The sequence below is a fragment of the Lampris incognitus genome, chromosome 20, assembly GCF_029633865.1.
Source record: "Lampris incognitus isolate fLamInc1 chromosome 20, fLamInc1.hap2, whole genome shotgun sequence".
Taxonomy (NCBI): Eukaryota; Metazoa; Chordata; class Actinopteri; order Lampriformes; family Lampridae; genus Lampris; species Lampris incognitus.
In genome coordinates this window covers 17,794,399-17,907,863 of record NC_079230.1, presented here as the reverse complement: position 1 = coordinate 17,907,863, position 113,465 = coordinate 17,794,399, and the positions used below count along the sequence as shown (strand labels likewise).

Here is a 113,465-nt window from a genome sequence, read left to right as displayed (position 1 = left end):
CACTTGTTGCACTTACTGTTCGTTGCAGGACACTTCCGCTCATCGGTGTGCTGCGTCTTGCCGCACCTCCCGCATTCATCTACTTTGTTGGTTGCCGGACTGCCGCCACCATGACGCTGTCCGCCCTTTTTGTTTTGGCGTTCGTCCCGCCATCGGACAACATTGACGTTAGCCAGCAGGGCCTCTGGTTGGTTAGCTTGGAGGCTGAGCTGCTTTGTTATTGCCTCCGCCTGGCGCACTTGTTCAATGACTTTCACCAGAGTAAGGTCCGCTGTGAGCTGGAACTGACGGGAGAGCACCTTATCTTTTATGCCCACTACCAGACGATCTCTGATATGTTCATCCCTCTTGTCCCCAAACTCACAGTGTTCAGACAGCTCATACAATGTCCGGATGTACATCTCCGCTGTCTCTCCTGGCTGCTGGCTACGTTGATAGAAGCACGCCCTCTCATGTATGATGTTACGGCGGGGAATAAAGTAGTCGTCGAACTTTTTCAGTACGATATCATAGTCCACTTTATCACCCTCCGCCGCGAAGTCAAACGAGCTGAATATCTTTTCAGCCTCGCTGCCCATTGCATAAATCAGCGAACTCACTTGAATCTCCCCGTCGTCTTTATCCAGCTTTGTCGCGAGCCTGAAGCGCGAAAACCGTTGTCTCCACTCCGGCCATTCAACGGGGCAGTCAAACTTGAATTCACTCGGCGGATTAAACTTCGGCATGACCGCTCGTGTTCAGATACACAGACTATTCTGACACCATGTAATGTCCGTAGACGCCTTGTCTTACTGACATAAGAATAATTCAAGAACGAGCCGACTTCGTAGGTTCTTAACTGTGTAGCTTTTACTAGCGTTCATCCGACATACAACCTTCATAACATGCGCTTCTCACTTCCTGTATACGTCACACGCACTGCACGTACACCCGTGAGTAGGTCAAGTTAAACACGTGACCTTTCATTCATTACACCACGTAGACAGCGTGCAAACTCCACACAGAAGACGACCCTCAAGGTTAGACTACCCCGGGGCTCGAACTCAGGACCTTCTTGCTGTGAGGCGACTTCGCTAACCACTGCGCCGCCCTTATATATTGACAGCTGATTACTTACAGCATGAAACAGGCTTGTACTGTCTTATAGAGAATTTACTTGACTAACTGGATTATTTTGCTCCTTATTTGTTGAGCACTATGCCTACCGTTGAGTGTTTCTTTTAACAAAGTTAGATAGATAGATAGATAGATAGATAGATAGATAGATAGTGTGGAGTTAGAAAACAACGAGACAGGAGACGTGAGAGTAGACGTAGTCGAGGTAGTTTACTAGCTCCAACTTAGCATGTCATACATTCGACGACACTGAACCGTGAACCGGAAGCGGAAGTGCATTATCTGACCCCTCGCCTCTTCCCTTAAAGGTACACCGTCCTCTTAGGTGAATGTCTCTCGTTATATAGATGTGGGTCACCACAATAGATAGATAGCAGGGATAACACTCAATTAGCAGCCATAATATTCCTCTGTGTGTCTCTCTGAAACACATCCGACTTCGTACAAAAAAAGTGTCTCCCTGTAAGGTCACTGGCGGACAATCTCAATTTCTGTTGATTTGGAAATTCAGTGCAACTGCTCCATCATCAGTTACACACGCACTGATACATGGTAAGCTGTAGGAAAGGACTGAGTGTGCAGCATGGATGAATGTTATATATTTTTCCCCTATATTTTAACAAATGTCCTTTTCACTAACTACATCTAAAACACATTACAGCAGCTTCACGTAAAACAGGAACTATGAATCACATGATATGAATTTAATGATAGTTTGGCTGATAGAAAAGTATTGTTTTTGGGACCTTAAAGTTGTGTTGGTACAGTTTCAAGCATTTTTCATCACTTTTTCAGCGTCAGTCTTGTGGTTTGTTGCATCTTGGAAGCATGTATTGCACTTGAAGTCAGTACGAGGCCAAAGTAGTTGTGTATTGTGCGCTTCCTTCCTCATATTTACATATTTAAGTATTAAGCATTTCAAGTATCTTTATGGGGACATTTAAGTGTTCACATTAAAGTGAATCAGTTAGAAACCATAGAAATTGCCAAAATTGTTGAAAAAACAATGCAATTGCTTAATTTTGTATGTAATCCATAATATTAATGTTATTTAAATGGATTTATTCCAGCCTGCAATCAAGACGGTTTTACTACCGAGGGCGGCGCTGGTGTGTCACGCCGGAAATGCCGGCTAGCAAAAACGGAAGTTAGCTGACTTTGAGCATTAGCCGGGTAGGCAGCCAAACAATTTGTCATCCAGCCTGGTTATCAGCTCAAACAGTTTTCGGAACTCCGCTCTTTGTTAAGTGCCTTTTTGTATGCCCAGGTAAGTGACAATAAGGGGTTTATATCTCTCCCAGTCAATTGCTGTCACCAAAGCTTTGTTGAATTTGGCTTGCTTGCTAATGACGCGAAGCTAGCGTGTTTTAGTAACTCCCCCATAGCTAACGCTAGGTTTTTGTCAGTCTACTTCGAATATTGCAGTGTTAATAACACGAAATGTTATCTCTGTTACCTCCTAAAGTCAAAAGAAGTTTGTGCGGAAATGCAAAAGTGCCTTATTGAATAATAAGGCGCTTTTGCATTTCCTAGCCGTCAAGCTAATCACATCTTTAGGTAGCCCACTGCTAACGTCAATCAGTTTGTATTGTTTTGAGTATCGGAGGACAGATTAACTTAACAAGTAGTTAAGTTGGGTCATACAAATGAGAGTATAAGATTTAAAAGTTAGTAGAATAAGGTTTCCGTAACTATTACACTACCCTTTACTCCTTGGTGAAGTATGGAGTATTTCTATTTTGGCTATTGTAGTTTAGTGTCAGCTGTCAGTAAGCTGTAATTGAATTGAAATGTTAGGATAAAAAGTGATGGTCTTTTCTCAGTTATCAAGTACGTGCCCAACTGTTTGTCACATATATATGTAGAACATACATGAATATGTGGAGGACAGCAAGTGCACGTTGCGGGTCTATTGACATTTTCAAATCAGCCGTGACGTTTGAATGCATCATTGGATCCCTTTCATAGACCCGCCTTGTTTTGTCCGTCTATCTCTCTCCATCTTTTGGAAGGAGTGAGGAGGGTAGAGCCAGAATAGCACTTAAGCTGTATCTTAAAAGTGGAGGTGTAGTTTTCTAACACAGCCACCATGGCGATGAACAGGAGACATTCGTATACGCCAAGGGTGAGTACCATAAACATTAAATTTCAAATAATAATATCTTCCTAGGCATGATAGGCTACTGCTAATTGTGACTGATAGACTGCAGCTGAAATTATCCTAAAAGTGACAAGAAACAAAATAGACCTGTGGAACTCACCATGTAGTGGATGTAGGATTCATCATCGTCTCTTTTACTAAGTGACAGTATTTGATAGTAAGAACGTAGGATGGGTCACTAGAGATGATCGTGAAATGAAGATGAAGTCTTCTGTGTAAGCATAAGGCATGCTGTTGCTTCCATTCATCATAGATGGTTTTGATTTCATAGGTGGCTGCAAAGCCTTCTCTTTTTGAACCTACAGCTTAATTGAAAATAGGTTGAAGCAACGACGAGGCTAGTCTATCCAGCTTTCTGCCCTGTGGATTAAAACCTAACAGCATAAAGTTAACATGTCCTCATGACTTCTTTAAAGTGTTGTATTGTCTACTCGTGTCCCAGTTCATCTTGAATGAGATCCTTTGTATAAACAAGACAGAGACTGCTTGTTTTTTTTAGATTGCCTCTTGCTACTAAGACCATATGACAGTGTGAATGCATTGATGTGTTTTGTGTGGCCTGCGGCTTCCTCTGTTACTGATCAGCATTGGCTCCCATCTCTTCTCATGACTTGGGCTGGAAAAGTAGGAGGTGAAATAGTTCATAAAGCAAGGATGTTGACGTTATCATCAAGTAAACAGACATTACTTGTTTACAATGCATCTTACAATGCTGTTATTGCAGCTATTACCCAATCCTTTGTGAATTGTACATGTGGCCATTGTAACTTTAATTAATGGTCTCGGCATTTGCATATGAAACCGATCGCCGGTTTTGGTCATTATGCAACTGTGTGGTTGGGATACCTAGAGTCAGCTGAGAGTGACGAAGTCACTTAGATGAGGGATGAAACGTTTCTCCCATGAACTCATTCAACTTTATGGGATTTCCTCACCTGGATTATTGAGAATGCATCAAGACATTTACACTGGCTGAAATTGTTGTATATAGGGATAGTTTGTAGGTTTGTGATAAACAAAATTTATAACAATTTTTTAGAATTTTTTTGATTTAGACAATTCATGATATCTAGCTATCTCATTATTTTTTATTTGAAAAGTTATTGAAAAGCTGTAGTTACTGAAAACTAGATGCCTCCTATATAGTGCAACTCTGGCTAGGAAAATTGTAGTCCCTTTTGGATGAGCACAAACCACTGCATGAATTTAAGTCCCATGGGAACGCATTAACAATTTTCTGGAAAACTTGTTTTGCACACTTTGCTGCACTTCTGATTTGGGTTGGGCAAGGTTTCCCGATTGAAATTTGCCAATCTGATAAGCTTTCAGAAATCCTTGAACCCTTTTCTGTTACCCAAGTGGAACATATTGTTTGAAAATGTTTATAATAAAGTATAAAATCTCACCTTTATGTGGCTTGTCCAAGTCTACTTTCGACTGCATCTCTCACAATGGACAGTGGTCTTATTGTCTTATCTTTTGCAAATTTTTCAAATGACTGCTATAGATAGTTGCAGATTTTGAAAGTCAAAAGCTTTCCAAGTAACAATAGAGGAGAATTTTTGTTCTACCATCAGGTCTTTTATTTCTAAATGGCTATATTGATCTCACATGGAGCTATACTCTTAATAATTTTAGGTTTCAGAAGTAGGTAGAGGCAAACGGCACCATTCGAAGTGGATTTATTCAATATATTCTATTCAAGATTTGATTTTAAATTGACTGCTCTGTATCATACCATTGGTTGAGCGTATCTGTGAGGGATGGGCTGGAAGGAAAACTATGCTGTGAAAGTTTGGTGAAAGCAGTGGATGTAAACCACTGTTTTAACAGTTAGGAATGCAAGCTGACCGTATATTGTAGACCCATGATGTAATATGCAGATGTTCATTATTTTTCTGTGAAAACTGACAAACATTTAAACTAAGGATTTCTAAGATTGACATATGGCCCACCCCAAGGTCTGGTAGCCATTTTGTTCTCACATTTCCCCTTAATGTATGGAACATCTGACATCAGTGGTGGAATGAACTCCCCACTGATGTCAGGACAGCGGAGTCGCTGCCCATCTTTCGACGCAGGTTGAAAACTCACCTCTTCAAGAACTACTACCCTGTTACTTGTTCTTAGCACTTATTGTAGTCACCCTTTAAAAAAAAAACCTCATTCTTGTACTTTTACTTTAGCACTGGTTTTGCTCTTGGATGCTTGTTTAGATGCACTTATGACCTCTGATGACTAGTAGTTCTGATTTCCTACGTTAAATGCACTTATTGTAAATCGCTTTGGATAAAAGCGTCGGCTAAATGACTGTAATGTAATATAATGTAACATCTGATTAAACAAAGACAATCTTTTTGTGAAAAATAATTTCCTTTTACCTTCAGTGACCTCTTTTTGTCTGTCTTGCCCCTTCTTTCATCACTGTTTCTCTCCTTTCCTTCTGCCCTCCACCGCTCTTCACCTGTTTTTCTGTCCTCTGTCCCTCTCTCACCTTTCACTCCTTTTTTCCTCATCTCTCCTCCTACCCTCATCCTCTATCCTCTTCTGTTCACCCATTTCTGTCCCTCTCCTCACACTCACGCTGCCCTACCCTGCACTCTCATCCCACTTGCCATGTCTGTGTCCATTTGACCTCCATAGCTGACCAGCCCCTTGATCAGCAAAATGAGCAGTGGAGGAGCGGTGGAGAGTGGTAAGCCTGCCAAGGTAGGCCACTTTGATAGCTGCGTGTTGTGCAATTTGGATTGAGTTTTCCAAGACCTATACATATCTTTCTGATTTTCAACACATCAGTTCACATCAAAAAATTATCTGGAGATATTTCACTTATCTCATGCAATGTCTTACAATCTTCCCTTATCTTCTCCTCACCCTTTCATCTCAAAGGTGGGTTCCGTAGTGGAGGTGATAGGGAAGGGTCACCGTGGCACTGTTGCCTATGTGGGTGCCACCCTTTTTGCCACAGGGAAATGGGTGGGTGTCATCCTGGACGACGCCAAAGGCAAGAATGATGGCACCGTGCAGGGGAAACGCTACTTCACCTGTGAGGAAAACCATGGGATATTTGTCAGGCAGTCCCAGGTAAAAAAAAGATCTGTGCTGTAATAACTAGGTGTGAATGTGTGTGTACGTGTGCATGTCGGCCCTGTGATGGCCTGGCAGCCTGTCCAGGGTGTCTCTTCACCTGCCACCCAATGACTGCTGGGATAGGCTCCAGCATCCCCACAACCCTGAGAGCAGGATAAGTGGTTTGGATAATGGAATATATATATATATATATATATATATATATATATACACACACACACATAAAGAAGGCAATGTGACACAATTTAGGATACATGACGTGGCCTTCATATGGATTTTTTTTTGTCATCAGCCATGTATTGACAATGTGTTTAAGTGGAAGGCCAGAGAAAAACATTTGCTTGCCACTCTGGTCAAATCTTTGTGTCCATATAGATCCAAGTCGTGGAAGAGGGCTCCAGTGCCACCTCACCAGACGCTCCCGAATCTGTTGTGTCCAAGTTACCCAGATTTAAGGGTAGGCCAAGAGCTATGAGATAGATTTAAAATCAATTGCATTCTGTCCAGATTTCTGTGATTCACCCTTTGGGACATGTACACATGTTTTATAACCCAGAGAGGTGGAGCAGTTGTTATTTCAGCTTTTTTCATTCCATAAGCCCACTCTATTTACTAGGCGTGTCACGTGTTCCATGCAGTGCACAAACTGATACCTCCTTGCATCATTTAATAATGCTTCTCTATGTATTTCCTTTCTTCCCTAGAAATACCTGAGACCCCTAAAACAACCAAACAGGTAACGCAGCATTTGCCATTTATTTCCCCTCAAAATACAGCAAACAGCTGTGCTCTTGTACATTTTGGTTTTGAAGGTGATTGAATGCTGATTCATGTCTGCACAGATTATATGACTTCTAGTTTTATATTTGAATAGACGTGGATGGATAGTTCATTGAAGTGTTTCTATCTTAAATCTGTATAGAATGAGATGTGGGGCGAGATTTCCTCTTTCTTTTTTTTTGCCAAATCAAATTGGTTTAATTATGTTAGACTGGATTAGTTAACACATAGAAAGTAACTGAATTCATTTGAGGAAGTTGGGATGTTACCTTGGACTTGTTGGTTGCCATTTCCTCTTGTCTTTGCAGTACTCTGTACTGAGTAGAGGGTTAGGTTGAACAACCTCAGATTCCTCCCGCCTTAATTTTACTCCCCCCAGTTTGTTCCCTTGCGCCGTAACCTTTTGGATTTGTAATTTTTTTGTTTTTCCAAATAGCTTTTGCAGACAGCTGTGAACCTTAAGAAGGTAGAAACTTTCAATTCCATCACATTAACCTTCGTCAGGGTGGCTGCAAATCCCATTTCAAGATAGTCATTGTTGATGTTCAGCTGGCATGTTGATATTTGTTTACCTCTGCACGGGACATCCGACATCACTCACAGATTACACTGATAGACATCTTTTTCATCACTGACTTCTCTGAATTTTATATTTTATTCATATATTTATATATGCTGCTAAGTGGAGTGGATTGCTGCCACAATAAGTTTCATTGTGTTTGATATGCAGTGACAGTAAAGCATCTATCTATCTATACATATTCACTCTCATGGTGATATTCATGCACCGTGTTTTGTGTTGCAGACATTTTTTTTTTCTTTTTGGTCTTCCTTTTTATTTTCTGGTGGAGGTGTCCAGCATGTTGTTTGGGTCATTACATTTACACTATGTTTAAACTGCAGGCATTGATGCCCGGTTCCGATTTGTTGTCTATATCTGATTTTTTTTTTGACCGCCTGTTTACATGTATTTTTAAGCGACTCACATCTGATTCATGCGCTCACATGTAGTTCTATACTGGAGTGTGATCAACAATGTGGGGAGAAAAAACATCCGCATGTGTACACCACATCATTCAAAATATACAACAAGAGTGTGAGTGTCGCATTTTGAATGATGTGCGATTCGCAATGACCTGAAAAATCTGATCATTGTGGTTACATTGTCATGGCAGATCTCAGTTTCCTGTCTGATTTATTTCCACGTATACATGTGGTCAAAATCAGATTTGAAAACGTATGAGTCCATGTGATTTTTTTTTTCCTTCCTGGTTGCACAGTCGTTATACATATCTGATCTGTGCCACATCTGAGCAAAAAATCAGAAGTGGGTCACTTGTACCAGGTGGTCTAAACATATCCTCAGTTCCTCTTGAGTCAGCTGAACTTGTCCTTTGTGCTGTCATTGTGATTGCACAACTCCACTTTTTTTTCTCTTCTCTCATGGCTTGAGTCATAAATCAAGTTTTAGTTTAGGTGCACAGTGTGTACGGCCTTCAGAGTTATGATTTGTACATGTACAGACTAACAATGAGGATGTTTCCTGTGTGTTGCTAACCTCTTCCCTTGCCTCTTCTCCTGTGTGTGTGTGTGTGTGTGTGTGTGTGTGTGTGTGTGTGTGTGTGTGTGTGTGTGTGTGAGAGTGTACACATGTACGCTTGTCCTTCTATGTCCTGTATGCAACTTATCCCCTTCCCTACTTCAGTCCTCTACCCGTCGCTCTGCCAAGGTGAGCTTGTCTTGCTGTGAGGTCAAAGGGCAACAAAGGAGCCATGGGGGCAAACACTCAGTGCCATCCATTTTCTTGTTGAATTTTAAGTGTTTTTTTTGTTTTCCTTTAAACTTCCCTTCTCTGTAAGAAATCGTATCATCTCGGGGCATCCAGGTAGCATTGCGGTCTATTCCTTTGCCTACCAACATGGGGATTCTGGTTCAAATGCCCGTGTTGCCTCCAGCATAGTTGGGCGTCCCTACAGACACAATTGGCCGTGTCTGTGGGTGAGAAGCCGGATGTGGGTATGTGTCCTGGTTGCTGTGGCAGCGCCTCCTCTAGTTGGTCGGGCTGCCTGTTCAGGGGGGAGGGGGAACTGGGGGGAATAGCGTGATCCTCCCATGCGCTACGTCCCCCTGGTGAAACTCCTCACTGTCGGGTGAAAAGAAGCGGTTGACGACTCTACATGTACTGGAGGAGGCATGTGGTAGTCTGCAGCCCTTCTCGGATTGGCAGAGGGGGTGGAGCAGCGACCGAGACGGCTCGGAGGAGTGAGGTAATTGGCTGGATACAAGTGGTGAGAAAAGGGGGGGGATGTAAAAAAACGAAGAACAAAAAAAATCTTATCATCCGGCTCAGTCACTGCGAGAACCTGTGAAAGTTGTAATATGGTACTGATGTCCTCAATTGTTGAGGGTGTTCAAGTGTTTGGCAAGTTAAAGAAGCAAATACCTGGAACGTTTATCTGTCAATTTATGTACTTTTTAGAGTTTCTGAAGTTATTATAGTAACCCTATCACTGTGGCTACAGCCTCTGTAGGGAATGATCATCTTAATAAGTGCAAAATCCTAATTTAGAGACTGTTATGGAGTGGTACATTAGTCTGTCACAGGGTGTTGGAATTGGGTATATCAGGTAATCAAAATAATGTGTCATCTATCGAAGATATATAAATAAAGGTAGCATAGCAAATGTGTTTAAAATGCCATTAATTATGTGAAGTAGGATTAATCGGTCAGTAAGCATGAAAAGTGGAAGGTAAAGTATGGAATAACCTTGGGGACAATGCAGCCACGGCAGGTTTGAAGGAAATTAAGATGACAGTTAATTTGCTTTACAACAGAAAAAACATCATGACAGGTAAAATTGATTGACTCACGATGCGATATTAAAATTGAGTTTCTGGATGCCTCCAGAAACACTGCAGCAACAGGCTGTAGCATCAGAGGTTAATAAGCCATAAAATAAGTTTATTAAGATTTTGGGAAATGTTAAAATTAATGTGATGGTGTGAGAAGTGTTTGTAGTAAAGCTTTATGACAGTTATTGTGTAAGAGTAGGCGCAGATTTTATTTTCACACATTCGAGATTCATAGAATAAGTGCATTTTATTACAAGCTATAATGTGACATAGAATTTGATACTTGACACAACAAACATTTTTGGGGCTTGCGTAATCACATGTCATTGATAATAGTAACTGCAGAAATGCTTAATAGGAAAAATAGAAAACAGAGTACAATCCTTTTCTTTTAAAAAAAAAAAAAAGAATAATGGGGGCGCCCGGGTAGCATAGTGGTCTATTCCGTTGCCTACCAGCACAGGGATCGCCGGTTTGAATCCCCATGTTACCTCCGGCTTGGTCGGGCGGCCTTACAGACACAATTGGCCGTGTCTGCAGGTGGGAAGCCGGATGTGGGTATGTGTCCTGGTTGCTGCACTAATGCCTCCTCTGGTTGGTCAGGGTGCCTGTTCAAAGGGGAGGGGGAACGGGGGGGAATAGCGTGATCCTCTCACGCGCTACGTCCCCCTAGTGAAACTCCTCACCGTCAGGTGAAAAGCGGCTGGCGACTACGCGTGTATCGGAGGAGGCATCTGGTAGTCGGCAGCCCTCCCTGGATTGGCAGAGGGGGAGGAGCAGTTACCGGGACAGCTCGGAAAATAGGGTGATTGGCAATTAGGGAGAAAAGGGGGGAAAAAAAACCCCGAATAAAGTTCAAGCTATACATCTGTCAACTGGAAAGTATGCACCTACAAAAAAGATTGTTTCTCAAGCAATTTGAGCTAGGTTTATGTATTTTTTTCTATCTTTCTATGAATACATGAACACATATTTCCATACTGATCATGAATGATGTTAGAATGTGTGAGAGAAAAGTTGCAGAGTATGTCTGTAGGGACAGCATAGGCAGTGACGACAGCATTCGCAGCGTCTGAGTCCTAACAGTCACTGTGATTGCACTACGACAGTGGAACACGCCAGGTCGCCTCACCTCAGCCACTTCCCTCCCCTCCCTCTTCGGTCGCCCACCCAGCCGCGTCCCCTCATTGTTCATGGTATGGTCCATCACCTCAGTGTATCTTGACTGTCCTGTCCTCACCAAGGTGCTGAGCTCTTTTGTCAAAGAAAAGCAGTGAACTTGTCCTCAGTGGCACGGGTGTAGCATTTTTCCATTCTTGCTTTAGAAGCTAACTCACTCTGAACCTACTGTAGATCTGTGTCTTTAGACCAGCTTCCGTCATCAGGGACACCAGGGTGGTGAAATTTTTGGTTTGGCGCATGAAGTTATTCAATTAATTATACTCCACTATAGGAGTAATCAGGTAGGGTAGCGGTCTATTCCCTTGCCTACCAATACGGGAATCGCCAGTTCGAATCCCCATGTTACCTCCAGCTTGGATAGGATGTTCACTCTCTGGGTAACTAGATGTTCACTCTGGGAGATATACTTGTTCTGATATGTGGGTGTTATGAAAACGCTTAGGTTTTTTTCCACTTCCAACCATCGCTGCTCTACGTTTGATTTTAATGATTTTTCTCTCATGCCCTCCCTCCCCCTCTCATTCTATCATTGCTCTTTTCTTTCCCCTGCCTGTCACTGCTTTCTCTTAACCCCTCCTTGCCATCTCCATCTATCTCCCCTCTTTTTCTCCTAATCTCGCTCTTTCCCCATTCCACTACACTCCTGCCCTTTCCTCTCTTTCTCTCTCTCCCTTCTTCCTTCGCCTCAGACACAGCGGGCCAGTCTGTCCTCCTCTTTGTCAAGCAATGTCATCAGCGAGGTTGACCTTTCTTCCCAGGGGGCCCTTGCAGCCCCTGTTATACCCCAGCCAAGCCCTTTGCCCGCTGCAACAGCAAGCCCGGCCCCTGCTACCCCAAGCAAGGTGAGTTTCTGTCAACTTGAGGCCAGTGGGTTTTTTTTTCTTGATTTTTTTTTTTCTCTGTTGTGCAGTTCATTTTGCAGTCTTAAAGTGTAATTGAAAGTGATAGCTGTAGTAAGATAAACGGTAAATCCAGAACTTTTGATATTGTTCATAGACTTATACTTTTGTATCAAGGACGATACAGTCAAGTATTGGGACACATTGTGGTTTCTATACTGCTCAAAAAAATAAAGGGAACACCTAAAAAACACAATATAGACCTCGATGAATGAAATATTTCAGCTGAAAATCTTTATTTATTAGACAGAGGAATGTGTTTAGAGCAAAATAACCTAAGAATGATCAATGGAAATCAAAATCATTAGCCCATTAAGGTCTGGATTCAGAATCATACTCAAAATCAAAGTGGAAAATGAGAACATAGGCTGATCCAACTTCTGTGGAAATTCTTCAAGACGATTCAAAATGAGGCTCAGTAGTGTGTGTGGCCTCCACGTGCCTGTATGCACTCCCTACAACGTCTGGGCATGCTCCTGATGAGACGACGGATGGTCTGCTGAGGGATCTCCTCCCAGACCTGGATCAGGGCATCGGTCAACTCCTGGACAGTCTGTGGTGCGACATCGCGTTGGCGGATGGTACGAGACATGATGTCCCAGAGGTGCTCGATTGGATTCAGGTCTGGGGAACGTGCAGGCCAGTCCATAGCATCAATGCCCTCGACATACAGGAACTGCTGACACACTCTGGCCACATGAGGACGAGCATTGTCATGCATGAGCAGGAACCCAGGGCCCACTGCACCAGCATATGGTCTGACAATGGGTCTGAGGATCTCATCCCGGTACCTAATGGCAGTCATGGTACCTCTGGCTAGCACGTAGAGGTCTGTGTGGCCCTCCAAGGATATGCCTCCCCAGACCATCACTGACCCACCGCCAAACCGGTCATGCTGGAGGATGTTGCAGGCAGCAGAACGTTCTCCACAGCGTCTCCCGACTCTCTCACGTCTGTCACATGTGTTCAGTGTGAACCTGCTCTCATCTGTGAAGAGCACAGGGCGCCAATGGCGAATCTGCCAACCAAGATGTTCTCTGGCAAAGGTCAATCGGGCTGCACGGTGTTGGGCTGTGAGCACGGGCCCCAATTGTGGACATCGGGCCCTCATACCATCCTCATGCATTCTGTTTCTCACTGTTTGAGCAGAAACCTGCACATTAGTGGCCTGTTGAAGGTCGTTTTGTAGGGCTCCGGCAGTGCTCCTCCTGTTCCTCCTTGCACAAAGGACCAGATAGCGGTCCTGCTGCGGGGTTGTTGTCCTCCTGCGGCCCCCTCCACGTCTCCTGGTGTACTGGCCTGTCTCCTGGTACCTCCTCCATGCTCTGGACACTGTGCTGGGAGACGCATCAAATCTTCTTGCCACAGCACGCATTGATGTGCCATCCTGGATGAGCTGCACTACCTGAGCAACTTCTGTAGGTTGCAGATACCGCCTCATGCCACCTCTAGTGGTGAGGGCACTAGCAAAATGAAAAACTAACCAAAGATCGGCCAGAAAAGATGAGGGCAGGCAAATGGTCTGTGGCCACCACCTGCAAATCCATTCCTTTTATAGGGGTTGTCTTGCAAATTGTCTAATTTAAACCTGGTGGAAATTAGACAATTTACCAACAGGTGAAATTGAGTCACAAATCAGTGTTGCTTCCTAACTGGACAGGTTGATATCTCAAAAGTGTGATTGACTTGGAGCTACATCGCATTGCTTATGTGTTCCCTTTATTTTTTTGAGCAGTGTATTTAACTGTTTGCTAAACTGAAAGCGTAGTTGAATCGGCTCGTAAAGACCTTCATGTTGTCAGTGTGAAACCTTCATTACACATTCAGTCATTTCAGATTATAGTAAGATGCTATTATTTTAAGCTATTGCCAATTATTGCAATCCTTCCACTTTTGACTTTTTGTTATGCCGTATCATATTGTTATCATTGCATACAATTTGTTTATAAGCCTGTCCTGTTCCATCTTTACCATTGTGTGACCAGGTGGAACCTGCCATGTCAAAGCAGGTATAGTTATCACATAATGGCTGTATGCATGCTGATTATATATGTGGCACAGCAAGTTTACTAACAACCCTAAAACGACATCTAGCTCTACTCCTCATCCCCTGATAATGGCCCAAAAAAAGTCCTCCCAGTGCTTGATTCTGTTGTCATGCTGATGCATTGTTTTAAGTTTTTGAGACAATGGAAATGGGCAGTGTTGGCCCCTACCACCTTTTGAAGTGGCTGTATGCACTTTTCCCCTTCTTCTGATGTACTTTCTGTTTTGCTGCAAATGGTGTTGTTTAAGCTATATCTGTACTCTTTTGGGAGGGTGAGTTAATTCAGATGCTCAAGGACCTGTGGCTTAACTTTGGGGAATTATTAAGATATAAATAATGCACGGTGCAATTTAGAGGAATGAGCCTGACCTGTGTTGTTGATGGTGGAATCAGAGGGATGCGTCGTTTGTCCTAGTCATCATCTGCCCTCTCTACCTTGGGAAAACATTCTTAAATACTCGTCTAGCCCTGGAGATGAAATACATGAAGCCAAATCTTACAATTTTGTTAAAATCAACATGCTTAGACTGTTGCATATGTCTGCATTGTACTGATAACACAGACTGACTCCCATTCTCTTGCTATCTATCCATCCATCTATCGATCCTTGTTTCTCAGGAAGAGGAGTCCCTACGAGCCCAGGTGAAGGACCTGGAGGAGAAGCTGGAGACGCTGAAGATGAAGCGGACTGAGGACAAGGCCAAGCTTAAGGAACTGGAGAAGCACAAGATCCAGCTTGAGCAGCTTCAGGAGTGGAAGACCAAGATGCAGGAGCAGCAGGCAGAGCTGCAGAAACAACTCAAAGAGGCCAAGAAGGTATATTAGGCTCTAAGGAAGATGGTTGGATTGTTGAATTTGCTTAATGTGGAATGGGCTTGTAGATTGAAGTTTAAAACCAGATTTTGCTGCAGATTGTACAAAGATAGGTAGCACGTAAAAATTACCATTCATGGATTGTTTTTGAGATAAAATGTAACACAAGCCAACATCTGCAAAATACATCAGAGTCCAGGAGGGTTAGGTCCAATGAAAAAATAATTCATCACATCAAATTGCTGAGAAGTGCAAACAGGATTGTTAATCAAACACATGTAGTACCCAGCCCCTCTATTCAGCATCAGTTACTGGGGTAAATTAGAAATGGACAAGAGGGGGTGGGGGTATGGGTTCAAATATTACACTTAATACTTATCATTCTAATTTTAAATAACCAACCCAATGAGCGTCCGGGTAGAGTAGTAGTCTATTCCGTTGCCTACGAACACGGGGCTCACAAGTTCGAATACCCATGTTACCGCCGGCTTGGTCGGTCAGGAAGCCAGATGTGGGTATGTGTCCTGGTCGCTGCACTAGCGCCTCCTCTGGTCAGTCAGAGTGCCTGTTCGAGGGGGAGGGGGACCTGGGGGGAATAGCGTGATCCTCCCATGCGCTACATCTTCCTGGCGAAACTCCTCACTGTCAGGTGAAAAAGCGGCTGGCAACTCCACATGTATCGGAGGAGGTATATGGTAGTCTGCAGCCCTCCCCGGATCGGCAGAGGGGGTGGAGCAGCGACCGGAACGACTCAGAAGAGTGGGGTTTTTGGACAGTTACTTCAGAGAATTTTGCAAGAGAGTATTTTTGACCTTTTTGACCTTTTACTTATGTTTATTTTAGTCATAAAATACACATATGTGTGTATTTTGATTTAGAGCCAGAAGCAAATTAAAACATTTTCTATAAATAAAATACCTAATTGAGGATTGACACAGCTGTAGTTGGAAGTAATACACTCTGAGTGCTTATTAGTTTTAAGTGGGACAATTTTTAATATTTTTCTCTTGATAAAACTTTAGTTTCTGTATTCCTGACTGGTGTGTGCTCCTGGCTGCTCCGAGGGTGGCCCAGTCGTTAGTCTTGCTGTGAGTCGTTAGCGCTGTCGCCTCACAGCAAGAAGGTCCTGGGTTCAAACCCCAGGGTTGTCCAACTTTGGGGGTCATCCCAGGTTGTCCTCTGTGTGGAGTTTGCACGTTCTCTCCGTGTCTGTGTGGGTTTCCTCCAGGTGCTCCGGTTTCCCCCATCATGAAAAAGCCATGCATGTTAGGGTTAATACTCCTGTTGGTGCCCCTGACCGAGGCATGGCAAGACGAATTGGGAGTTGGTCCCCGGGTGCTGCACGGCGGCTGCCCACTGCTCCTAGTTACACAGCTAGGATGAATTAAATGCAGAAAAAGAATTGCCTCACGGGGATTAATAAAGTAGTAAAAAAAAGTGTCAAAAGTAGAGGTGAGTTTGCTTCGTCCTTGGCACCATTCGATTGAGCAGAAAATGCTGAACATTTTTGATATATAACGTGTATGTTTGTTTCAAATTGTGGGATTGAACACAGAAATAAAGAGCCTTTAAAGCAAGTTTCTGATGGAAAAGCCTGTTTTTGACATGGCGGAGCCGCCCTTACAAAGCTTGTCACGGGAAAAGTAGAGGTGCAATTGCTTCGACTCTGGCATCATTTGATTCAGCAGAAAATGTTGAACAATTTGATGCATAACATGTCTGTTGGTTTAAAAAATGTAAGAATGAAGACACCCATACAGCAAGAAGTTTTTGTGGGGATCTGCTAGCAAATGGCTCTTTAAAACAACAAATCTCACGGGGGGTTACACATGTATTCTCACAGTGGAAGCTTGCCAAGCACAGAGGAAAAGTAATAAATGCTTTTATCACATACAGTATTTTAGATATTTGTCAGAAAGAGTTCTTTCCTTCCTTCTCCAGGAAGCTCGTGAGGCACAGGAGGCGAAGGAGCACTACATGGAGGAGATGTCAGACACAGCAGATGCCATAGAGATGGCCACACTGGATAAGGAGATGGCAGAGGAGCGGGCAGAGTCACTGCAAGTGGAGGTAGACTCGTTGAAAGAGAAGGTGGATGAGCTCTCTATGGACCTGGAGATATTAAAACACGAGATCGAAGAGAAAGGTATGTAAGAGGAGAGATAGTGAGGGAAACGGAGTGGGCCAAGATGGGTAATATTAGCTATATTTTCATGCAGTCTTATGATGAAAACAAAGAAATGCTCAAACCAAAGACGTCTTACATGATGGTGAAAGAAAATTACATTTCAGAGAGTTTATGGTGGATAGTTTTTTTCCTTTACAGAGACAGCGTTTAGCTCTAACATTTTAGATTATCCAAAACCACTTTTGATCCTTTATGCCATGAGTTTAAGTCATTGGTGTATGCACAGTGTTTATTAATTTCTACAGCTCACATCTTTCACCATCCTTGGTTTTCTCCTTTTCTGTTGTTCCTTCCCATCTACAAACGCTCTCTCTCTTCCCCTCTTCCTCCCTCCAGGCTCAGACGGTGCTGCTTCCAGTTACCACGTCAGACAGGCGGAGGAGCAGAACAGTAGGCTGAAGGATGCGCTGGTCAGGTAAGTAAGTGAGAGATGAATGCAATTGATTGCATCTTTTGCATTATTAGCAAATCAAGACATGCAAAACTCAACCGAGCGAGAGAGAGAGTGAGTGTGTGTGTGTGTGTGTGTGTGTGTGTGCGCGCGCGCGCGCATTTGTGACATGTTATAAATATGCCTGTCCTTTCTTTGGCAGGATGCGTGACCTGTCTGCGTCGGAGAAGCAGGAGCATGTGAAGCTGCAGAAGCAGATGGAGAAGAACAACTCTGAGCTGGAGACTCTGAGGAGTCAGAAGGAGAAACTTCAGGAAGATATGAAGCAGGCTGAGGCTACTATCGATGAACTGAAAGAACAGGTTAAATCTGAAAAGAGAAGGGGCCAGGGTTGGGGGGGGGGGGGCTTTTGATGTGAAGAAGTTGTTGGAGAAAGAGCATTAGTACTAGTTTCCTGATACTATACTCCCCTGATATCCTAAGAAACGAAGTTGAAATTGAAACAGTCTAGTTCAGTTTAAGCAACTGCTTTCCTCCTTATTTTGAGCATTCAAATGAGTAGGGAGGACAGTTTATTCCCTGCAGGAAATTATGAAATTAACCATAATTTTGTTGCTCAATTTTTTAATTGTGTGTCTGTAAGGATTACACATCTTCTGCCAAGTGAACTTTGTGTGTGTGTGTATGTGTGTGTGCACGCTTGCTTGCTGATTTTGTGTTCATGTGCTTGTGCACCAGGTGGATGCTGCCCTTGGGTCAGAGGAGATGGTAGAGACTCTGACAGAGAGGAACCTGGACCTGGAGGAGAAAGTTAGAGAGTTGCGTGAGACCGTCACGGATCTGGTCAGTCTAATCGTTGTTTGTGGTGGCCTTACATGCATGTTATCCATCTTTCTTTAATGCTTTTGTGTCATTGATATTATGTAGTCCTACATAGAAGTAAGTAAAGATTCAGTCCCAATGTTTGCCGAAGGCTCCTGAATCTTCAAGCCAAACATTTGTGAAATTAACAGTTTCTATTTCATAATCATTTTACAGTACTCTGTTTGATTATCTCCAGTGAACATATGACTGTTTATCTGGTTTAAAATATAACTTTCTTCTGAACCAGCTCTAAATCTTCTTCCTAAGTTGTCAAATGTGCCCCTTGTCCTAAATGTCAACAGAGACCTTGATTAGATAAATCAACAGTGGTGAAATATTGCTCTTGCATTCCATGTAGTCCTTAGCAAGTATCTGAACCTTGACCTTTCTTCCTCCACCAACAGGAGGCAATCAATGAGATGAATGATGAGCTCCAGGAGAATTCCAGGGAGACGGAGATGGAGCTGAGGGAGCAGTTGGACATGAGCACGACCAAAGTCCGAGAAGCCCAGAAGAGGGTGGAAGCGGCCCAGGAGACTGTAGCCGACTACCAGCAGACCATCAGCAAATATAGAGAGCTAACCACTAGGTTACAGGTAGGTGACCAGGTGGTTCCATACATTGAAATGTACACTGTCGTGAATTTAATGGCTGATTATCAACAGAACATAAACGAAAGTGTTCTCTGATACGTTTTGTGTGTGTGTGTGTGTGTGTGTGTGTGCGTGCGCGCGTGCACGTGTGCCTGGCTATATGTCCTTGTGGTTTTCTGTGAGTTCTAGGAGGACAACAGAGAGCTGACGAGCCAGCAGAGTGCCAACGCGGAGCAGGTCCAGCAGCCTCCCGCTGAGCTGTTTGACTTCAAGATCAAGTTTGCAGAGACCAAAGCCTACGCCAAGGTAAGAGAGGCATCTGTCATCATGTTCAGGTACTGAATGTGTATTTTGGTATGAATTTACCATTTTAATTACATTCTGTTCCTCTAAATGAATATTAAAGTTCAAGATTTTGAAATGTTTTCATTAAAAAAGCCAATAAAGAATTTATAGCACAGGAAGAAGAATCTGAAATGCAGCTTTTAATTGCAGTGGCAATATTTCTATGCTAAGTACACTGAGAGAGCCATGAAACCACAGTCAAATTCCATGTATGTGCAAACCTACATGACCAGTAAACATGATTCTGATTCTGACTTTCTCCTAGTATACATGTATAGGCCGCTTGTGCTATTAAAGTAGCCTACAGGTGTAACTGTCACACAAGGCTGTCTGTCTGTCCGATAGATAAGATGCTGTTTGTGTTGGTAATGCATTACTGGTTTGCAACAGTGATGTGTGGAGCTGTAGTGTACAGTGGGCAGTTTAAGGTAGTCAATGGCCTTCACTTCCTTCGTAATAAGAGTAGTAATCCCAGTATGTGTGTATAGGCCATTGAGATGGAGCTGAGGAAGATGGAGGTGGCCCAGTCAAACAGGCAGGTCTCCCTTCTCACCTCCTTCATGCCTGACTCCTTCCTCCGCCATGGAGGAGACCATGACTGTGTCCTAGTGCTCCTGCTCATCCCCAGGCTCATCTGTAAGGTAGGAGGCTTGATTTGGTATTTTACATACAACAGTATTTGTGTGGCCTGATTCAGTTAGTCTCAACAGTTGCTAAAATACTGATATCTGTTTGAAGCCTAATTTAACTAGTAGACTAGCTAGAAGAAGCCTTAAAGCTAATTGTTAAGCATGTGTGTTTATTACAAAAGGGAATGTGTGTGTGTACCCAAGCGTCCATGATTTAATTTTACTTGATCTGCCTATGTCTCTAACGTGTGTGTGTGTGTGCGTGCGTGCGTGCATATGTGTTCCCCATCCTGCAGGCTGAGCTGATCAGTAAACAGGCTCAGGAGAAGTTTGACCTCGACGGGAATCCCGTGCAGGAAACCCGAATGAGGGGACCTCCAGGGGAACAGCTCAGCTTTGCCTCGGGACTGGTGTACTCACTCATCCTGTTGCAGGCCACCCTGCACAAATACGAACAGTAAGCAGCATCACAGATCTAACGAACACTGTAGCCGAAGGGCAACTAGGCACGGTTGCTTTGTACCGTGCCCAAGCATGAGCCGCTCATCTCACTCCCCCTCTGGCCTACGCTCACATTGCGCTTAAGGTTCCGGGCCCAGGCACATTTACATTATCATGATGTGACTTTTTGTGTTGAAGATAAGCACTCTCGCATAGCACAATGGAGGCTTTTATTTAACTTGTGACTTATTTGGAGTTGTTTTGGGCATGGTGACACATGACCCTCTCAAATCCCTTTAGGGCTGTCAATGAATATTCCAAATTCGAATATATATATATCCATCCATCCATTATCCAAACCACTTATCCTGCTGTCAGGGTTGTGGGGATGCTGGAGCCTAATTGTAAAAAAAAACCAGACGTTCGAGTGTGAAAATTAATATTTGTTGGAAAAAAAAAGCACTACCATGGCTGTCTGCCTCATGAATTCTCATGAGGGCCTTGGCCGCTGCACTGAATACGCTGCATGATGGACAGGAATCGCACCATATCACTTTCATTGGTTGAAAATGAAATTTAGGTCAAGCTGAAATGGGCGAATAATTCAACAACAACCGTGTGGTAAAGCTGGCAGAGAGTTCAAAACCCAACTCGGCTGCAGAGAGAGTGATTTTCACTCCGAACAATCTAAAAAGCTTCGTTTGGAAATACTTCGGATTTTGGTCAGAAAATGGAAAAATTGTGGAACCTCGAGATAAAGTCGTTTGCAAGCTATGTGAGCTAGTTAGCTTACCAACAATACCATCAAATTGTTTATTTAAAACAGTATGAATATGACCTAATCTGTATAAAAATTTGGCTATCGAATAACACATCAATTCCGAATCATTCATCTTGCTCCAAGACAGCGCGTTCTCATTTCTCACCCCAGCACCAACCACGAGAGAGAGAGAGAGAGAGAGAGAGGTGTCTATGGCCTTTAAATGAAGTTTTACGGTATAGGACATTATTTTACTTGTTTATTTTGTAATGTGTAGGAATTTAGATCTTTTAAAAGACATGTTTATGAGCAATAAGGACTGCCTTGGGCAAAAAGCAGGAAAAGAAGGAAATAAAGTCAGAGCTAAAGCCAGAGACAGAGTGGTTGGGACCTACACCGGACCCTCCACCATATTCAAAAGTAGGGACTCCAGTTGTGAGGTGAGGCACAAGCAAACAAGACAAAATTGAAGGTAAGATAGAGACAAATGGTCAAATTTAACTTGAACCGGGTGGCACAGTGGTTAGCGTGGTTGCCTCACAGGAAGAAGGTCCTGGGTTCGAGCCCTGGGGTAGTCCAACCTTGGGGGTTGTCCGGGGTCATCCTCTGTGTGGAGTTTGCATGTTCTTCCCGTGTGTGCGCGAGTTTCCTCCGGGTGCTCTGGTTTCCTCCCACAGTCCCAAAGACATGTAGGTCAGGTGAATCAGCCATGCTAAATTGCCCCAAGCTATGATTGTGTGTGTGTGTGTGTGTGTGTGTGTGTGTGTGTGTGATGGCCTGGCGGCCTGTCCAGGGTGTCTCCCCACCTGCTGTCTAATGACTGCTGGGATAGGCTCTAGCATCCCCGCGACCCTGAGAGCAGGATAAGCGGTTTGGATATTGGATGGATGGATGTTTATATTGAAATAAATACACTGATACAAGTAGTTATGTCTCTCGTATTGATTTGCCCTCTTATGGACATAATGCGCAAAAATACATTCGAATGGGTTTGAACCCATGTGTTTTTCTTTAGAAGGAATAAATGAATGTCATTTTTGGTTAATTTTGACAGCCCTACATCCCTTACAGATTTCTTATTTATGCAATGCAACGATTTTCAGTAAATTGTGCCACCATGTTTTTTTTTTTAAATAGGACAGTCGCATAATTGATGTCATAGCATTCGAGTTCCACGCTCAGGCATGGTTAGCAATCACACTAAATGCGTATCGTACCCAAGTCCAACTGAACCGTGCCCGAGCCCAACTCTTCAAATGAGCCAGGGCATGGTACGCTGAACTGTGCCTGCACACGGTATGGAGTGATGACAATAGTCAAACGAACTAGACTTTGGGGGTCAATCGTGCTGTGGCATGATACGGATCACCTAGTATGTGTACACCCTGAGACAGTGTTCTACCTACTATCTTTCCAAACTGCCACCACTTTTTTTTTTTTGTGGATTCCCCCCCCCCCTTTTTCCCCCTCAATTGTACTTGACCAATTACCCCACTCTTCCGACCCATCCCGGTCGCTGCTCCACCCCCTCTGCTGATGCGGGGAGGGCTGCAGACTACCACGTCTCCTCCAATACATGTGGCGTCACCAGCCACTTCTTTTTACCTGACAGTGAGGAGTTTCGCCAGGGGGATGTAGTGCGTAGGGGGATCACGCTATTCCCCCTCCCCCCGAACAGGCGCCTTTTCATCTATTGACCTAATGATTTAAGAAAGTAGAATTTTAGTAATGGTAATTGATTTGCGCCCCCCCCCCACCTTTGTGCTGTGTCCAGAGCTCTGAATACCTGCAGTGTGGAGGTGTTTAAGCAGATGGGCACGCTGTACTCAGAGATGAGCGTCCATGAGCGCTCCCTGGACTACTTCATTGACCTGCTGCACAAAGACCAGCTAGATGAGACAGTGCAGGTGGAGCCCTTGACCAAGGCCATCAAGTACTACCAGGTAAAAACAAAAGTGATTTTAAAACCATGAGCTTTTCAGGATATCCTAGCTATGTTTTAAAAACTACTGATTGTACATGGAGACATTCAGGCATTAACCTAACACACTCATTTCAATTCGCTGTTTTACTGTTTGTTGGCAGCCTAGTGCATTGTAATCACATGATGCATAAAAAATGCCAAACACTAGCATGTTATAGACACAGTATGATGCATCACTGGTCTGAATAGCAATGTCTCTTAAAAAAAAAAGACACAATTGTACTACATTACGGTGCATCTGTCACAGTATGCAAGTCAAACTTGATTGTGAAATTATGGTTTTTAAGTATCTCAGCTTGTTGAATTTTGGTTTTCTTACATAAAAACCACTACGGCAGAGCTTTTTGCATAATGCTAACTACTGAGATTCCATCAAGCACTATCATGTATGTACTTTGATTATATGGATGCATGTTCATATGCACCCATATAATCAAAATCTTATTTGCTGCTTGTCAGTAAATGCCAGTAAATGCCTTGGTTGAATACAATTGTAATTATCGCCTCTAACAGACTCCTTTTCTGTTCTCCAGCAACTGTACAACATCTACCTGTTAGAGCATACTGAGGACTGCACAGTGCAGCTAGCTGACCACATCAAGGTACTTTGAGCTACACAGACACTCCTACTCCTCTCAGGTCTCTGTCATCTTGATGCTCTATCAGTGGAAAAAGTACAGAGCTGAGGTTGAACAGCATGACTGTCTGGTAACTCTGTCAAACTGTTGCGTTTGCCCATGTACCCATGATTTTGGTCTTGTAATGAACTGGTTTTTCTCTTACCTGGAAAAAAAATTTTGAATTTTTTTTTGATCAACTTATTAAGTGGTTAACTCAACTCCTACTCAAATCCCAACCCCAGTTTATCCAGAGTGCCCTGGACTGTATGCATGTGGAGGTGGCTCGTCTGCGGGCCTTCCTGGCGGCAGGTCAGGAGAGTTCCACCCTCACCATCCTTCTGAAGGATCTTGACACCTCCTGCTCAGACATCAAACAGTTCTGTAAGAAGATCCGTCGCCGCATGCCTGGAACTGACACAGTAGGGGTCCCAGCTGCCCTCAAGTATGGACCACAGGTATGGGATACAAACGAACACATAAGACACACACATGCAGTGGGGGGTCCCCAGTGCTTGCTTGTAGGTGTGACAAAAGGCGGTAAAGTTATTTTAATTTTTTGTGTTTGATTATTTTAACAGTGTGTGATTTTTAAGAGTACTGACAATCACTGTGGTCCAATGATCAGAGAATCCACAAAGTTTGTGCGGTTAACATACAAAATGCAGCAAGTTATCATAGACTATATGCTCTAATGCCAGTATGAAGGTTAATTTAAAATGGGACTGGTAAGATTTGAAGAGCTGCGTAATGGAACCATTATTGGTATATATTTACAGTTGATTGATTTGAATGATTGACGTCATGTCACCAATGGCAGGTGTCGGAGACCCTGACAGAGTGCAGGCGGCAGCTTACAAGGGTGGTCGCTGTGCTCCAGGAGGTGGCTGCGGCCGGGGCTCAGATGGTGGCTCCATTGCCTGAGCAGGAGGGGCTCAATGCTCTGGCATTAGAGGATGTCACCCTCAAGGCCACGGAGCAGGTATTTACTCTAGAGTGACAGTAAAGACTGGCAATGTTGTCGTTAGTAAGAAGTCACAAACAACTTCTGATTGAACACTGGCATGTGAGGCCACAAGTAACTTTGCTGCAGTTGTGCCCCCCCCCCAAAAAAACACCATCTTCAGGGGAAATAACACTTTTTAATTTTACTATTCAAAACACGAAATAAAGGTGCAACAGCAGGTGTGCGAAAAAAGCAAACCAAAAAAGGAGACAACATATTGTGTGCATTCATAAAATAATTAAATCTAAAAGAAATGTGTTGGGTTTTTTTTTATAATCATTAAAAATACATATTTTTAAGGGGCGGATGGTGAGTGCCCTCCCTAGAGGTGGCACCCTAGGTTGTCTAGTTTGCCTATGCCTAGAAATGCCCGTTTCAGTCTACAGTGCCTTTATCTCAGGCAGGACAGAGTAATGCAATTAAGATGAGCCTTCCACCAAAATGTTATGATTTTCAGTGCATTCCCCAATTTATCTCTAAAGCATATTTAAAAAAAATATATATTTTTTGTGGGTCTTTTATCTCAAAACTTTAAAAACCTTTGCATCTGCAGGGAATTTTTACAAAGTCCAAAGCCACTTGGAGGTGTAGCCTTACCCAGCCTTCAAATGTATCTCAGTTAATATGAAAGCCTTTTCTCCTGAAGCTATAATACTGCTGATGCACCTGGTAGTTGCACACTGGGTTAATTTCTTATATCTCTTTACCTGTACTTCTTTGCCCTATCTTGCCATAATTGTGCTGTGTTGCACTCTTGAAAGATCTGGTCTCAATTAAGGAAAACAAGCAGTGGAAATACCATAGATAAAAATCACTGTCTACAAGCACTTTTACATTCCACTTCAGTCTGTTCTATTTTCTTTTTCCTTATTGGCTAAGGCTGTGCTCTTTCTTCCCCCAGGTCTTTGGTGCCCATGGTCTGACTGCTCAGGAGTCTCTGCGTCAGTCCTGTAGCGCTGTCATTGCAACCATGAACAAAATGGCCACTGCCATGCAGGAGGGCGAATACGATGCAGAGAAGCCACATGGCAAGGTGTTTATGGGCATAGTTTTTCACAACGTGGAACCAAGCAATTTAGCTTGCACAAGGAGGGAAATTTGATGTTTTCTTTTGTAGAATGCAGGGTTTCCCCCAGAAAAGTTGTTAAGCCCGGTGGGAAGTTTCTTTTTAGACAGCAGCCCATTAACAGACTGATGGTAGCATTAAGGTAGAGCCCTGTAGTTTCTGTGATAACCGAGTCATGGATGGAACCGCAGATTTGAGAATTTAAAAAAAAGTTCTAACATAGATTCCATAGGGCTCTACATCAAGTCAGTGCCAAAAGCTGATTGGAGATTTGAAAATATGACCATGTAATGTGTTGTTAGAAGTAATTTATTCAACGCACATTTTAAAAAAAAAAATCCACTACAGCACTCTACAAAGAACTTGTATTCAAGTCCTGATTGGCTACTGTGTTAGATCAACCAAGAGATCCAGACTGATCACTTCAAGGCCGAGGGAAAAATGGGCACTTGGTGCCGTTAGCTTGTGATAGTTGGAAGCGTCGAACGTTAGTCTACGCACTATGAGGGTAAAGAACAGTTGTCAGACCTGTGTTTTTCCTACAGTGCGTACACGTTTTAACCAACAGATGTCGGTGGGGAGCAACAACATTCTGTGTTTACAACCAAGCCGCCCCACTATAACGAGTTAAAAAAAGAAAATTTCCCCGATGCTTAGGCCCGGCGGGGGGTTAATTAAGGGCCACTGGGCTTACAATACACTGGCGGTAACCATGAGAGTGTCTATAAAAGATAGGAATTTGGATAACCTTAATTTAATGATCATTTTGACATGTCTCTACTTGAGATCTTCCTCATGCCTCTGTATCGTATGTTCTCTCTTGTCCCTTGTCCTATTCTCTTTCTGCTTTTCTACCCATTTCTCTCCCCCTCCTCAGACTACCCCAGTAGAGTTGCGGGCAGCAGCCCTAAGGGCAGAGATGACTGATGCTGAAGGTTTGGGAGTCAAACTGGAGGACAGGGAGACTGCCATCAAGGAGCTCAAGAAGTCCCTCAAGATTAAAGTAGCTCACTCACTCTCTCAATCACACTCCCACTGTTTCACACTCACAAACTCACATGCAAACCGAAGCATACAGACGCACCCAACACACATAAAAAAACTATTTTATTGCTATGCCAGTAGGACTTGGCTCAGCTAATTACAATAACAGCTGAATAGAGAGCTGATGAGTTGGTTTAACAAAACGAAATGTTTAAAATGGTCAGTGAGATTAAATCCAATTTCTAAAGGAAATCTTTATTTAGTTGGTGAGTGGGATGTTATATCACGCCAACAGACAGCTACATCTGTTTCTACCAGCAAGGCAGTTACAAATGATTAATTCTTACTTGTGTTCATAGCATCAGTTATTTGAACCATCCTTCATCGGAGACAGACAATAGTTCATGCCTACAAAAAAAAAAGATCCTTTACACACACCTGATGAATTCATATTTATTCTTTCACCTTTACACTTCTTACTGACTTCTAATCTGTCTTATTATTACCCATTTCTCTCCTTTTCCTCCTCATCTCTCATATTCCTCCCCACTTCCATTCTGCGCTAGGGGGAGGAACTGAGTGAGGCCAACGTCCGCTTGAGCCTGCTGGAGAAGAAGCTGGATACCTCCACCAAAGATGCAGATGAGCGGGTGGAGAAGATTCAGACCAAACTGGATGAGACCCAGGCCCTGCTGAAGAAAAAAGAGAAGTGAGTGACAGTTGTAGATTGGAACAGAGAGATTAACATGTACACACAGAAAAAAATGGAATGAATGGAGTTTATGTAAGAAAAGTCACTTATAAAGTGAAATTTGATACAGTCGATGTTTTGTTACATATTTCTTGTAGGGATGCAGTGATACTGGTATCAGATATTGTGCCTTTTTACCCAAGACTAGAATGTGACATCAAAAGCCATGTGTAACATGTCATAAATAAAATGGCTTTGTTTATTGCATTTTGGGCTAATGGAAGCCTTTATTTTTTTTAACAGTGGGAAAAAACCCCAAACTAATGGTGTAAGTCTGTACTGTTTTGGTAAAGTATTGGATTGGAACAGTACTCTGTATCCATCAATACTTGAACATTCATGCTCGGAATCGGCAGTAAAAGTGATATCAGTGCATCCCTAATTTCTTATTTAACAAAGTTCTCTCTCATCATTTCACTTTCTCTACCTGCCTCTTTCTTGCTCTCTCCTTTTCTTCTCAACTCTACCTGTCTTACTCAATTTCCTTCCCTCTGCCCTCACCTCACCTCACCTTCCTCCTGCCTGCTCCTTTTTTTTCTCTCCTGTCTATCCTCTGCCTATGACCGCTGCTTCTCAGGCAGTTTGAAGAGACAATGGACGCCTTGCAGGCTGACATTGACCAACTGGAGGCTGAGAAGGCAGAGCTGAAACAGCGCATCAGTAACCAATCAAAGATGACCATTGAGAGCCTCAGAGGCCCACCCGCCACCACTGGAATAGCCTCCATTGTCCAGGGTTCAGCTGGAGGTATGTGTCTTGGTTAAGTTTTGCCATTTTTATTTTGGTATTCTATCAAATATCTTGACAATTCATCAGGCAATCAAAATCTCATTGAAGGATACCCATATTGTATATACAGCATGCCTTGGGCTACAACAAGCTCAGGAAGCCACAGCTTCATGTGAGCACTGCACGCGGTTTACCCTTAAGAGCTTATTTTACAGGCTAACATACCAAGCTAGCCCATCTCACAAGGACTGTGGTAACAGCAACTTCTGACTATTGTATGGACTTACTCAGCTATATCAGGTGTTTGCCTGATGTTAACTCTAGGCATCATGATTGCCCAAAAACAGCAAGGTGGCCAAGCCTGTGAGGTCTGCCAGCCAAAGAGAGGTGTTAACTTTTGGATGAGGGAGACAATACTAAGGTCCTCCTCAGCACTATTATCTCCATTATGCAAAATTGGTGAGAAGAAAAGAATAAGGCAGGGAAATCCCTCAAGCTATGGCTGTGTGATATGACGATAGAAAAGCATCTCTCGCTTCCTATTATGCTCTATCGTTTATTTTGTTGTGTCACAAATCATACTTTTTATGGCAACATTTTTCATTATTTGGAGTCTGTCCATCTTTTGCACAGATCACATTAATTACTCTTATTGGCTTTTTACTCACGAAGCTTTTATTCGCTTACAGTAATGTAGCTAGTGTAGTTGTCAACTCTCAACCGCTATCTGTCTCTCCTCCGCTCTGCTGAGCTCCCTGTGTGGAGGGACTGAGCCCCACCTGCAGTGAAAAAGAGCAGTGGAGAGGAGACGAGAAACTAGTGCAATCATAAATGACAGCAAAACACAGTAGAGACTGTTTATTTATGTTATTTACCTAATTTACGTGCACTCGTTTCATTTCAGCTCAGTGTGAGAGTTTCTACTGCGTTATGCTGTAATTTATGGTTGCATTACTCTCCTCTGCTCTCTGTGGTTCAACGAGGGCGGGCCTGCCCCTCGGGCACGGATCGGAAACTATTTATCCATTGAATTTACAGAAAATGTGCTATATCGTCATAAATATCGTTATATGAAATTATCTCTATTGGGATAAGAGATTTTGGTCATATCGCACAGCCCTACCTCAAGCTACACCCACTGAGGGTGCATACCAACACCTCCAGCCCTTCCATGTCACCGTGGCAGCGGAACAGCCAGTGATGCAATTCACAAAGTGAGGTCCAGACTTCCCAGCCAGCCAGTCACACCCAACCAAAACCAATAAAAGGTCCCTAATTTAAAAGGGCCTTTCATTCTAGGACCTACCCCAGGAGGCCTTCCTGCGCCCCTGTCCTATCAAGGCAGAAAGAAGAAGAGGAGGAAGCAGGCTAACTGTCTGTCAGCTGTCAAGGGAGAGGCAGGACCACCAGATCTCCTTCTCTGTCCTGGCACCACTCCCTGCCCCAGGCACCTCATTTCTCTGTTCTGTGTGCAGGGCATTTTCTACAGTGCACAGTTCACAGCCAGAGAAAAAGAGAAAAGTCTCCAATGTTCCCCAGTGTATTCTGGCACATAGTCAGCGACATGTTTAATGTTAAAAAAAAAAGTTATAAAAAGCTGACAATGAACCCCATAGCACAACCCACAAGAGAGTTGCCTCTCTTGTGGGCATAGGTCACATAAGCCCCTCACTAGTGCAGGCTGCTCACACATGCAGCATACTCCAGGCCTCAGATAGACTAATTTTTATCACCCTAAGGGTACAAGCTTAAATTTGCCATAACTTCATCTCAGTTCAGGGTAATAATGTTTTCATATGCTCAAGAGGAATCATTACAAATACTTCAGGAAGTTAGATCCCTGGTCAGGTCAGACAACACTACTGTGATATTAGTGATGTGTGGGTTAGAGTTTTTTAATACCCGCATCCACCCGACCCCATAACGAGAGCCAATCCGCACCACCCAACACGCTAAAATATGCCTTAATTACCCACCTGAACCCGACCCGCAAACCTCCAAATTTAGCCTAGGCTACAGCAATGTGAGCAGTGTTGCGCTATTTCGTTTTTGGGCTGTTTGCCCAGCATAATACACTGACAGTAAGGCAGTATATTATCCTAAAATATAATGTAATAATCAGTATATTAGCCTAATAGCGTCTGGGTCTAGGCTATTAAATAAACAGATGTATTGTTCCAAACGGTGTTCATTATTGTTGAATAGCAGCAAAACAAGTAAGACACACACACACACACACACACACACACACACACACACACACACAAAGCCCCTTCAAGACAAATAGTTTTGGTGGTGTAAACAAAAGCTACGGATACCACTTAGGGAAGAAAACTCATAGGCGAAGCCTCAACTCTAAAACACATGCATTGACGAAAACCACAATTGCAAATTGATGATAAATCTGCTCTTGTGTGTGTGTGTTTAGAGCAAGAGAGTGAAAAAGAGGGAAAGGTGGACTAGTAATGCACACCCTAGCCTATTGCACACAATGTTTCCGTTATAATAACTTACTCGGAACACTGCTTTTTCACTTGTTGACCCACTCATCACTATGTGGTAGTGTCTGTCAATAGTCGAGGGGAGCTTTGATCTCCTCACTTCCACAGACTGGTTCACAAACTGACTGAGAGCAGGCCTTCTCTTCAGGGGCCGCCCACAGTACAGAGTGGAGACTGTACTACAAGGTGATGAAATAGATCTGGGTGCAGTTCGTTCAGCCCCAAACAGACCTCTCCGTCTCCAGGGAAAACCTGCAATTTCTCATTCTTTTCCCTGAGAGGGCACAATGCACCAATGGATGTGGATGTGCTGACCCACAAATGGCCACATGTTCTGCTAGCTTTGACCCCCCCCCCCACACACACAGTTGTGTAATCATTGTTTTGAAAAGTGCAATACAATTATAGTTTTGATTATTATTGTTGTTAAGATCAGCTAAAGGTTTAAAATGAGTGTTATTGCTTTTTATCAAGTGAAAATGCCGAACATTTTCTCTTAGAGATTCACAAATGTAAAGATTGTCCTGCCTTCCCCTGATCTGCATTATTATAAAATGAATAGTTTAGTTTTTGTTTTGGCCGTTGGTCAGATGGTGTTAACAGTTTTAAGACATCACTTTGGGTTCTGGAAACTCTGTAAACATTAAATTTGACGTTTTACAGACTGATAATGAAATCATTAGTCGCAGCACTACCTAGAATATAATTTTCTCTCTGTCAAAGAAGGTTGAATCAGTTCATCGGGACACAAACGTTTATTGACAGATACATTTCATAACTCAACTAAGTGACATCATTGGTCTAAACTGACTGCAGGTATCCCCTCCCCTTATAAACAATACAGTTGTATAATGACCGAAAACCAACAACCAATTTCACATGCAAATATGGGTGTGACCATTAACCAGTTTCAATGGCCATGTGTACTATTCACAGAGGATTAGGATTAATTTGAAACTCTAGTTAATGGTCGCAACTGTATTGTTTAGGGGATACCTGCAGTCAGTTTAGACTGGAGGTCACTTATGCGCCTTTTCCACTGCATGGTACTGGCTCAGCTTGACTCTATTCTACTCTACTTGCTTTACTTTTTGGGATTTTGTTTTCCACTGCAGACAGTATTCCCGCACAGCAAAGACCCGCTGATCATTTGTGGGTGTGTTGATTAGTTTTTTTTAAGATTTTATTTACATTCAAATTAATATACATATATTTATATCTATTTATTTATAGTGGTATTTTCATGTCACCTTTTAGTATTGGCTCAGCTCACTTGGAACCTCGACGGAGGTGGTACCAAAAAAAGTACCTGCTACCTGGTACTATCCCTAACTTTTGCCCAATGGAAAACCAAAAAAAGCAAGTAGAGTTAAGTCGAGCCAGTATCATGCAGTGGAAAAGGGGCATTAGTTGAGTGAAGAAATGTATCCGTCAATAAATACTGTTTCCAGATGAACTGATTCAACCTTCTTTGATTTTCTCACCTGGATTATTGAGCACGCATCAAGACAGTTTTCTCTCTGCTTCTTCCTCTCCCCCTGTATTAAGCAGGCCTGCCTGCTCCCATGGCGGGGACGGTGCAGGTGGTGGACTCGCCTCTCCTCAGGCAGCAGGTTGAGGCCCAGAGACTGGGCATCAAATACCTCAAGAATGAAAACAATCGACTCAAGGTACACCGAGAATTATGAAATGGTTTAAATTGGTTCGGAATTTGGCTCGTGCTGATTTGACTCTTAATGCAATGTAGAGCCATACATTATGTCCTTATCTCCATATATTACATAAAGAATTTCAATTCAGATTAGAGAATTTTCCATTGTATACCTTGGTATATTTTATTAGGGTTTAATTGGGCTTTTTAAAGGCTTTAATCCCATCTATGTCTTCCCTATCCAGGCTGAGAGGATGAGAGCCCAGCTTGCCTCCCTGCCTCCTCTGCACCTCTCCAAACTGCCCCAGATAAGCAAAGAAGGCTCCTCACCACCAGAGGGACTCAACACTGCCATTTACCGCAGGACAGACCAATTACTGGCCACCCTGCTCAAACTGAGCGCAGATGTTAAAGTAGTGGACATCACAGGGAAGACAGGAGGTGTGTGTGTGTTTGTTTGTGTGTGCGCCATTCTAAACTCTATGAAATAATTCTTTTTTTTTTTTACGTTTCTTCCAGCCAGTGCCAGCGCCCAGCTTCTTGAACAGACTGCTCAACTGCAGAATCTAAGTGATGCTCTGGACAAACTCAAGGTAAAGGCTAATTGTTAACCTCTTGAGCTCTGCATTCGGTCTTGTTCTTATCCCTGGAGCATTCTCCTCAGTCTGGGCAGACACATCCAGCAACTCACAAAACAAATGCAGGGGAATCCATGTTAGCAAAGTTTACCGGCACAGTTAAATATACTCTTCTCAAACAGGCCAATATAAAGATCCGTTGCTAGTCTGTGGTGTGTTCTTCCCAAGACAGCAAATTTATTCCACTCATCTCCCATATTCTTGCTTCGCTGTTTTAGTGACCATTACATTTTTGTTTGGATTAAGGCTGCATCTAATGATTTTCATTGCCAATTAAATTTTCAATTAATCGTAGAGTCTATAAAATGTTTCCAGAACCCATGGCAGCCAAAATACTCTACATTATTTCTCTTGCAGTGATATCAATGGGCAAGCAAATCTTTGCATTTGTAAAGCTGTAGCCATCAATTGTTTGGTATTTTTATTTGAGAAATGACGAATATGATTGATTGATTTTCAAAATTAAGCGATTAGTTTTCTGTCAATCAACTAATTGTTTCAGCATTATTTTGGATTAATTATAAGGATTTGAAAGTCTTCTCTGGATTATTTCTCTTTCCTGTCTCTCACTGGCTGTCTGTCCATTTTTCAGGGTGAAGTAGCAGAGCATGTAGTCTCACATCAGCCTGGAGCAAAGGCCTCCTCTGACTTTGCCACCTTCCCCATCTCCTCCTTTGTTAAGGTAACGCGTATATCCACCCATATGCTGCAATGAAGTCACTCATTATCTGTCATTGATGTACCTCATTCTCTCTCTCATACCTCATTCTCTGTTGCTCTCCAAGGCAAAGAAGGAGAAACAGGGAGGGATGGTGTTTGTGGGACGTGTGGCTATCCCATGTGTGCAGGGGCAAGAACAAGTCCACCGCCTCGTCCTGTCACAGCAGCAACTGCAGCAAGTGCACCAGCTCCTCATGACCTAACAGGCCTTGCCATTGGCCCATGTCCAAATTTGACAAAACAGCAACTGACGAAAAGAACATAGCGCAATTTTTCTCTATTCCTTCTTATTCCAACTATCCCCTCCAACATTCTTCTCCATTCTACTTGTAGTTCATCAAATTCTCAGGAAATTTTATTCAATTTTGTGATGTTACAGCTCTAGTTGTCACAACTCCACCTACATGCCAAAGAGACACGGTGTGTTCCCGTCAGTTATACTCAATGTTGATAATCAGAATGCGTTTAAACGTTTTCTGAAATTCCTGAATGATTTGACTCTTGAATGTCACATCGCCCAACCAGGCGCGTGTTTTGTGGGAACACTAATTTGGGGACTTTTTGGGGAAATTAAAAAGCAGCAAATGATTTTTTTTGTACGGCACTTGCAGCTCTCAATGCTTCTGTCCTGAGCTGTTTTTTTTTCCTTTCCCCTATTGTAGATGATTTGAACAAATAAACAATCCAATCCAGCATAGCAATAAATGTTTACAAAAAATGTAAAGCTTTTCCTTTAAAGGGTTATTTTCCACTCTCCTGCCATTGTATTCAAGTCCATGTGGTCTATACATCATGTTACCAAAGGTTTCTTTAAAATAATTTAAATTTTCTGAATTGAGTATCGAGCACCTCTATCAGTGGTTTATTACAGTGCCTTTCATATTTTCTCTCCACTGATTGCAGTCTGACAGGCGACTTGCTCCAGTCAGCTTCACAGAAGACATACAAAATTGCGTCATAGTCGAGAAGTGCGCATGGCTGCTGGAAGAGTTTTTATCCCCCATTCATTTCAGCTGTTGAAATGTCTCAACGAATTCCGCAATAATAAATAAAATGGGAATCTCCCATGTGCTGCGCAGTAGATAAATGTCCAGCATGAAAGGATGACATGATGGACACCGCAGAAGCTAGAGATGCTCACAAGTAATTTTTTGCAAGTCCAAGTCAAGTCTCGTCTCTTATGGTTGTAATGAGTGTTTTATCAACTACTGCATGCCATCCGGTCTGCTTAGAACACTGCATTTCTATATCTAAAGAATTCAAAGCATGCGCTGCATTATCATCACTCCTTATCTGTTAGCATACAGTATCAGCATTGATTAGTTTGGTATATGATCACTTTAAAACGGGCTATTTGCAATGCAATATATTAAAAAAAAAACCAAAAACAATGAAAGCTTTCCTTTAAAGTTAACTATTTTGCAACATTTTTGTTCTGCACACCAGGTTACATGGTTTGTCTGTGTTGAGCATCAATTATCAGTGATTTACTTATTGGCTGGATAGCACAACCTTCTCATGCTTAACATTTTTCAGTATTTAAATTTTGAAGAAAAATTCTGAATTGAAAGTGAACTGACCCAAACCATGGTGCAACAAAAAACTGATGACATAATTTGCCAAGAACAAAATATTTAATAACAATCTACTACTACTTTCGACTGCTCCCGTTAGGGGTCACCACAGCAGATCATCCGTTTCCATTTCTTCTGTCCTCTGCATCTTACTCTGTCACACCAGCTGCCTGCATGTCTTTCCTCACCACATCCATAAACCTCCTCTTTGGCCGTCCTCTTTTTCTCTTCCCTGGAAGCTCCATATTCAGCATCCTTCTCCCAATACACCCAGCATCTCTCCTCCACACATGCCCAAGCCATCTCAATCTTGCCTCTCTTGCTTTGTCTCCAAACCATCCAACCTGAGCTGGCCCTCTAATATAATTGTTCCTAATCCTGTACTCCTTTGTCACTCCCAATGAAAATCTCAGCATCGTCAACTCTGCCACCTCCTGTCTTCGTCAGTGCCACTGTCTCACAACCCTCTTGTAACCTTCCCTTTAACTCTTGATGGTAAACCTGTCGCAAATAACTCCTGACACTCTTCTCCACCCTGCCTGCACTCTTCTTCACCTCTCTTCTGCACTCCGCGTTACTTTGAACAGTTGACCCCAAGTATTCAAAATATTAACAATGATAAAGCCTGCAATAGGATCAGACTGGTTGACCTCAATACACTGGGTATAGGCCACAAAACATGGTTACATTTCAAAAAGATCAAGCTTGACAGTGTCATTACAGTAAGCCTGGTTCGGTGAGGCTGCATTGTAAGGCCTCCATGACTAAATACCCTCTCCACCCCTGCACTGGTGTCAGGAACAGCGACCACTCTCATAGCCACAAGATGGAGCCTTGGGAAGACCTTTGCATGCATGCCTTTTCCAGAATTCAAGGCAGTCTACTACTTCATCAGAGGACACCTGGATGTAGCGAATGAGCTCAGCCTTGACAGATGAGCCATGATCAACATTCTTCTTGCTTTTTTTCTGCGATTGCGATATAATAAAAAAATGTACACACAAATGTAGCGAATTAAGGGGCAGCCGAGAATCGAACCTGGATAGCCAGGACCACGGGCAACTACGCTAACCAATCGACTAAAGGGTCCGGCCCGTTAGCAAAGGGCTAGCGAGTCTAGTCATCCATGGTCAATACATAACATTACTGTCTTTCTAGATGTTGAGTGGTTGGAGTGCCCTCTAGTGGACAGAATGTACTTAACCACATTCTGATACTTTAGACGTTGACGTAAGCCTGTAATAGGCTAAATTAGAGCTTTTAAAAAATTCAAATATATTCGAATATTAAAAATAATAATGCATAGAAATTCGAATATGATTATATAGGAAGACTGACAGCCCTAACACATATACAAATAATACAAATTTATTATGTTGCCACGACATGTAGCAATAATTTCGCATGTTTTACACAACACTCCTTTCTGCTCAATATCGCTGAGTTTGAATCCAAAATATCAACAGATAACAGAAGTAGCGTTTTTTTTTTTGCCACCAGTTCAGCGTTCCACTGCAAGCTTGTATGGGACAATGAAGTCCACAGCAACCAGCACCAGTTCACTAGATGGAATAGCTATAACTATTTCTAGAGCTATCTGACAATCCGCTGACCAGCTAAAATTAACTCCCTTCTTCAACAGGTTTGGGAGTGGTGTTGTCACACTTGCGAAGTTGGGAACAAACCGCCTATAAAAGCCACACATGCCCAAAAGGAGCATTAGCTAGCGTTTTGTTTTTGGAACAGGCAGGTCTAAAATGGCTTGCACCTCGACAGTCCTTGGTCTCACTGAACCTTGACCCATTTGGTGCCCCAAATATGTGACTTCCCCCATTCCAATCTCACATTTGGGCAAGTTGATTACCAACCCCGCTTGTTTAAGACATTCAAAAAGCAGTCTCGTGTTCCATGTGACCAGACCACTAAGTGCTATAGCAAACCACATCATCTAGATATGCGACAGTGTTCTGCAATCTGGAGGTTACCAAATTCATTAACCCCTGAAAGGTTGCTGGCACGTTTTTCATGCCAAAGGGGAGAACCTGACAGCAATACACACTCTCCTGTGTCACAAATACAGACATCTTTTGCCCTTTCTGTCAACAGGACTTGCCAGTAGCCCTTTAACAAGTCAAATTTTGACACATACTGTGCATTGCTGATTTTATCACAATACAGTCCTCAAGCCTGGGTACAGGATATGCATCTGTTTTAGTTACATTATTTACCTTTCGGGAATCAATGCAAGGACGCACAGTTAAATCAAGCTTGGGGACAGGAACTAAGGGATAACTCCATTCACTTGAACCTTGCTTGCTCACACCAATTTCTTCCATCTAGAGCAACTCTTGTTTCACCTGAGCCCATTGTTATGGGTTAATCTGGTATGGACGTTGTTTAATGGGGGTTGCCTCACCAGTGTCTACAGCATGGGTTATTAAATTTGTTAAGCCAGGGGTATCTTTAAACAGAGGACTATACTGATCCACAAGATGTAATACATCCTCTTTCTGCTGTGTGGTTAGATGACTCTGACTCTGAGATTGGCCAGGGCACTGGAATCCTTAAGCCTGGCTGTAACTGGTTCAACTGACTCAACCCCATCCTCACTCTCCTCCTCTTCCACAGTAACCTGAGATGTTATACACACAGCGGACAGAGTGTCCCGAGTATAATAAGGTTTCAAGAGATTGATGTGACTTTCTGGCTCCGGTTGGGTGTCTCAACAACATAATTGCCATCACCCACCCTCTTCATAACCTTATATGGACCATAGAATTTCACCTCCAGCTTACCTCCACCCATGGCAACAACACCAGAACCTGGTCTCCTGCTTTGAAGGTATGCTTCACTGCCTTTTTGTCATAGTCAGCCTTCATCTTTCCCTTAGCTACTTCCAAGTTACTCCTGGCCAAGTCACAAGCTGCATGCAGCCGGTCCTTGAAGGACGCTACATACTGCAAAACCCCACCAGGAGTACCTTTCTGCAAAGCTGACTACAACAGCTGTTCTTTCACCATCTTCAGTGGTCCTCTCGCTTCATGTCCATAAACCAGCTCAAAAGGGCTAAAACCTGTGGTCTCATTCACCGAGTCTGACAGCAAACAATAAAAATGGCACAGCTACATCCCAGTCATTTGAGTAACCAACACAATAGGTCTTAATCATAGACTTTAAAGTCTGATGGTACCTCTCCATTGCACCTTGGGACTGGGGATGATGGGCAGATGACACAATTTGTTTAATTCCCAGCTTGTGCATCACTTACTGGCATACACCAGAAGTGAAGTTGGACCCACAATCATGTTGGATTTCTACTGGTAAACCTACCTGAGAAAAGAAATGGAGCAGAGCCTCCACTATGACCTTGGTCTTAACTGATTTCAATAGCACCGCCTCCGGAAATTTGGTGGCAACATCCATAATAGTCAGGAGATACTCATTCCCTTTCTTAGTTTTTGGCAAAGGGCCAACACAATCAATAAGTACTCTTGAGAAAGGTTCCTCCATGACAGGTAGAGGGGCAGAGAGGAGCAACTGGAATTGTCTGGTTTGGCTTGCCCACAACCTGACAAGCATGTCAACTACGACAGTACGAAACCACGTCTTTATGCATTTTGGGCCAGTAGAAATGTCTACTGATTTTCTCTTGAGTTTTACGGATGCCTAAATTACCTGCTAAGGATACTTCATGGGCGAAACGCAGGACTTCCTTCCTGAAACTCTCAGGCAACACAATTTGAGTCATAACAGTCCACAGCTCATCCGCAGGATGATCACGAGGCCGCAATTTCCTCAACAAGACTCCATCTTGGAAAAAGAAACCTTCAGCCACAGCCTTCATGTCCTCAGCATTATCAGCTGTCTGTCTTAATTGAGCTACAGAAGGATCTTTTCCTTGCTCTGATATAAGGGCTTCCTGAGAAAACTGGGAGCAGGGGACACCCCAGCTAGCCTAGCAAAAAAGGTATCAGCCAAGCCACCAGACAGTTAATCCTGCTCGCTGGAACTTCCCTTTTCAACAGCCCGAGCCTGAGCATATGTCACCACACATGCCGTAAACACCTCAGGATGTTCTCTCTCCAAAGCCATGGTCTCAGGGACCTCACAAGGTGTTTCACTCACAACAGGTGTCACATAAACCCGAGTACCAGCCAAATCATTGCTCAACACAAAGCTAACTCCTTCAATCGGCAAGGAAGGAACAATACCCACCACTACTGGTCCATTTACAATGTTAGATGCAAGAAATACTTTGTGCAGAGGGGCACTAACAAAACCACCTCCTACCCCCTTCACTGGGAGAAAAGCTTTTAAATAGGTGGCAGGCGGTAGGTCTATGACATCCTGAACCATTAAGGACTGTGTGGCACCTGTGTACCTCAAAATTGATATAGGGACCATTTCGCCATCGGGTGCACCAGAAACTGCCCCTTTTGACAGAAAACCTTCAAACCCCTTCACTATTGGGCAGGAAGGCAGGTTCAAACTGTCCACTTCACAGGAACCGATCTGAGTCTGGGCGCCAATCAATCCAACAATTTTCCCCATCTCCATTTTTCCTCTTGAGACCAGGACAGCTGGACTTTATTTGGCCAGGTTTTCTGCAATAATAGCAGATGATACCCTTTCGGAAAAAAATAAGGCTTCTCATAGCTTTTCCCTGGCCCTGGAGACTGAACAGAGGTGGGAGTAGATTTTGTCATGACAGCCTCACCAGGCCTGTCAGTTGCAGCCTGCCTCCCATCCTGTCTGACAAACTTTCCTTTCCATGGCACTTCTCTGCGAGTTAATTCATAAGAATCTGCTGCCATAGCAGCTTTTCTTAACTCAGTAATGCCCATCTCATTTAGATGCATCTCCATATGCCAGGGTAAACTGGTTTTGAACTGCTCCACCAGCATAAGTTGCCGCAACTCTTGAAAGGTGTGAGTGTTTGTGCTTGCTAACCACCTGTCAAACACAACCTCCTGTTGCCTAGCCAAATCAAGGAAAGTTTCACTTGATTTTTGCTGAACTTCTGTTGGTAGGCTTCTGGCACCACCTCATTGGCTGCCAGAACCACCTCCCTCACAGTATCATAGTCACTGCTGTTAGAAGCATCTAATGCCGCATAAGCTTCCTGGGCCCTACACTCAAGTGCACTCTGGATAAGCAACGTCCACCTATTCTCAGGCCATTCTAGCTCTTCGGCAATTTTCTCAAAAGCGTCAAAGAACGAGCCTACATCATCCTGATTAAACTTTGGCATGAGTCTGAAACAGCTGGAAACATCACAACATTCTTCATGCTTACGTTGTAAGTCACTGTTGTTCACTTTCAGTTTCTCTTGCTCTAATGTTAGCTTTGCTAACTCAAGCTGAAACAGCCGCTGCCCCCCCCCCCCCCGCGCTCTCTCTGTTCTTTCGTGTATGGGATCTTTTAGGTGTAACACTGAAATCAGGGTCTCCACAATCTCTAGCTTTTTAGTCCCTGGAGCGATGTCTACCTCACAATATTGAGCTACTGCAAGCAAATCTTCTTTTTTAAGCTTACGCAACTCCTTGCGCCCAATATCACTCCCACCAAACTCCTCTACGTTGAACATGGTTAATGTTATCAAATTCTCAAAAAAAAAGGCTACCCAAGAGACAAGACTCTAATGTAACCTATTTTTCTGGACTGCCTGTTAGTGGTTTTAAGTTCCTGTTATCTGCTGTTGCCAGAGTATATGCCTTGAGCTCTTATTTTGAAGGCTGAAGAGAGAGCGGAAGTGCTGTACGCAGTGTTGTTGCTGTGCAGTTCTGTTGGGGGAAGAATCCAAATAAAATGGTCCTCGTGTGAAAGTGGAACCTCCGTATTTCCACATGTTGCTCCTCAATTATCTCAGAAGACAGCAGCAAGATGAGTGAAGTCTTCGTGTACACACCGCGCCGGGTTTCCGACACGACGAAGCTCCGCCGTTGCTAGCTGAGGCTAACTGACTCTCCGAACCTCTCTTTTCGGTAATTTAAACGTCTTTCTTTTGCGGGACGTTGGCACAAGCATCCCACCGCTGCCACCAATGTAACCGAGGGTTTGTAGATGTCGCCTATACTGTATGAAACTATAAAATAACAAATACGGAGGTTCAATTTTCACACGAGGACCACTTTATTTGGATTCTTCCCCCAACAGAACTCCACATCAACACTGCGTATAGCACTTCCGCTCTCTCTTCAGCCTTCAAAATAAGAGCTCAAGGCATATACTCGCAACAGCTTATAACAGGAACTTAAAATCACTAACAGGCAAGTCCAGAAAAAATAGGTTACACTAACAAAACTAACTCAAAGGTAACTATTACAAAACAGCCTTACCAACAAAACACATATCCTGCAACAAGAGGTAGCTTATAGGTCACTACAGCCCCAGAAATTGATACGAACAGGCCACACACAGAGCGCTGACGTCAATGCTCATGTTACTGGCAGACCACAAACCGATACACTGTGGTACACACCAGCAAAACACCTGCCACCATTAACCAAGTAGTTATCCGCTAACCAGCAAAACCAGCCTGTAGACCTATATCCCCGTTCTTAACCTCAACACACACGATGCACGCACTCACTAACTTCCCTTCTAGCTAGCTTAGTTGTACATACATACACAACCATCTGTTTTAAGTGAAAAGTTAGCACCGTGCAGCTATTCTGCACGTGGCTGTATGTCCGTGGCCTGCTTCTAATCCTAGCAACACGCGGCTTTTCCCGAGCTGGACCCAACTCAGTTGCGCCTCTTCTCACAAACAGACCGCTTGGCTGTAACTCGCTAACTGACGTCTAATCGCAAACCGGTTTTACCGAACATTAATGCACATTAATCTTCAAATAACTCACGGACGAGCGCCCCAAATTATGTTACGGGCTAGTCGGGTCTAGGAGTTAAGGGTTAAGCATGCAATACTAGTCCTAACCTGGAGCGTGTAGAAAAGACGAAAAACGAGGGAAGAAACAGAAAGAAGGCCTGACGTCCAAGACTAGAGAAATAGCCGGGAGATGGGCTAGCTTACCGAGGTAGCAGGCTAGCAGTTAGCAGGTCCCTCCCACAAGGCCTCGGCCATGTGGGTCTCAACTCCCGTAAGCGGCGGACTCCGTCTTGGTAGGTTAGTTCAGTTTAGGTTGACGGTGTTGAGCCGGAAAGGCGTGAGTTTGTAGTGTCCTGGACCCTGAGGCGTATGTATGCAAACTGCCGACGTTAATTAACCAGGGGATGCGCCGGCACCTCACAGTGACGTCCTCTTATAAACACCGCTTAACCACGCCTCCAATCATTTCTCGATGAAAACCGGTCCAAGTGCGTAAGAAAAGGAGGAAGGGAGAAAGGTAAATATAACCCCCATCACCTCTAACAGTGGCCACGAGTGCCAGCTGACTCCGCTTCACTGAGGAGGCCGTCGCCCCCCTCGTCGGAATCATCTTCATCTACAAAGCTCTGGAGAAGCTGATCCACCCGGTGAAGTACTAGCCCATCAACCAGAACAACAACTTGCAGAAGCTCACCCAGTGCTCGTAAGCACTTTTCTCAATCCTGTTCGTTGGGCAAGCTGGCTCTGGAGATGCTATCTAAGGGCCCAGGAACACCAAACTGACTGCTGCATCGCCTCACGTCGCCTGCCGTCTGGGCCAAAAAGTTGCACTTGAACACGCCGCAAAGACTACAGCCGACGGCCAACTAGCACGTGCGTTCTGCACTGATTCGCTAAACTGAACAGCCAATCAGAGTGATCTCTTTCACTGAACGGTGCCTTTGGTGCGGGACGCGCCGCAAAAACTAGGGCCACAGACGCTCACCGACGGCCCGACATTGTGTGTCAGGGCCCTAAGGTCTACCTCTTCACAGATTGTCTGCCAGTGATGTCACTGGCGGATTGCCCCAGCAACAATATATGAATGATTCGGGCCTAGACGATATTTGGCTACTAGATCATCTGGCTGCAAGAGAACATTCTCACGTTTTCATCGGTTCATCAGTCTTTTTCTCGTAGATTTTTTCTTAACTTAGCAACTCAATATAAACTAATACTTCAGACACCCAAATCCACCCTATCAATATTAGGAACCATGAGGAAAAGAGGAAGGCCAAAGAGGAGGTTTATGGATGTGGTGAGGGAAGACATGCAGGTGGCTGGTGTGACAGAGGAAGATGCAGAAGACAGGAAGACACGGAAACGGATAATCCGCTGTGGCGCCCCCTAACGGGAGCAGCCGAAAGTAGTAGTAGTAATATTAGGAACCATGCATGCTGCACGTCTTGACCTTAACAGAAACCAATTGCTCAAGCCGATCACCAGGTAGTGATTTAATACATCACTAAGAATCTGACTTTGAAAGTTACCACAGAACAAATTCCTGATGACTAGCCTAAATCAAAAGAAACCCCAACAACAAAGCCTTGGGATCGCTGTTGGACTGTTCTTTAAACATTCTATTCACACATGCGCGCATTTTGTAGTAAGTAGCAGGGGTGGACTGGAAATGGAAAATGGCCCTGGACTTTTCTCAGAGCCCCCCCCCCCCCAAGATACACCACCACCCACACAAACAACGCCACACTTTATGTAAACAAGATTACTGAACAATATTTAGAACTAACTTTAGTGCCCCCCTCCCTTCTGGGCCCTGGTAGCCCCCCCTCCCCAAAAAAAACGACACCCTTGGTCCAATGGCATGGAGAACCAAGACGATTGGGGACCACCCTCTGTTGCCGCCTTCATCCACCTTCACTGCCGCTGTGACCTGGAGACATCTTCCGCCAGTTCAACCACTGAGGTCTTTGTATCGCGCTTCATTTGAAACCTCTCCCTTGACCTACCCGCCCTGGGTGATCCTACCAGGAGTCAAGCTCTAGACGGCGTAGTTCTTGGGATCACTGGTACACGCAAGCTTCTCCACCACGGCAAGGTGGCGATCCAGCAGAAGACACTTATAGCATCAAACAAGCAGACATAGGTTTGGTAGTGATGTGACCTGTCATCTGTTTAATACTTAATAACTACAATCAGCTTTTGTATGATACTTTGATTGTTGTTAGCATCATAGAGATTCGTATCTAAAACAACTATGCTAAGACTCATTATTCATATTTATCTTTCTATTTGTTATTTTTATTGTGCATTGTATTATTTAGACCTGTTTGTTGATGCACAAAACAATTGAATAAACTTTCTCTGATATGAAAACAGATGATTTATCAAATGAACTTTTCCTCCACTAATTAGTTTGCTTGCGCTTCGTCACGATCGATTCATGCCAACAGAACCTTGTCTTTAAATGTAATCAGCCTCCAGAAAGTGTTTTCACCATCTACTCATATATTTTCGTAATGTGTGTGTGTGGTGTTAGTGTGTGTGTTAGTTAGTGTAGATAGCGGGACCGAAAACTAAAGCATTTATGATCCTAATTCTTTTTGGAGGCGGTAAGTATTGTTCCAGAGAGTAAGGGAAAAGTCCCAGAAAATTAAAATTAGGCATAATTATGCATAAATATGCAAAATATGCATTTTTAAAAAGAGGCTAAAAACCACTTTTCTCGGCATTTCAGATGATTCTGAGCATCTTTGATTTTTTTCACCTACATAAAAAAAAATTTCTGGGACTTAGAAATGTTTTGGCATTATGCAAAATATATGCATTTTTGCAAAAATGCACTTATGATCCTAATTTTTTTTGGAGGTGGTAGGTATTGTTCCAGAGAGGACCAGAAAAATAGCAGAAAATTAAAATAATTAATGCAAAATATGCATTTTCTAAAGATGGCTAAAAACCACTTTTCTCGGCATTTCAGATGATTCTGAGCATTTGGGGGGAGGGAGTTGGAGTGGGGGGAGGGGTTTAGGGGCAGGGGGAAGGCGGTTAGCTGGCAGGATGAAGAGGAGGGAGATTTAGACGGGTGGATAACCAAACCGCTACATTGTAGCGGGGTTCTTCTAGTCAAACGAATATTCACGACTGTGTTCCCTAGTGGCCATTTTTAGAGTGGCATCCCTTTAATTGAGGCGTAACTACCGAAAAGATGCGAGGGTCTAAGGATGTTGTGCTGCTGTAAAGCCCCTTGAGGCAAATTCGTAATTACAAATAAAATTGACTTAACTCTCCATTCCCGCAATAAAACACAAATCATCAGCGCCCTCTAGCACCAGTAAGGGTAAATCATTAAAAAATGAAAAGCAGTGAATGGGCCTACACGATAATTCATTTGACTGAAGATTTCAAAACTATTTTTTCGGTTTTGGAAAATTCTCCATGCAAGTTTTCCATGATTCCTAGTTGTTATTCTTGAAGGGATATATTTCTTCCTGACTCATCCTCACTAACACAGTAGCTAACCAAAGCGGTCTCATGGTCATCGATGCAAAGGTCTGTTTACGAGTTGACTGGTGCTCTGAAATTACAGGTAATGTTAATTATACGTCAAATAGTGTCTCAACAAATAAGAATTGTGGTATTTCCTTAATGTTGTGCAACACATCCGATGTTATGGCAAACAGGATTTTTCTTCGATACTAGCTCATGTAAAAATGAATGCATGCTGTAAATCCGTTTAGCACACATCCCATGATGTCATTCCACAATTGTAAATAAAAACCTACTACACTCAAAGAGATCATGCAACATTTTAAATTTATTGTCTTTTCTATCTATGTTAATATTCTTGAGAAAAGAAAGAATATTCCACGACATCTTGTGCTAGTCATAATGGTGATTTGGTGTAAATCTCCCATTGACCTAAAGCCATGTTCCACTTGCTGCACTTTGAGCACAGTAAGTGGCGCTCTTAACCCTTGGCATGCTGGAATGGACATGTGCAAAGATGTACAGCATTCTTAAAAGGGCAAACCTAGTTTTGCTTAATGGTAATATTTTGCGATTTGCTTAACAACTTTACATTGAATAAACAGACATGAAGTAAACCTTACAAAACACTTTATTCAATTAAAACAAAAAGAGATGATAAAATTTTACCTAGAAAAATATTTAGTAACATAAAAGTACTGGAACCAGTAATGGTGAAGTTTTATGTTGGTCTTCGGTAACTGTAGGGGACGTAGTGACTCCTGTGGTGGTAACTCCTCTTTATGTACTGGTGGCGCTGTCCCCAAGCAGGGGCCGGAGAAGGGGTGACACAAGGGCGTCCGCCTGGCATCTCCCCGACTAGAAGAAGAGAGAGATGGGATGAAGAGACATACAAAGGTGCAGCTTGATGCTGTCAACACTTAAAAAAAGAGGCTGATATGGGTATTTCATTTTTGATCTGTGTCAAAATGAATGCAAATTCTGGGATCCTGTTTGTCAATCACTTTGTCCGTGAAGGGGTTTGAAACACTAAAATGTATTTTGAGGCACTGATACCGATATCTGGGTATTGTTTTTAAGGTAGATGATGATAATAATTGTAGGGATGCACGATGATATAGGCACATCATCGGTATCGGCCGATAAAGGCTTTAAAAATGCAACATCGGCGTCGGCCCAAAAAGCTGATATGACAGGCCGATAAGATGATGCTTTCTATGTGCATGGGACATGAACCGTTGACCAGGCATGGATACGGCGCAAACTGCGTCTGTGTTGTGTGTGGTTGTGTGCCAGGCATGTTTTCTGAGGAGATTTCAAGTTGGCTACTTTGGAAAATGGATAAGTTAAGAGGAAAATGCGTTAACTGGTACTGAATTAATTAACTAGATCATTTTAACTACAGGATCATGAATACACATTGATTTGACTGATTTAGTATTTTAATGTGCAATAAAAAAACCCACGAGGTTGCACTGCTGTGTCGCATTGCCTCTGGTACAACGAGTTAATTTATTTTAATCATTTTTAAACAGATTGTATTCATTTTTTACACAGTTCTATGTAGTTTTTCCGCTACTGCAGGGCCACGTACCCGCACATAGAGAAAAAAAAAAATCGACCAGCCGCGTAAAAAAAGAGATCAGCATTGCGATTTCCGTGGTTAGTGCAACAGCTTCAGTTCGGTCCACTACAGGAGAGACTTTTTATGTTCTCTTAAATTAGGTGGAAATATATTAGCATATATTGATATTGGCAATTGGCCAAAATGAGTTGGAAAATATATATTGGCATTCGGATATTGGCAAAAATCCAATATCGTGCATCCCTAAATAACAGACAAAACGCCACAAATAACTGCACCTGTTGAAATGCCATTGTTTCAGATGCTTAATCACTATTCTCTTGTATTGGGGATTGAAAATCAGCAGTACGTGACTCAAACATCAACGGATGTTGTGTACTGTCGTACTTTAGAATAACACTATATCAATCGCTTTTAAAATTGCCACGACCCCTGGTATAAATAAATTTCACAAAGGGTGTGGCCCTATCCATCTTCCTTAGCTTGGCCACTTGTGCTGGTCTGTGGCAGACTGAAACAGACACACTGGGGAGAGGGACAGGGCAGAGATGCAGATACTTGGATACGCAAAGCTCTCTCCCATTTTAAATACTCCACAGATGTCTTGTTATTTTAACTGAACTGGGGCCTTAACATGTATGCTTTTACTGCCCGTTGAGCCTATTTTAACATACTATCTGTCTATGGAAAAGAACCCTGGTAGTGATGATGTTTGTCATGCGGTTGGGTTTTTGGAGAGCGAGTCAAGTGTTCATCAGAGCCTGCCCATTCCTCTCCACTGTTACTCTCCACCCCATTTCACCTTCTTTTCCGCCCCCCCCCCAAAAAATAATGGGTTGGGCAGAGAAGGAACGAAACTGGAAGCTTTATCACCCTTTAAAATACACTGAATATTGTAAGTACAGATGACACATTATGGTACAGCTATAAAATTAACCTGACCAAATAAATGAATTAGCAAAAAATTATGCTAGTCGTAGAGTGGAAATCATGTCCTCCTCCTCTGAGAGCTGAACCTGACCAAGCCTGTAAGCTGGCCAGCACAAAAAAAAAAAAAAAAAAAAAAAATACCTGGACACAGTGATTTTCCCCTTTCTTAAAGATAACACACGACGTAGACACAAAGACAGTGACTGATGGAAGGAATGAGTGAGGCGGTAGTCTTCCAGAAATGTTGACAAGGAAAAGCTCACTTTTTTTTAACCTTTTTTAGTGCAACTTTAAAGCCTTCCATATTCCATCACAACAGATAAAGATAGGGCATGATAATTATGGCATGATTGAAAGCAAAGTTGTCAAATGGAAGCACTGGAGCTATTATAGTTTGAGGCAACCTTTTTACACCCCTATGCATTTTTCCATCGACATGAAATATGTGATGCCCTATTTAGCCATGAGGTCTATAGGTGCGCCCGCCATAACTGTGAAAGTGTACCACAGCTTGCATACTTACAGTATTCAAATGGCCTTTGTGCAGGTTGGTGTATGCGGACTGGCTCACATGTCTGTGGTGGGTAGGAGGGTTGGCGAACTGCGGGGAACTCCCATTGCGGGTAGGAGGGTCGGCGAACTGCGCGGGCCCTCCATTGTCGATGCTGCCACTGCCCATTTGGCTCCATGGAGCAGTCGCGGTTGGTGTACAGGGGTCTCATGGGAATGGAGTTTTCATGGAATGCCACATAGCGGCTATAGTTCCTCTGTGATGAATGAAACTCTGAGAGAAAAATAGGAGGTGTTAAAGGTGTCAGGCACAAACAAAGACACAAGAGAAACAGAGATGGAGGTTGGGGGAGAACGTGACAGAAGAGGAGATAAAGAAGGATGAAAAAGAGAACGAAAAATGATTCGGGAGGAGAAAGGGGCAGGTTTAAAAAAAATAACTTGAAATGGAGTCATGATTAAAGACACATGTAGCCTGTATCAAAGCAGGATTATTGAAGATAGCTGGACAACCCTGCTGAGTAAAAACCCCGAATCACCCAAATCTGAAACATGGATTGAAGTAAAAAGAGCTGTTCCAGGTTTTACTCAGAGCAGTTCTCTGACTACCTCAGTTATCCTGCTTTGTGATACAAGCCCCCCGTTTCACACACTAAAGTCTAAAAATACTCGGGGGGGGTGTTACAATTAATTACTTAACAAACTGAAATAAAACAAAACCATTAATAGTGTCTGCCTAGACACTCGTGCTCTGAGTCACACCTGTGTTGGGAGAGAAGTAGTTTGTCGGAGGATGATAATATCCAGAGCCACCAGCTGCTCTTAAAGCCACTGGAGGGGGGGGGGGGTAAAAAACAAAAACAACATAAGACACACTAACAGTCATCTGAACGGAGACAATTTCATTCAAGCCTCCCTTCCATTACCATTCAGGTGAGATAATCAAGAGATGATGGATATTTTGTTAGTCTGTTTGGCTGTGGCAACAAGCCAAGTAAAGACAAGTCCAGCATAGGATTTTTCAATAGCCAGAATGTGGATGAACACTGGTGTCGACTGACATCAGTATTGACCAACCGGAGTAAAAACTGAAATTGTTTGAAGGTATGTAACAGATGGGTTGGGGGCTCTTCAGTAAAACCAATATGCTCCTCAAAGAACAGTCATGTCAAGTGAACAACACATTTGTTAGATAACGATGTGGCATGTTGCAGGTAATCATATTTATTAATGTCATTCATCGGAGATGTTTTTATTCTTGATATCCACCCGTCCATCCATTAAACAAACCGCTTATCCTGCTCTCAGGGTTGCAGGGATGCTGGAGCAATCATTGGGTGGCAGGCAGGGAGACACCCTGGACAGGCCGCCAGGCCATCACAGGGCCAACACACACACACACATTCACACCTAGGGACAATTTAGTACGGCCGATTCGCCTGACCTACATGTCTTTGGACTGTGAGAGGAAACCGGAGCACCCGGGGGAAACCCACGCAGACACGGGGAGAACATGCAAACTCCACACAGAGGATGACGCGGGACGACCCCCAAGGTTGGACTACCCCGGGGCTCGAACCCAGGACCTTCTTGCTGTGAGGCAATCGCGCTAACCACTGTGCCACCATGCCGCCCTTTAGTCTTGATATGAAGTATTTAAATGCTTCGAGTTACTACAGAACCATCTGTGCTAGTCCATACACACACATACGAATGCATGTGCCTAACAGCTGTTGTGTTCAAGATGTGACTATATTATATGTGTATTGGTGCGCTCCAGTTTTGTGTGTGTGTGTGTATGCATGCAATGCCCCTCCTCACCAACAGCACTTGGCTGACACGGTAAGATGACCCCCCAGGCCTCTGCAATGTGTTGCAGCAGCAGTGAGGTAATGGTGCGGTGGGCCACGGCGTTCCAGTGGACTCCGTCCTTGACGCGGTGCTGCAGAGATAAACGAAAATGGAAATGGAGGTCCACTACATCCATCCCATAGGCGTCAGCCAGGGTGCCACTGAAGAAGTTTGCCTCAACCACGTCGTAACGAAGCTGTGAAGCCTTGTATTCGATCTGTGGGGTACAAAGTGTGGAGAAACAGATCCGGTTGTACTGCGGCAGCGGCAAAATGTGAGTGTGTACAAACCCCTCCTTTAATAAAACACTTTTATGGTCTCAATGAATGCTCAATAACCCAGGTGTACAAATCCAAGAAAAGTTTAACCAGTTCATCTGGAAACCAAGTTCAGTGGGAAATTTGGTGTTCAGATTCATTCATTCAATCTTTCTTGGGAGTTATATGGAAAATATGTCAATCTGGAATATTCCTTTCTCGTAGCCACTGGCCATGGAAATTTTTTTCATACAGTGTTTTAATACATGGTATATTCCAGCGAAATTTAATCAAAATCCTCATGAGTGGGATGATGATATACTTCACCCCATACTGGTGGGTAGCTGTGAGTAAGTCATCTCAGCTGCACTTCTGACAGGCTCCCACTCCACATGAAATCATTTTCCAAAAATTTTGCTTGGAAATATAACAATCATCAATCATGGAATATCATATTATTCAGTATTAATTTTCAGTGGAAGCCTCAATAGTCTCTAAACGGACTGTGTTACTTTAAGCGGTGCCCTGAACATAATGCTCAAACTTAAGCAATGATGTGCAGTCAGAGTGAACAAAATATGGCAAAAATATGCTAACTTGGCGAAATGTTACACTACAAAATATGTGATCTTAGTTGGTAAAAATATGATTTTTTTTTAACAAACTTTACAATTTTTCATTACTGAGGTAATATTTCCGGAAAATGTGATCAATTCGATCATTTTACGGGTGTTTTCCTTGAGTGGAAAACTAGTCTATTAATTCCCTGGTTTTCCAGAATGTGTGGGAACCCTCTATGACCTTGTATGTAACCCTTCTGTCAGACCCCAGGCATCGGGAAGCCAAACAGGATGGCACAACACAGAAGAGCTAACACGTCACACACATGGCTATTGTAACTCTAGTTAATGGTCATGCCCATATTTGCATATGAAACCGGTCGTTGGTTTCGGTTGTTATACCACTGTACTGTTTTATAAGGGTGGGGATACCTGCAAGTCAGCTGAGACTGAAGGGGTCACTTAGAGGAGTGATGAAACGTTTCTCCCAATAAACGCTGTGTCCACATGAACTGATTCAACTTTCTGGTATCTCTTTACCTGGATTACTGAGCATGGGTCAAGGCAAGTACCTATGTACTCACCAAACTGGTGAACAGTGGGGAGAAAGGTAAAATAAGAAAATAAGAGATGAGACCTCCCCTTAGAATGGACTGCGTCTTTCATCCACTAATTTAAGCAGTAGTTGGATCGCAAAACTTCATCATTAGACAGTCTTGGAGTCTTAAGAGCCAAACATCCTTCCTAGGTAATGCTTGGTCACCAGCCAAGATAGGTGATAGAAACTGACTTGCAGATTTTGAGTCTTTGGCATGTGGCAGGTGACCAACAAAATCTGAGACAGATTCAAACCCGGAAAACCAAAATTTCCTATTTCTGCTTTCCTTAACCCTGCAATATGTAAATTTGCACATTAGCATCTCATGGCAGTGAGAGGTAATCGAAACATAATCTTGAATTTAAAAATTAGTATATAATTTAATTAATCAATTAAACTGGGCTGTAATGATGCAATCATGTGATTATTACACTAACTGATGTATATGCTGTTATTGGTGTAGGTTTTATTCAGGTTGTCCACAGATTATTTTTGTTGCAGCAACTTTTTTTTTAATTTCCCCCCCTTTTTCTTCCCAATTTCATCTGGCCAATTACCCCACTCTTCCAAGCCATCCTGGTCACTGCTCCAACCCCTCTGCCGATCCGGGGAGGGCTGCAGACTACCACATGCCTCCTCCGATACATGTGGAGTCGCTAACTGCTTCTTTTCACCTGACAGTGAGGAGTTTCACCAGGGGGGCATAGCACGTGGGAGGATCATGCTATTTCCCCTAGTTGCCCCTCCCCCCTGAACAGGCGCCCCAACCGACCAGAGGAGGCACTAGTACAGCGACCAGAACACATACCCACATCTGGCTTCCAACCCACAGACACGGCCAATTGTGTCCGTAGGGACGCCCGACCAAGCTGGAGGTAACATAGGGCTTCAAACCGGCGATCCCCGTGTTGGTAGATGACGGAATAGACCACTACACTACCCAGACACCCCGTTGGAGCAACTTTAGTTAAAACTGCATTCCCTAAGAATTTGCATTATTTTATCCATTTGTGATGACAATGTGTCTGTTCTGTTGGACAATCAAGACCTATAAAAAACGATTTTCTCAAACTAAAACAACAGCTAATGTCGCACCTGTGCTGACAGCTCACCAGTAAATAGCCCCACCCTTCTAAAAATGTGATTCTTAAGACTAGAGCCAACACAGGCAGTCTAACGTCACCAAACTACATCGCCACATTGATCGTCTGCCTGACAGATGCACCACATCGGCATCACATTTCAAATCTTTTTTTCGTGCTGGAGTTGTTTCCAATATGTACAGGTTTGCCACTGCAGCAGCGGACATGAGCCAACCCAAAATTTTCAAACAGCAGTATACAGAGACTGGAGATTGTCAACAACCATGGTAAAGACGCAAGTTAGTATACTGTAAACGGACTCCATGGTCTAGATGGATAAAATAACGAATTATTAATGGAGAAATGCTACGGTTTGCAGCTTTAAATTTTGACCTACTGTACCTCAGGTACCAGAAAGCCACCAATAATCTTTTTGCCCAGGGGCATCGCGAGGTTCCATATGACCAGGGTTTCCCGAGGGAGGATCTCACCCAGCTCCTCAAAGAACTTATGCAGATTCTGCCTGTAGCACTTCAACCAGTTGGAGTCATACCTGCACACACAGACATGGAAAAACAGAAAGAAAATCAGACATTTGCTATATATTTTTAGTACATATTATTGGGCTTTACTTCACTTAGAATAGGATACGATTAACACGGGGACAGAATTTGCATTGTGTGTGTCAATATATGTGTGTATGAGGATTTTTTTTGTTGTGCGCATACTAGTCTAGCATACCATATAACTAACCAGCCCGTCACAATGTCTTTATGCATGCTCAGTAATCCAGGTAACAATTCAAAGAAAGTTAAATATGTTCATCTGGACACAATGGTGATTGACAGCAACGTTTCATCAATCATCTAAGTGACCTCTTTAGTCTAAACTGACTGCAGGTATCCCCACCATTATAAACAATAGTGGCATAATGACCGAAAACGACGCCCAGTTTCATATGTAAATATGGGAGTGGTCATTAACTACAATTTCAAAGGCCATGTGTACTATTCACAGAGGATTTGGGAATGTTTGCCATGACAGCACTGTAAGATGGTGACAGATGTACTCTTAGGCCCCCACCTCCTTGGTTCAGGGATGGTTGTTCCCTCTTCACATAGTTGGCCTCTTTGACTCCCCGTTCAAACCAGCGTTGTACCATAGAGCTGACAACATCCCTACTGTCACAGTGGCCGGGGAAGGGGAGAAATCCCACATTAAACAGGCCTTGATTAAGTGTGGTTACCCTAACTGGGTGTTTGTCAAACCCAGGAAGACACCCAAACAGTGCACCAGCCGATCGAAAAGAGAAGGACAACAGCTGCCCAAGCGTAAACCTATGGTGATTCTGTATGTGGCAGAAGTTTTGGAACAGTTGAGAAATGTATTTTCCAAACACCGCATCTCAGTTGCTTTCAAACCCCAAAACAGAAATTGGTCCACCCCAAGGATCAGGTCCCCCGGCACAAACAGAGCAATATAGTGTACGCTGTTAAGTGCCAGAAGGATGGCCGTAACTTGTACATCGAGGAAACCAAACAGACGCTGGCCGACAGGATGGCAGTACACAGAACAGCTAACATGTCAGGCCAGGACTCCGCAGTCTACACCCATCTACAGGCCAGTGGCCACTCTTTCAAGGATAAGGATGTGCACATCCTTGATAGGGAGGAACACTGCTTTGAATGGGGAGTCAAAGAGGCCATCTATGTGAAGAGGGAACGACCATCTGTGAACTGGGGGGGGGGGGGGCTAAGAGTGCACCTGTTGCCATCTTACAATGCTGTGATTGCAAATATTCCCAAATCCTCTGTGAAAAGTACACATAGCCATTGAAACTCTAGTAATGGTCACGCCTATTTGCATATAAAACTAATTGCTGGTTTCAGTTATTATGCAACTGTATTGCTTATAAGGGTGGGAATACCTGCAGTCAGTTAGGACTGAAGAGGTCACTTCGATGAGTGATGAAACATTTCTATCAATAAACGCTGTGTCCAGATAAAGTGATTAAACTTTCTTTGATCACTAACTGTCACCTAGAGATATCCCAGACACAGGAGTTGACGATGACCACATCTGGTTTGAGTCCATGGCGGAAGTCATCCAGGATGCTCTGCATGTACTCTGAATAGATTTTTGTTAGGAAGTAGAAGCGGACCAAGTGGTGGTTGGACCGGAATTGCCGCACCTCCTGGTACTGGATGCCATTGCTCATCTGGCCCAGACAACCGCCTTCGACCAGACAGTCCTGCTCAAAAGTCATCTCACCCTAAGAGGAGAATGGGGGAGACAAATGGAGGGACACGGAGTTGTGGGGGAAACGACTTATAAATAGTAGAGGTAACAGAAGGCCCTCATGTTGGATCTGCAAATGAACCTACTACTCTGAAACTTATAGTGGCAGTACATTGTAATGATAGCAATAAACGTGTTGAAAGTTGTGTCACAAACAGCATGCCTTGTGATCAACTTCCGGGTCTTAATTTGGTCAAGTTACGATGCTTTTCGATCTCACCTACTCACATCTCTTTCCTCTTAACATGTTACTCTTGTTAAGCTGTGAACACACTAGAAAATTTTCATAACCCTGGTTTGGCCAAGATAGTGGAGAGACTGCACAAAATAGGGGCAGGTCACTATGGACAGTCGATGCAGCCTGCTTGTAGTGTGTCGCTCGCCTCCCGATCAAGCCTTCGACCAGTCAGAGCTGTCATGACAACATCTAACATTTGGTTTTGACTGATATCTGAACAAGTCTGAGGTTATCAGTAAAGTGTGTGCAGTCCTAAACCAGTTGGTTAGGACATTAAAAAGTCCTCTAGTGTGTTCCCAGTTTTATTTTAATTTCCAGCATCGTTATCATTTACCTTTGCCTTGAGCTGACTTCTGGTTAAGTAGCTCTCTTTCTGTAGCAACAGAACAATGTCCTTGTACACACTCCGCTGAACTGAGGAAGATAAATAATAGGACTGTTAAAATGGTCAGTGTAAAGCGTTAACATTTATCAGAGTTACATACAAATAACCTTCCTGTACCACGACAATTGGTGTGAAAGCTTTAATTTTGCACTGTGCAGAAAACTCATGATTGAAACTTTTCTATCACCTATCCAGACCATTCAACAGGATCAGGCCAGTCAGTACATATATGCAAATGGATGGGAAGAGTGTAGTTACAGTATGTGAAACAACCCCCGCCCCCAACACACACTTCAATTCTGCATGATTGCATGTATGTACAAATTAAACCTGTGTGCTGTTTTTTTTAAACCTTTATTTGGGAAGGGACAATGTACATTAATCAACATTCAAAACAAATGTAAATGGACCCGAGTTAGCCAAGAGGCTAGTTTCCATCAGCAGTGTCTTTACCTGATGCTGTCAGGCATCAGGCAAAAAAATAAAATAAAATTACAATCTATAAACATACAACATAGTTAATATCTACTATTACTTTCATAGGTAATATACAATACAAAGACAAGAGCAAACAAGAAAATATATACAAAATATACAAATGTAGAAAAATATAGAATAACATATTTAATGTAGCAAATTCAGGGGGCAGTCGGGAAGCGAACCCGTAACCAGTTGACTAAAGGGTCTGACCCATTAGCCAAGGGCTAGCGAGTAATAATAATAATACTTTTTTGTTTTTGGTGGTGTCGTTTTTGGGAAATTTTGGATGGGTGTTTTTTGTGTGCTTGTGGGAAACAAAATTTCATTTCTTTGTGTATGCAAGTACGTCTAAGAAATGACAATAACTTGTTCCTGATTGATTTATTTGTGGGCGCCTTTCCGAGCACTAAAGGACACCTTACAGAACACAGTTATAAAAAAAACAGCACTGTATCAGACAGCATAAAATCAAAACAAAGTCCAGTCAAGTCAATTTTATTTGTATAGCCCAATATCACAAATTTGCCTCAGTGGGCTTAAAAGCAACACAACATCCTGTCCTTAGACCCTCTCATCGGATAAGGAACAACTCCCTAAAAAAAAAAACCCTTTAACAGGGAGAAAAAAAATAGGAAGAAACCTCAGGGAGAGCAACAGAGGAGGGATCTCTCTCCCAAGACGGACAATGTGCAGTGGATGTTGTGTTTACACAATACAACATTGAAAGAGGATAAACAGAATTATAATGGACTTATAAAATTTGTGAAGAATATGATGCGCAAAGCAGGGTAGACAATGAAAGGTTAATAAAAACAGATTAGTATAAATATCTGCACATACTCAATGAAGCGTGTATCAGACTGGATATGCCAGTTTGAGGAGGTGCGTTTTGAGATGGGATTTGAAGGTTGAAAGAGAGTCGATGTTGTGAATGTGGGAGAGAGTTCCATGGGGGGCGGGGCAGAATGACCGAAGGCTCTAGACCCCATGGTAGTTAAGCGGGCCAATGGTGTAGTGAGTTGGAGAGCAGAAGAGGATCTGAGAGTGCGGGAGGGCGTGTGGCTATGAAGGAGTTCGGGGAGATATGAAGGAGCAAGGTTATTAAGGGCCTTAAAGGTGAGAAGCAGGATCTTGAAGCCAATACTGTACTTAACAGGGAGCCAATGGAGTTGCTGAAGAAGAGCAGTGATATGATCTATGGAAGGAGCTCTGATAATCAATCAATCAATTAAGTTGCATTTTTAATAGCGCTTTTCTATGATACGGGCAGCTGAATTCTGGATCAGTTGAAGTTTATGAAGACACTTGAGGGGAAGACCGAAGAGGATAGAACTGCAGTAGTCAATAATGTAACCAGGACTAAACAATGTAACCAGGGTGTCATCCGTGGTCGTTACACCCCCCAATCGTCCCAACTCCCTCACGCCTCTGGGCGCACGCGCTTCCGATGGCCTCACCATCTCACATCCGACCCCAATGTAGCGCATTCACCGCAGCCGGGAATCGAACCCCGGTGGTCCGCACTGCGCTAACCAGCCAACTAAAGTGTCGGATCCATCACCGGAGGGCTAGCGAGTCTTGTCATCTTGTTACAATAGACGTACAACACAGCTAATGTACAATTCAGTTAAGCAACATGCTAAAGGTGTGTGCGAATAGCATCAATGTTGACATTGTTGGTTCTTAATAAGCCATTTCTTGGCATTACACTTAAATGAAACATGTTGTTGCATGTCTTTACAGGGCTAAGCCTTTTGGCCCCCGAAAAAAAGAAAAAAACATGAAAACGAAAACCATAAAGTCTATGAAAATGTTTAAAATGGAAGATCCCACTCACTCGAGTCTCCCAGGACCGCCACAAACTTGTTATGGAGCAGTTTGGTCGCCACCTCACGAGTGGCGTATTTCATTTTCTCTCCCTGTTTAATTCAAAAAGAGTCAAACCGATGAGCATCAAATGAACTGGGAGCGGTTTGTAAACTCGCTGCAAAATCACTTCATACCGACCACGTACTGAATGCGCGTTACGTTATAACCAAGCACATACCCGCACAACATGTAGCAAGCTAGCTTAACAAACCATAACACCCTACCGTGCTCAACGGCGTACGTGGACGATAATGGCGTCACCAACGCATGGTCATTCTTAAACGAAACGGTCTGTCCAATGGTGTGTCATTATAGTAACCCCACCTCCACTTTTCAAATGCACCAATGCCTTGCCGTCTTTAGGGCGCTTTGCTTAAAGGGAACGTTCACTATTTTTTTTTCAAATATATATATTTTTTTCCTTTTGACATCTTTATTGACAATAGAATTCACATACAAACAACGAAGTTATGAATACAGACAAAACATCAGAGCTAGGGGGACCCTTTTAAGCGAAAACAGTAAACAAAGAGCACAAATAGACAGTTTTTTAGCTTTCTTGTTTTTAGTTAACAATGATTTTAACACTAGAACGACCGGGATTTAACTTCTACCTAATACGACCATGGGCGGTAAATTGATGGCCGGTTTTTAAACTCTATATTCTGCCAAGATAAATACCCAATTCAGATATTAATGCATTGCATATGTTAGTATGTCTGTTAGGAAACAACTGACCAAAATTAACAATTTAAAATACTGTAACGACGGGTCGGACCCTTCAGTCGACTGGTTAACGTAGTCACCAGTGATGCGGGAGACCAGAGTTCGCGTCCCAGCTGCCTCCAGAATTCGCTACGTTGGTGTCAGAAGGGATGGTGAGAACATGAAACCATCGGAGGGAAGGAGGGGGTAGTGTAGCGATTCCAGATGAATGTATCTGTGTCTCCAAAAAGTCAGAATGCTGATCCAGAAAGGGCCAGTGTGGGTGAAGGTCTTTGCCCTAACCAAGCAATTACACACCTGTGTCTCCTAATCAAGCTCCTCAGCAAAGACTCTACTGGTTGATTAGTGGGATCAGGTGTGTAACTGCTTGGTTGGAACAAAAACCTTCGCCCACACTGGCCCTTTCTGGATAAGATTGCCCACCCTTGATCTAGAGTCAGGGGCGTCGTAGTGGGGGTGGGGGGGACCTACCAGGGCCCAGAAGGGAGGGGGGCTCGGGAAGCCTGGAATTCAAAGTTTGTTTTGGTTTGCAAATTTTTATTTCTACCTAATTAGTGTCATAACTTCAGTTAAAATTGGCTCAATACATCGGTTGAGGGACTTTGAGGCCCCTCTCACCCATTACAAAAGGTGCAAAATGGTTTAGTCCGCCCCTCGCGGGGCATCTCTCAATGTAGCTCATCTAGTCCTGTCGCGAGTGACTGCTGATACAAGCACAAGCAAACATCAGATCAGCGATGCCCATGGAGAGGCTGAACAGCCTGACACTACTCCCAATTGAAAGCCTATTGGACTTTAAAGGTCTAATCAATGGCTTTGCGAACAAGAAGTCCCGTCAGTGGGCATTTACTGTGGAATAAACATCATGGGCGTCAGCATCAGTACCCTAAAATGCATCAAAATTTGAAGTGATACAATAAAAAAATTTTAAATCATTCCAAGATAGTTAGGTTAGGTTAAGGTTAGGTTAAGTTAAGTTAAAATAGATTAATGTACTGTGATTGTAAATAATATACAGTATGATAGAACTCAAAAAAGTGATGTGAGAGACAAAAGAGGAAAGGGGCCCACAGAGACTGCTTATGTATAGGGCCCAGAATTTTGTGCTACACCCCTGTGACTAGAGCCAAATGCCTAATGAAGAAATCACAAAAGGTTCAAGTGAAAAGGTGAAGTTAATACATTGAATTTAATGCAAAATCTTCATTTTCTATTTGTTTTGTAAGTGATGTTTTACTAAGGTGTATTTTACTGGATGATTCCAGTGGATCTTTCCACTGGAAACGTTTCACGTTTGAGAACAATAAAATCCTGTTGTCCACTACAGTGGACATGTTGTAAAATTTGAATAAAATTAAGTGTTAACATTTTTTTCTTTGCAATGTGCTTTTTACCGCCCCAACCCTCTATTATCCATCCATCTATTATCTTAACCGCTTATCCTGCCCTCAGGGTCGCGGGGATGCTGGAGCCTATTCCAGCAGTCATTGGGTGGCAGGCAGGGAGACACCATGGACAGGCCGCCAGGCCATCACAGGGCCCACACACACCCATTCATACCTAGGGACAATTTAGTATGGCCAATTCACCTGACCTACATGTCTTTGGACTGTGGGAGGAAACCGGAGCCCCCGAAGGAAACACACACAGACACGGGGAGAACATGCAAACGCCACAGAGGACGACCCGGGATGACCCACCAAAGTTGGACTACCCCAGGGCTCGAACCCAGAACTTCTTGCTGTGAGGCGACCGCGCTAACCACTGTGCCACCGTGCCGCCCACACTCTATTATGTAGTTATAAAAAAAAGGAATTAAAAAACTTCCTGGGTCTCAGGAGGATATAGGGCTCTAAATAATTGGCTACATATAGGTGCTGGGCAGCTCTGCAACCAGTCTTCCCTCCTCCTCCTCCTTTTCATCAGGTAAGTATTGGATAATTTTCCCAAGGTTGGCACAACAGCACGTGTGTAAAGTTCAAACTTTTATAATTAATGAAAAATCAAAGGTGTGTGCTATGGCTTTGCAACTTGCAACTAAATATAGGCTAACATCAGTAGAAACTGACTTGGGGCTACATCGCGATTACTTAGAAACACCATAACACCCCCCCCCCCAAACTAGAAGCTCCAGTGGTGCAATCGGTTAGCGCACAGTACTTCTAAGTCAGTACACTGTAGAGCAACTTTAAAACTATTTAAACCCTTCCGTTCCTGCAGTTTTTCATCGAGTGATGCTGAAAGGGTAACAGGCTCCTGGGTACACTTCAGACATGCTGGCCACACATTTTTGGTCCCTTATGAGCCACAGCAAGGCCTGAGCTCCTCAGAAAGGGGTCTCCTGGTTATTCCTATATGTGCATTAGCGGTGACTGGGTTTTTTCACTTCGGGCCCTCAGCTGTAAGAGCATCTCAGGCAGGCAAAATCAGTGTCCGTTTTTAAATTACATCTTAAAACTCACTTCTTTACAATGGCCTTCTTTTAGTTTTACTGGTTTATTCTTTTATTCAAATTTATACCCTTTTTACCTGTGTTTAATGTTTGTTTGTGTTGTTTTATTCTGTTTGAATTATTTGCTTGTTGTCTATGTCATTATCTATGTTATAGTTTTATTTTTGTTTCTTGTTTTTATGCAAAGCACTGCCACTTTTTTGCCATACGAATACAGTTAATTATGGGAGATTTGAAAGGCAAGACAGCAGAGATTTCAATAGTGGTTAAGACTTAAATTAAATCAGACATGACAAAATCTTTGGCAGTCTCTTTTTAAGGCAGGCTAATAGCTTCAAGACAAGCTTTTTGTGCAGTAACATTAGTCTAAAACTTGTATAAATTTTCCAGACCCAAATACTAGCTACTGTAGATAGTTTTTGAGGAAGAGTTGTCTTTTGTCAGTGTGACTCTTCATTCAAAGTGAACTTGGCCAATATCTGGAGTAAATCCTCTATTTTTGGGGGGGATTTCACCCCATTTTGCTCCCCAATTACCCCACTCTTCCGAGCCGTCCTTGTCACTGCTCCACCCCCTCTGCCGATCCAGGGAGGGCTACAGACTACCTTATGCTTCCTCTGATACATGTGGAGTCACCAGCTGCTTCTTGTCACCTGACAGTGAGGCGTTTCACCAGGGGAATGTGGCACGTGGGAGGATCACACTATTCTCCCCCAGTTCCCCCTCCCCCGAACAGGCGCCCCAACTGACCAGAGGAGGCGCTAGTGCAGCGACCAGGACACATACCCACATCCAGCTTCCCATCCACAGACACGGCCAATTGTGTCTGTAGGGACGCCTGACCAAGCCAGAGGTAACACGGGGATTTGAACAGGCGATCCCCATGTTGGTAGGCAACGGAATAGACCGCTACGCCACCCGGACGCCATAATTCCTCTATTTTGAAAAGTTGTCGTATAGGCTTAATGTCTGCTGCACCCTTACGGTCAATTTACTTAACAGACTTTGAGCTGGTAAGTCATGTTCCGGCCTCCTGACAGGCTGGTAAATACCGTCAGCTGTTTATTAGCTGTCCAGAGGCTGGTCATTTAAATACCATAATAAAACCACATAGACTTGTCTCAAACATGCCTTTTGAAAATGACCCTTTATTCCATTGCTGAAACACGAATATATGGGAAACAAAAACAGCTGTCCCCCTCCCCATGCCATCTCCCTGTCTGAACCCAACAGGTAGGCTTAATGTACCAATGTTTTTACTTATGGGTGGGCCCAATAAATAACAGCCTGTTAATCAGTAGAAGTCACTGTCTTCATCGTAATCTATCACTTGTATCTGATCTTCTCTTTTCTCTTCTTCCTCCTCCTCTCCTTCTTCTTCTGTCTCATCCTTCTCAGTGTCTTTTTTCCTGTGAAATTCCCAATATATCCCACTGAGCGCTTTCGCTGCTTCCAGAGACACTTTCAGCTTTCCGATCACTTCCTGTTCATCATCCACACTCACAACTACAGGAAAAACAAAAACACACAGGTGGTCATGTATAGCTCCTGGAAGATTGATTTCAAACTTTAATCATATGATGAGTAGTTTTGTATTTTAATTCAGTATCTAAGCTGCAAAGTAAACGTACCTCTGCAAGCTCGACAAGTTAAGCAAGTTTTTGACTAGCCACATTTAAAAAAAATGCCATTATGAATACAGTCTAAGAAAACAGCAGAAGCTTTTCTCAGAAACCGACAAAGCCCAGCCTAAAGGCATAACACCTACTGTCAATCTGTCGCTCGGTGACATCATTTCCTGTTAGCAGCAATTCCTGCAGGTCCAAGAAGGCATGTCCCACGTCAATGCACTCTTCATAATCATCCATTGGCTCGCTGACCACTGTGAACCTTAATCTACATAACACACACACACACACACACACACACACACACACACACACACACACACACACACACACACACACAAACTTGTGAGGTACCTCATTGACTTCACTTATTCCCTAGCCCCTTACCATAACTACATGCCAAAACTTAACCATTGCCCTAACCTAATCATAATTCTAACCTTAACCCTAAATTCAATTCCTCGACCTAAAATAGACCCTTGAAGTGTCAAGGACCGGCCAAGATTTTCTCATTCTGTTGGTTAAAAACGTTCACACCCGTTGGTGTGACGGACTATGAATCTCGGTGGAAAGAAATGGAAAGGGAGATACAGGGTTACCAGACCCAGATTTTGTGGGAGACACATATTTAATAGGGGCAATGAAACATGTTATGTATCCAATAGTAGCATTTACGTTAGAAATATGAAATGTTGTAGTAGAAAAATTATAAATTAAAGTGAGGGGTTCGCACACTGAGGTGGTTTGCATATGACTCAAAGTTTAAGCCAGGGGTGTATGATCCAATATTGAAAGAATGGGCACAAAAAGGCATTATAGCAATGTGTACAGTTCTAGAAAATGGTGAATTTATGAGCGTCCAAGATTTAAAGGCAAAATATGGTCCTGAAAATAAAGATTTTTTTAGATACATGCAGCTAAGAGACTACTTTACAAAACAGATAAGGTAGGAACCAGATGAAACCTCAAATAATGTGATTGGGTTGATTGTGGATGCATACAAACAGAAGGGGCTTAGGGTCATCTCTGCTTTGTACCGAGCTTTGAGGGAAAGCAGGGGGGACTCAACGCGCTACATAAAAGCAAAATGGGAAGCAGCGTTAACGATTCAGATAACAGAGGAAGAATGGTACCAAATGTGTGAGACACAATGTACATCCACAAACTCACAAATATGGAGGGAATTCTGCGGGGAGAATTTAACTCTCTTTTTCAGAACACCCAAAATAAAAAGCAGGCAACTTGCTGCCCAACAACAGTGTTGGAGGCTGTGTGGGAGCATGGAGGCTGACCACTCGCATATTTTCTGGAACTGCACAAAGATAAGGTCGTATTGGGAGAATGTAAACGTAGGTATCAACAATATTTTGGGATATGACATCCCAAACACCTGCCCTCTGACGTATCTTGGTAACACTGTTGATGTTGTGATGAGAGAAGATCTCGAACTTGACTAAAGTTTTACTTGCAGCAAATAAGAAAGCTGTTACCAAAAATTGGCTTAATGTTAACACTCCAAAACAGGAAGAGTGGATGGAAATTGTCCAAGATATTTTTGTTATGGAAAAGTTGACATACGTTTTGAGAGTCCAAGAGAATATATTTAAAAAGAACTGGGAAAAGTTTAAAATTTATATGGGAAATGGTGTCCTGGGTATGACGTTAAACTGCAACCGTCGGGTCATCGGTGACTAAACCGGCACCCCCCTTCCACACTTGGGTTGTTGTGAGGAGGATGTGTGGACACCCAGCAGGACTAAAAAGAAAACCTGTCAAAGGGCGGATGAGTTACTTTGTGAACCAATGGCCATCCATACCTGGAGAGGAGACAGGGACCACCAGGTACTCCCCCTACTGAAACACAATGATGACTGAACCTGTTGAGGCATCAGCTGTGCTCCTACGACCTCCATAGGTTATGGAACTGATGATGATGACGATATGGGAAATGACACTGACTAAATGAATGCCTAATTAACTGATTTGTGTGAATATTGAAATATTTCCAGACAGCTATTTATTGTCATCTTTTTTATTTATTATTATTTTTTATCTGTTTGTATATCTTACTGTATTCTTTTTTGTGTTGATGTTGTTGTACTGTTCTGTTATATCTTTTTGAAAACTCAATTAAAACTTAAGTGAGAAAAAAAAAACTTTTCACACCTGGCTCGTTTGAAACAGTTGTTTCAAAACCGGGAGCATTTCCCCCCAGAGACTGACTCGTTTGGGCATATGTGAACACAGCAATTGCATTCGTACGCCCAGGAAAGGGGGGTCTTGGCTCATTTACTGTCAAACCCTGGAGCGGTTTGTTTGCAGTGAGAAAGCAATCAACCCAACCACCTGAAACAACTCACTTGCACAGTCGCAGCCTACATTCTCGACGGAGCTGGATATTATGTTGATATAACGGGTATTGTTAAATACCGACGCGGTCGAAGCGGAGTTATCTTAAAAGTACATTTTGAAACTGAAAAAAATGGAGAGCTGAAAATCCAGCTACACTGAGGTTACGGTAATGACAAATGACACAGAAGCGAGTCGAGTCGAGTCGAGTCGAGTCGAGTTGAGCCCCTACCATTTAGTGGAAAAGGGGCATTAGACTGAAGAGGTCACTTATTTGAGTGATGAAACATATCTGTCAATAAACATTGTATCCAGATGACCTGATTCAGCCTTCTTTGATTTTTTACCTGGATTACTGAGCATGCATCAAGACATTCCCCCTACAAACTTCCTAACCTCATGTGGGTCCTTGAAAATCCCGTCTTCTCTTGTCACGGCTATCATCCCAACGAGATACTTCTCCTCTGTTCCCAATGACCGACTAGCATCGCTTCAGCAATTCGATGGATTCCTCCTCTTTTTCTTATTTTCAAACGTCTCGTGTCCATCCATCCATCCATCCATCCATCCATACTAGCAAGGAGTCACTTTTTTTCTGTTTTATTATCAAAAATACGTTCCACACTTCTTTTATATCTACATCCATCCATCCATCCATCCATAAGCCAAACTGCTTATCCTGCTCTCAGGGTCGCAGGGATGCTGGAGCCTATCCCAGCAGTCATTGGGCGGCAGGCGGGGAGACACCCTGGACAGGCTGCCAGGCCATCACAGGGCCCACACACACATGCACACACACACCTAGGGACAATATAGTATGGCTAACTGACCTGACATACATGTCTTTGGAGTGTGGGAGGAAACCGGAGCACCCGGAGGAAACCCACAGAGACATGGGGCGAACATGCAAACCCCAGACAGAGAACGACTCGGGACGACCCCCAAGGTTGGACTACCCCGGGGCTTGAACCCGGGAACTTCTTGCTGTGAAGCGACCACGCTAACCACTGCGCCACCGTGCCGCCCCCTCTTGTGTCCTCATTCTCATTTCACTCTCTGCCTCTGAAGTCATTTCCCAAGCTTCCATCTTCTTCTCCTTCTTTAGATTTTCCGGTGAAAGGAGCGCTGAGGCAAAGCCTTCCGGTAAGATTTGTTACCAATGAGAGAACAGTGCTCACGCACAGCATTTGTGTACAACTTTGGACCACTGTTTTAAATGTTGCCATGTGGACACAAATAAACCAAGGGACAAAAGCAACTATGGTATCATTTTAGCCCCTGAATCGAAACAAAGCAAATGAGCTACATGTGGGAAAATGCCCTTACAGTTGTCCTCACAATAAGAACACACGCACTTTTAAGCTTGTGTTTTGCGGGTTGACGCACACAGATATGTACACAGGCCCTCAAAATAAAAGTCATCCAGCTTTCAGTCTCACCTGCCCCGGCTGGGATCAGTGCCCTCCAGCATGGTGTAGAGGTACTGCCGTAGCGGAGCCGACTCTGAACCATCAACATAGATCACTAGAGGGATGGAGGGGGGTTACGAGGGGTTGGAGGTGAGAGGTTGTTGTAAATAGGGTGTTGTAAATGAAAATCGAAAATCACACACACAAAGACACTCACACACAGCTCATTGACACACACCCACCTCTCGTGAAGTTGTAGTGAATCTCCTCTCCTTCCGTGGGTTTGCGGAGGGACATGGGCGTTTCCGTGCTCTCCATAGGAACACCGAGCAAGCGGTACTCCACATAAACACGCTGCACCGATTTGTCCAAGGCCACGTTAGTGGAGGGGCCAAACGTGAGGGAGAGGATCTCGACTCTTAATTTGTCTCCCTGAAACACAGGGAAAATCCGTTGTATTCAGACAGCGGTCCTAGGTACCACTACAGAGGTTAACCCACCAACACAGGTGCTTTTTTGGGGGGGGGGGGCTTTTTCTTCCCAATTGTATCCAGCCAATTACCCCACTCTTCTGAGTGGTCCCGGTCGCTGCTCCACCCCTCTGCCGATCCAGGGAGGGATGCAGACTACCACATGCCTCCTCCGATACATGTGGAGTCGCTAGCCGCTTCTTTTCACCTGACAGTGAGGAGTTTCACCAGGGGGACGTAGCGTGTGGGAGGATCACGCTATTCCCTCCAGTTCCCCCTCCCCCCCCAACAGGCGCCCCAACCGACCAGAGGAGGCGCTAGTGCAGTGACCAGGACACATACCCACATCTGGCTTCCCACCCACAGACACGGCCAATTGTGTCTGCAGGGACACCTGACCAAGCTGGAGGTAACATGAGGATTCGAACCGGAGATCCCCGTGTTGGTAGGCAACGGAATAGACCGCCATGCTACCCAGATGCCCACAGATGCTTTTTAAATATGCAAACTGGAAAGAGCGCCAGTTATTATAAGCAAAAAACAGAGGGACACTATAAATTGAATTCTGGCTGTCAACTTTTCCTGTCAGTTCTCTGCAGCATAAAAATGGAACATCTGCCTTTCTAATACAGGATACAATACATACAGGATACAATACATGGAAGAACTGACCTTTAACCCACAAATAAAAAAAGAAATACATACAATGCAATGATAAAGGTCAATTTTCCTTCCTCATCCCCTCTTTCCATTTGTCTGTCTAACTGACTCGAGTCCGTACCTTTCTGGTTTTATGTTTTGGGGGAACAATGATGATATCGCTGTCGACGCTGTGCGATGACGACTCCACAGACTCTGGGGCTTCACTGTCCTCGGCAGCTGCTAATGGACAACAGACATTTTGCTTGAGTCAAATGACTCAGTATACCGGACATATGTGGTTTAGGCAAGGGGGATAGTGGTCCACGTGGGATTCGGGGATATCTTTTTTCATAAACTGCAGCACCTCCGCTCCCTTACCGATGAGCCTTTCAAAATGTCTTTTAAATTACTCCTTCCAAACCAGCTCACGAGAACAACTGCAGACTGGTTATTGTTGGATTTAATGGATTGAAGACATTTTTCTGTCTCAACCTGACCAGCTGCATTTATGACACAAGCAGCAAATGGCATGTGATAGCCTGGCATTTGCTTGACATGTATTTTACAGCTGTGGATGATTTTCATTATGAGGGTCAAAAGTTGTAATTCACTCAAATGCTTTTGTGTGTAAATGTCTTGTCAATAAAGTCTGCGAATATACCCAAACTTGCATGGCCAAATAAACAGCACATTCGGGCTTTAAAACCTTAGGGAGTATACCGTTGTGGTACCTCTTCATCTTTGTTAAGACTGTCTTCTAATAATGCTTCTGTAATAATTTGCTAAGGACATAATCGATCATCAAGGCAGCTCCTCACACTTATTGTACAATTCATTAACAATTACCACTCTCGCTCCTTTTCTTCTCCAGCTCCTCCTCCTCATCCATAGGCTCCTGTTCCGGAGGAAAAAATGGAAGGTGAGCTCCACTGTTTCATCCATCATTTCATTTAGTGTTCAGTAATTCTCTCGTCATCGTTTGATTATTTTGACGTTTCAAATAAATAAATAGACAGAGAGATAGATCAATAGATAGATCTCATTCCTTTTCTTCTACAGTTAACTCCTCCAAATTTTATTATTATCTGCCAAAAAGAGACACAGTAAAAAAGAAAAGAAAAAAAAAGCTCGTACCTGAACCCGAGCATCGCTGGCAGAGCTCCTGGTTGACAAAGAGGAGGCAGGGCGAGATCTGGGCAACTCCAATGCAGGTGATCGTCTGGGAGAAACTCTTTCCGGAAATCTTAAATGAGATTAGAATAAGTTTTTGTGTGTGTGTGTGTTTTTTTTAACTCTGTCTTATCTATCTATCTATCTATCTATCTATCTATCTATCTATCTATCTATCTATCTATCTATCTATCTATCTATCTATCTATCTATCTATCTATCTATCTATCTATCTATCTATCTATCTATCTATCTATCTATCTATCTATCTATCTATCTATATTTGGGTGGGAAACACCGCCGAAGGTAGTTGAGAAAGTCAGAATGGCAGAGCTAAGATCCTGTGGGACTTCAAGGTTCAGATTGACAAGCAGGTGCTGGCTAACTGGCTAACCAACCAGACATTGTGGTGGTTGACAAGGAACAGAAGACAGCAGTAGTGATCGATGTAGCAATCCTGAACAATGGCAACATCAAGAAGAAAGTGCATGAGCAGCTAGAGAAATACCAAGGGCTGAAGGAAGAACTAGATTGGATATGGAAGGTGAAATCCACAGTAGTCCCAGTGGTAATAGGAGCACTAGGGGCTTTGACCCCCAAACTGGGAGAGTGGCTCCAGCAGATTCCAGGAACAACATCTTTGGTCTCTGTCCAGAAAAATGAAGTCCTAGGAACAGCTAAGATACTGCGCAGAACCCTCAAACTCCCAGGCCTCTGGTAGAGGACTTGAGGAAGACACACATCACCTGATGTCCTGTGGAACTTCTCATCCATCCATCCATCCATCCATTATCCAAACCACTTCTCCTGCTCTCAGGGTCGCGGGGATACTGGAGCCTTGGAACTTCCCAATTTATCATATTTGGTTACACCTATGTTACTTTACGGCCTCATGTGATGATAATGTCAACTCAAATCTTTTCACCACAGTGACAAATATTACCATAATGCCAACAACACCGAATTTGAGGAAAAATCAGCGACAAAGCAAATTATTCATCCAAGACAGCAAACCAGATCTGCCCCCCCCCCCCAATAATCATCAACTTACTTGCTGGTTGGTAACTGAGAGGGGATGCGGGGTGTGTCCTGGTAAGAGTTCGGCGACCTTTTTGTGGATCTCTTTCTGTCTGGAGATTGAAGTGGGGTGGTTTGTGATGTGATGGGGGCAGTTTGCTCTGACTTCACCTCCTTCGGTCTTCTCAAGCCAGCAGGGAGAGGCTGAGGCTTGGGCTGAATATTGAAAATAATAGTTTATAATGGTTAATAGCTGCACTGCAAAACACTTTAATAATCTGGGATATTTTCCTGAAACGTCACCTGAGATTTTCCTTCTTTCTGCACTGGTTTTGTCTCTCTTGTCGTCACTATCTGAGTCTGTGAGGGATAAACAGCTGTTAAAACTACTGCGGAGCAAATAAGAGACTTGTCTGATAATGCATTTTAACTTAGTTTTACACTTTTCTGGGTTGAGACAAACTGACAGAGGATATTGAAGAGCAAAAATATTTCACCTTAACTCTTGGCTTGGCAATGGGCCTCTGTGACTCCTCAGCCTCCTCTCTGCTCTTCACCTCCCTCCTCTGATTTTCCAATGAGCTGTCCTGTCTTTCAACACCCCTCCCTTGCCTCTCCATCACTTTCACCGTTCTGTCCATGTCCTTCCATTGCAGGAGCTCCGCCGGTGGTTGGAAAGGGTACCTCCATTTTATTTGCACCCTGGCCATGCCCCGCGGACCACCGCCTGGATCCCTAAGAACGTAGTCACCTGGTGGAGAGGAAAGAGTCTCTTTAATCTCCACCATTTAAAGAGATGTTTAGAGGGAAAAAAGCAAAGTCAGCCATCCCTTTCACTTTGGACTCTTGTTCCGATGCAGTTTCCAAACGACTACACCATCTGTTTGGAGGTGGTAAGAGTTCTTTTTTTTTTTCTTTCATTTTTCCGCTTTTCTACCCAATTGTACTTGATCAATTACCCAACTCTTCCGAGCTGTCCCGGTCGCTGCTCAATCCCCTCTGCCGATCCGGGCAGGAATGCAGACTACTACATGCCTCCTCCCATACATGTGGAGTCACCAGCCACTTCTTTTCACCTGACAGTGAGGAGTTTCACCAGGGGGACGTAGTGTGTGGGAGGATCACGCTATCCCCCCCAGTCCCCCCCCCCAAACAGGAGCCCCGACCAACCAGAGGTGGCGCTAGTGCAGCGACCAGGACACATACCCACATCTGGCTTCCCACCCGCAGACACGGCCAGTTGTGTCTGTAGGGTTGCCTGACTAAGCCGGAGGTAACATGGGGGTTTGATCCGGCGAGCCCCATGTTGGAAGGCAACGGAATAGACCGCTACACTACCCGGATGCAAGAGTTCATTTTATCACTCAAATAAATGAAGGTCATTCCTGGCTTCCAGTGTTGAGTGTTAAGTGCCTAAATCAAGGACACATCTGTCATATTAGTTGCCCACTCGGTACGTTTTTTTTCACACCCATCCTCCCCACTCTTCACTATCTAGGCCGGGTATTTACAGTCATAGGTACTGCAGCACATGGGACAGCCACATCATTTACACCGTGTATTGATAAATGACAAGGATATTGATTATCAAATCCTTTTCCCACTAAATGGTGCTGTATAAGCCCAGAAAAGCAACCAAACCACACATGTAAAAGAAAACAAAACTTTCCCGCCTTAATATTTCAATTGATTCAACCCTTCATGTTCGTGTTTCTTAACCTTTTCTGTACTCGATGTTTAATTCACAACCCCGTTTAAATAGATTTTACTTAATGTTGACTGATACACACACTATAGCTTACCCTGTCATAGTTTTTTTAAGGCAGTGTATTATTGTATTATTGGAGCAACGATCTTCCCACAACAGCAAAAATCATTCCGACCCCAGAGTTGAGAAGTTTTGTCTGGGTTTGTAATCTGACCCCTCGTTTTTTCCCCTCTTCTTTCTCTCACCTCTGATCTCTCTGCCTGTGGCCAGGGCCAGGAGAGGGACAGGGGTCTTGGCCAGGTAGGCTGATGGTGTCTGATCATCACTGTCATCAAACACATACACCCACAGACTGCCAGACCTGGGATAATATGTGGTTAAAAAGTGTCAATATAATAATAATAAAAAATCCTAGAATACAAAAAAAATGCATACAAATGTGACGTATGATCATTTCTTATACACACTATAGAGCGGCCAAGCCATGTTGTCACTTTTTTTTTTGTGGATTCTTTCCCCCTTTTTCTCCCCAATTGTATCTGGCCAATTACCCCACTCTTCTGAACCATTCCGGTCGCTGCTCCACCCCCTCTGCTGATCCGGGGAGGGCTGCAGACTACCGCATGCTTCCTCCAATACATGTGGAGTCGCCAGCCACTTCTTTTCACCTGACCATGAGGAGTTTCACCAGAGGGACGTAGCACGTGGGAGGATCACGCTATTTCCCTCCAGTTCCCCCTCCCCCCCAACAGGTGCCCCTACTGACCAGAGGAGGCGCTAGTGCAGTGATCAGAACACATACCCACATCCGGCTTCCCACCCGCAGACACGGCCAATTGCGTCTGTAGGGACGCCCGACCAAACCGGAGGGAACACAGGGATTCGAACAGGCGATCCCCGTGTTGGTAGGCAACGGAATAGACCGCTATGCTACCCGGATGTTGTCACTTTTAAGACAAAATTAGCCACAAGGTGGCTGATGGTTCAAACGCCAAAATCTCCGTTATATTTTCATTATTGGAAAACCTAAATCTCCCTGAATAAGATCTGGGTTTCACACAGGATCAAATCAACTACTGATTTTGATCTACAAGACAAGTACTGTCTTACGGTAGCACTCTTATGAATTCTGAAGTGGTAATGCAGGCTACTAACAAGAGCAACCTTACTGATAAAATGGTAGTTAGCATTTTGCTAGCAATAGGTTGCCTGTGAGTAAATTGCTGCTTCATAATTCATATGCATGCTATTAAAAGACAACATTTAACTAGCTGAATGAGATCAGTTGGTAGTTTCTCCGTGTCAATCACAGACCTTTACTAAACTTTGAAATGACTTTTTTTTTCAAATGGAGAATGAGGTTTCAGGCAGTGAACCATCCTGCATCTTGTCTTTATGCATGTTCAATAATCCAGGTAAGAAAATCGCAGAAAGTTGAATCAGTTCATCTGGACGAAATGTTTATCGAGAGAGGAATGTTTCGTCACTCATCTAAGTGACCTCTTCAGTCTCAGCTGACTGCAGGTATCCCCACCCTTATAAACAATACTGAGGCATAATGACCGAAACCAACAACCAGATCCATATGCAAATTGCTGTAAGTGTGGTTATCCTAACTGGGTGTTTGTCAAAGCCAGGAAGATGCCCAAACAGTGTACCAGCCGATGGAAGATAGGAGAAGGACAACAGCTGCTTAAGCGTAAACAGTAGTGATCCTGTATGTGGCCGAAGTTTTGGAAAAGCTGGGATGTGTATTTTCCAAACACCGCATCTCAGTTGCTTTTAAATCCCAAAACACACTGCGCCAGAAATTGGTTCACCCCAAGGACCGGGTCCCCTGGCACAAACAGAGCAATATAGTGTACACTGTTAAGTGCTGTGAGGATGGCCGTGATTTGTACATCAGGGAAACCAAACAGACGCTGGCCAAGAGGATGGCACAACACAGGAGAGCTAACACGTCAGGCCAGGACTCTGCAGTCTCCACCCATCTACAGGCCAGTGGCCACTCTTTCAAGGATGGGGATGTGCACATCCTTGATAGGGAGGAACGCTGGTTTGAACGGGGAGTCAAAGAGGCATCTGTGTTAAGAGGGAATGACCATCCCTGAACCGGGGGGGGGGGGGCTAAGAGTACATCTGTCACCATCTTACAATGCTGTGATTGCAAATATTCCCCAATCCTCTGTGAATAGTACACACAGCCATTATAACTCTAGTTGATGGTCATGCCTATTTGCATATGAAACCGACTGTTGGTTTCAGTCATTATGCCACTGTATTGTTTATAAGGGTGGGTATACCTGCAGCCAGTTTAGACTGAAGAGGTCACTTAGATGAGTGACGAAACGTTTCTCTCAATAAACGTTGTGTCCAGATAAACTGATTCAACTTTCTGTGACATCCTGCATCTTGTGACTACTGCATATTAATGCTGCTACATTAGACTCTACAGATACACATACATTGCTGATGTATTTACATTGCCACATTCTGTACCTAGATCTCGGTTGCAAGGCCATGAAAAGTGTTACATGTGGAGTACAATGCAGTGCCTTAAACTGACAATTTGGGAACATCACTGGCAAAACTAGTTTCCACAATGATATTAAGATATTAAAGCCACTGCGAGACAACCATACCTCAGATACTGCAAAACGTCAGCTGTTACTGCCAGAGGATAGCTAACGGCATCATTGAACAAGGGGTCAGCGGTGCACTGGACTGTAGGAGATACGTGGGGGGGCAAATCGTAGAAGCGGTATGTAAGGTAGGCGTCAGGAAGTAGTCCTGGCCAGCGTGCACTGAGGCCCACGCAGCGCTCCATCACTATTATAATCTCATTTGGTACCCCTCCTCCAAAGTCAAACAATTCCTGCTGCAAGAAACAGATGACGGAAACATGAACTCATTCAACATTTCAATAAGTCACAAACCACAAATGATGTGTTATGAAATTGCACTGATTTACAATAGCTTATGCACACAGAGCAAATGAATTTGTATGGCAACATCATTGGGTCTCATTTCTTGGAGCTGAACGTAATTCCACCTACACTCACTGTTGACAGGCTCATAGATCATGCATGTAAAAATACTAACAGCATACTCCATTATCCAAACTACCTATCCTGCTCTCAGGGATGCTGGAGCCTGCAGCAGTCATTGGGTGGCAGGCGGGGAGACACCCTGGACAGGCCACCAGGCACCCGGAGGAAACCCACGCAGACATGGGGAGAACATATAAACTCCACACAGAGGACGACCTGGGATGACCCCCAAGGTTGGACAACCCTGGGGCTCGAACCCAGGACCTTCTTAGTGTGAGGCAACTGTGCTAACCACTGCGCCACCATGCCACAACTGACAGCATACTGAATAATAGAATTGGCTGAAACTCTTGTCATTTATCTGTCCATCCATCCAGTATCTGTGCCGCTTATTCTGCTCTCAGGGTCGCGGGATTTATTGTCATTTATACTGGGGAAAAAGGTAGCACAATTTAATCCCTTGTGTCACCATTTAACAGGGGTAATTAAAGAAACTCATCAGAACAAAATACCTGATTTAGGCTTAAAAAGTTGAAATGCTTCTGGCCTAAATGATAACCTAGGCTAAACAACTGAATTTAAGTAGTTGTGATGTATATATTTTACCTCCTGTGTCATGTCCTGCCAGCCTAGATAGTGCTGCCCAGGGCTCCGCTCTGTTGCTGCCCATCTGTCTTTCATTCTGTCAGTTCCTCTCTCTACCGGTGAGTCTACGGGTTCTGCAGGAGGGAACAGACGCACCCAGAAATCTACAACGCCAATGGTGTTACCCCGAGATCCTGGAGGAGCGAATGGGAGGGTTGGATGGACAGAAGGAGAGAGACAGAGAGAGAAAGAGAGATTTTAGTATTTTGAACATCAACAGTTGGCCTGTGTAGGTTACATCAGTGTGCATATCACTCAGTCATGTTTTGGGCATGGCTTTGCTTTACTTCAGTGTTCTTAAGTATTGCAGTACACTGCGATGTCATTTCAGGGAAGGATATTCTGATATACAGCAGCGCCTCACAGTTGCAACATGCATGGGAAATATCCTGATATTGTATGATCATGACAGTATCATGAATCTCTTGAAAAAGAAACAACATGTACACTGGTGTTGGTGTCATTGGTTGGTATGTGAGCGGTGACCCTTTCCCTTTGACCTTTATGCCAATTTCCTCACCTGTGATACTGACACGTCCACAGATGCGCTCCCCTCTCCTCTCCATCGCACCCACCAGGGACATCTGTCCACTTCCATGGGTCACAAATCTGACCCCTCCCACTGCTTGATGGAGCTCTACATTGACCCTTGACCCCTGACCCCCTAGCCTGCCCAGGTCACGTGCAGAGAGAGCATAGCGGGATGTGAACCCGTAGTTGGGTTGATTGCCCGAGACCAGCGGAGTAGAGTGCACCTCAAAGTCCAGGAGGGCGTAGGTACAGAACGTCGCGATGCTGTCGCCGCCGCCCACTCCTACTCGAAGACTGCCCATGTCCCTGAGCCCGTCTGGGGTAAAGGTGGCGGCCTTGAGGTGCAAAACAACAGATTTGAAAAACAAGTCACGATTCATCCATCATTAAAAAAAAAGAAAAAAAAAGAAATATACAAAAAAAGTGCTATGGTGCATTTGTGAGTATATACAGTGAGTGTGTGTGTGTGTGTGTGTGTGTGTGTGTGTGTGTGTGTGTGTGTGTGTGTGTGTGTGTGTGTGAAACAGGCCAGTATTGGCCATTTACAAAATGACGAGATGCGTGTTCAGGGACCTTGAGGTGAATCTCCAACAGCGACTCCCCGGCCTTCAGCTGAGCGAATGAGGTGTCATCTTCGATGGGCTCTACCACCTCCTGGTCTACGCCAGGCCAGGTGTACTGGATTGGTATGGTCCGTTTGTAGTTCCTGGGGCTGTATGCTAATTCTTTCAATTGGGCTTTTGAAGGGAAATAGAGAAAAGGAAGAAGAAATATTGTGAAATGCTTTTATCAATTCATTTGATAAAGGAGTGATTGAGAGTGGTTAATTATTCAAAAATAACAGATCAATAAATTCCCCTTCTGGACCAATTCTGTGTCCATTTGCAATTGAACAGAGTTGATGTGGTGAGATGCATCATTCCCCCCAAAACTGTCAAAATCAGAAGTGTTTAAATCAGCGCAACAGCCCAATAAAATGATGGACAGAGGCTTCCACATGCCCGTCCCAATAAAGTTGTTTTGGGGACAGTTACAGTGATACTGGCCAATGTCATCTTGTTTTTTTTGTGTGGAATTTTCTCCCCTTTTGCTCCCCAATTGTATCTGGCCAATTACCCCACTCTTCTGAGATGTTCTGCAAAAAAAAGAAAAAACTGTAGATAGTTTTTGAGGAAGACTTGTCTTTTGTCAGTGTGGCTCCTCATTCAAAGTTAACTTGGCCAAGATCCCGAGTAATTCCTCTATTTTTTATTTTTCTCCCCAATTGTACCCAGCCAATTATTCTTCTGAGCCATCCTGGTCACTGCTCCAGGCCCTCTGCCAATCCGGAGAGGGCTGCAGACTACCACATGCCTCCTCCGATACATGTGGCGTCACCAGCCGCTTCTTTTCACCTGACAGTGAGGAGTTTCACCGAGGGGATGTAGCGCGTGGAAGGATCATGCTATTACCCCCAGTTCCCCCTCCCCCCCATACAGGTGCCCCAACCGACCAGAGTAGGCACTAGTGCAGCGACCAGGACACATATCCACATCCGGCTTCCCACTCGCATACACAGCCAATTGTGTCTGTAGGGACACCCGACCAAGCAGGATGTAACATGGGGATTCGAACCAGCGATCCCCATGTTGATAGGCAATGGAATAGACCGCTGTGCTACCCAGATGCCCGGCCATTGTCATCTTTGTGATTACCACAGAAGTGAATGTAACGCGACCAATTACTTCCTACCTTGCAAAGTGTAAATCTGAAGAGCTCTCTTTGTTAGCAGCTTGTCTTTCTCCGCCATCCTCCTCCTGCTCTCTTCCCCCTCTCTCTCTAACCTCTGGTTTACTGTGTTACACTCTTCCTTAGGAAGAGAAACGCACACAGTCAGGAAGTTGGTATGGGAGATACAGAAGATGGGAGGAACGGATATTCAGTAAGCAAAGATTTGAAATAGCCAGTTAGATGATATGGGAACCATGAGCTCACAGCATTAACATGACACGTGTGTGTGTGTGTGTGTGTGTGTGTGTGTGTGTGTGTGTGTGTGTGTGTGTGTGTCTATATCCCTGTGTGTGCAAATGTGTGTGTACTGTGAGTGTCGGGAGTTACCTGTAAGTCTTTAGTGATGCGATGTTCAAGCTGTAACAAGTCTCTGGTTTTTTGTAATTCCAATACGGTCTCAGCATGCGAGGCCTGAATGTCTGCCAGCTCACGGGACGACTCCTCCAACTTTCCATCATCCTTTAGGAATCGCAATCCCTCCTTGCTCTCCTGCTGGAGCCGAAATGCCTGTAAAAAAAAAGAAAAAGAAAAAAGAAAAAAGAATATATATATATATATATATATATATATATATTATTTTTTTTCTCCCAAATTGTACTTGGCCAATTACCCTATTTTCCGAGCTGTGCCGGTCGCTGCTCCACCCCCTCTGCTGAATCGGGGAGGGCTGCAGACTACCACATGTCTCCTCTGATACATTTGGAGTTGCTAGCCTCTTGTTTTCACCTGACAGTGAGGAGTTTCGCTAAGGGGACAAGGCATGTGGGAGGATCACGCTATTCCCTCCAGTTCCCCCTACCCCCCGAACAGGTGCCCGGACTGACCAGAGGAGGCGCTAGTGCAGCGACCAGGACACATACCCACATCTGGCTTCCCACCCGAAGACACGGCCAATTGTGTCTGTAGGGATGTCCGACCAAGCTGGACGTAACATGGGGATTCGAACCGGCGATCCCTGTGTTGGTAGGCAACGGAATAGACCGCCATGCTACCCGGATGCAGAGCATACACACACACACACACACACACACACACACACACACACACACACACACACACACACACACACACACACACACACACACACACACACACATCATATATATTTTGATAAATAAAAGACAAAGAGAAAGCCGTTCCCTAATCCTGTATTTTAAATAGGAAACATTTCAGTCAAGATGTGAAAACATTGTGTAAAGGTGAGTGAAGTGATGACGGCAGAAGTAACCATAATGTAACCTCATGGATGTCACAAATGAAGGCGAGAAACTCGTTTTTACTTAAAGTGAAAGCAAACTGTCAAGACTGGACACAATGGCGAAGATAAAAACGAATATGCAAACCTTGATCTGCCAGAGGGTTTCACTGAGCTCCTCGACACTCATATCAAACTCCTGAACGAGAGGAGGGGAGACACACGTCAGAATGGGGATGGAAAACAAGATTCAAAAACCAAAAACCAGCCCCGAGGTGAGGTGGATGAAAGTAAAACAAAATGCTGATTGACAGCTTGCTATGTCTGACCATGGTGACAGAGTCCAGCCTGGTTTGCAGAGTGGAAACCTGCTCTCTGTACTGGAGAACCTGCCTCTCCAGCCGCTCCCGCTCATCCCGAATCCGCACAGACAGGTCTGAGAGACACAACACAGAAAACAAAGCAATGTTTAAAGTATTCATTTTACCATTTGAAATACTCGAGTTGAGATTGAACTATTAGCCATTCTGTTGGTTCTGTAGGAACTGAATCAGATATAAACGTATATATAAGTTTTATTTGGGCATTTTGTTTAAAACATGAAGTGTCATGTTATTTTCAAACATTAAAATAATCTTGAAAATGAAGAATTTAAGAATTCAGTAAAAAGAAATTAATAACCTGTGTTTTGTGGCGTGTACATCATACAGTGACAATCTGATGTACCATATCATTTTGAAATGTGTGTGTGTGCGTGTGTGTGTGTGTGTGTGTGTGTGAAAATGCCTCTAGAGACTCCATTTTGAAACCTTGTAGCTGACGCCTCTGTTGTTTTCCTGTCATTAGATCAAAGAGTTGCAGAATTGATCAAAGAACGGCAAAAAAAGTCGATTTATTTATTTATTTTCGGGACCACCCCCCCCCTTTTTTTTTGAGTGGGGGTGAATAGACCGCCATGCCACCCGGACACCTTGATTATTTAACATATTATCCTGGAAGACCAACTGTTCAAGACGGCAGCATCAACCTTGAGCATTAAGCAAGACTCCACATGATGGCTTAGCAAAAACAGATGTGACGTTAAAGTGCCACTTTATTCTTTCAGCAAAGCGCATCTGAAACAAAACTTGGTGGGACCGCCTACCTCTGTCTTGCCCCCTCTGTTCCTCTGATATCTCCTTCTCTTGCCTCAGTCTCTCCTTCTCCTCCTCCAGCCTCCTCCTCTCCTCTCGTTCCGCTTGCAGCATCTCCTGCAGTCTCTGGACATCCATCCTCCAGATTTCATCCTTCTCTTTCTCCGCATCGTCGTCTGGCACCTTGTCGTCTCGGTTGTGCGCCTGGCTGTGGTGCTGACTTTGTGTGCTTAATGTACTGAGAAGTGGTACAGACAGATGGACAAAGAGTAAAAGGAAAAAAAAAGACAACTCGGGCAATAAACTTACATATGGATGCAGCTCGAAGTGATTTTAAAATCAACATCGAGCTCGAGTGTCTCTCAATAATTTTTTTTTAGGTAATTGATAGTGGGTGCTGTCTTTCATATGCAGAAAAAGGACCAAACAAAGGGCATTACTAAAACAAAGAATACACAGAAATCAAAATCCAGCAGTTTTCATGACAAAGATTACTGCTAGAGGTACAACTAACTGACACATTACGACAAGGAGTTTAGTCCAACATCGGAAAAGAGTGAATGGTTAATTCTCTAACTGTCTGGTCAGCATTATGGATCTTATGTTCAGGGTTTTGATGGCGGAGTCAAGGTCATGGTTCATGATATGTACGGTGTGGATTTGATTGAGGTAACAGATATTAGCCCTTACCTCTCCAGGAGAGTGTTGTAGCTTTCTTTTAGCAAAGCCTTCTCACCCTCCAGGTCTGATATCCTCGCCTCGAGCTGAGAGAGCGAGAGAGAGAGAGAGAGAGATCCCACTTTGTCTCTTACAGTTTATATTGTGGTATCGAGGGCTGCCATTCCTATTTAAAGAGCCCAACGATGACTAAGCAGGAAGGGGTTAAGTTCCATGTCTTGCACAAGGGTACCCTGGCAGAAAAGGAAAGCTGTTTCTTGGGTGTCATATGTAATTTTTTGGTTTCAGATTGGTCTCACTGACCCCGTCTACCACCACCGGTCTTATGGCCACTCTCAGTGGCCATTAGCCATTAGCAGCCATCATAATGAGCAGTCTTCTGTGTGTCGTGGCGGCAGTAGCTCGGAGGTAGACCAGGTCGTCTGGTAACTGCAGGGTTGCCTGTTCGATCCTCAGCTCCCCGTTACAAAAATTTCAAGATGTCACTGAGCAAGACCACTAACCCCTAACTGCTCCCAATGAGCTGGTTGTTACCTTGCGTGGTTGACACTGCCATCGATGTATGACGGTGTGTGTGTGTGTGTGTGTGTGTGTGTGTGTGTGTGTGTGAGGCATCAATTAATTGTTAAGTGCCTTGAGTGGCTGTTACATCTAGAAAGGCATTATGTAAAATGCAGTCCATCAATGTGTCTCTGGAATATGAAAACTCACTTCATGGTTTGCCAATAGGCTGCACTGTGTAAGAAAATACGAATAACGCAGCATGCAGCTGTTGCAGCTGTTGCAGTGAATGCTACCAAATGCCATATAAAGACAGCAGTTCATGGATTATCGGCCAGTGACGCCACTGGCAGGCACTTTTCCAGCACAATTTTGGTAGGGTTTTGTAATGACCTACTTTTCACTCTCACAGATGATAACACCGTTTCTGAATTAGCCGTGGAACTTCGGCATGTTTATTTCGCTCCATGCATAACGTGCACATAATCTGACTGACCCTCGTCTACCTTCCCGCTCCCGTGGCTGCTCTGTTTACTATCCCATAATTCCCTGTGTCCTTAAAGGTGTATTCCCCTAATACTGAACATCACAGGTTTCAGAGAGAGCGAGAGGTAATGTTGAACGTTGTGATTGTTTAGTCAATGATGCACATCTGTGCTTGACTGGAGCTGTCATGGCCTGGTGGCTTGTCCAGGGTATCTCCCCGCCTGCTGCCCAATGACTGCTGGGATAGGCTCCAGCATCCCCACGACCCTGAGAGCAGGATAAGCGGCTTGGCTAGTGGATTGATGGATATTTGACAAGACCAACCCAACCATGACTCCCCCAGGTTCACATGTATGTGTATGTGTGTGTGTGTATGTGTGTGTGTGTGTGTGTGTGTGTGTGTGTGTGTGTATGTGTACGTAGAAATCTTTATCACCTCCTCCAAGGCCTGCAGGGACAAGGTGGCAGTGGTAAGTTGCCCCTCCAGCACCAATGATCTCTGTCTCTCCTGTTTTAGTTGCTCGCTCAACTCCTCCACCTTCTCCAGCAGAGCCCCTTGGCTCTCTTTCAGTGACCGCTGGCTCTGGAGAGGCACACACACACACACACACACACATACACACACACACAGGGGTTATAAGTGGTAATACAAGTGGATCGAAATGACTTGGTAAAGCTTTGTGGCCTTGTTAGAGATATTGAAAGGGCTGTTTGTGTACTGGGGTGCTTAGCATACCTCCTCCAGCTGGTTCTCATACGCCTTCAGATGAAGAATAGGAGTGACAGTATATCACGATGGGCAAAGGGGGGGGGCAGAGAGACAAGGACAGAGAACATTTGTCTGGCAGCTTTTCATTACGCCAATATTGTTGAAAGACGTCAGCAGACAAACTAATGAAAAAGAGGGACAGAAAGAAAAACGGGACGAGAGACAGCGACAAAGAAAGAAAGAAATCCCCATCCTATCCCTACTACTGGTGCGTTCACTGAAGAATTTGAAGAGTTTCTCTGTGTTTAAAAGCAACAGATTAGGCCACAAATAAGAGGAGAGATCTTATAGATTGTATGGATTATTAACGATTGTGTGTGAGTGTGAAACTGAGCGAATGAATGAATGAATGGCTGTGTGACCTCTTGCAAGTCGTTGAACTTCTCCTGTGTGACTCTCAGGGCAGTGCTCTTGTCTGAAAGCTGCTTCTGCAGTCGGATGACGTCCACGTTGTCTCTGATGGTTAATCTGACAGAAAGGGAAAAAAATATATAATGTCTTCATTCATAGTAAATAGACTAGTTCTGCTACCGTTCATAACGATGCTACCAATAAACAGCTGTGTGTGTTTCGTGTGTGCGTTACCGCTGTGCTCACCTGTGTCCTTCCACCTGTTGCTTCCTCATCTCCTTCATGGTTCCCTCTATCTCTTTCTCCTTCTCCTTCAGGGTGTCTCTGAGTGCCTGGGCAGCCAGTTCCAACTCTGACACCCTCACCTGCTGGGTCTCTATCACACTGGACCTGCTATGTGTGTGTGTGGGGGGTGGCGGGGGAGTGGATGATGGGGCGGTCACAGAGCAGTGAGATGGTTGGAGGTTATGGAGGAAGAAAGAGGGAGGGATGAGGAGAAAGTGGGATGATGGGAGGGGGGGTAATGAATTGGATGGATGGGAGGAGGGTGGGTTTGGGATTTTTTTTGAGGAAGGAGTGAGGCCCGGCAGAGGGAGGGGAGGGGGGTGGGGTTATGAAGGTGTAATGCCAATTATTATGTGGGGGATGAATGGAGCGATGGCAGCAACGTAGATGGGCGAATTGGGAAAAAGAGATAGAGGTAGAACAATAGCAGAAATCAGTCCGGTTGGCTCAAAGTTGTATCAAAATGCAGATTAACACAATCTTGAAAGGTTTAAGGTGTTCTATGTAAAAAGTCAGTGTCCTGCAGAAACCATACACATGCACATCCCATTTTACTATGCTACCCTTTATGTCAAGTTGTAGTTGACATAGATGAACTCAGTATTGCTCCTGTTTCACGACGTCATGGTGACCTTGTTGAAAATGAACCACGAAGAGAGGAAGAACAGTGGTATCGATTTCTCTCAACTCCTGACATTTTGAAAATCCTGCATAAGATTTTTGAAGGACACTTAACAACTGAAAGAAAAAAAGCAAAAGAAAAACCTATAGACTAAGCCGCACTAATTAGTCATTCTTTACCAGAATGGCTCTAATGTGCAAGAGAAGCTCTGGCAAACTGTATGAACTATTTAAACTTCTATTTAAACTTTGATTTTATTCTGGTTAGAGTAGGGCACTGATTCACACACAGACCTGAGCAGAGAGTGTCTGTGGCGGAGGGGATGGGAGAGAATGACAGACAGAGATAGTCACAGCAGACACATACTATAAGACAACAACTTCTATCCGTTACACACACACACACACACACACACTAGACACTTACAATCTCTCTATCTGTTCCCTGGTGTCTTCCAGTGTGGGGCCGTAGAGAGGCGGGGCTGTGTGGGCGGCTCTCCTGACTCCGCCCTCTCCATCCATCCCCCTTCCTGTTAGCAGGAAGAGGACCAACGAGGAGAGGGTGAAGAGACAAACATGAAGCTAACAGTCGTGGAAAATTTGACCACCCATTTCCAGTGGTTGAATTTGATGACTTTACCCCCCCCCCCGCCCCCCAGCACTGACCGAGCAAAGTCAGAATTCAAAAATTAAATCTTGAGGCCAAGTTAACCCGGGTGAAACTTTTCTACTCCGGTGAGTTTAACAATTAGATTTAACTTGGTCACACAACCGCTATCACACCGTGTTCACCCACCTTTACTGAATCTGTGACGTGTGTGTCCTCCTAGGTCCATGATGTGCTGCTTAGCCAGACTCAATTTGCTCTGCATCGCCCTCTTCTGGCTTTCCAGAGTTGCTACATGAGCCTCCAGCTGCTGAATTGTGTCCTCCATGTCTCTCTCCTTCCCACCTTCAAGCCCCTGACGGCCCTGTCGCAGACGCATCAGCCTGGTGGACATCCTGGTTTTTGAGGTGGGGTGAATGGGTTCATTTGGTAACAAACCCACATTAACATCCATCCATCCATCCATTATAAAAACCGCTTATCCTGCTCTCAGGGTCGCGGGGATGCTGGAGCCCATCCCAGCAGTCATTGGGCGGCAGGTGGGGAGACACCCTGAACAGGCCGCCAGGCCATCATAGGGCCGAATTGCGCGCGCACGTTCACACCTAGGGACAATTTTTAGCATAGCGATTCACCTGACCTGCATGTCTTTGGACTGTGGAAGGAAACCGGAGCACCCGGAGGAAACCCACACAGACACGGGGAGAAAATGCAAACTCCACACAGAGGATGACCCGGAACAACCCACCAAGGTTGGACTACCCGGGGTTTGAACCCAGGACCTTCTTGCTGTGAGGCGACCGCGCTAACCACTGCGCCACCGTGCCACTGATTATATTATAAATATTAAACATACACATGTGCGCGTGCGCTATATGTGACAGAAGACCATGCTGTGTGTGTGTGTGTGTTTGTGTGTATCAGAGAGAGCGCGCATCAGCTTAAAGTCATATTGGTATCAGTCTCGGGTTGGGCTGAAAAATTGCAGACTTTGTTGAGCTGGGGCCTGGCTAGGGCTTGAACACCATGGGCCAGGGTAATATATTTTGACCTCTGCCTCACACTTCTCATCTGTGGGTCTGAGCTGTTTGCACAAAGCTCTCCTTATCCTCTCCGAACACTCAGATTCAGTGAATGCTTTCCTAGAAGCAGGTAAAGCTGTCCCACCTGAGTACTTACAGGTGTGCCCTCTAGAGCAGCTGGCCTATGAACTAGAACAGAGGGGAGATTAGGATTTTGCCCAAACATTAGTTGGTGTGGACTGTAACCATGGACTTTTTGCATACTGTTCTTAGCCGTAAGGGCTAGATGTGGGTATGTGTCCCAGGCGCTGCACTAGCGCCTCCTCTGGTCAGTCAGGGCGCCTGTTCAGGGGGGAGGGGGAACTGGGGGGAATAGCATGATCCTCCCAAGCGCTATGTCCCTCTGGCGAAACTCCTCACTGTCAGAAGCGGCTGGTGACTCCACATGTATCGGACGAAGCATGTGGTAGTCTGCAGCCCTCCCCGGATCGGCAGAAAGGGAGTGGAGCAGCAACCGAGAACAGCTTGGAAGAGTGGGGTAGTTGGCCAGATACAATTGACAATTGGGGAGAAAAAAAGTTTTCAGCCATGTCTCTGATCCCTTCATTATTAAACTTCCCACCATTTCACTATACAGCCTCTGAGGTGGACCATGGATGCTTATCAAGGCATGTCATGGTCAAAAACAATACTCCTTTCCACCCTTTTTCTCCCCAATTGTACCAGGCCAATTACTCTACTCTCTCGAGCTCTTCCGCTCGCTGCTCCACCCCTCTGCAGACTACCACATGGCTCCTCCAAGACATGCGGAGTCGCCAGCCGTTTCTTTTCACCTGACAGTGAGTAGTTTCACCAGGGGGACGTAGCGTGTGGGAGGATCATATAGTTGTTCCAGTCTGTGTAAATAGGAGGCTGTCATGCCTCATGCCTGAAAATTTGTCAGTTGTCCTAAATTCAGTCTTTTCAGCCTGCCTGTCATTCCATTCATAAAGGACTACACTTCCAGCTTAACAGGTTGTCTATACAGTATCACTGTACAAGCCAGTTAGTCCCACAGTCAAAACAATGGGTTATCTATGCAGCCTCTGCTCCTGGGTGGGTGTGTGTGTGTGTGTGTGTGTGTGTGTGTGTGTGTGTGTGTGTGTGTGTGTGTGTGTGTGTGTGTGTGTGTGTGCTTGTGTTACCGGCGCAGCCTCTGTTCCTGTGTGCGTGTGTGCTGTCTCAGCACGGTGTTTTCGTCTTGCAGGCGGAGACACTGATCCTCCAGGTGCTCCCTGGGAACCCGAAACACACGCTGGTGGTCTATTTGGCAGGCAGACAGACAGGCAGACAGACAGACAGACGGAAAGATAGGTGAGACAGGTAGTGAGCTTAGGGAAAGAGGGTGAGAGAAGACAGAGGTCAGAACGTTCATTTAACCATTTAATCAACCAAGTTAAAAACACAAGAATTTTAGCTTTATCTTCACAACTGTTTCTTCAAGAAGTACAACCATTTTCCAAAGCTGAACATCAAATTCTGAGTTGAAATTTTTCTCGGGGGGACGTTTTTTTTTGTTTGTTCTTTAATCCACATTTTCACCTTTTAGCTTCATGAGCTGGGGCTTCTTCCACGGCTTCACATCACGCACAGTATCTGAGGAGACAACAGAGAGATGCAGCCTGGCTTTAGTGTCCGCACACAGCAAGTTAAAACACTACATACAGAGATGCAAACAGTCACACACAAAGAAACACAGACAACGAAACATGCACACGCAAACTGATATAGTATATGTATGCACAAACCCATGCACCTAAACACAAAAACATGAAAAATAAATAACAATATAAAAAAAACATATGCAAAATACATAGAAAGACACACATCTGCACACATATACACCTGGGATGTTTGGCATCAGTCTTCCTCTCATAAGTCCTACGTCTCGGACCGGCAAGTCCCCTGCCGTCTCGTCCACCACCAGCGACATCACGCCGCCTTGTTCAGGCACAAGCCACTCAGGAGGCCTCGGCCCTCAGGTGTCCAAACAGCAAACTACTGAGGATGGCATTGCTGATTTAAGGCCTTCGTCACATCTGGCTGGTTGACTGGCTTTCATCCAGATGGTCCATGTACCAATGGCAGGACAGTCAAGGGAAAGTATTACAGCTTCAACTAACAAAATGTTTCATATCTGCACTTTCTGACATAAAACCAGTGGTGACAATCAACTTCAACATCCGTACATTTCTCCTCTTTTGAAACACCTCAAGAAGACCGTATGTAGCGTCAGTTCTGGACATAATCTGCTTTTTGGTTGTGGGAAGTAAAACCGCCGCCTCTCCGTTTTCTGTACAGTGTAAGCCGCTCAAGACCGGAGATGCTTTGAGGAACCCGACAGCCTGTCACAGCTCCGGTGTTCGCCCTCCCCCCTTTTTTCCCTCCCCAATTGTATCCGGCCAATTACCCCACTCTTCCGAGCCGCCCCGGTCGCTGCTCCAGCCCCTCTGCTGATCCGGGAAGGGCTGCAGACTACCACACATCTCCTTCGGTACATGTGGAGTCGCCAGCTGCTTCTTTTCACCTGACAGTGAGGAGTTTCGCCAGGGGGGGACGTAGCACGTGGGAGGATCACTTTATTCCCCCCAGCCCCCCCCCCGAACAGACGCCCCAACTGACCAGAGGAGGCACTAGTGCAGTGAACAGGACACACACCCACATCCGGCTTCCCACCCGCAGACGTGGCCAATTGTGTCTGTAGGGACGCCCGACCAAGCCGGAGGTAACACGGGGGTTCGATCCGGCGATTCCCGCAGTGTTCATTTTTAAAGAGATCGGCCGGCAACGCACGTACACGACTACTGACAATGTCATGAAAATGTTAAACATGTCTTATCTCCGGTGTTAAGTTGGCTCCTTGAAAGAAAGCCTTGTGAAATGTGTACGGCAGCACATTGCTCCACATTAATCCAGTGTGCAGAGGCTGATAACGGCACGTGTGGCTCGACAGAGATCATAATTGAATTGGCTAGAATGATTTGTGTATAAACTTGATAACAGGACAAATACCACGACATACCAGTGCCGCATCTAATCAAATTCCTTCCTATATGAGTCAGAAACACCAAAATCCAAGTCGTTTATCTTACCTGCAGGTCATCCAAAGCAAGACACGTCTCTACTGAAGAAGGGACGACCGTGATGAGTGCCAGTCTGTGGTCCGACCTGTTGGCCCTCTGTGTATTTCCGTCTCTGCTCTACACTACACCCCTATCAGTTTTAATCCCTCTTCATCCCCCCCCTTCCTTCCTTCCTCTTTCTCAGCTCCCCATTAAATTAGTGTCCCGCTTCTCTGTAGTGTTATATGAACGCAAATCATTCCACGGGTTAGAGTTCACCATAACATTAAATGATTACTTGTAAGGTACATGTAAATACGTGTCGACATGCGAACATGAACACACTCTGCTTGTGCATGTGTGTGTGTGTGTGTGTTTTCTCCCAGGCTGCAGAAGTCTCAGTGCCCCATCTGCCACAAGGCTAATCTCATCTCCATGTTAATCGGATCAGTGGGGGTCAGTGTAGCGAGTTTTAGCAGCTGTCCACAGACAAGTTTTGAGGTTTGCCATCTCGTTTGAGGGTAGGTTTAGCAAAACGAGGCTGACCTCAGATCTGTTCTTGCAAGGTTAGTCAAGAAAACGAGGATGAGGAACTGAAACAGAGCAGTGTAAAGGTCATTTGTGGAGGGCGGGGGGGGGGGGGGAGTCAATAAGAGAGCTGTGAGGAGTACGCTCCATATATACGTTGAATCTAGTCACAAACTGGAATCATAAACATGTAATACTGATTGTCATCTCGATATTTCCTCATTGAATAAGCAGGCATATGACGTTACTGTCAGTGCAGTGTATTTGTTTGAAAAAAGCCCAGGTTTTTACAGTGTATATGTAGGGTTACAACTTAAAAGGAGACATTTCTCATCAACAAAGATAGTTACATTCACTGGATAACTGTTGGAGAGCAACACATTATGTAAAGTTGCATGCAAAGACATTTTTTGGACAGTGTTAAATGTACACTTTTTTTTCCAAAAAAATCAATATGTAACATGTTGGAATGAAACTCTTCATACTACCACAGGAAAAAACTCCTTCGGCAGAGTTATGAAACAATTTTACAAAAATGACAATTCAGCTGGATGCCTCTGTTTGGTGTCACCTTCTTCATACCATCACTCCCATCTCTGTCAATATAATATCAGGTAAAAAGCGGAACCAATGACAGGGGGGAGAAAAACCCCTGTTGATTTAGCTTTCAAGTCATATAGTTATGTCATCCAAAGCCTCCGCTCCACCAGTACCACTGACAGGACGGATGATGAGGGGTGACGTGTTGTTATTCCCGTCACTCATATCCGGATTGAAGAGGGGAAAAACGGCCTCGGTGAAGTGGAAATTGAGGAAGGAGTAGATGTGCGACTTGGCCTCCACATCGTAGAAGGACACTGTCCCCTCCTCATAATCCACAAACACCCCGACGATCTGCGGCCTCTGAGAGACACTCAGCACCACCGCTTGTCCCGCACATGCCCGGTACTCCCGCCCATTCCTCAGGCAAATGGCCCAATAACCATCGTCGGGGCTTAGCGTGACCACGCCCTTCCTGTTGACCGACTGTCGAGCCACACCCAGGTCCCATGCTGTCTTGTCTCCGACATCGACCTCCCAGTAGTGTCTCCCGGTGATGAAACCCTGTATGGCAAGAAGTTGGCCTGAGTAATTACTTGTGAGCAGAGCACAGAGTAAAGACAAAATTCAGGAGGTGAATTCAGAGTATTAAGTGTTGAAAAAAAAAAAGATGGCATTTCATTAACACACAAGTACACACGCACAATCTGATATCGCCGTGTTGGTGTTATTCCCATGACATCATAATTAATGCTACTCCAGGACCATCACTGCAATGGACAAATCACGTTGATGAGATGTCGTGTCCTTGCGACTTCGGGAAAAATACTGAAGCTAACCTAACATAACCTCAATCTAACCTTAACTGATAGCCAACCTCAATCTAAACTGATAGCTAACCCACACTAATCCCACAACCATCTTTTTCTCCGAGTCGCAAAGCCACGACAACACAACAACAACGTGATTGGTCAGTTGCAATGATGGTCCTGGAGCAACATTCATTAAGATGTCATAGGAACAACATCAACACGGCGATATCAGATACACCCACTCACAGTACGCATAAAATGCAAAGCTTAACACCTGACCCCAAACTAATTACGAAAAAAAGTGAAAATGAATCAAATTGAGGCTCTTGTACACCTGGGCAAGATCTTAAATCCCGAGCAGCTCCAGGAGTGCTGCTCTGTGGCCTCCCCTGACCTCTGACCTCATATGGGTCATGGGAAAGAGAATTTCTCAACATAGGAGTTAATAATAGCAGATTGCAGATTGTAGCAAATAGCCCATTGTCAGTAACAGCAGCCATAATGCACAATTAAGTTGTTCATTATGGCTACTGTTATCGACTGTACAGCTGCCATCTCCACAAGTTTACTGTTTACAATACTATTGCATGTCATCTTACTATTGTACAGACATTCTCTCTCTCTTTTTTTTTTACAACTTTATTAATCCCCCATGGGTAAATTCTTTCTCTGCATTTAACTCATTCAGCTGTGCAGCTAGGAGCAGTGGGCAGCTGACATGCAGCACCTGGGGACCAACTCCAGTTATTTTCCCATTGCCTTGGTCAGGGGCACAGACAGCAGTATTAACCCTAACATGCATGCCTTTTTGATGGTGGGGGAAACCGGGGCACCCGGAGAACACCCATCGCAGACAGGGGGAGAACATGCAAACCTCACACTGAAGACGACCTGGGATGACCCCCAAGGTTGGACAACTCCGGGGTTCGAACCCAGTACCTTCTTGCTGTGAGGCGACAGCGCTAATCACTGGGCCACCATGCCGTCTAGTGTAGCACTTTCCAACAAAGTACATTCAAAGTCTGCAGCGACAGTTTTTGCACATGTATCCTGTTCCTGCACTATGATGTCTCTAAGTATTCTTATAAGTACTTTTATTTCCCACTCGTTTATTGAGGCAGCAAAACAAGCATTTCATTACGAGAATCATTATGAGAAGTGTAAACTTACTTTTCATATATGACAAATACACTTCAAATTTGAAATAAACTTGAAACTAATAAAATATCAGATGTATTTGTTACGGTTACCCTGTTGGCAAGAACACATGGCGCTATGTCGAAGCGCTCTGGTGAGTCTGGCAGTCTCTGTTCAACTTCCCCATCCCAGACCCGCATCCCATCGTCTGACAGAACCAGCCAGGGGTTGGCTGTTCTGGGGTCCAGATGAACATCAACTGGTAGACAGAGTCAAAAGTGTAATTCATTTTTGTATTTAAGTTACTGAAATTTCAAACAATTTGCTATTTTTCATGTGATGCTTTTCTCTTCTCTTGCCCAACGTAGGCAGACAACAACTCGAACGTGAGATGCATTTGAAAGCTAAAAGTTTAATCACTATGACGTATGGACAGTTTGTTTTTTTCTGCTGCTTTGTAATGAAACATTTGACAGAAAGGCAAAGCTGTACCTGCATACTGCTGCACCTTCTCCAGCTCTGTGGATTAATGAAAGAATATTGATGTATATTCAGTAATTAATTAATGACGTATCATGAAATTCATCGCATTGCAATTTGCAGAAGACAGTTAATGAGAAAGAACTTTTTATCATCAACAAGTTTTTATTTGAAAATGACCAATATTGTGTTTTTTTACACCTTTATCCATAAGTGTTCCGTTATCTCAAGAACTGTGAGGGAGTGGTCTAGTTCTCATTAATATTCATTAGCTTGCCTTTGAGTGACAAAAAGCAAGAGTTGTGGTAAAGGTGGGCAGAGTTTCATAATGTGATCTGATTGGCAGTATGTAAATGCTTGTCTGAAGACATCATGAGTATCAGGAAAAAAGATCAGCTGAGGGAAACTGAACTCTTAAAAAGAGAAAAATGGACAAACTGGATTCTACCTTTTATACTTAAATTTTTGCAGTGGGAAAAGGCAGCACAAAATGCATGTTAACCGATTTTAGAAAATATGGTCTCAATTGCGGTCGGACTTTAAGAAATTACCCTTTACCTTGAATGGAAAGCTTGTTTACAGCCAGTCGCAGCATGTCCTTAATGTTGGACACCGCTGTCCTCACAATGCCCACGCCGTTGTCTGAATGGACAACTATTCCAGACCAGTCCTTGGTGGATGGAAGAGAACTCAGAGATGAAAATCGCTGTGCGTAAACAAGAGTGAGGGATACACGATCCAACATGGCCAATGGCCAACAAAGAGAGGATAAGTGAAGCAAAGAGAAGTGAACAGGCAAGGACAGTGGGGGGGGGTGGTTGATGGAGGACATACAGAAAATAGAATGAATGAATGATGATTTATTTCGAACATGTGAGTAAGCAGGACATAACATACAGATAAGCCATTGCCAATAATGTGAAGTGATCAACAAATCCACACATCAAACTCAGCGAACAAATAGAATAGAATGCTCTTTATTAGTCATTTTGTACATACATACAAATGAAATTTACTCTCAGCATCTAACCCACCCTAGCTGTGTAGCTAGGAGCAGTGGGCAGCCGCTGTGCTGCACCCAGGGACCAAGTCCAGTTATTTAGTGCTAGTGCAACAACCATGACACATACCCACATCCGGCTTCCCACCCACAGACATGGCCAATTGTGTCTGTAGGGACACCCGACCAAGCAGGCGGTAACACAGGGATTCGAACCAGCCATCCCCGTGTTGGTAGGCAACAGAATAGATCACTACGCTACCCGGACACCCCAAAGATTGACTACATACAGGCGAAATAGGAGATGATAAGGTGCAATCGTGCAGAGAAAAAATACACTAACGAATTTTCAAACCAATAGGGATTTTAACGTCAATTAAAAAAGACGTGAAATCTTTGAACGTACAATCAGTAAATGTTCTCTCTGGTTACCACAACTGGCAACCAGAAAGAATTGCAACAACATGGGCAAATTTAGTCTACTCTTACACGAGTGTCTGCCAGGCCCTGGTCCCCCATGCCCCGTCCCTTTGAGCAACGGTGGCCTGCAAATGACACGGCTAATGCTGATAACATCTCACAATTACACAAACTAGCCAACGCAGAGGTCCCACAGAAACGTCTAGCGAAGAGGTAATAATTATGTTATAAAACACTATACAATGAGTATACCTGTCCTAAAGTAGCATGACCAGTATGGTTTTAACACCTTTAGAGTCGCCCTCTCTCCAAAAAACGATAACAAAAGTTATTCAACAGCATTTATCGTGCAATGTTTTTCTCGATGACGAGGCTTTTCTGATTGTATGGGGTTGTGTTACAAATCTGGCTCCTCCATATTGGAAAGTTGAAAGGTACAGCGTGATGAATGTGTGGAGATCTGTAGTTTCGTGGAAGGATATTGGATTTATAGAAAAGGGGAGAGTCCCTCCTCTGGTTTGTTTACCAAAATAAAGATTTCAGGCTGGACTGCAGTTTTTGAAAGCCAGAAATCGCTGCATCTTGAAAAGCTATTGTTGTGCAATTGGTAAAGATCAACAACTCTTTCCAAAACCCCCAATACATGATGGTAATTTTTTCCATGTTATAGGCAAAATTCTACTGATAATATCATTCATCTCTTGCAAAAGCACATACTTTTACATGCACTCAATTGCAAACTTATTTAAAGGGATCGCAACCCCCCCCCCCAAATTTACACAGATGCAAAAAAACATGAGACTAAATATTAGTTTGTGAGCTTAGAGGCCAGGTTCATGAGGTGCTTCACTTTTAAAATGTGTTGGACAAGGAAAAAGAAGTGATTAAGGCCCCTTAAAAAAAGAACGGAAAAACTGCAGCAATCGGATAGCAAATGACTGATGGGTTTTTTTCACCTTCTTCGACTTGAGAGGAACACTGACCTGTAGGAGATGGAGGTGGTCCTCAGTGTGGGAGAGGCTCTTCAGGTCAGTTCTCTTCTTCTCCAGTTCGACAATTTCCCACTCCAGTTCGGTGAGGAGGCCCTCAGCTCTGCTCTCTGCCTCTCTCTGCTTCCTCTGGATCACCTCCACCAGCTCAGCACATCCCGTCTCAATGGAGCGCACCAGTGCGGTGAAGACCTCCCTGCTATCCTCTATGTCTTGCTTTAAGTTTTTCTGTTGGTGTTTGGAAATTTAAACAAAAGGCCAAACTGAGGAACTGATTTCAGTGACGGGTAGGGTGACGAGGCAATTGATTCCATGTATTTTTACCACAACATACTCTAAGCAACCTCAACGTGTTGCAGTGACAGTTTTAATTTATGCAATAGAACCACAAGTTGAATTAAACAAACAAAATTATAGGCTTCAAATAAGAAATGGGCTCTTGTTAAGTGTTTACCCATTATACATTTTCTTCCAAATTTGGTTTGTACCCTTCTCTGTTCTTCAAAAGGTCACACCACTACAACAACCCCAACAATGAGGTGATCAGCATCCTACAGATAGAGAGAATATGTATACACAAATCCAAGACATACATTTTTTGAGACTCTGGGTTCCATTCATTGACCATCTCAAGAACTAACTAATGCAGTAATGCCAACCTGTGCAATGTGATGTACCATCACAACCTGTGTAATGTCTTGAAATTGGCCTTTTTTGGGTTGGTTTTCTTTATTTTTGTTATTGCTCCTCTCTCTTTGGCCCATGTTGTACATGCATGTGTATATTAGGTCTACGTGAAGCTGAAAGCTTTAAAATGAAATATCAAAACATAATAATTCTAATAGTATCCTCATGACTTGTTATTAATAGTAGCAGTTTTAGTAATAGTAACAGCATTTGTTGTTGAAACTCACTTTGCTGAGCTCCACATCATGCTTGATCTCGTCCACCTTTGTCAGTCTGTCCTGGATCATCTGCTCAACATCTGCCTCCATTTTTTTAATCTGCGCCTGAACGCCGGAAGCAGAAACAGATGGAAGAAATCAAACCGGCATTGACTTCCAACTCCACTTATGTAGCACTTTAGAAAAAAAACAAAACAGACATGATCCAAAAGTCCTTTAGACGACAACAGCACAAAAAAAACAAACAAACAAAAACAAAGCAAAACAAAAACAAACCTAAAACGAGGTCTTTCCAGCAATACATCACACTGATACATATCATAGCTATCATACCGATATCGACCACAATAAGAACCACCACCACAAGGACATGAGAGGAAAATGACGTCACCTGCCTGTCTCTGCCCTCTCTCTCCACTGGGACGGTGTCATGGCAGCGGTGGTCAGTCTCGGTGCACAACACGCATACGCACGTCCGGTCGCTACGGCAGAAGAGCTCCAGAAGCCTCTGGTGTCTCCGGCATATCCGGTCCTCCAGGTCGGCCACGGGCTCTATCAGTTTGTGGATCCTCAGGGTGGCAACCCTCAGGTGAGGCTCCAGGTGAGGCTCGCAATAGGAGGCGAGGCACGCCAGGCACGACTTGAGGGCCGTCCGCTTCTCCCCGATGCACACGTCGCAAAGGACGTCGCCGGCGGTATGGTGACCCGTGGCGGACACTTTGCCGGTTTGCCTCTTCGCTCTGATCCGCTGTGCCATTTCCCGGGCGAAGGAGTTCTCGCACAGCTCGGGCCGACCCTGGAAGATACGATTACATCTGGGACAGCCGCCGGGGACGCGGCCGTCGTCCAAGTGGCCTCGGATGCAGGCGGAGCAGAAACTGTGTCCGCATGGGATGGAAACGGGGTCGGTGAAGATGTCCTGGCAGAGAAAACACTCAAACTGCTCCTCCGACAGGAAAGCAGCGGGGGAGGCCATGGCATCTAATTTCTACTGAAGTTTATCGGAGCGAGGCGCACTTTAATATGAATCTTTTCCTGGTACGTCACCACGGAGTCGTATTAGGGGAATGGCCCTACGTCTCTACTTCCTGGAGAGAGGGAGGGAAAGAAATCAAACATGTAACGGTGACCAAAGTCCATCTGCATGTTCACATAAAACGTGATCTGAGACAGGCTGCAGCGGCGCAATATTAAAACCAAAAGCACTCTGTAGGATCCATAACATTAACCTATTTGCAGATCATTGTCATACCACACAGTATAAAGTAACTGCGTATAACTCACGGTACAGTGAACTTGTTATCTGAAGGAGCGAAGCGCTCCGCTACTGCTGTCTGTCAATCACTAAACCCCGCCCCTTCCCCGAGTTAACCCTCTTCAGTTCTTCTGCGGCCAAATTGGTCTTTGACAGAGGGAGCTGACTGTTCCTCTTATTGGTATTAGCTACAGCAGCTCTCATTAGATAGGAGGGAGGTATTTTCTTGTCAAGGAGGTGTTTTTTTGTCCTTTGTGTGCATACATGTCTTTTTATTTGTATCTATTTCTTTGCTCTGTAATTATTTCTCATGGAGGTCATGTTTTAAGAAAGGGATCAGCTTTTAAGACACTGTCTGTCCAACCCTTACTGCCTATTTGTCCGCATCCCAATATTTTTATTTGAGCCAATCTTCATAATTTATATATTTAGGGATTCTACTCTACTTATGTTTTCTTCTCTTAGATTTTGTATTTCCTCTTTTGATCCCAAATTGGTCTTCGTTAAATGGATTGTTTAATAGTAGCTGTAGCTTAATCAGCTTCATCAACAAGGTAAGGTTATGGTTTATTTGACCATATAGGCTCTTCTTCTCTAGCAGGCTTTCGCATGAAAGACTATAGATGGGGGGGGGGGGCTTCAATAACACAAGATCATACAGCTTTATCCATCCATCCATTTTCCAAACCGCTTATCCTACTCTCAGGGTCGCGGGGATTCTGGAGCCTATTCTAGCAGTCACTTGGTGGCTTGCGGGGAGACATCCTGGACAGGCCGCCAGGCCGTCACAGGGTCGACACACAGCTTTACACGCACGCACACGCACAAACACACACACACACACGGGTGCAAATTTGGTCTGACAGGTGGGGGGGGGGGACCGGCGATGGCAAGTCATTCCCAGAAAAAAAAGGCTATCTATCGATCTATATCTCTATATCTATACATACATATATATACGCGCGTGCGCGCATGCGCACGCACACACCCACACACACCAGTTAAAACGCAAAATTAGGCTACCAGAAAGCCTATAATTCAAGTTAAATTTTAGTTCTGCCCATAGTCTACATCCCTTTATGGTTTACAGACTTCAGTATAGGATCCAGCGCAGGATATACAGTACCAGTCAAAAGTTTGAGTACACTTGCTTGAAACCAGGTTATTCATGATTATCTATGCTTGAAGTTGCATAAACTGGTCTATAAACACTTAATATTTAATTATATGATACATGAACTTATACATGTGGATATAATCATCAAGTGAACTGCATTCAAAAATTTAATTGCAAATGAAAATATGAATAATTTACCAAATGCTAACCAAATGTTAACTCAGAGAAAATCTAACAAAGACACTTTTACAAGTGTTGTAATTCCATGTTATACACATTTCAGACTTTAAACTGACCCGGGATTCAGACCTGAAATCCCCTTGCTATAGGTAACCATTTCATAAAATTTTACTTTCATTTAAAATAAAAAAAATATTGAACGCAATTAACACGTTAGCCCTTGGCTAGCGGGTAGGACCCTTCAGTCGAGCGGTTAGCGAGGTCTCGGGTTCGCGCCCCGGCTGCGGCAGTTCCTGTAGTTGCCACCCGAATTTGCTACAACATCCTATAATGAAGCATTTATAGACAAGCGTATACAGTTTGAAGCACAGAAAACATGAAAAACCTGGTTTTGCAGGTGTACTCAAACTTTTCACTGGTAGAGCTATATAAATAAAGTTGAATTGAATTGAGTATACAGTTTACTTAAGTTGATTGTAAAACTAAAATAGAGTAATACATATGAATTCTATAATGTTCCATAAATTATTATTAATACTCCATACTAATGATCTAGCAATGGCCAGTATATCAGTAGCCTAAAGAGTCAGCTGTAGTGAACTAGTTGATTTTGGTGACTTCTGAAAGGAGAATATTGTAGACTACATTGCACACCTTCAACTTTTTTCCTCAACTATATTCTCAAGGCTGTTTTAGGGAGAGGTCCAAGACAATCCCAGATAAAAGTAAGGGACTTTATTTAAAGCAGATTATGGGGCAGAATTGGCTTGTTTATTAGCATAGCATGATGCATGCTGGGAAAAACAAAAGCATCTCAAATTTGTGCTCTACTGCCCAGATTAGTTTCCTCCCTGCTCTGCTGGGTTTCAGCTCTCAATTGATTTTAGACTAAGAACGATGTAGTCCTTGTCTGATGCGCTCCCGACACAGCTGAGTCGAAACAGTGAGACATTTCTGTTGTTTAGGATAACTCACTTGTCGATTTTATGGAAGATATATGTGAACTGAGAACAGCCCCAGAATAGATGCATCACGATCTTGACTAAACATCAGTCAACTGTTACCGGCTCCATATAGAAATCCCTTATGTCTGAGTCCATCCATCCATCCATTATCCAAACCACTTATCCTGCTCTCAGGGTCACGGGGATGTTGGAGCCCATCCCAGCAGTCATTGGGTGGCAGGCGGGGAGACACCATGGACTTGCCAGTGGATGTATAAATGCTGACCCCACTGCTTCTGACATTGTGAAACACAGTGAAGTGGGTGAGTGTGTATCTGGTTCCAGCAGTAAGAGATGAGACTGTGTGTGTCCCTGGTCCATCTCCATCTGGTGCAGTGATGTTTATCTCTGTACCATCAAACTGAAGAGTATAGTTGAGGATGCTGTTCAACTCATCCCACTGGAGAGTTATACTATAGTCTCAGTTCATCCTGTTAAACTGAGGCCTCCTGCATCAGGAGGAACCAAAACAGGGGGAAAAAAATGCAGTTCTCAGTTACGGCTTTTGCCGGCTTTAATTTCTGCCATTTCCTTTTCCTTAAGGGTAGTAATTTGAGCTTTAAATGAGCATGTTTGAAAAGGCTTCTCACGAGAACCTGACACCAGCTGATACCTAGTAACCTCTATTATCACTGACTTTCAAGATGAGGGATTTTTTTTCTTTTCATTTTTTTCATTTGCAATTCTTGTGCATATTAATAGTTTTCAGTCCCCCCCCCCCGACATGCTTTCGTTGAAAAGTTCCATTCCACAGTTAAGATGTGTATGTCTTCAAGTCGAGTCTTTCTCTTATATATGGGTTGTTACAGAATTTATGCACATCTGGAACATCCAATTACTGTCAGAAAATTCATTTTAAAGCATATGGATGCCAGTTATGCCTCATATCTTACACAATTTTATGCACGCAATGCTAAATGAGTGACCTTCCAGTTACTTAGATCTACTCCTATGTTTATAGAGCATGCTTCATGTTCACAACTTTAAACTGAAATGCCTGCAATGAGACAAGTATTGTGAATCCTTTTTAATGGTGGATTTCCAATCTCCGAAATAAACAAGGAATCACTTATTACTGTATTGTGACTTCAGTTGCATCATCCATTGTGCAGGATTATAACTGCCGGTCCATTAAAACAGGTTACAAGGAACAGTATAACATTGAAACAGGCACAGTGAAGTAGGAAGTAGTACCAAATACTTTATTTGATAATTAGGTGTCGTGAAAATATACGTGCTGTACATAATAGGGTAGGACTTTGCTATAGCAGTGACTGGGTAAATCACCTGTCACTCACCGGTCAGTCATCCAGTCAGAGCAGGGAATAATAAATATGAGAACAAAGTACTGCGCCCACAGTACGTCTCTTTCTGCTTGACAGAAAAAGGTGCTGCATAGCTAATTCAGAAAAAAAAGATTTATTTTTTATTTTTTAAAGAAAATGTTAGTAATGATGTATAGATCAGTGGGAATTATATATTCCCTTGCTGGAAACTGGGAAAATATAGAACCTCAACAGCATTAGATGCAAACAACATCTTCCTAAGTATTTCCATTTACAATCAGGCCTATACGCCTGGCCTTGTTTTGAGGTGGGGGACTTCATTGGTTAACATATTGTAAATGCAAATGTAAACCAATATTTATCAATGTCCTGTCATATTATCAATAGTTATATTTAGGAGAACAGTGCTGATTGTTTTCTATTAAGCTGATTCAGGTAATTACTTATTGACCTGTTTGCCATTACCCTCAATTATGACAAAGGAGAATAACCACAAAAGCCATTTGCCCCACTTACAAGGGGGCCTCTTAACCCTGCATTAATAAGCTTAGGTGCCCTCTTCTGTCTGTAACCTGTGTTCTCTATTATTAAACAAAGCAAACCTATTTAAAGAGGTACCAACCTGCAAACAGCAAGATGAGAAGTCCATAGGCCATGATTTAAACCTTTGGAAACATGAAATACGACAGAATATTAATGCCTTGTAGATTACTGATCCATTTTTGTTAATCCAATTAGGACATAGATATTCCTCCTATCTAACACAGTGAATTCAGACCTCTGAAGGTGTCCTCTGGTATCTGGCACCAAGACATTAGCAGCAGATCGTTCAAGTCCTGTAAGATGCGAGGTGGGGCCTCCTCGGACTTGTTTTTCCAGCACATCCCACAGATGCTTGATTGGATTGAGATCTGTGGAATTTGTAGGCCAAGGCCACACCTTGAATTCTTCATCATGTTCCTCAAACCATTCCTAAACAATCTTTGCAGTGTGGCAGGGTGCATTATCCCGCTGAAAGAGGACACTGCCATCAGGGAATACCCTTGCCATGAAGGGGTATACCTGGTCTGCAATGATGTTTAGGTAGGTGGTACGTGTCAAAGTAACATCCACATGAATGCCAGGATCCAAGGTTTCCCAGCAGAACATTGCCCAGAGCATCGCACTACCTTCGCCGGCTTGGCTTCTTCCCATAGTGCATCCTGGTGCCATCTCTTCCCCAGGTAAACGGCGCACACGCACCTGGTCACCCATGATGTAAAAGAATACATGAGTCATCAGATCAGGCCACCTTCTTCCACTGCTCCATGGTCCAGTTTGTTTGTATCCTGCATAGTTTTGCTATAACTTGTGCCTCATTGAGAGGTTCTAAGGACAGGATGTTGTATTGCTGTAAAGCCCACTGAGGCAAATTTGTAATTTGTGATAATGGGCTATACAAAACAATTGACTGGACTTGACTCACGTGGCCATTGTAGACGCTTTCAGCTGTGGACAGGGGTCAGTCAGCATTGGCACTCTGACTGGTCTTCGGCTACACAGCCCCATACACAGCAAGCTGCGATGCTCTGTGTGTTCTGACACCTGTCTATCATAGCCAGCATGAACTTTTTCAGCAATTTGAACTACAGTAGCTCTTCTGTGGGATCAGACCAGATGGGCTAGCCTTCACTCCCCACATGCCTCAGTAAGCCTTGGGCACCCATGACCCTGTCGGCGGTTGTCCTTCTTTGGACTACTTTTGGTAGGTACTGACCACTGTATACCAGGAACACCCCATAAGATCTGTCGTTTTGGAGATGCTCTGACCCAGTTGTCTATCCATCACAATTTGGCCCTTGTCAAAGTCACTCAGATCCTTACACTTGCCCATTTTTCCTGCTTCCAATCTGTCATCTGTGAGGGTTCTCAATAAAGATTTAGGTGAATTTAGCAATAGCATCTTAAGTGGTGCAGTAAGTGGATGCAGGAAGAAGGAAGTAAATTCTTACACAACAGCAAACACCAACTGGGCCCCTGTGCATGCTTGAGTAACCTCTTGTTGAATACCAGTGCATATCTTCTGCAGTAGTCAAACTCAAATTGTTTGGCTGTCTGCTTGTCCATGCCCCATTAGAGGCCCTATGTTCTCGTTGTATAAAACAAAGGAGCAAATAAAAGTGTGAGAATGTCTTTCCTTTTCCATTTCGTTGTCTCTTATCGTGGAATGCTGAATACAAAGAACAAGACAATGATTTGAATTATTTAAACACTGAATGCATAACTGGGTCAAAAATGGACCATATGCATATCATGTGGAAATGTACAGTGAACTTTGATCCTCGTGCTATTTCTGATAAGTACACTATTACCTACTATGTAATTATCTACTTTTTTAACATCAGAAAATATGTGGTCATCAAATTGATATTTATTTACATATTGATTACTATTGTGTGAAAGATCATCAATTTAGCCAAAGCTGGTTAACTAGCATATTGCTGTTTTTTATTCAATGTGTTATAGATGTGCTGTTGACATAACTGAGTAGCTTGATGTGCAGTGAGTGACTCATATTTTTTGCTTGCTTGCACTGAAGCTAACATATAAGTATATAAACAGTTAAGTAGCCTATATTAGGCAGCTTGCTGGATTGATAGATAATTTAATAGGTTAGCACGGTCACCTCACAGCAAGAAGGTCCTGGGTTCGAGCCCGAGGTTGTCCAACCTTGGGGGTCGTCCCGGGTCATCCTCTGTGTGGAGTTTGCATGTTCTCCCCTTGTCTGTGTGGGTTTCCTTCAGGTGCTCCGGTTTCCTCCCACAGTACAAAGACATGGCAGGCCCGGTGGGCCTGTCCAGGGCGTCTACCCGCCTGCTGCCCAATGTCTGCTGGGATAGGCTCCAGCATCCCCATGACCCTGAGAGCAGGATAAGTGGTTCGGAAAATGGGTGGATGGATGAGCTCTATTGTTTGTCAAGAAAGAAGAAGAAAGCACTTTATTTTGTCAATTGTATTCTTACAATGAATTTGTTCTCTGCATTTAACTCATCCTATTGTATAGGAGCAGTGGGCAGCTGCAGCACCCGGGGACCAACTCCAGTTCTTCTTTCCATTGCCTTGCTCAGGGGCACAGACAGGAGTATTAATCCTTACATGCATGTCTTTTTGATGGCGAGAGGAAATCAGAGCACCTGGAGGAAACCCACGCAGACATGGGAAGAACATGCAAACTCCACACAGAAAGGAACTGGGACAGCCTGGGGTTCGAGCCCAGGACCTTCTTTCTGTGAGGCAATAATGCTAACCACTGGACTATCGTGCAAACCCAATGGTCATAACTGTCAGATGCTATTTGATGTTTGTGCATATATTCATGTTTGTTTAAAAATTACCATTACTAATGAATTCATTAACTCCTTTATAAAATTTGTAATTATTACATATATAGTTATAGATATAGTTTTTTTTTTAAAGCCACATATTAGCTAAATGAAGAGAGCCAGGTATTATCACTACCTGTCAGCATTTCTCTTTCCACTCTGGGCAACTTTTCAGATGCTTGAATTCACTCTAGTACTGAGAAGTGTTTTGGATCAAGCCCAATAGATATATTATACAACACAAGTATGAATTTCATTTGTAAATGTATAAATGGGTCTGTTTGATTTTGGTGTGCTAATGTGCAAGCACTAAATACTGACTACTGCCAATGCTTGCTTAATAGCACACCTATATCAAATAGACCCATCACCAATTTTGTCAGCTACAGCTGTATCTTTCCTGCTATGCTTCTATCACTTGGTCCCAAGGTCAGCCCAGAACTTACAGATGGTTATTCATATTTAGATGGTTGCACACTCACAAAAGTGTTATAGGGTTTAGTTGCTCTTGAATCTTACATCTGTTTGAAATGAAGGAAAGTCACACAAATCAAATAAAAATAACTTTAACTTAGAATCCGTTCTGCTCCTCAACTCTGCTGTGGTTGGCCCAGGGTTTTGGCGAGGCTGTGATTTCAGAGCCTCTTGAGGGTTGTGACATACTCTCTCTCCAGAAGCAGCTGCTGCCTCCTAGATTGGAGCTGACTCTGTCAATGGATTGAAGATTCAACGTCAACTCACTTCTGATTCAACCAATCCACACTGAAGAATAAATCTGAATCTTCTGTTGATACGTCTATTTTTGGTTACTTCTACATACAAAATATTTGTCTTAACTTGTGCCTACTTGGCGGGCCCTCAGGGTGCTGCCTTTCTGGATGAGCCTCTGTAGCTCCTCTCTCAGACCCCGGTTCTCCTCTGAGACATGTCTGGCATAGGACTGCAGGTAGCGAGATATCTCCTAAGAGACAGAGACAGAGGGAGCCGACTCTGTTCCTCTTATTGGTATTAGCTACAGCAGCTCTCATTAGATAGGAGGGAGGTATTTTCTTGTCAAGGAGGTGTTTTTTTGTCCTTTGTGTGCATACATGTCTTTTTATTTGTATCTATTTCTTTGCTCTGTAATTATTTCTCATGGAGGTCATGTTTTAAGAAAGGGATCAGCTTTTAAGACACTGTCTGTCCAACCCTGTGGACTTACTGCCTATTTGTCCGCATCCCAATATTTTTATTTTAGCCAATCTTCATAATTTATATATTTAGGGATTCTACTCTACTTGTGTTTTCTTCGCTTAGATTTTGTATTTCCTCTTTTGATCCCAACTTGCCGTAATAATTCTCTGTTCCCCTAAGGTCTGGTCATTGCATAATCCCTAAGGTGGTTGAGGAGGATGTACTTTCAGATGCACCCTCTGACAAATGTGGAGCCAGCCAACGCTCCTGCGGATGAGTACTGAGACGTGTTACATTATTTCCTCCAGATCCACCTGCAGCTGTACAGGTGTCCCACCACTTGCAGGAGTCACACCAATTGCAAGGATGGGACATATTACCCCTTCTTACTCACCACCAAGGAGAACTGCCAATTGTGCTACCTGCCGAGCCGGACACGACACCGCTGTACAAACCTTGAAAGCATCCCACTACTTGAACATAATTTCTTGCTCTGCTTTTTCTAAACTCACCCTGTTGGCTGCCAGTGCCTCAGCCTGCACTCTGCTTTTGGCTTGGCTCTGGTATTTCTCCTTCTCATAAAGGAAGTTGGCCTTGAGAGCCTGCAGGGATTCTGCATGCTGGCACTGCATTTGGGCCAGCTGTTTCTCCAGCTCCACTAAACAGCCCAGCTGTTGTTGCTGCAGGCTCTGATAGACATGTAAAGACACAGAATTAGTTAGCAACAGACAAAAACTAACACATACAGGCTGTCAAATAGGTGGACAGATGACAAAAGCATTACAAAGAAAGATGGGCATATAGAAGGACAGGCTAGTACACCCACTTGAAAGACAATTGTCTTTTTTTCTCTGTCACACACATCCAAACAAACTTCTTCCACCAATGGAAAAAGGTTGCAGCAACAAAGAACATGCAATAATTTAAAGCATGGAAAACAGCAGCCCAGCAACACTGAAAAAACCCAAAACAAAAACATGGTAGCTGCTTGGTGCCTGTGTAACGTTTCCCAGGGAAACTGGCAGATGAAAACCCAAACACAGGACTCAGACAAGAAGGTTACAGTAACAGCCAGTTTAGTGATCAAAAGCGGGCAGGAGTCAGTGCAAAGGGATTCAGTCCAAACAGGCGACCAGATAAACAAGGGGCAGGCAGACAAGCAAACACAGGTCCAAAGCACAAGCTGTAGTTACCAGGTTATCAGTCCAAACAGGCGAACAGATCCAACATGGGCTGGCAAGAGAGACAAGGTCCAGAAAACAGGCTAAGACTAAAAAACCAGGTAGACCGGCAGAACGTGAACTAGGGAATGCTTGATTACTTGGCGGTACACACAAGATAATCTGGCAGGGGAACAGGGATACCAAGGAGCTAATGAGGGGATGGGGAACAGGTGTGGTATATACAGTTGCCTGAGGAGAAAAATCAGGCAGGAACTGAAAAAGACAAAGAGTGGTGAGTACCCCAAAAACAGGAAAAATCGATAAAACCGGAAAAACAACAGGCAAAGATGACAGGTGAGGACTTCAAAATAAAACAGGAAAAACAATGGAATGATTGAGGTTATGAGCTGGATGAACTGGGACTGAAATGACTGAGGCTATAGGAGACAACAACTGAGGGTATGAACTGACTAAGCTGGGAGACATCATGACAACCTGAGCTGCGAGCTTACCTTTAACAATCTTTAGCACTGATTTCAAATGGGTGTAAGCACCATCTGGTCCAAAAACCATTTTAGGCCTCTCTGTCCTTTGAGGAAAAGACATGGGGAGAGATAATGATGTAGTACCTCATGCAGTGTTCCTTTACCTTGACGTCTGTAAGCTGAGAGATCTCTATGTTGAGCACAGCCAGCTTAGTCTCCTTTTCCAGAATTGACTTCTTCAGCCCTGAAATGGAGGGACAAGGTAAGTGGGGAGAAATGGCCACGTGACAAAAAGGATTCTTAATGTAAAGGTTCTTAACTTAGTAGTCTCGATTAGGCTTTATGCATTTCCTTTAATTTCTTGTTAGTATTAAGTTTTCCTTTTTGGTTACATTTACTGGGAAGTAAATTGTGTTTTTCAATTATCAGTTTATGTAAATTGTATGTTAATTACAATGACTTCCTGATGTTTTCGAGCAAAATCATGAATTAATGTTCTCTTTTCAAACTGTTGGAATAGTCTTATAGATTTTATATATAATAACTTACAAACCACATGAAGACATGCATAGTAGTATTTTCAAGCAGACAGTCATGTGCTTTTCTATTTCTTTTATGATATTTATCCAAGGACTGTTTGCGCAGCAGGTTTGTTTTAATCAGAGCTCTACTTCATAAACAGGTAGAGTGCCTTGCTCAACAGCAACTTGACAGCAGTTGTTGAAAGAGTTGGGATAGTAATGACTTTCAGTTTCATTATCAAAGCTTTCAGACTCTTTCTGGTCATTAAAATGGAGACATTTAGCTATTATGTTTACAGCCCCCCTTTTCATAGGCTACCAACCACCTGACTGATATCTATAGACATCCATTCCCATTATAATGATTCTTGATGCTATAATTATAAATGATTAGCACAGGCTTAAAAATCGTAATGACATGAGGTAGGTCTTCAGGCCCTCACAGCAACATGAAAAAGGCTCATTTCAAATCACATTAACGTCATTAAATAAATATATAGTATTTTTGGAGCACACGGCAATTGTATAGTCTCCAATATCCTACAAGTTTTTTTTTTAACTTTCAAACTGTGAATTGGGCTAAAGTGTACCCCTTTGAACTAAAGCCAGCCCATATTGACTGTTCCTAAATAAAATAAATAGAGTAGAGGATATCTCCAATCTGGAAGAGCATTGATTTACTGACTGACCAGGCTACAATCTGTGTCCTTGCCTACTATTTAGTACCTCACCATCAGCTTGTTCCTGGTACTTTGTGCAGGCAACTTCCCTCTGTTTCCTCAAGGTTTCCAGTTCCTGGTGGTTGTGGTCACTAATAGTCCAGAGGGTTAGCGCACATATTAGGGCGTACCGTTACGGAGCGGATAAAAGCACCAAATTTTGCATGAGGCTTCTCTAGGACCAACTAAAGGATTTTAGGGTAGGCGCCCCACAAAAATATTGAAAATACCCATACAGAACACAAAGTTGTTCTTGTAGTCAAAAAAATATTTTTTCTGAGTCATAAAGAGGACATTGATGATAAATTGTTATTATTGCACACAAAAGAAGTTGAAACTGATTTTTAATTGTCCCCTTATTATTACCCCCCCCCCTAATAATGTGTAAAATGGAGTACAAAGACACCTGGTGCCTGTACATCTTTCATATAGCCCTGCACACAATAGGCGGAAATTCAAAAAAAGTGAGAAAAATGCCCTGTTCATCATGGAGAGTGTTATATCTTTAATTTTTGTTTTAGATTTTAGCATCAAGTTGTTCAAATATACAAATACTGTGTCACTATACATTCAGACCACCAGATGGCGCTACACAAAATAAACTCAACTGTCAAAATGAGTTTCCCTCCATAACTCATCACATATCAGCATTGTGTCAATGCAACACAGTCTCACACAGAGCTGCAACCAAACAAGTGAAATTCAGGTAAAAATCATAATAATAATCAATGAAAATGTGCTGTATGTTGCTAAATGAGCATATGGAAGTAAAGATGATTAGCTAAGCTATCTCCATTAAACAGCTAATGCTAGCACAGAGGTCTGTTTTTCAGCTAGCAACTAGCTAGGGCTGGTCAAAAATGTTAGCTGGTGCAATCTGGAATAGTTGTTGTGTTGTTGTTGTGTGGCACAGAGTTGTGTGGCCCAGAGTTGGCAAGATTGCTAAGGGAATTTGAAGATGGATATCTCAAAGAAGATAATGAAGATAACTTCCAGCGCCACGAGCAGGGTCTTGCAACGCAGAAGACCTTTCAGAGACAAGTCAAAAGTCTATCTGAAACGATGAAAAGAATGGGAAATCCTTTCTTGGATGATTTCAAAGATCTTGTGACTCTTGACAGCCGGAACTGCACAGATAAATCCGTCCTGAATACAGTACTCATCTTGGAAGAGACAGGAAAGAGACAATATCAGGAGTTTGTCAAGAAGGTGCTTGAAGAACGGACACGCTCCATCCATGATCCAATCAAGAGGAATGCCTTGGCACTCTTCAGGCAACCTCAACAAGACAATGGCGAAACATGGGAAAAAGATCAAAGTGCTTCAGAACAACGTGGCACTCTTTGGCCAGCTATATATAGCTATGCAAAGCCGTGAGAGTAACTTGGATGAATTCTTCGCACATGAGGTACAGTCCTTCCCTCCTTCCCTCTCAGACTTTGGGAAACTTCATCTGACCGGCACCAAATCTGACCTGCTGCAATGTCTTGAGCACCCAGGGCAACCAGAGCCACCCTCAACCTATGACCGCAAAGTCCTTGATGGAGCAGTCATTGTCCACTGCCTGCCCACTGTGAGAATGACCACATTTGATACCTATGCAGATGAGGTTTTCATCCCTTACTTACAGAAGCAGCTACATAATACCAAGCGGCTGGATGTTGTATGGGACACATACATCCCAGACAGTTTGAAGGAGTCCACCCGCAAAAAGAGAGGACAAGGTGTTCGCAGAAAAGTGTCAGGCCCGACAAAGCTGCCTGGAAATTGGATGGATTTTCTCCGTGATCCAAGCAATAAGAAGGAGCTGTTTGACATCCAAGATTGAACTGTTCAGCTGGCCACAAACCAAAGCTTTGCATGTCACATCAGGGCAAGCTGTGTTGTCTTTTGGTTCCAGTAGCACAATGAACTCTTGCAATCATGAGGAGGCTGACACTAGGATTGTGGTCCATGTACAACATGCACTGGAGCATGGAGCGAAAACTGTCCTTGTGCGCACTGTGGACACTGATGTCATCGTCATCCTTGCAGGCTTGTTTCATGATTTACTGGTAATTCAACCCCTGACTGACATCTGGGTGGCTTTTGGGATGGGCAAAAAATACAGATTTTACCACATCAACAGCATGTGCAAAAGCCTGGGGGAACCTAAATCCAGAGCTCTGCCTATGTTTCATGCGTATTCCGGCTGTGACACTACATCTGCCTTCAGTGGAAAAGGTAAAAAGTCAGCTTGGCGGGCCTGGCAAGCCTATGATGCTGCCACAGAAGCATTCATCGACCTGGCAAAGCATCCTTTCCAGCAACTAAACGCAGATAGCCAGCAGTTCAGTGAGCTTGAAAGATTGACTGTCATCCTGTATGACAAATCCAGTCCTTCGAACTCAATTAACCAAAAAAGAAAAGAACTCTTCTGTGAAGAAAATAGAACAATGGAGAAACTACCTCCTACCCAGAATGCACTCCTCCAACACGTGAAACGGGCAGTCTACCAAGCAGGCATCTGGACCACCAGTACACAAACCCACCAAGCCATTCCTTCTCCAGAGAGCTACGGATGGACCAAGGAATCGGGATCATGGGTGCCAGTCTGGCTAACAATTCCTGAGGTCTCCAGAGCTTGCAGAGAGCTCATCAGATGCTCATGTAAAGGGGATTGTAGCTCTTGCAAATGCAGCACTGGAAATTTGGACTGCTCACCTCTTTGCAAATGCAACTGTAACAGGTAGACACAATAAACAGTAACTCACTTCTTCTACCCCATGTTTTCACATTAAGATGCATGTTCATTTGTATTCATCATTGCATTAAATGTGTTGTTGATAATACTTAATGTTTGGGGACTTTATTTCTGTAAAAGTTGGTCAACTTTATCACATTTGGAAGTGATTTGATGATTTTATGATGCATATTGTCTGAAAAATACTAGGCGGATTTTCAGATACTTCATTGACATTGACAGTGTTGCAATTTGATATTTTAAATTGAGATTTTGCAGGGGCTCCTACCCTAAAATCCAATAACTGACCCTAAGGAACCGTCCTACCAAAAATGGCACTTTTATCCGCTCCGTAACGATCATTTCACTAAGCCACCGGATTATAAGGGTTTTGATGGCACTCTGACACTTCTGGGTCTGTTCGGATAGGCATGAAATGTACTCTTGCTGATGGGAGACATAGGATGAGGGTCACACAGTAAGTTTGAACATGTGTGTATGTATGTCAGCACAGGAGACTTGAAAGGGATGGATGGAGGTGGGGCAGTGGGATGTGTTGGACATGTGCTTGCCTGGTGGGAGCATGGAAGAGGATTAAAATGGCTGAACCTGAATATACTCTTATACTGAGGGCGAAGGAGCAGTTGGATTGCAATAGCACATGTAAAGATATGTGATATAGACTTATATTGTCATGCCTTGCTGAGATCTCTGCATGGATGAAAGAATGCCACCTTCAGCTTAACCTATCTAAGACTGAGCTCCTTCTCATCCCAGCCAGTCCATGTTTACAACAACAGATCAATATCCAGCTCGGATCAACCCAACTCATGCCCACAAAGTCTGCCCAAAACCTGGGCATCATGATTGATGACCAACTAACTTTTAAGGTTCACGTAGCCTCGATTGCTCGGTCATGCCGATTTGCCCTGTCCAACATCAGGAAAACTAGACCCTATCTGTCAGAGCATGCAGCACAACTCCTGGTACAGACTCTTGTAATTTTACGCATTGATTACTGCAACTTCTTACTGGCAGGTCTCCCTGCATGCGCTTTCAAACCACTGCAGATGATGTAGAACACGGTGGCGCGTCTGGTCTTCAACCAACCCAAAACAGCACATGTCACCCCACTGTTTGTATCCCTCCACTGGCTCCCAGTTACTGCCTGCATCAAATTCAAAACCTTGATGCTCGCTTACAAAACAGCAACTAAAACAACTCCCGCCTACCTGAACTCCCTCATTCAGGTCTACACACAGTCTCGCTCACTACGCTCTGCCAATGAAAGGCGCCTGGCACTTCCGCCACAACGGGGCCCTAAGTCACTATAGCAAGACCCTTCTCTTCTGTAGTTCCCCGTTGGTGGAAAGAGTTACTAAACTCCATTCGATCTGCTGACTCCCTCTCCATCTTTAAGAAGAAGCTAAAGACCCAGCTCTTTCACAAACACCTCCACACCTGATGGTATTAATTAAAGAATAAATAAATAAATAAATGCACCCTATGCATTGCCTTTGTGCACTGCCTGCTGACACCTATATCTTATCGGACTTGAACCTAGTTTTTTGGCACTTGGTTGCATTGTTGCCTCCTGACTAAATCCTTGCTTGTGTTGTATTAACTCTCAGATGTACATCACTTTGGATAAAAGCGTCTGCTAAATGAAATTGTAACACTGTATAGGGTTATTGGAGTTGTAGGAAATTGAGAGAAAGAGAGAGAATGACACGTCTCATTCTCTGTCTTTTGTCTTTGTCACTCACATTTTCCACACGAGTCTGACTGACATCGTCTTGAAGATGCTTATTCTCATGTCGCCTGGCATGGTTACAAAAGTTAAGTTTGCATATTTTCTGATAATGTGTCCAATGAATAATGATAATGATAATGATGATAATGATTCATTAATGCATAATAAATCCATGTATGATCAGTCAGAGGTCAAATGATCGAAAATGTACACCTGGGGAGAACGTTTTTCTATTTAATAATTTCTTGCTGTTCATACTTCAATAAATACATTATTAGCATTTCTCCATGAACATAGTTTCACAGTATTTCAAAAGTTGTCTTTCAGTTTCCCTAAAATAGATGACATTGATGTAGTAAAAGGTACAAAATCATATTTCTTTTCCCCACAAGGCTGACATCTTTCCTCATCATTTCAAGGTATGCTCCTGTCCCAGAGTCATTTCTTCAATTATTAATTAATTCTCTCATTGTCTGATTGATATAATTAATACCTGAATTAATTATTCACATTCACACTCATATATCAGTTTCACACACATATTTAAAAAGTAAAAAGATACATCCTCTCTGCTTTTTTCTTCAGGGTGCTCAAAGTGTTGGTCAGCTCTTCATACCTAGGAGTCAGCAGGTCAAACGAGGAAAAAGAAGAAAAATAATGATGCGTGTTATACAATCAAAAGCAATTTAGTAAGATATACATGAACACAGAAAACAAGAAAAAAAAGAGAATACATATTGTCCTTTCACAAGATTAGTTGATGCATTGACAGACAGACAGACAGACAGACAGATACAGATGCAGATAGATAGATTCGTTACTCCCTCTGTAATAGATCCTCTCTGTCAGAACCCTCCTCAGCTCCCGCTTCTGCGCTCCATCTTTCTGGTTAGCTAAGCCCCTCTTTTTCTTAAGGGACATCTTATATGCATGTGCACAGAAAGAGGAAGAGAGAAATAATTTCTACCATCAACCAAAAATCTATTCAAATGTCTACCTATTTACACTTGAGTAAGAACATTGTATTTATCCTGTAGAAAAAAATGTATGGGCAAATATGGCGAGGATTTAGGCTATGGATACATTTTACTGGTCAAAATGTAGCCTACATATGAACAATATGAAATATATTCATGACATACAAAAAAATGGACAAGTTGCACAAGCATTTTCCCCAGCATGTATGACTAGTTCATAGTTTTCTGTGTGATGGATACTTGCAATTCATTGGCGTTGCCATAGTACAGTACATAAAAACTCTAATTTT

The 113,465-nt window shown here is 43.6% G+C and overlaps 5 protein-coding genes across 9 annotated transcripts in view; 1 reads left to right on the top strand and 4 right to left on the bottom strand.

The window, feature by feature from the left end:
• Positions 1–2,258: 2,258 nt before the first annotated feature.
• LOC130130347 (dynactin subunit 1-like) lies at positions 2,259–34,793 on the top strand. 4 transcript variants are annotated; one of them, XM_056300024.1, is made up of 30 exons: positions 2,259–2,383; positions 5,921–5,986; positions 6,167–6,361; positions 6,743–6,824; positions 7,072–7,103; positions 8,853–8,876; positions 11,872–12,024; positions 14,067–14,090; positions 14,747–14,944; positions 16,883–17,087; positions 17,466–17,544; positions 17,723–17,882; positions 18,259–18,363; positions 18,789–18,980; positions 19,167–19,283; positions 19,811–19,963; positions 20,248–20,408; positions 22,927–23,095; positions 23,670–23,738; positions 23,999–24,211; positions 24,574–24,735; positions 25,661–25,792; positions 26,703–26,828; positions 27,376–27,518; positions 28,138–28,307; positions 32,342–32,460; positions 32,687–32,882; positions 32,961–33,034; positions 33,672–33,761; positions 33,865–34,793. In XM_056300024.1, the coding sequence occupies exons 2-30, from the start codon at positions 5,945–5,947 to the stop codon at positions 34,000–34,002; spliced, it is 3,723 nt and encodes a 1,240-aa protein (XP_056155999.1). In that variant the 5' UTR covers positions 2,259–2,383; positions 5,921–5,944; the 3' UTR covers positions 34,003–34,793. The 4 variants fall into 4 exon arrangements, with proteins under 4 accessions (XP_056155999.1, XP_056156002.1, XP_056156001.1 ...); XM_056300027.1 differs by lacking the exon at positions 8,853–8,876 and having other exon boundaries at positions 32,339–32,460; XM_056300026.1 differs by lacking the exon at positions 14,067–14,090 and having other exon boundaries at positions 32,339–32,460.
• An 11,616-nt stretch (positions 34,794–46,409) lies between these two features.
• On the bottom strand, positions 46,410–58,372 carry fam113 (family with sequence similarity 113). Its single transcript, XM_056300179.1, has 7 exons — positions 58,300–58,372; positions 55,932–56,011; positions 55,101–55,333; positions 53,464–53,614; positions 50,535–50,781; positions 48,775–48,987; positions 46,410–46,546 (listed from the first exon to the last, which is right to left on the bottom strand). Exons 1-7 carry the CDS (start codon positions 58,370–58,372, stop codon positions 46,410–46,412), a joined length of 1,134 nt encoding a protein of 377 aa, XP_056156154.1.
• Positions 58,373–62,745: 4,373 nt separating this feature from the next.
• Positions 62,746–87,708, bottom strand: rpgrip1 (RPGR interacting protein 1). The gene is made up of 28 exons (XM_056300177.1): positions 87,431–87,708; positions 87,128–87,181; positions 86,731–86,848; positions 84,714–84,919; positions 84,345–84,447; positions 84,212–84,226; positions 83,258–83,404; positions 83,023–83,128; positions 82,628–82,651; positions 82,328–82,474; positions 80,917–80,990; positions 80,238–80,455; positions 79,423–79,529; positions 79,242–79,292; positions 78,226–78,405; positions 77,860–77,977; positions 76,702–76,865; positions 76,118–76,463; positions 75,559–75,731; positions 74,545–74,780; positions 72,148–72,263; positions 70,692–70,945; positions 68,854–68,902; positions 68,147–68,247; positions 67,138–67,327; positions 66,926–67,010; positions 63,278–63,405; positions 62,746–63,015 (listed from the first exon to the last, which is right to left on the bottom strand). Exons 1-28 carry the CDS (start codon positions 87,516–87,518, stop codon positions 62,804–62,806), a joined length of 3,810 nt encoding a protein of 1,269 aa, XP_056156152.1. The 5' UTR covers positions 87,519–87,708; the 3' UTR covers positions 62,746–62,803.
• A 1,682-nt stretch (positions 87,709–89,390) lies between these two features.
• Positions 89,391–97,303, bottom strand: LOC130130420 (E3 ubiquitin-protein ligase TRIM39-like). Of its 2 annotated transcripts, none has more exons than XM_056300125.1 (7): positions 95,850–97,303; positions 95,468–95,563; positions 94,548–94,781; positions 92,703–92,814; positions 92,157–92,183; positions 91,778–91,923; positions 89,391–90,279 (listed from the first exon to the last, which is right to left on the bottom strand). In XM_056300125.1, exons 1-7 carry the CDS (start codon positions 96,432–96,434, stop codon positions 89,848–89,850), a joined length of 1,632 nt encoding a protein of 543 aa, XP_056156100.1. In that variant the 5' UTR covers positions 96,435–97,303; the 3' UTR covers positions 89,391–89,847. The 2 variants fall into 2 exon arrangements, with proteins under 2 accessions (XP_056156100.1, XP_056156099.1); XM_056300124.1 differs by having other exon boundaries at positions 92,703–92,850; positions 95,850–97,299.
• A 6,994-nt stretch (positions 97,304–104,297) lies between these two features.
• Positions 104,298–113,465, bottom strand: part of ccdc166 (coiled-coil domain containing 166) — a 9,901-nt gene continuing 733 nt past the window's right edge. The window contains exons 2-10 of the mRNA XM_056300176.1: positions 113,020–113,083; positions 112,761–112,814; positions 112,212–112,266; positions 110,822–110,892; positions 107,736–107,815; positions 106,648–106,727; positions 105,348–105,524; positions 104,510–104,623; positions 104,298–104,369 (exon numbers count right to left, since the gene is read on the bottom strand). Coding sequence (XP_056156151.1) covers positions 104,298–104,369; positions 104,510–104,623; positions 105,348–105,524; positions 106,648–106,727; positions 107,736–107,815; positions 110,822–110,892; positions 112,212–112,266; positions 112,761–112,814; positions 113,020–113,083 — 767 coding nt within the window. The remainder of the gene's footprint in view (positions 104,370–104,509; positions 104,624–105,347; positions 105,525–106,647; positions 106,728–107,735; positions 107,816–110,821; positions 110,893–112,211; positions 112,267–112,760; positions 112,815–113,019; positions 113,084–113,465) is intronic.

Excerpts from the sequence above, each read along its gene's own strand:
- LOC130130347 (XM_056300024.1), top strand. The coding sequence starts at position 5,945 with ATGAGCAGTGGAGGAGCGGTGGAGAGTGGTAAGCCTGCCAAG. Across the intron at positions 24,736-25,660 it reads CCCTCAAGGCCACGGAGCAG|GTCTTTGGTGCCCATGGTCT; the intron begins GTATTTACTCTA and ends TTCTTCCCCCAG. Across the intron at positions 27,519-28,137 it reads CTGCTGAAGAAAAAAGAGAA|GCAGTTTGAAGAGACAATGG; the intron begins GTGAGTGACAGT and ends GCTGCTTCTCAG.
- fam113 (XM_056300179.1), bottom strand. The coding sequence starts at position 58,372 with ATGAAATACGCCACTCGTGAGGTGGCGACCAAACTGCTCCATAACAAG. Across the intron at positions 56,012-58,299 it reads GGCGGTCCTGGGAGACTCGA|TTCAGCGGAGTGTGTACAAG; the intron begins GTGAGTGGGATC and ends TATCTTCCTCAG. Across the intron at positions 50,782-53,463 it reads GTGGCTTTCTGGTACCTGAG|ATCGAATACAAGGCTTCACA; the intron begins GTACAGTAGGTC and ends TGTACCCCACAG.
- rpgrip1 (XM_056300177.1), bottom strand. The coding sequence starts at position 87,518 with ATGTCGCTGGTGGTGGACGAGACGGCAGGGGACTTGCCGGTCCGAGAC. Across the intron at positions 84,448-84,713 it reads ACGTCACAGATTCAGTAAAG|GAAGGGGGATGGATGGAGAG; the intron begins GTGGGTGAACAC and ends TCCTGCTAACAG. Across the intron at positions 79,530-80,237 it reads ACAGAGGGGGCAAGACAGAG|ACCTGTCTGTGCGGATTCGG; the intron begins GTAGGCGGTCCC and ends TGTGTCTCTCAG.
- LOC130130420 (XM_056300124.1), bottom strand. The coding sequence starts at position 96,434 with ATGGCCTCCCCCGCTGCTTTCCTGTCGGAGGAGCAGTTTGAGTGTTTT. Across the intron at positions 92,851-94,547 it reads ACCACCTCCATCTCCTACAG|CGATTTTCATCTCTGAGTTC; the intron begins GTCAGTGTTCCT and ends GTTTACGCACAG. Across the intron at positions 91,924-92,156 it reads GAAGGTGCAGCAGTATGCAG|TTGATGTTCATCTGGACCCC; the intron begins GTACAGCTTTGC and ends TCTGTCTACCAG.